This window comes from Pseudophryne corroboree, chromosome 5, assembly GCF_028390025.1.
Source record: "Pseudophryne corroboree isolate aPseCor3 chromosome 5, aPseCor3.hap2, whole genome shotgun sequence".
Lineage (NCBI taxonomy): Eukaryota > Metazoa > Chordata > Amphibia > Anura > Myobatrachidae > Pseudophryne > Pseudophryne corroboree.
Genome location: NC_086448.1, coordinates 535,649,225 through 535,793,403, shown reverse-complemented (window position 1 = coordinate 535,793,403; position 144,179 = coordinate 535,649,225). Strand labels below are relative to the sequence as shown.

Below are 144,179 nucleotides of genomic sequence, written 5' to 3'. Positions count from 1 at the left end.
GGGGGCATGTTGTGTGCATCTGGCACTGCTGGGGGGCATGTCATGTGCATCTGGCACTGCTGGGGACATGTCATGTCTATCTGGCACTGCTAGGGGCATATCATGTCTATCTGGCACTGCACTACTGTAAACATTATGTGTAGCTGGCACTATACTGGAGACATTGTATGTAAGGAACACTACTGTAGCTGTTATGTGTAAGGCTGCTAATTGTGTGCGTAGAGGGGGTGTGAAAATATATTTATAGTTTGATAATATGAAGTTGTGAGGCCCCGCCCACATTTCCAGGAGGCCACACCCACTTTTCCAGGAGGCCACACCCACTTTTCCAGGAGGCCACGGCGCGCGCATAGAGTATGGGAGGAGGCGCTTGAAATTTTCTCGCTCAGACTGCTAGTAGGCCTGGAGCCGGCCCTGCTTGGCCGTGAGCCATTTGAGGTCCACTGATTCAAGAGGTTCAAATGGAGACTCTTGTAGGGTTTTCAACACAATAGACAAGTCTCATAGAGCCACAGGAGGGACATAGGGAGGCTGAAAATGTAGAACACCCTGAATGAACGTATGTACATCAGGAATAGAGGTAATTTTGCACTGAAATCACACCGACAAGGGAGAAATATGAACTTTGAGGGAGGCCAGGTGAAGAGTTAAGTCCAGGCCTCTTTGCAGAAAAGCTAGAATTCTGAAAATTCTGAATCTGTGGGCATCTTAATTCTTATCACCACAACAGGTGAAGTAGACATGCCACTCTCTGTAATAAATCTGGGCAGAGGCCGATTTGCGGGCCTTCAGCATAGTCTGAATAACATCCTCAGAGACCCTTTTGACCTTAGGAGTGATTCATCAAGAGCCACACCGTCAAAGCTAGTATGGCCAGGTCTGGGTAGAGACAAGGGCCCTGCTGTAGAAGCTCTTAATGCTGAGGAAGCAGAAGGGGATGCTCTGACGAAAGACCCTGTAGGTTTGAGAACCAGTGATGTCTGGGCCAAGCTGAGGCGATCAGAATCAGCAGGCCTTCTTCTTGCTTGAACTTCTGAAGTACCCGGAGCAGGAGTGACACTGGAGGGAATATGTAAGGCAGCTGAAACTTCCACAGAACTGCCAATGTGTCCACGAATGCTGCCATCTCCTGCGCGCTGGCAGGCCGATACTCGCCGCGTCCTGGGTCGCAGTGGCTGCGTGTGACGTCACGTAGCCGCCGTGGCCCACCCACACAACGGTCCGGAAATGCCTCCGTTGTCCGGACCGCTCCCCGCCAATGGCTAATGCCGTTGACACGCCCCCTCCCGCTCCACGACTGCCTCTGCCTGTCAATCAGGCAGAGGCAATCTCTCCAGTGAGATGTTGTTAGCATCTTTCTGGGCTCCCAGGGTGTGCACGCGCAGTGCACCCACTGAACGAACACACTCCACAAAGTGATTTAGACTGCGATTGCTGCCGCAGCAGCGATGCAGTCTGAATTACCCCTTAGTGCAGGAGCTGCGAACTGAGTGGGAGGTATATGACAAGCTGTGCAAAGACCACCCTTTAATGCCTCTTCTGATAAATCCACAGAGCACACTCTGCAAATTGCAGGGGCTTTCACTTATTTGCTGCCGTTTTTGTTAGACATTGCACAATGGTGGTCATTCCGAGTTGATCGCTCGTTATTTTTTTTTTCGCAACGGAGCGATTAGTTGCTAATGCACATGCGCAATGTCCGCAGTGCGACTGCGCCAAGTAAATTTGCTATGTAGTTAGGAATTTTACTCACGGCATTACAAGGTTTTTTCTTCGTTTTGGTGATCGTAATGTGATTGACAGGAAGTGGGTGTTTCTGGGCGGAAATTGGCCGTTTTATGGGAGTGTGTGAAAACACGCTACCGTTTCTGGGAAAAACGCGGGAGTGTCTGAAGAAACGGGGGAGTGTCTGGGCGAACGCTGGGTGTGTTTGTGACGTCAAACCAGGAACGAAACTGACTGAACTGATCGCAGATGCCGAGTAAGTGTGGAGCTACTCAGAAACTGCTAAGAAGTGTCTATTCGCAATTCTGCTAATCTTTCGTTCGCAATTTTGATAAGCTAAAATTCACTCCCAGTAGGCGGCGGCTTAGCGTGTGCAAAGCTGCTAAAAGCAGCTTGCGAGCGAACAACTCGGAATGAGGGCCAATGGGGGTAATTCCAAGTTGATCGCAGCAGGAATTTTGTTAGCAGTTGGGCAAAACCATGTGCACTGCAGGGGTGGCAGATATAACATGTGCAGAGAGAGTTAGATTTGGGTGGGGTGTGTTCAAACTGAAATCTAAATTGCAGTGTAAAAATAAAGCAGCCAGTATTTACCCTGCACAGAAACAATATAACCCACCCAAATCTAACTCTCTCTGCAAATGTTATATCTGCCCCCCCTGCAGTGCACATGGTTTTGGCCAATTGCTAAAAAAACGTACTGCTGCGATCAACTCAGAATTACCCCCAATGTAAACAAATGGACTTACACAGTACGATAATATAGCCAGACAAATATAATAACCTGTGGAAAAATAGTGTGAAAAGAATATATTACCAAGGTAATAGGCCCGGCACTGTTAAATTGAGATACTTGTCTTTAAGCAGCTGTTTAAAGGGGTAGTTAGCCCCTAGAAGTAACACAAGGAAAAGATATATATATATATATATATATATATATATATATAGCAGCAGGTGCGGCACTCCAATGAATTGAACACACGTTATTCAAGAATTGCAACGTTTTAATGCCCTTTATTTTGTGGCATTTTCGTCAGGTAAAAAATCAAAACGAAAATGCCACAAAATAAAGGGCATTGAAACGTTGTAATTCTTGAATAACGTGTGTTCAATTCATTGGAGTGCCGCACCTGCCGTTCTTGCTGACTATCTCCTGACTAGTCACCCAGTGTGGTAACTATTTAAGTGGCTGTGCCGGACCCCTGCCGATTCTCTCTCTCTCTCTCTCTCTATATATATATATATATATATATATATATATATATATATATATATATACACAGAGCTTTAAAACTGAATATGTAAAACCAATTATACTTTATTACATAAAGGTTGTTGCAATAGATAATAAAAATATATTTTTTAAATTAATTAGTGTCAAATAGGGCAGGCACAGCAATTTGTTTGTTATATTACCATAGAAGAAGCCAGACAGGACTCTGCAGAGTTAGCTATATACAGTCCAAGGAATTATGCCACAGTCCTGGGTGCAGTTTTCAATGCTAGCAGATGAAAGTCCACATGGCTAGTAAAGACAGACCTCTTGCTTGCTTGATTCCGGACAAAAACTCAGTCCTATTAAAAGCTGGGTCTCTTGTACCTTTGTGGACGTCTGCCAATTCCCCGTTGATGCTTGTAAAGGACTTCTAGGCGTATTCCAGGTTTAGATGATAGAATCTGTAGTGTCTGGCTCCTCTTAACCAACGTGTTTCACTGTATCAACAGCTTTGTCAAGACATTGACAAAAGTCTGGCTTCTTCTATGGTAATATACCAAACAAATTGCTGTGCCTGCCCTATTTGACACTAATTTATTTTTAAAAATTATTTTTATTATCTGTTGCAACAACCTTTATGTAATAAAGTGTAATTGGTTTTACATATCCAGTTTTAAAGCGCTGTGTATATATCTTTTCCCTGTGGAAAAATAGACAGGGTATATGGTGACTGTAACACAGAAGTAATATACTTATATAGGTATATAGATAAACTATGTGTATAACTACACTGCTCAAAAAAATAAAGGGAACATTAAAATAACACATCCTAGATCTGAATTAATGAAATATTATTATTAAATACTTTGTTCTTTACATAGTTGAATGTGCTGACAACAAAATCACACAAAAATTATCAATGGAAATTAAATTAATTAACCCATGGAGGTCTGGATTTGGAGTCACACTCAAAATTAAAGTGAAAAAACACACTACAGGCTGATTCAACTTTGATGTAATGTCCTTAAAACAAGTCAAAATGAGGCTCAGTAGTGTGTGCGGCCTCCAGGTGCCTGTATGACCTCCCTACAACGTCTGCTCCTGATGAGGTGGCGGATGCTCTCCTGAGGGATCTCTTCCCAGACCTGGACTAAAGCATCCGCCAACTCCTGGACAGTCTGTGGTGCAACGTGGCGTTGGTGGATGGAGCGAGACATGATGTCCCAGATGTGCTCAATTGGATTCAGGTCTGGGGAACGGGCGGGCCAGTCCATAGCATCAATGCCTTTGTCTTGCAGGAACTGCTGACACACTCCAGCCACATGAGGTCTAGCATTGTCTTGCATTAAGAGGAATCCAGGGCCAACTGCACCAGCATATGGTCTCACAAGGGATCTGAGGATCTCATCTCAGTACCTAACGGCAGTCAGGCTACCTCTGGCGGGCAGCGGGAGTTCTGTGCGGCCCCCCAAAGAAATGCCACCCCACACCATTACTGACCCACTGCCAAACCGGTCATGATGGAGGATGCTGCAGGCAGCAGAATGTTCTCCTTGGTGTCTCCAGACTCTGTCACATGTACTCAGTGAGAACCTGCATTCATCTGTGAAGAGCACAGGGCGCCAGTGGCGAATTTGCCAATCTTGGTGTTCTCTGGCAAATGCCAAACGTCCTGCATGGTGTTGGGCTGTAAGCACAACCCCCACCTGTGGACGTCGGGCCCTCATACCACCCTCATGGAGTCTGTTTCTGATCATTTGAGTAGACACATGCACATTTGTGGCTTGCTGGAGGTCATTTTGCAGGGCTCTGGCAGTGCTCCTCCTGTTCCTCCTTGCACAAAGGCGGAGGTAGCGGTCCTGCTCCTGGGTTGTTGCCCTCCTACGGCCTCCTCCACATCTCCTGATGTACTGGCCTGTCTCCTGGTAGCGCCTCCATGCTCTGGACACTACGCTGACAGACACAGCAAACCTTCTTACCACAGCTCGCATTGATGTGCCATCCTGGATGAGCTGCACTACCTGAGCCACTTGTGTGGGTTGTAGACTCCGTCTCATACTACCACTAGAGTGAAAGCACCGCCACCTTTCAAAAGTGACAAAACATCAGCCAGAAAGCATAGGAGCTGAGAAGTGGTCTGTGATCACCACCTGCAGAACAACACCTTTATTGGGGGTGTCTTGCTAATTGCCTATAATTTCCACCTGTTGTCTATTCCATTTGCACAACAGCATGTGAAATTGATTGTCAATCAATGTTGCTTCCTAAGTGGACAGTTTGATTTCACAGAAGTGTGATTGACTTTGAGTTACATTGTGTTGTTTAAGTGTTCCCTTTATTTTTTTAAGCAGTGTATATTGCTTGACCCAAATGCACCTAGCCCAGGCTATAGAACATAGTGATAGTTATAGCTGGGAAACACAAAGTGAAACCACACATCAGAATGGGCACACAGTCACACGCAATGCAGAAATTATATTACAATAAGACCTTGCCCTGCAAACTTGCTGCTGCTATGCTGTAAAATGGTGACAACTCCATCCTTGATCCACTACAATCTGGCTTTTGCCCACTCCACCGAGACTGCCCTGGTGAAAGTCACCAATGACCTGCTTTCAGCCAAATCCAAGGGCCACTTTTCTCTGTTCATCCTTTTGGACTTCTCTGCTGCCTTTGACACCATGGATCACCCTCTCCTTCTCCGCACACTCCAAAACGTGGGCCTCTCTAGCACCGTCCTTGACTGGTTTACCTCTTACCTCACTAACCGCTTCTTCTCTGTGTCTGCCTCCAGAACCATCTCACACCCTTCCATCCTTTCTGTTGGTGTCCCTCAGGGTTCTGTCCTAGGCCCCCCTTCTGTTCTCCCTGTACACCTCTTCCCTGGGTGCGCTCATTAACTCCTTTGGCCTTCAATACCACCTCTATGCTGATGACACACAACTCTACCTCTAATCTCCTGATCTGTCCCCCTCTGTCCTCTCTCAGATCTCCAGCTGCCTCTCTGCCATCTCCTCCTGGATGTCTGAGCACTCTCTGAAGCTCAACATGGACAAAACTGAACTTATTATCTTTCCCCCAGCCAGAGCAACCCCCCCCCCCCCACAAATATCTCTATCACTGTTGACAACACAATTATCTCCACCGTTCCCCAACTCCGATGCCTGGGCGTCACTCTTGACTCCTCCCTCTCCTTTGCACCCCGCATCCAAGCTCTGACGCAATCCTGTCGGTTCCAGCTACGCAACATTGCTCGCTTCAGGCCATTTCTCTCCCAGAGTGCAACTAAACTTATCATCCACTCACTGGTCATCTCACCACTCGACTACTGCTATATTCTCCTCACTGGCCTCGCTTGCTCCCATCTCGCTCCCCTCCAATCTGTCCTCAACTCTGCAGCTAGGCTCATCTTCCTCTCCCGCTGCTCCACATCTGCCACTCCCCTTCGACAAAATCTACACTGGCTCCCATTCCCCTACAGCACAGGTTCTCAAACTCGGTCCTCAGGACCCCACACGGTGCATGTTTTGCAGGTCTGCTCACAGAATCGCAAGTGAAATAATTAGCTCCACCTGTGGACCTTTTAAAATGTGTCTGTGAGTAATTAATACACCTGTGCACCTGCTGGGTTACCTGCAAAACATGCACCGTGTGGGCTCCTGAGGACCGAGTTTGAGAACCACTGCCCTACAGAATCCTCTTCAAACTCCTCACCCTCACATACAAGGCCATCTCTAATTCCACTGCTCCTTACATCTCCAACCTCCTCTCCCTTCATACTAACTCCCGCCCACTACGGTCGGCCGTTGACCGTCGCCTCTACTCTGCCCTGGTCACTGCTTCCCATGCATGAGTTCAAGATTTTGCCCGTGCTGCACCCCTTCAGTGGAACGCACTCCCCCGCTCCATTAGACTCTCCCGGAACTTGCAAAGCTTCAAATGGGCACTGAAAACCCAACTATTTATCAAACGTACCCCTCCGATACATAACCTAGTCCTTAGGCTGCTCCTCCATCCCCCTGCCCCATGCCTTGAACATCTCTACTTTGCTTACATACTGCCATCAGGCTTCCTCCGCTTGCTTGGACCTCATGTCATCTGTCTGTCGCCCCACCCCACTAGATTGTTAGCTCTTCAGAGCAAGGCCCTCTTTCCTCTTGTTGTCAAAGCTCTCTTCTCGACACATTTCACTCGCAGCTCTCTCCTACTCAGCGACCACCTTTACCTGCTTCCTCTCCTACTGGTAAAGGCTCATCTCTATCTATGGCTGCCAGCCCCAAGTAGTACAATGATTACTCCCTCACTACTTACATCTAAGCTGTATTATGTTTTAAGAATTGTGGAGCACTTTGTTACCTGTACTCTATTTTTGTTATTTATTTACTGTAATGCTAAGTTTTGTCTTCCTGTACTGTCCTTTGTACGGCGCTGCAAAACACTTGTGGCGCCCTATAAATAAAATGTAATAATAATACACTAAATACACTATGGGGTATATTTACCAAAGGTTAATTTTGATAGATTTAAAATTAATCAAAATCACTCAAAATCGAAGTTGTGTTTCAGCGGTTAAAACACCATACCTCCCAACATGACCCTCTCCAGGAGGGACAAAATGCTCTGCTTCTGGACTTTTCTCTTAATTTATGATTGCCATCACCTGTGCTGAACAGGTTAATGGATAAGAAAGGTGTTTCGGCACAGGTGATGGCAATCATACATTAAGAGGGAAGTCCAGGAGCAGAGCATTCTGTCCCCCCTGGAGATGGTCAAGTTGGGATGTATAAAACACACATGTACTAACATTTAAAAAAAAAGAAAAAAGAAAAAAAAAAGAAAGAATATATATATTATGTAAAACAAAAAAGCATCTGTTAGTATGTGTGTTTTAGCTCCTAAAATACAACACTGTTTTTTTTATCAATTTTGAGCTATAAATAATATTGTGGTTAAAATAAAAATAGTGAGCTATCCCATCATGAGGATGATACATAGGGCTAGATACAACTGTTTTCGGCAGCCAGTAGATGGTGCCCAATAGAGGTAGAGTATTCAGTTGTTTACTCTGCACCGGCATTTCAGCTCTCTACACCCTGAAGTGGCAGGCTGAAATGAGCAAAAAGTGACCCATTTGGGTACCCAAACAAAGTTGGGTACCCAAAGTTGCACCCATTAGTTTAGTCAGATTTAGCTCCTTTATGAGGCTAAACCTGACACTTATGGTCGAGATTACAGCAAAAAAAAATAAAAAATTGAACATTGCCAATTGAATTGAACAATTGAATATTGCGTCACTTTAGATGGGAGATTGGGAGCAATAAATTACTGAATCTTTACCAATCTCTCCCATAGAATTAAATAACAGGAGCACATGAACAAAAGGGACAATTATATCCATCTTGTAGATGTTATATCCATTTTACTATAATTTTATCCAAAAAGCACCATTTAGTCATATCCAGAAAGCTGTAATTTTAAATTGAATGGCCTCTTATATGGAAGCAATCAAATATATGTTACAAGAGCAAATAACCAACCGTTGCCATGTATTTTTATAAAAGAGCTTGAGAATTAAAAAATTATCTACAGTACTAATAACTCACAGCTGCTATTATTGGCCATTTGTGGTACAGACATAACAAACGAGTCTTACCTCTTCACCAGGCTGTAAAACATATTCACTGAATCACACTCTATGATTGTTAACATTTACTGGTGATGTGCTGCTTGCAAGATATAAAGTGGATTTGAATCAGCAACGTTCACATAATGAGAAACTAATGTAGCGTACTCAAACACAGCGAAATGTTGCTTTGGAATTAATTATAAGATAAAGAATATCAGTATTCTGTATTGGTTCACACTGTCAGGCAGCTGATAAATTGGCAGTGTATATCATTGTGACCCCAGGAATTATTTATCAGTGGATAGCTCAATTTGAATGACACAATCTGACTAATTTGAATAATATCAGTAAAAGTAAACATGAATTTATAAATGCTGACAGTCGGTAACTGATATTACCAGACTACTGAACAACTGTGGAAGCAAGCATAGCAGTAATAAATTAGTATAAGGAAACAACAATAAGAAAATAAAAATCCAATACAGTATTAATATCATATCAGCTCCTGTACTTTCTCCTTAAAGATATATGTGACATAGGAAGGTAGATAAGCCAAACTGGATGAACAAGAAGTCATTGGCGTTAGGTATTTGCTTGTCATTACTAGAAAAAAAACGTTTTTCAGTGACGGTGGCGAATCCAGTGTTTTTATATACCTCCCAACATGACCCTCTCCAGAAGGGCCAGAATGATCTGCTCATGGACTTCCCACTTAATTTATGATTTAGGGTGACCATATTATCCCTTTTACCTGGGACGCTCATGGATTACACAAGTTCTGTGGCTGGCTGACTTCAAGCCTACATTTCAGCTGGTTTTATCAGCCACAAAACCTGTGTAATCCATGAGCGTCCCAGGTAAAAGGGATAATATGGTCACTCTATATGATTGCCCTCACCTGTGGTGAAACGCCTTTCTTATCCTTTAAAATGTTCAAGACAGGTGACGCTTTCTAATCCTTTAAAATGTTCAGCACAGGTGCCGGCAATCATAAATTAAGGGGAAAGTCCTGGAGCAGAGCATTCTGTCCCTCCTGGAGAGGGTCATGTTGGGAGGTATATACTTTTTTTATGATCTTTGCATACCCTCCAACATGACCCGCCCCACTAGGTACAAAATGCTCTGTTTCTGGACTTCCCTCTTAATTTATTATTGCCATCACCTGTGAAGAAACAGCTTTCTTATCATTTAACTAGTTCAACACAGGTGATGGAAATCATAAATTAAGAGGGAAGTCCAGAAACAGAGCATTTTGTACCTAGTGGGGCGGGTCATGTTGGAGGGTCTGCTTTTGTTAATTTAAACCAGTGTTTCCCAAACTCCTCCCTCAAGGACCCCAAACAGTTCACGTTTTCCAGGTCTCCTCACAGAATCACAAGTGTAATAATTAGTTCCACCTGTGGATTTTTGAAATGTGTCAGTGAGTAATGAATACACCTGTGCACTACTAGGTGACCTGGAAAACATGAACTGTTGAAAGGTCCTTGAGGACTGAGGGGTTAAGATCGCAGCGGCAGAGATCGCAGTCTGAATCTTTTTGTGGAGTGCACATGCGCTTTGGCCGGGGGCGGGCCGCGGTTGGTGCGGGACGTCACACGCAGCCGCTGCGACCCAGAATGCGGCAATTAGCTCCTTGCCAGCGCGCAGGAGCTGCACTGGTAGGGAGCTACTCATCAGGTACAAAATCATTGCCGCCATGCAATGCTTTAGTACCTGTGCGGCGGGGCAGAGCCATACATGCGGAGCGGACTAGCCCTGTGCTGGGCATGTCTGTGAAACTGATTGTAGATGTGCAAAATTTAGCACATCTACGATCAAGTCTGAATTACCCCCTGAGTTTGGGAAACACTGATTTAAACCAACATATAAATGTAATTCCAAAATAAAACCTTATGCAATACATTAGTGAATTTTCTTAATTAAAATAGGATGACCATAATATCCCTTCAATCAGGGACACAAATGATTTACACAGGTTCTGTGGCTGACTAAAACCAGATGAAATTTAGGCTAGAGTTTAGCCAGCCACAGAACCTGTGTAAATCATAGGTGTCCCAGATTAAAGTGATATTATGGTCACCCTAAAAATCTTAAATAAATCATGTGCGAATGGGAAAATAATTCAGGAACTTTATTGTATCTTTCTACTATTTCGATTTAAGGATCCTTTGATTTCTGATCACTGTGACTGATTCATTACGTTGATTAGTTAATATGTTTTCCTTTATAAATTCCTTAAACTTCAAGCAGAGTAAGCACAAAGTAACGTCTTCTTTTACCATGAAAAACTGAAGTCTATCAAAATAGAATTTAATAGACAGTTGTTAATTTCAATTTAACTGGGATGACAGCTTTTGTAGGGTTGTTCATGTGTCTCAGGAGGGTTTTCTTTTAACAAGATTGTTTGAATTACGGTATATGAATTATGTGCATCATGTATTGATTGAGCGTTATTGATGCTGCAGCATTTTATGTTAATAAATTATTTTATATTGTAAATATTTTATTAATTGTCTCCTTTAATTGGTGCGGACAGCGCTCCTTTTTATCTACAGGGGGTTATATCCCTGCAGTTAGTGTTTTTTTTCTTTTAACAAGAGACTGTGGTATAGTAAAACGAGTTTTATGGTAAGAACTTACCCTTGTTAAAACTCTTTCTGCGAGGTACACTGGGCTCCACAAGGAATGGACAATAGGGTGTAGAGTAGGATCTTGATCCGAGGCACCAACAGGCTCAAAACTTTGACTGTTCCCAGAATGCATAGCGCCGCCTCCTATATCACCCCGCCTCCCTGCACAGGATCTCAGTTTTTAGCTAACCAGTCCAATGCAGTAGCAGGAAAAGAGACGACAATGGTTAGTAGCCACAACACCGCATTCTCACGACAGGAGACGTGTCAGCGGCTAATGCCATACCAACCCAAAGAAGCTAAGTGCGTCAGGGTGGGCGCCTTGTGGAGCCCAGTGTACCTCGCAGAAAGAGTTTTAACAAGGGTAAGTTCTTAACATAAAACTTGTTTTCTGCTGCGGGGTACACTGGGCTCCACAAGGAATGGACAATGGGGATGTCCTAAAGCAGTTCCTTATGGGAGGGGACACACTGTAGCGGGCACAAGAACCCGGCGTCCAAAGGAGGCATCCTGGGAAGCGGCAGTATCGAAGGCATAGAACCTTATGAACGTGTTCACAGAGGACCACGTAGCCGCCTTGCACAATTGTTCAAGGGTCGCACCACGTTGGGCCGCCCAAGAAGGTCCAACAGACCGAGTAGAACGGGCCTTAATGGTGATCAGGAGCAGAGAGACCAGCCTTCACATAAGCATGTGCAATCACCATTCTAATCCATCTGGACAGAGTTTGTTTGTGAGCAGGCCAGCCACGTTTGTGAAACCCAAACACAACAAAAAGAGAATCAGATTTCCTAATAGGAGCACTTCTCTTCACATAGATACGGAGAGCCCGTACCACATCCAAAGAGCGCTCTTTGGGAGACAAATCAGGAGAAACAAGTGCCGGAACTACAATATCCTGATTAAGGTGGAACGAAGAAACCACCTTAGGTAGATAGCCGGGACGAGTCCTAAGAACCGCCCGGTCACGGTGAAATATCAGATATGGGGAACTACAGGACAAGGCACCCAAATCCGACACTCTTCTAGCTGAAGCAATAGCCAGCAGAAACACCACCTTAAGGGAAAGCCACTTAAGGTCAGCTGAACCAAGAGGTTCAAACGGAGACTCTTGTAACGCCTCCAAAACCACCGACAAGTCCCAAGGAGCCACAGGCGGGACATAGGGAGGTTGGATACGCAACACGCCCTGAGTAAAGGTATGCACATCAGGTAAGGTCGCAATTTTTCTCTGAAACCACACCGACAAGGCAGATATTTGAACCTTGAGGGAGGCCAGACGCAGGCCTAAGTCCAGGCCCTGCTGTAGAAAAGCCAACAACTTGGCTATACTAAACTGGAAGCGTCATAATCGTTAGATGCGCACCAAACAAAGTAAGAATGCCAGACCCTATAGTATATCCGAGCCGAAGCCAGTTTCCGGGCCCGCAACATAGTTTGAATGACTGCCTCAGAAAACTCTTTAGCCCTTAAGACGGAAGCTTCAAGAGCCACGCCGTCAAAAACAGCCGGGCTAGGTCCTGGTAGACACAGGGGCCCTGAACGAGGAGGTCTGGGCGTTGTGGAAGTAGAATTGGACGCTCTGACGATAGGCCTTGCAGGTCTGAGAACCAGTGCCGTCTGGGCCACGCTGGAGCTATGAGAAGCAGAATTCCTTTTTCTTGCTTGAATTTCCGAATTACCCTGAGCAGGAGTGACACCGGAGGGAACACGTACGGCAGCCGAAACCTCCACGGTACCGCCAGAGCATCCACGAATGCTGCTTGAGGATCCCTTGTCCTTGCTACGAAGACCGGAACCTTGTGATTGTGTCGAGAGGCCATCAGATCTACGTCTGGAAGGCCCCACCTTTCCACTAGGAGTTGAAACACTTCTGGATGGAGGCCCCACTCGCTGGCATGCACGTCCTGACGACTGAGAAAGTCCGCTTCCCAATTCAGGACTCCCGGAATGAATATTGCCGATATGGCTGGTAGATGGCATTCTGCCCACTGTAGAATCCGTGAGACTTCCTTCATTGCTAGGCGGCTTCGAGTGCCGCCTTGATGATTTATGTAAGCCACTGTGGTGGCGTTGTCCGACTGTACTTGAACAGGACGGTTCTGAATTAAATGCTGGGCTAGGTTCAAGGCATTGAAGACCGCCTGCAACTCCAGAATATTGATCGAGAGGAGGGACTCCTCCTTGGTCCACCGCCCCTGAAGGGAGTGTTGCTCCAGCACTGCGCCCCAACCTCTTAGACTGGCATCTGTCGTCAACAGGACCCAGTCGGATATCCAGAATGGACGGCCCCTGCACAGTTGTTGGTCCCGGAGCCACCAGAGCAGCAACAGACGGACCTCCGGAGTCAATGAGATCATTTGAGACCTGATCCGGTGAGGCAAGCCATCCCATTTGGCTAGAATCAGCCTCTGGAGAGGGCGAGAGTGAAATTGAGCGTACTCCACCATGTCGAATGCTGACACCATGAGGCCCAGCACCTGCATCGCCGAATGTATCGACACTTGCGGACGAGATAGGAAGCAACGAATCCTGTCCTGAAGTTTCAGGACTTTCTCCTGAGACAGGAACAACCGCTGGTTGCGAGTGTCCAATAGTGCTCCCAGATGCACCATGCTCTGAGCAGGGATCAGGGATGACTTCTTCCAGTTGATGAGCCACCCGTGGGCTTGCAGAAACCGGACCGTCACATCTAGATGACGCAGGAGAAGTTCTGGGGAATTTGCCAGGATTAACAAGTCGTCCAAATACGGCAGTATCCTGACCCCTTGATGACGGATTACCACCGTCATCACCGCCATGACTTTTGTAAAGACTCATGGAGCCTTTGTTAAACCAAAAGGTAACGCCCGAAACTGGTAATGGCAGTTGCCAATGGCAAATCTCAGATATTGCTGATGACAGTGCTATAGGAATATGCAGGTAAGCATCCTGTATATCCAGGGAGACCATGAAGTCCACAGGTTCCAAGGCCAGAACTATAGAGCGAAGGGTTTCCATCCGGAACTTGGAAACCTTCACAAACCTGTTCAATGCCTTGAGGTTGAGAATGGGCCGGGAGGACCCATTCGGTTTCGGGACTAGAAACAGCGGAGAATAGTACCCCCGGCCCCTCTGCACAAAAGGCACCTGTACTACGACTCCTGTATCCAGGAGGGTCTGTACCACCGAATGTAGAGTATTTGCCTTTGTCTTGTCCAACGGGACATCTGTCTGGCAAAATTGATGAGGGGGCCGGTTTTTGAAGGCTATGGCGTAACCTCGAGTGACGACTTCCCGTACCCAGGCATCTGAAGTGGTCTTCAACCATTCCGGGGTATACCCTAGAAGCTGGCCCCCCACCCTGGGATCCCCCAGAGGGAGGCCCGCCCTGTCATGTGGCAGGCTTATCTGTCTTGGAAGCTGGCTGACGGGCCGCCCAGGCTCTTTTGGGCTTAGGCTTACCAGGTTTGGAAGTACGGGCCTGTTTGTTGTACGCCTGACCTTTTGCTTTATCTGAACGACGAAAGGGGCGAAAGGAAGTACCTTTAGCCTTCGACACAGAAGGAGCAGTACTTGGCAGACAGGCAGTTTTGGCAGTAGCCAAGTCAGCCACTATCTTATTTAAGTCCTCCCCAAACAGAATATCTCCCTTGAAAGGGAGTACCTCCAGGGTTTTTCTAGAGTCCAGATACACAGACCAGGATCTCAGCCACAATATCCGACGAGCCAGGACTGACGCAGTAGAGGCCTTGGCTGCTAGGATACCGGCATCAGAAGCCGCCTCTTTAATATAGCGAGAAGCTGTGACAATATATGACAAGCATTGTCTAGCATGGTCATAAGAGATTTCAGCTTCTAACTCCAAGGGCCATGCTTCAATAGCCTCTGCAGCCCATGTTGCTGCAATAGTGGGACTTTTGTGCAGCACCCGTGAGGGTGTAAATCGTTTTCAGACAACCCTCCACATGTTTATCCGTAGGCTCCTTTAGAGACGCGACGGTAGTGACAGGTAAAGCTGAGGAAACCACCATCCTAGCCACATGTGAGTCTACTGGAGGAGGCGTTTCCCAGTTCTTAGACAGCTCTGGTGCGAGGGGATAGCGAGCCAGCATCTTCTTTTGAGGCCAAACTTCGTACCCGGGTTTTCCCAGGGTTCCTGACGTATATCCACTAGGTGGTCAGAGTGAGGTAAAACTTGTTTAACCACCTTCTGACGCTTGAACCTATCTGGTTTCTTAGGAGGGACGGATGGCTCGGGATCATCCGAAATCTGTAGAATTAACTTAATAGCCTCCAAAAGATCAGGAACATCCACATGTGAACTACCCTCCCCATCAGCCGTATCTGAGTCAGAACCTGTGGGGTCAGTGTAAGTGCCGTCTTCATCCGACGAGGTGTCAGTGACAGCAGTGGATTGTGAGGAGACAAGCGCTCGCATAGAGGACCCCTTGGACATAGGCGAGCGACGGTCAGACTTTTTAGTAGTCAGGGACTGGTTCAACATCTTTATTTGAGCAGATAAATAGTCTGCCCACGGCGGGTTAGCTGCAGGGACCACAAACGGTTGCACCGGCATTGGGGGTCCCATAGGGGGTGTTAGTTTATGAACTAGCGTGTGCAGAATCGTGGAAAAAGCGGCCCGCGGCGGGTCATTATTTGCCCCGTTGCCACCGTCCTACTGGGGGGCAAGGAACCCCCAGAACCAGAGCCCAAAGCTGCTATATTCTCCTCATAGGTATCAGCAACACCGGCAGTGTGTTCAGCCCCAGAACCGTTACCCTCAGAAGCAGACATGATATAACTTGCAGTATCAGGTAACACAGTACAATTTGTCAGCAGCACAATACCTCTAGCCCAAAACCCCTGCGCAGTGTAGTCAGCACCAGCAGAGATAAAGGAGAGATATGGTGACTAAATCACAGAGAAAAATACGTAATATACAGGTTGAGTCTCCCTTATCCAAAATGCTTGGGACCAGAGGTATTTTGGATATGGGATTTTTCCGTATTTTGGAATAATTGCATACCATAATGAGATATCATGGTGATGGGACCTAAGTCTAAGCACAGAATGCATTTATGTTACATATACACCTTATACACACAGCCTGAAGGTCATTTTAGCCAATATTTTTTATAACTTTGTGCATTAAACAAAGTGTGTCTACATTCACACAATTTATTTATGTTTCATATACACCTTATATACACAGCCTGAAGGTCATTTAATACAATATTTTTAATAACTTTGTGTATTAAACAAAGTTTGTGTACATTGAGCCATCAAAAAACAAAGGTTTCACTATCTCACTCTCACTCAAAAAAGTCTGTATTTCGGAATATTACGTATTTCGGAATATTTGGATATGGGATACTCAACCTGTAGTATATCTTTGTGAAAATCCTATATTAGATAAAACCTGACGCACCAAGCCCCCTCAGGTTATAGAATATAGGGATAGCAAGTTGAGTGAAAGACACGAAATGGACACCACTCAGCTATCAAATGCACACACAAGTAGTCACAGTTTGTACAATGCAGAGGTTATTACTAACAATAATACTGCACTGGACTAGCTTACACAGCTATATAACTGTTAGGCGCGGCGGTCTTCGGCCGTGCCCTGACTGAGCAGCGGTCACGGCCGCCGCGCCTCTCTCCTTCCCTGTCCCCCGCACGGCACCTAGCAACGCCAGGACGCCGTGCGCACGATAGCCGCCGGGTCCCTGGCAACGCAGGACGCCGTGCGTGCAGGGCCGCCGGGTGCATAGCAACGGGGACGCCACAGGTGGACCGCGTTCCCCGTTGCTAAGAATAGTTAATTAGGTTGCTCGTGCAGCAGGGCAGCTGCACGGCAACTAGTAATTAGGGTCTGGGGGCTCACATAAAAAGGCCCTGCTGGCCAATAACAGGAGGGCCAGCAGGGCCTTTTTATTAGAGATGAGCGGGTTCGGTTCCTCTGAATCCGAACCCGCCCGAACTTCATGTTTTTTTACACGGGTCCGAGCGACTCGGATCTTCCCGCCTTGCTCGGTTAACCCGAGCGCGCCCGAACGTCATCATCACGCTGTCGGATTCTCGCGAGGCTCGGATTCTATCGCGAGACTCGGATTCTATATAAGGAGCCGCGCGTCGCCGCCATTTTCACACGTGCATTGAGATTGATAGGGAGAGGACGTGGCTGGCGTCCTCTCCGTTTAGAAATAGATAGGAGAGTGAGAGTGAGACACTTCATTTACTGGAGCTTAGGAGGAGTACTCAGAGAGTGCAGAATTTTGCTGATAGTAGTTAGTTAGTTATACTAGTGACTGACCAGTGAGACCACCAGTGCAGTTTTATTATTATTTAATATAATCCGTTCTCTGCCTGAAAAAAACGATACACAGTGACTCAGTCACATACCATATCTGTGCTCAGCCCAGTGTGCTGCATCATCTATGTATAATATCTGACTGTGCTCACACAGCTTAATTGTGGGGGAGACTGGGGAGCAGTTATAGGTTATAGCAGGAGCCAGGAGTACATATTAAACAGTGCACACTTTTGCTGCCAGAGTGCCACTGCCAGTGTGACTGACCAGTGACCTGACCACACTGACCACCAGTATATTGTGATTGTCTGCCTGAAAAAGTTAAACACTCGTCGTGTGACTTGTGTGGTGTTTTTTTATTCTATAAAAAACTCATTCTGCTGACAGACAGTGTCCAGCAGGTCCGTCATTATATAATATATACCTGTCCGGCTGCAGTAGTGATATATATATTTTTTTTATATCATTATTTATCATCCAGTCTATACTAGCAGCAGACACAGTACGGTAGTTCACGGCTGTAGCTACCTCTGTGTCGGCACTCGGCAGTCCATCCATAATTGTATACCACTTACCCGTGTTTTTTTTTTCTTTCTTCTTTATACATACTACATCTCATTATCAACCAGTCTATATTAGCAGCAGACACAGTACAGTACGGTAGTCCACGGCTGTAGCTACCTCTGTGTCGGCACTCGGCAGTCCATCCATAATTGTATACCACCTACCCGTGGTTTTTTTTTTCTTTCTTCTTTATACATACTACATCTCATTATCAACCAGTCTATATTAGCAGCAGACACAGTACAGTACGGTAGTCCACGGCTGTAGCTACCTCTGTGTCGGCACTCGGCAGTCCATCCATAATTGTATACCACCTACCCGTGGTTTTTTTTTCTTTCTTCTTTATACATACTACATCTCATTATCATCCAGTCTATATTAGCAGCAGACACAGTACAGTACGGTAGTCCACGGCTGTAGCTACCTCTGTGTCGGCACTCGGCAGTCCATCCATAATTGTATACCACCTACCCGTGTTTTTTTTTTTTCTTTCTTCTTTATACATACTACATCTCATTATCAACCAGTCTATATTAGCAGCAGACACAGTACAGTACGGTAGTCCACGGCTGTAGCTACCTCTGTGTCGGCACTCGGCAGTCCATCCATAATTGTATACCACCTACCCGTGGTTTTTTTTTCTTTCTTCTTTATACATACTACATCTCATTATCATCCAGTCTATATTAGCAGCAGACACCGTACAGTACGGTAGTCCACGGCTGTAGCTACCTCTGTGTCGGCACTCGGCAGTCCATCCATAATTGTATACCACCTACCCGTGTTTTTTTTTTCTTTCTTCTTTATACATACTACATCTCATTATCAACCAGTCTATATTAGCAGCAGACACAGTACGGTAGTCCACGGCTGTAGCTACCTCTGTGTCGGCACTCGGCAGTCCATCCATAATTGTATACTAGTATCCATCCATCTCCATTGTTTACCTGAGGTGCCTTTTAGTTGTGCCTATTAAAATATGGAGAACAAAAATGTTGAGGTTCCAAAATTAGGGAAAGATCAAGATCCACTTCCACCTCGTGCTGAAGCTGCTGCCACTAGTCATGGCCGAGACGATGAAATGCCAGCAACGTCGTCTGCCAAGGCCGATGCCCAATGTCATAGTACAGAGCATGTCAAATCCAAAACACCAAATATCAGTAAAAAAAGGACTCCAAAACCTAAAATAAAATTGTCGGAGGAGAAGCGTAAACTTGCCAATATGCCATTTACCACACGGAGTGGCAAGGAACGGCTGAGGCCCTGGCCTATGTTCATGGCTAGTGGTTCAGCTTCACATGAGGATGGAAGCACTCAGCCTCTCACTAGAAAACTGAAAAGACTCAAGCTGGCAAAAGCACCGCAAAGAACTGTGCGTTCTTCGAAATCCCAAATCCACAAGGAGAGTCCAATTGTGTCGGTTGCGATGCCTGACCTTCCCAACACTGGACGTGAAGAGCATGCGCCTTCCACCATTTGCACGCCCCCTGCAAGTGCTGGAAGGAGCACCCGCAGTCCAGTTCCTGATAGTCAGATTGAAGATGTCAGTGTTGAAGTACACCAGGATGAGGAGGATATGGGTGTTGCTGGCGCTGGGGAGGAAATTGACCAGGAGGATTCTGATGGTGAGGTGGTTTGTTTAAGTCAGGCACCCAGGGAGACACCTGTTGTCCGTGGGAGGAATATGGCCACTGACATGCCTGGTGAAAATACCAAAAAAATCAGCTCTTCGGTGTGGAAGTATTTCAACAGAAATGCGGACAACAGGTGTCAAGCCGTGTGTTGCCTTTGTCAAGCTGTAATAAGTAGGGGTAAGGACGTTAACCACCTCGGAACATCCTCCCTTATACGTCACCTGCAGCGCATTCATAATAAGTCAGTGACAAGTTCAAAAACTTTGGGCGACAGCGGAAGCAGTCCACTGACCAGTAAATCCCTTCCTCTTGTAATCAAGCTCACGCAAACCACCCCACCAACTCCCTCAGTGTCAATTTCCTCCTTCCCCAGGAATGCCAATAGTCCTGCAGGCCATGTCACTGGCAATTCTGACGAGTCCTCTCCTGTCTGGGATTCCTCCGATGCATCCTTGCGTGTAACGCCTACTGCTGCTGGCGCTGCTGTTGTTGCTGCTGGGAGTCGATGGTCATCCCAGAGGGGAAGTCGTAAGCCCACTTGTACTACTTCCAGTAAGCAATTGACTGTTCAACAGTCCTTTGCGAGGAAGATGAAATATCACAGCAGTCATCCTACTGAAAAGCGGATAACTGAGGCCTTGGCATCCTGGGTGGTGAGAAACGTGGTTCCGGTATCCATCATTACTGCAGAGCCAACTAGAGACTTGTTGGAGGTACTGTGTCCCCGGTACCAAATACCATCTAGGTTCCATTTCTCTAGGCAGGCGATACCGAAAATGTACACAGACCTCAGAAAAAGAGTCACCAGTGTCCTAAAAAATGCAGCTGTACCCAATGTCCACTTAACCACGGACATGTGGACAAGTGGAGCAGGGCAGGGTCAGGACTATATGACTGTGACAGCCCACTGGGTAGATGTATGGACTCCCGCCGCAAGAACAGCAGCGGCGGCACCAGTAGCAGCATCTCACAAACGCCAACTCTTTCCTAGGCAGGCTACGCTTTGTATCACCGGTTTCCAGAATACGCACACAGCTGAAAACCTCTTACGGCAACTGAGGAAGATCATCGCGGAATGGCTTACCCCAATTGGACTCTCCTGTGGATTTGTGGCATTGGACAACGCCAGCAATATTGTGTGTGCATTAAATATGGGCAAATTCCAGCACGTCCCATGTTTTGCACATACCTTGAATTTGGTGGTGCAGAATTTTTTAAAAAACGACAGGGGCGTGCAAGAGATGCTGTCGGTGGCCAGAAGAATTGCGGGACACTTTTGGCGTACAGGCACCACGTACAGAAGACTGGAGCACCACCAAAAACTACTGAACCTGCCCTGCCATCATCTGAAGCAAGAAGTGGTAACGAGGTGGAATTCAACCCTCTATATGCTTCAGAGGTTGGAGGAGCAGCAAAAGGCCATTCAAGCCTATATAATTGAGCACGATATAGGAGGTGGAATGCACCTGTCTCAAGCGCAGTGGAGAATGATTTCAACGTTGTGCAAGGTTCTGATGCCCTTTGAACTTGCCACACGTGAAGTCAGTTCAGACACTGCCAGCCTGAGTCAGGTCATTCCCCTCATCAGGCTTTTGCAGAAGAAGCTGGAGACATTGAAGGAGGAGCTAACACGGAGCGATTCCGCTAGGCATGTGGGACTTGTGGATGGAGCCCTTAATTCGCTTAACAAGGATTCACGGGTGGTCAATCTGTTGAAATCAGAGCACTACATTTTGGCCACCGTGCTCGATCCTAGATTTAAAGCCTACCTTGGATCTCTCTTTCTGGCAGACACAAGTCTGCTGGGGTTGAAAGACCTGCTGGTGAGAAAATTGTCAAGTCAAGCGGAACGCGACCTGTCAACATCTCCTCCTTCACATTCTCCCGCAACTGGGGGTGCGAGGAAAAGGCTCAGAATTCCGAGCCCATCCGCTGGCGGTGATGCAGGGCAGTCTGGAGCGACTGCTGATGCTGACATCTGGTCCGGACTGAAGGACCTGACAACGATTACGGACATGTCGTCTACTGTCACTGCATATGATTCTCTCAACATTGAAAGAATGGTGGAGGATTATATGAGTGACCGCATCCAAGTAGGCACGTCAGACAGTCCGTACTTATACTGGCAGGAAAAAGAGGCAATTTGGAGGCCCTTGCACAAACTGGCTTTATTCTACCTAAGTTGCCCTCCCACAAGTGTGTACTCCGAAAGAGTGTTTAGTGCCGCCGCTCACCTTGTCAGCAATCGGCGTACGAGGTTACATCCAGAAAATGTGGAGAAGATGATGTTCATTAAAATTAATTATAATCAATTCCTCCGCGGAGACATTGACCAGCAGCAATTGCCTCCACAAAGTACACAGGGAGCTGAGATGGTGGATTCCAGTGGGGACGAATTGATAATCTGTGAGGAGGGGGATGTACACGGTGATATATCGGAGGATGATGATGAGGTGGACATCTTGCCTCTGTAGAGCCAGTTTGTGCAAGGAGAGATTAATTGCTTCTTTTTTGGTGGGGGTCCAAACCAACCCGTCATATCAGTCACAGTCATGTGGCAGACCCTGTCACTGAAATGATGGGTTGGTTAAAGTGTGCATGTCCTGTTTATACAACATAAGGGTGGGTGGGAGGGCCCAAGGACAATTCCATCTTGCACCTCTTTTTTCTTTAATTTTTCTTTGCGTCATGTGCTGTTTGGGGAGTGTTTTTTGGAAGGGCCATCCTGCGTGACACTGCAGTGCCACTCCTAGATGGGCCCGGTGTTTGTGTCGGCCACTAGGGTCGCTTATCTTACTCACACAGCTACCTCATTGCGCCTCTTTTTTTCTTTGCGTCATGTGCTGTTTGGGGAGTGTTTTTTGGAAGGGCCATCCTGCGTGACACTGCAGTGCCACTCCTAGATGGGCCCGGTGTTTGTGTCGGCCACTAGGGTCGCTTATCTTACTCACACAGCTACCTCATTGCGCCTCTTTTTTTCTTTGCGTCATGTGCTGTTTGGGGAGTGTTTTTTGGAAGGGCCATCCTGCGTGACACTGCAGTGCCACTCCTAGATGGGCCCGGTGTTTGTGTCGGCCACTAGGGTCGCTTATCTTACTCACACAGCTACCTCATTGCGCCTCTTTTTTTCTTTGCGTCATGTGCTGTTTGGGGAGGGTTTTTTGGAAGGGACATCCTGCGTGACACTGCAGTGCCACTCCTAGATGGGCCAGGTGTTTGTGTCGGCCACTAGGGTCGCTTATCTTACTCACACAGCTACCTCATTGCGCCTCTTTTTTTCTTTGCGTCATGTGCTGTTTGGGGAGGGTTTTTTGGAAGGGACATCCTGCGTGACACTGCAGTGCCACTCCTAGATGGGCCCGGTGTTTGTGTCGGCCACTAGGGTCGCTTATCTTACTCACACAGCTACCTCATTGCGCCTCTTTTTTTCTTTGCGTCATGTGCTGTTTGGGGAGGGTTTTTTGGAAGGGACATCCTGCGTGACACTGCAGTGCCACTCCTAGATGGGCCCGGTGTTTGTGTCGGCCACTAGGGTCGCTTATCTTACTCACACAGCTACCTCATTGCGCCTCTTTTTTTCTTTGCGTCATGTGCTGTTTGGGGAGGTTTTTTTGGAAGGGACATCCTGCGTGACACTGCAGTGCCACTCCTAGATGGGCCCGGTGTTTGTGTCGGCCACTAGGGTCGCTTATCTTACTCACACAGCTACCTCATTGCGCCTCTTTTTTTCTTTGCGTCATGTGCTGTTTGGGGAGGGTTTTTTGGAAGGGACATCCTGCGTGACACTGCAGTGCCACTCCTAGATGGGCCAGGTGTTTGTGTCGGCCACTAGGGTCGCTTATCTTACTCACACAGCTACCTCATTGCGCCTCTTTTTTTCTTTGCGTCATGTGCTGTTTGGGGAGGGTTTTTGGAAGGGACATCCTGCGTGACACTGCAGTGCCACTCCTAGATGGGCCCGGTGTTTGTGTCGGCCACCAGGGTCGCTTATCTTACTCACACAGCTACCTCATTGCACCTCTTTTTTTCTTTGCGTCATGTGCTGTTTGGGGAGGTTTTTTTGGAAGGGACATCCTGCGTGACACTGCAGTGCCACTCCTAGATGGGCCCGGTGTTTGTGTCGGCCACTAGGGTCGCTTATCTTACTCACACAGCTACCTCATTGCGCCTCTTTTTTTCTTTGCGTCATGTGCTGTTTGGGGAGGGTTTTTTGGAAGGGACATCCTGCGTGACACTGCAGTGCCACTCCTAGATGGGCCAGGTGTTTGTGTCGGCCACTAGGGTCGCTTAGCTTAGTCATCCAGCGACCTCGGTGCAAATTTTAGGACTAAAAATAATATTGTGAGGTGTGAGGTATTCAGAATAGACTGAAAATGAGTGGAAATGATGGTTTTTGAGGTTAATAATACTTTGGGATCAAAATGACCCCCAAATTCTATGATTTAAGCTGTTTTTTAGGTTTTTTGGAAAAAAACACCCGAATCCAAAACACACCCGAATCCGACAAAAAAAATTCGGTTAGGTTTTGCCAAAACGCGGTCGAACCCAAAACACGGCCGCGGAACCGAACCCAAAACCAAAACACAAAACCCGAAAAATTTCCGGCGCTCATCTCTACTTTTTATGTGAGCCAGCACACTGCAGCCCCGCCGTGATAGCTTCTTGTATGCTGTTCCTGCCTTGCAGAACTCTGTTCCTGTCAGCCGTGTTTGGTGGATCTTGCTCCCTGCCCTTTGGTACTTTGGAGGTCCGAAGCCGGTCCTGGGAATCCTTCTACTCCTTGCGAACCTGTTTGTCATCTGGGGTTCTCGCCCGGTTTCGTGAGTAGCGGCTTCTGCCGCGTGTTGCGGCCTATGCCGCTTAGTGTTTACTTTACTGTGAATTGGTGCATTTGCGGAGGTTTCCGCTTTCACTGTCCTCCCCGGAACTCGGCGGTGCCGTGTAGGGGAGTGGACAGTGGTTTCTTTGTAGTTCTTTTTCCTTTGGCGGCATGCTGCACATACGTTTAGTTTTTAGGTAGTTTATAGCCCCTAGCGTGGTTGTTTCAGTTAGAGGTCCCCTTGTTATTACCCTGTCTCAGTTCACGCCTTGTCTCTCTTTAAGACCTGAGGGGGCATCGGAGTTGGGCAGGCCTAATCCGCCCTTCAAACGCGGCTGCCATGGGCCCAAGAAACCATAGTCGTTCAGGCGTGAATTGATAACACGGGTAAGACAACGGAGGTAAGGTGCTAGGGGCTATTTCCTTCCCATTTCCCTATCCCAGCATTCCGTCTTGGTGCTCAGGACTCACTACATAAGATCTCCCCTGTCCTGAGCATCAGGATCGTAACATTATCACCGGCCCACATAAAGAAAAAAGGGGGTTTAATTTTTTCCGTTGTATTGGTTGGCCTAGAAATTCGGCCTCATGAATCCGGCAGGTTTAGGGCCAAACCCCAGTCAGCTTTTGGTTAACCAAATACAGGAATTAACTCAGATGGTTCAGGACCTTACTCTTCGGGTGAGATCGCAGGAAGATCTTTTGCGAGCCTCCCCGAGTATGGTTCCAGAACCAAAGATGCATTTACCTGACCGTTTTTCGGGTAACCGAAAGGATTTTTTTAATTTTAAGGAAGCTTGTAAGCTTTATTTTCGTTTAAGGCCCCGTTCCTTTGGTACTGAGTCTCAGCGGGTCGGGATTGTGATGTCTCTACTTCAGGGTGATCCACAGACCTGGGCGTTTGGGCTAAGAGCGGATGATGCTGCTTTGTTATCAGTAGATGCCTTTTTTAAATCCTTAGGCCTCTTATATGACGACCCAGATAGAGAAGCATCAGCTGAGAGTCACCTGCGTGCCCTTAAGCAAGGCAAAAATCCAGCAGAGGTGTATTGTACCGAATTTCGCCGTTGGTCGAACGACTGTGGCTGGAATGACCCGGCCCTGCGTAGTCAGTTTCGCCTCGGACTGTCGGAAGTGATTAAAGACAGTCTCCTTCAGTACCCCGCTCCTGAGACTCTAGACAAACTCATGGAGCTGCTTGCTATTAAAATTGATCGTCATCTCCGAGAGCGGAGGGCTGAAAGAGGAACAACTTTTAGGCCTAATCCATGTGTATATACTTTTCCTGAGGACGTCGAGGAGCCCATGCAAATGGGTCTCTCCCGGCTGTCCCCAGAGGAAAGAACCAGAAGGTTAAGTTCTGGTCTTTGTTTGTATTGTGGTGGTAAGGGACATATCGCACGTAACTGCCCGAACAAGCCGGGAAACGCTCTGACCAAGTGAACTGTGAGGGGGTTCACTTGGGTCTGCAGTTAATCTCCTCTAATAATTCTCTATTAGTTCCGGTAAAGATTTCCTTTGGCAGCCTCAGTTCGTTGGTGTCGGCCTTCGTCGACAGTGGAGCTGCAGGAAATTTTATGGATTTAGCTTGGGCTAAGGCTTTAGGCGTTCCACTGATACCCTTAGATAGACGTATCACCATGCACGGCTTGGATGGGGGTCCGCTTTCCAATGGGGTTATTACTCACCGCACACCTCCAGTATTTCTGACAGTGGGGGCCTTACATTCAGAAGAAATAGAATTTTACCTTACACATTGTCCGGCAGTTCCAGTAGTTTTGGGTCACCCCTGGCTTGCCTTTCATAATCCCACCATAGGTTGGCAGTCTGGGGAGATTTCCCAATGGGGTCCTTTTTGTGTTAAGGAGTGTATTTCCCATCCTGTCCGGGTTGCGGCAGTTACCCCAGAACTTATTCCTCTGGAATATCAGGATTTTGCTGATGTGTTCTCCAAAGGTAATGCGGACGTTCTGCCTCCCCATCGGTCCTATGACTGCGCTATAGATTTAGTTCCCGGGGCCACTTTACCTAAGGGGAGATTATATGCCCTCTCCGGGCCAGAAACCACGGCTATGGATAATTATATCCAGGAAAGCCTGAAAAAAGGCTTCATTAGGCCTTCGAAATCTCCTTTGAGTGCAGGATTCTTTTTTGTTGAGAAAAAAGATGGGTCGCTCAGACCATGTATTGATTTTCGGGCTCTGAATAAAATTTCTGTTAAAAACACCTACCCTTTGCCTTTGATTTCAGTACTTTTTGATCAGTTATGCTCTGCCGTTATCTTCTCAAAAATCGATCTTAGAGGAGCTTACAATCTCATCCGAATAAGATCTGGGGATGAGTGGAAGACGGCTTTCAGCACACAGTCGGGTCATTATGAATACCTGGTGATGCCCTTTGGGCTGTCAAATGCTCCTGCGGTATTTCAAGACCTCATCAATGATGTTCTTCGTGACTTTCTTGGAAAGTTCGTTGTCGTTTATTTAGACGACATTTTGATTTATTCTGAGTCTATGGAACAACATATTACCCATGTGCGTCTGGTTCTTCAAAAACTACGGGAGAATCATTTATACGCAAAACTAGAGAAATGTGCTTTTCACATCACGGAAGTGTCCTTCTTGGGGTATATTATTTCTCCCCAGGGATTTTTCATGGAACCGAAAAAACTCCAGGCCATCCTTAATTGGGCGCAACCCACAAATTTAAAAGCAATTCAGCGCTTTTTAGGGTTTGCAAACTATTATAGGGGGTTCATTCATACCTTTTCTGATTTGGTCGCTCCTATAGTAGCATTGACTAAAAAAGGAGCGGACCCTTCCAATTGGTCGCCTGCAGCCGAGTCTGCCTTTCGGGCCTTAAAGCAGGCCTTTGTCTCGGCTCCTGTTCTCAGGCACCCTAACCCGGAGCTCTCCTTTATAGTCGAGGTAGATGCCTCAGAGGTTGGAGTGGGGGCTATCCTATCTCAGGAAGATCCGGAGTCTCAGGAATTACAAACTTGTGCCTTCATGTCCAGGAAATTCTCTGCAGAATCCAACTATGATGTTGGTAATCGAGAATTGCTGGCAGTTAAATGGGCTTTCGAGGAGTGGAGGCATTGGCTGGAGGGAGCTAGGCATACTATTACAGTGTTTACTGACCATAAGAACCTGCAGTATATTGAGTCAGCTAAACGGCTTAATGCTCGGCAGGCACGTTGGGCATTGTTTTTTACTCGTTTCAGGTTTATTATCACCTTCAGGCCCGGTTCCAAAAATACTAAAGCTGATGCCCTGTCACGTTGTTTTCTTCCGGTTCACAATAACCATCCTGCTACTACCCCCATAGTTCCATCATCTGTCATCCGGGCAGGCCTCACACAGGATTTATTTACTCAGTTAGTCCAGCTTCAACAGCAGGCTCCTAAACCGACTCCTGCTGATCGTCTCTTTGTCCCTGAATTTCTGAGAGGCACTGTTTTAGCTGAGTTTCATGACAACAAAGTCTCTGGTCATTCAGGTATCACTAAGACCTTGGAGTTAGTCTCTCGCTCGGTGTGGTGGCCTAGTCTTTCTAAAGATGTAAGGGAATTTGTCCATTCCTGTCAGGTTTGTGCATGGCATAAGGTTCCTCGTTCATTGCCGATCGGGCAACTCGTACCTTTAGCCGTTCCTCTCAGGCCATGGTCACATATATCCATGGATTTCGTGGTGGACCTTCCTCTTTCAGACGGATTTCGAGTCATTTGGGTGGTAGTAGATCGTTTTAGTAAGATGGCTCATTTCATTGCTCTTCCCCGATTACCCTCTGCTCAAGGGTTGGCAGTCTTGTTTCTCCGTCATGTGTTCAGGCTCCATGGGTTGCCCAGGGATATTGTCTCTGATCGGGGTCCGCAATTCATTGCTCGTTTCTGGAAACGTTTTTGTGCCTCATTAAATATGAAACTCTCTTTAACATCTGGGTACCATCCACAATCTAACGGACAAACCGAACGAGTTAACCAGTCATTAAAACAGTATTTACGGTTGTATTCGGCCAAACTCCAGAATGATTGGTCTGAATTTCTTCCGTTAGCCGAATTTGCTTATAATAACTCTTGTCATTCTTCCACCAAGGAGTCCCCATTCTTTTCAGTCTTTGGCTTTCATCCTAGAGCCAACTCTTTTTTTCCTCATTCTCCAGTCTCCTCATTGACCTTAACCTCCCATCTCAGAACAATTTGGAGAAAGGTGCACCTTGCCTTGAGAAAAGCTGCCTTCCTAGAAAATAAATTTTCTGATAGGCTCCGACGTCCTTGCACTTTTAAGGTGGGAGATAAGGTATGGTTGTCAACTCGCAACATCAAGCTCCGACAACCTTCGGCTAGATTGGGACCTAAATTTATTGGACCATTCCTTATCATTAAGAAGGTCAACCCAGTTGCTTTTCGGCTACGCTTGCCGAGATCTCTCAAAATTGGCAATACTTTTCACTGTTCTCTTTTGAAACAGTATTTTTCTTCCAGGAGATTTCCTCGGAGGACTTCCCAGGGTAGATCTCCGGTGGATGTTCAGGGGCAACAAGAGTTCTTGGTGGAGAAGGTTTTAGATTCTAAGCTTTCTCGGGGTCGGCTCTATTTTTTGGTCCACTGGAAAGGTCATTGCCCTGAAGAAAGATCTTGGGTGTTGGATAAAGAATTACATGCTCCCAAGCTGAAGAGGATTTTCTTTCAGGAGGTTCCTCAGAAACCTGGCTCTAGGGGTTCTTTAACCCCTCCTCAAGGGGGGGTACTGTTAGGCGCGGCGGTCTTCGGCCGTGCCCTGACTGAGCAGCGGTCACGGCCGCCGCGCCTCTCTCCTTCCCTGTCCCCCGCACGGCGCCTAGCAACGCCAGGACGCCGTGCGCACGATAGCCGACGGGTCCCTGGCAACGCAGGACGCCATGCGTGCAGGGCCGCCGGGTGCATAGCAACGGGGACGCCACAGGTGGACCTCGTTCCTCGTTGCTAAGAATAGTTAATTAGGTTGCTCGTGCAGCAGGGCAGCTGCACGGCAACTAGTAATTAGGGTCTGGGGGCTGGTCCTGCTGGCCCTCCTGTTATTGGCCAGCAGGGCCTTTTTATGTGAGCCAGCACACTGCAGCCCCGCCGGTGATAGCTTCTTGTATGCTGTTCCTGCCTTGCAGAACTCTGTTCCTGTCAGCCGTGTTTGGTGGATCTTGCTCCCTGCCCTTTGGTACTTTGGAGGTCCGAAGCCGGTCCTGGGAATCCTTCTAGTCCTTGCGAACCTGTTTGTCATCTGGGGTTCTCGCCCGGTTTCATGAGTAGCGGCTTCTGCCGCGTGTTGCAGCCTATGCCGCTTAGTGTTTACTTTACTGTGAATTGGTGCATTTGCGGAGGTTTCCGCTTTCACTGTCCTCCCCGGAACTCAGCGGTGCCATGTAGGGGAGTGGACAGTGGTTTCTTTGTAGTTCTTTTTCCTTTGGCGGCGTGCCGCACATACGTTTAGTTTTTAGGTAGTTTATAGCCCCTAGCGTGGTTGTTTCAGTTAGAGGTCCCCTTGTTAATACCCTGTCTCAGTTCACGCCTTGTCTCTCTTTAAGACCTGAGGGGGCATCGGAGTTGGGCAGACCTAATCCGCCCTTCAAACGTGGCTGCCATGGGCCCAAGAAACCATAGTCGTTCAGGTGTGAATTGATAACACGGGTAAGACAACGGAGGTAGGGTGCTAGGGGCTATTTCCTTCCCATTTCCCTATCCCAGCATTCCGTCTTGGTGCTCAGGACTCACTACATAAGATCTCTCCTGTCCTGAGCATCAGGATCGTAACAATAACAATAGATATAACAGTACACAGTAAGAACTGGATGTATATCACAGGGTAATTGTACTAGGAAACCCTGACTAAGTGCACTCTTTCTTAACTAACACTGACTAAAAAAGGCAGGTAGAATACTTAAGTGTCTTGTAAAGTCACAGCACTGACAACCAGGCGGCTTTACATAGGAGGATTTGCCCAAGCATTCCCAGGAACAGTGAGCTGAGGGATAATGGCGCCGCAGACACTGCCAGGGAGTGAGGGAGAGACAGATATGCAGCTCCAGGGCGGGAACATTTGCAGAAAATGGTGCCCTGGGGCTGGGGGAGGGGCTTCAGGTCCAAGCTCAATCCCCCTGCTGGCAAAACCACCGGGTACTGCGGGCTCTAATAAAATGGTTTATAGAGAAAACCTGACCTGTCCCATGCCCTGGTGATCTTGTGGGATCGCCTGTACTGCCACAGTGTCCACCGCCAGCGCGCACGGCCCACCTCCCACTGACCGCGCCGGATCGCGATGAAGACCGGGTCCCGCAAGCGGGACCCACTTACTACCTCCCGAAGCACGGCCACGCATTCCCGGAGAGCCCCCGTCGTGTGTGCCTGACATGAAGAAAACCGGAGCCTCCTGCTGTAGTTACCCGGCAACCAGGGCTCGGGAGTGTACAGCGCCGCTGGGGAGAGCTGGAGCTGGAGCTGCAGCCGTGAATGTCCACTGACATGTAACACTGCTGCTGCCCTTGAAGTCTTCACTTTTTTCCTCAGAAAAAAAGCTCTTCTTAGGGCTGCCTGGAGCAGCCCCTCTGTTAAGTGCCTGCTACTGCAGCACCAACTACAAAACTGAGATCCTGTGCAGGGAGGCGGGGTGATATAGGAGGCGGTGCTATGCATTCTGGGAACAGTCAAAGCTTTGAGCCTGTTGGTGCCTCGGATCAAGATCCTACTCTACACCCTATTGTTCATTCCTTGTGGAGCCCAGTGTACCCCGCAGCAGAAAATCCAGTAAAATCCAGAACTCAGGAACAACTGGTACCTCATATCTAAATATTTCACATAAACTACATTAAATACTTCCCTCCAAAATGTAGACATTTTATGGCATTCCCACCAGATACAATACTGAAATGTGATATACATACCATTACCATCCTATCTTTTTAAACTTTGACACTAATGAATAACACAGGTTCTGTGGCTGGCTGATATCAAGCCTGCATTTTAGCTGGTTTTAATCAACCACAGAACCTGTGTAAATCATGTGTCCCGGTTTAAAGGGACAGAATGATAAGCCGAGATATACAATATCTTAAGCTGTACAAAGTAATGTGAAAGGTTCAATCTCTTCCCAGAATATTGTTTTTATTTATGTTCCCTAAGTAGTGTACAATATTTTGTCATTATGAAGAAAAGCTTCCTGGCTACTCAGGAATGCATGAATTTCATTATAGCCCAAGGGCTGATACACTAGAGCAGAGGTTCTCAAACTTGGTCCTCGTGGGCCCACACAGTGCATGTTTTGCAGGTAACCCAGCAGGTGCACAGGTGTATTAATTACTCACTGACACATTTTAAAAGGTCCACAGGTGGAGCTAATTATTTCACTTGTGATTCTGTGAGGAGACCTGCTCATCACTAGTGTGGGCCCACGAGGACCAAGTTTGAGAACCTCTGCACTAGAGTGCCTGTAGTGTGCACCAATCTTTCAAAGCTGGGGTTTCAATCTATCTGGAAAGTTTGGATATAGTACAAGTGACGTGAGGCAGGATATTCATGTTGAGATATATCTGAGCGTTCTAAGCTTTTTGCCAGTACTGTAATGTAGGTGTGATCGATAAATGTGTAGTGGCTTGCAAATAGTATGTTAAAAAGTGGTAGTAAAGAAAGTCACCCCTAATATATTATTTTGTTGTAATCCTCATACCATGATTGTATGTGGTAATGCATTATTAACCACTTGTCTGGCATGCAGGTAAGCGAATATATATTTTGACACCCCGTAGTGAAATATTTAGGGGTGTTTCTTCATGGGGAAGGGGCATGACCATGGAATAATGGAGAGAGCAAGGCCAACTGAATCAGCAGTTGTCATTGTGTTTAGGGAGGCCAATCCCGGGATCGGCGGGATCCCGGGATTTGGGCCCAAAAATGCCGGGATTTGAATCCTGGGTTTGGAGCCTCCAATCCCGGTATTCAAGGGATTACAGTGCGCATGTGCGGGAGGGTTGGAAGCGGCGCGGCAGTGCAGGAGGGTGTAAGTAATAACACTTACTATCAGGCGGCCGCGACAGCCATGGACACGCTGAACGCGGCAGCATTTCAAATGAAGCGCCGGCCACCAGCCAATCAGAGCTGGCGGACCGGCAGCCAATCAGGGAAGCTGCCGCAGCAGCGGCAGCCAATCAGGAGCGACTGCTGCTGCAGCTTCCCTGATTGGCTGCCGGTCCGCCAGGTCTGGTTAGCTGGCGGCCGGCGCTTCATTTGAAATGCCGCCGTGTTCAGTGTGTCCATGGCTGCCGCGGCCGCCCGCCTAATAGTAAGTGTTACTTACACCCACCCTCCCTCCCGCCCTCCCGCGCCGCTACCAACCCTCCCGCGCCGCTACCCACACCCTCCCTCCCGCACCACTACCTACACCACCCTCCCGCACCGCTACCTACCCCCATAGGTGTGCGCAGACACTGACAGGCGGGTGCCGCTCCGGACTCCCCCCCCCCCCCCTCCACGGCACGGCATTATAGTGTTCTCTCACCTCACCTGTCCTGGACATAGACTGCTTACCTGAGCCGCCCAGGTGAGCAGTCTATATCCAGGACAGGGGAGGTGAGAGAACACTATAATGCCGTGGAGGGGGGGAAGTCCAGAGCGGCACCCGCCTGTCAGTGTCTGCGCACACCTATGCCTACCCCCTCCCTACCTCCCGCACCACTACCTACACCCTCCCTCCAGCGCTGCTCCCTACATCTTTCTCTGGTCCCTACTGCAATCCTGGGATCCCGGGAATCCCGGGATTGACCGTTTTTCAATCCCGAATCCCGGGATTGAAAAAACGGCCCGGGATTGGCCTCCCTAATTGTGTTAGTATGGAATAAAGTAAAAAACAATTAGCATACAACATGACAGTGGAAGTGGGCTGGATTTAAAGCAGTCAGCATATAACAGGGAAAAAAAGTAAATCTAGAAGCCCCATTTTGGGTATGAGGAGGAGTACCAGCATGGGCCCGTCGGGGGTCTGGTGCAGACTATACTTACTGAGGCTGTTGGTCTGTAGCCGCTCCTACAGGACCCTGCCGGACTCCTTGTCGGCGATGGTCTCAGCCTTCTCCACTGGGGCTGCGGTGCTGCTGCGGTCGTCGTGTAGTCCGCGGTGATGCAGCGCTAAACTGCCAGCTAGAGGGCTCTGGCGATGGGGGTCACAGATTACGAGGTACGTTAGGGGTCGGGGTCACACTCTGGTATCGGGTCACAGATGACGTGGAGCTTGGTCCCTGGCAGTGGCGGGATGCAGCAGGGTGAGTGTCTTATTACATGGTCAGGTGTTGAGGAGGTGATAAAGGTCCTTGCAGGAAGACATAGACGGTGGATCCCACTGATGATGGAAGCAGCGCCCTCTTCAGTCTGGCACTCTATGCAGCTGCGTACTCTGCCTAATGGTAGAGCCGGCACTGCTGGCGTGGACGCATCAGATGTGACCAGGCTGGGCTTTCTCTGACATGCTCACATCTGATACGACCAGTCAGAGAGCCCACTGTAGCTGCCAATCTGAGAGCGACCTCCTAGTACCAGCTGTGCTGCAGATCACTGCTGATCGGGCACCCAGTGACACCCACCACCCGCTGCTGCAGTGAGGAGCAGCCACTGGGGAAATTTAGTAGAAGCCCTCTTGCCTTGCCTGTGGTATTTCTAAAATAATAGATTTTTATTTTTATTTTTTTACTAAAGTCGTGTAAGATATGTTTCAATATAGATGTTCTTAATCTAATTCAATCATTAAAAAAATACCCTGACAGTTTCTGGAAAAAATATTAGCCAGTTAAGTGGTTAAAGATTTGCTGTCAGTTGTGGAGGATTCAGTAGAGGGCGCTGCAGTGAGTAGCAGAGCAGCAATAGTGAAACGTTCTGGAGACAGTTCTAGCTCATAGTAAACCAGAAGTCTTGAAAGCTGCATCTATTTGTGTGTGCTCTCTACAACTTCCTTTAACAGGTAAGTAACATACACAATACTTTATAATTAGGCTTACCACACTATCCTTTTAAACCGGGACACTCATGAATTACGCAGGTTCTGTGGCTGGCTTAATTCAAGCCTGCATTTTACCTGGTTTTAATCAGCCATAGATCCTGTGTAATTCATGAGTGTCCCAGTTTAAAGGGATAGTATGGTAATCCTAATAATAGTGTAACCCCCTCTTACCTATAAAGGGTTAGCTAACTATAATATACAGCTATGTGCTTCAACCCAAGTACAGGTAATTGACTACACTATTCAAGGGCCTACTAGGTAAAAACCATAAATAGTAATATTTAAACACATAAATTCCCAGAGAGATGTGGTGCATGAGATAAAATACAATAAGATACCACTTATATCAGTACACACTCCACTGTTTCTTTGTTCACTTCTAGAATAATCTCAGTAATGACATACGCTATCCGAGTTGCTGTTAGCTTTAATGTACGTGGCCGAGGTTACTACATATGTAAATGACTTGTCACTGCAGGTCACACTCAGTCCTTTACGTTACAGTATATGTAACTTCAATACATCACAGTATAAACAGTAAAGTACATATAAGAAATGTAAGCATTACAAAGAAAATATCATTTGGGGTAACAATAAAATACCTAGATAGTGCTCGCGCGACTACCACTCCTTACATTACACTCTATGGGGGACATTTACTAAGCAGTGATAAGAGCTGAGAAGTTGTCCATGGCAACCAATCAGCAGTGAAGTAACATCTATAATTTGCATACTGTAAAATTATACTGAGCTGCTGATTGGTTGATGGGGCAACTTCTCCACTGTTATCACTTCTTAGTAAATGTCCCCCTATAGCCTCTATACTCATTTTCTTCTTGTTATATTAGGTAAACCTGTATGTCCTCAGTTGCAGCTGTCCCTGTAATGCCAGCACTGTCACTTTAATAATAAAAGTAAAACTCTCAACAGCAGCTACAGAGTTCCTGACATTTCTGGTTGCAAACTCGTAACAGTAACATTCTGAAATTATGGTATCCAATTCACTTGAAATTCCACAGAATGCAATAGATTTTTTAGGACTAGATTAAAAGAACTACATTAGCTAGAGTCTTTTATAGTCTGTGTTGTATGACGATGTCCGTTGTCATCTACATGGCAGGCAATCACGGTCGCAATGCTGTTACCAGAATCCCAGCAGACTGTGGAATACCGGCGCCACATGCTTTTCTCCCTCTATGGGTGTCCACCACACCCATAGAGGGAGACTACAGTATGACCTGTGATGAGTGCAACGAGCCACCGTGCCCTCAAGAGGCTTTCTAACTTTTGCCCTGCTGCTGGCATACTGGTGGCCGGGATTCCGGTGTCGTGATCCCGGCCGTCGGTAAAATGTATGTATTCCATCTACACAGGTATCCATCCTCTTGTATAGAATTATATCAGATATATCATCAGTGATATAATTCTATACAAGAGGATGGATACCTGTGTAGATGACAACGGACATCGCCATACAAGTCCAGCAAGTGGTTTATAAATCTGCAGTACATTATATGCATAGATATTTCCTTTAATCTGTGTGAAGCAGGCTTACAGTAAGTACTGTACATTTCTCATTAAATACCTCCACTAGTCTATACTAGGCTTAATAACATCAAGACAACACATACGCTTCCAATATTCTGCTGTATTAGACTCCTCAGAATGTATCTAGACTGATATGCAAGTTAACAGAATAAAAGGCATGCATACAGTCTGACTTGTTGCTGCTGAGTTCCTGGCATCAGGTGTATTGTATGGCTGACTTTCTATCAGATGTGCAGTGCTTTGCTTTCATATCAGCTGAATAGCCAATCCCTGCTGCGGCCTCTCCCACCAGAGTCTGCGCACTGTCATTCACGTTACAGCTGCCACTCCTCCAGCTCTATAACCTAATATCATACCTCCCAACATGACCCTCTCTAGGAGGGACAGAATGCTCTGCTTCTGGACTTCCCTCTTAAAGTATGATTGCCCTCACCTGTGGTGAATCACCTTTCTTATCCATTTACCTGTTCAAAACAGGTGCAGACAATCATAAATGAAGGAATAAGTCCAGAAGCAGAGCATCCTGGGGCAGATGTATTAACCTGGAGAAGGCATAAGGAAGTGATAAACCAGTGATATGTGCAAGGTGACCAAGGCACCAGCCAATCAGCTCCAATATGTAAATTAACAGTTAGGATCTGATTGGCTGGTGCCTTTATCACCTTGCACATATCACTGGTTTAGCACTTCCTTATGCCTTCTCCAGGTTAATACATCTGCCCCTCTGTCCCTCCTGGAGAGGGTCATGTTGGGAGGTATGTAATATAAGTCTGCTAAGTAGCTTAGTACTGTGAATGGTTAAATGGGGCCAGTGTTATCCCTACTTTCTGTGAACAGTGCAAGAGACTGGTACAGTTCCTACCAACCAGTGGAGCTTCCTAGTTTATGTGCTGCTGTGGCCACTCACTCACCCACCCAACTCCTCCCAGGGCCGGCTCCAGGCATGTTTGACGCGAGCGCCCGCGCAGGGCGCCACCCTTAATGGGCTCCGCTCGCTGGTGCCGCCGTGTTGGAGCCTGGAGCCGGCCCTGTCCTGTAGCCTGCAGCAGCTGTCCGTCCCGGCTCGCCTCCTGTCTGTTAGGGTGAGTGCTGTAGGCGGTCCTACGCTAAAGTGATCTGTGCACGCTGTGCGGTGTCGGCGTCTGACGTCAGATGCCGGCACCGCACAGCGCGCACAGATCACTTTAGCATAGGGCCGCCTACAGCAGCACTCCCCCTCCCTCATTGCCGGCACAGAATGTACTCTGGGGGCATATATGGCACTGTGGGAACATTTATGTATGTGGCACTGTGGGGCATTATATGTATGTGGCACTGTGGGGGCATATATGTATGTGGCACTGTGGGGGCATATACAGTATGTATCTGGCACTGTGGAGGCATTTATGTATCTGGCACTGTGGGGTCATTTATGTATCTGGCACTGTTGGCATATGTATTTGGCACTGTGGGAACATGTGTAGCTGGCACTGCTGGGGGGCATATCATGTGTAGCTGGCACTGCTGGGGGGCATATCATGTGTAGCTGGCACGGCTGGGGGCATATCATGTGTAGCTGGCACGTCTTCGGCGCCCACTGTCCATGCTTTAGCATGTAGGAAGGGGAGCCCCAAGCATTACAGTATGTTCATAATTTTGCCCTTCTAACTTAAAAATGTGCCTCCCAAATGAAAAATGTGCCCTCCCCTTGATTAGCACCCTGCCCTAAAAAAATCCTAGAGAGAGCACTATCATGTGTAGCTGGCACTGCTGGGGGGCATATCATGTGTAGCTGGCACTGCTGGGGGGCATATCATGTGCAGCTGGCACTGCTGGGGGGCATGTCATGTGTAGCTGGCACTGCTGGAGGGCATGACATGTCTATCTGGCACTGCACTACTGTAGACATTATGTGTATCTGGCACTATACTGGAGACATTATGTGTATCTGGTACTATACTGGAGACATTGGTAGTCATTCCGAGTTGATCGCAGCCAGCAACTTTTTGCTACTGCTGCGATCAACTAGTCCACGCCTATGGGGGAGTGTATTTTAGCTTAGCAGGGCAGCGATCGCTTGTGCAGCCCTGCTAAGCTAAATTTTTTTCACACAAAACAAGACTAGGCCTATACCTACTTACCCTGTGCGATGGATCCAGCGATGATGGGCTCGGCTTTGACGTCACTCCTCCGCCCTCCATTCTTCTGGGCACGCCTGCGTTTTACTCACCACTCCCCGAAAACGGCTCCAAACGGTCCGGATCCGCCCTGCACTGCCCTCTTCCTGTCAATCTTCTTTGCGGCCCGTCCTGCGACCGCTTTCTTCTTAAGCCGCGTCGTAACCCTGCGGGCGCTGTGCATGCGCATTTCGCACCCGTTCGCACTGCAGCAATAATCCGCTGCGTGCGAATGGATCGGAATGAGCCCCATTATGTGTAAGGAACACTACTGTGGCTGTTATGTGTAAGGCTGATAATTGTGTGCATAGAGGGGGTGTGAAAATATATTTATTTATAGTTAGATAATATGAAGTTGCAAGGCCATGCCCACTTTTCCAGGAGCGCAGGTGGGGGGGGGGTGGGGGGGTCACGTTGAAATTCTCTCGCTCAGGGTGCTAGTAGGCCTGGAGTCGGCCCTGACTCCTCCCATTGGCACTATGATGGGTGGACAGTGGGGAGACCAGCTATTAGGCTACCACAGCCCTGACTCAGATATACAGTCGGCACTGACAGTTTCCAGTACATGCTGCTTCTATCATTGCAGCCGCCTGTCTCTCAGCACTGGGACTTTCCCTCTCTGCTGCTAACTGTAAGTGATGGCTCCACCCACTTTTGTCAATGGATCTGCCCACTTTGCTGCTAGTTGGGTCACTGCGTGTTGGCACTGCCTGTAGATAACAAGCTATTTCAGGGACACTATAGACAGATACAGCCTGCAGTCCCTGCATCAAGACCTGGCTCCCTCACTGGCATCACCATCACACCCCCTCCCCCTCCATGCCCAGCAGCCTGGTTACAGCCCATGTTTACAGCTTGGCTGCCCGGGCATGGGAGGAAGGTTGTGAGCACAAGTGGGAGGAAACAGGAGACTGGCTGTCAGCAGTGCTGACCGCTCTTATATACCCTGCGGAAATAGGTCACATGACCCCTCTGTCACCTATCATGAACAGCATACCCTCCAACTGTACTTGTTTGGCAGGTACAGTACCTTTTTTTTATGGTCTGTACCGACATTTGGCTCTCCAAACTTCCATTGAAAGTATAGGAAAAGTGGCGTGACCACGCCCCTTTACCTGTGGCCATGCCCCCTTTTCGAATTTGTACCGATTTTTATGTTTAAAATGTTGGAGGGTATGGAACAGATGTTTTCACACTAAAAGCTCTGGCAGTTACCTCACAGGAAAAAACAGACACCCAACTGACATTTCAAACATTTGAATTCCACCCAGTGAGTGACAGGTGGAGGGTGCACATGAGTCCTTCTAGAGCTTTCTACCAGCGTAAGCACATTATCCACTATATAACCTATGAATAGAGTGACCATATTATCCCTTTTACCTGGGACGCTCATGGATAACATAGGTTCTGTGGCTGGCTGACTTCAAGCCTACATTTCAGCTGGTTTTTATCAGCCACAGAACCTGTGTAATCCATGAGCGTCTCAGGTAAAAGGGATAATATGGTCACTCGATCTATGAAGGCCTACAGTCAGTATCAAATGCATTTACAACTACATATACATCACTGTAAATAAAATGATACACTTGCATGTCATTTTCAGCATAGATATATGAACCGGGTGGTCTTCAGGTTGCCGGCTTTAGGGATCAAGGCGCACAGTATACCGGCGGCGGAATCCCGACAGCCGGCATACTGACACTTTTTCTCCCTCTTTGGGGTTCACGAACCCCCTGGAGGGAGAATAACCCGTGGCCGCAGCGTGGCGAGCGCAGCGGCCTGCAAGTGGCACATTTGCGCTTGCCGGGCGGTCTGGCTTTCAGCACCGGTATGCTGGTCGCCGGGAGCCCGGCCGCCGGCATACCATACTACACCCATATGAACCACATTAACCCTTTCCCTCACTCTATACCTATTTATGAGTACATATGTATTGACTATAATATTTACCTCATAAATGGTACTTTTACTGTAAAGACATATTAAATATATTTTTACTTCATATTATATGCAGTATATATGAATTATACATACATTTCCATATTTCACGTGTGGGTAAATATATGAATTTACCACAGATTTTTACGTCAATAATGTGAATACTAATATTTATCAACGTTATACCCAATACATGTATAGGTATTTGATCTATTAACCCTTTCACAGGGTTACAATAGCAGTGGTTCCCAAACTTGGCAGATTTATGAAGCCTGGTGAAGTGATAAGGTGGAAGGTGATAAAGCACCAGCCAGTCAGCTCCAAATGTCATTTTTCAAACCCAGCCTGTAACTTGACAGTTAGGAGCTGATTGGCATGTGCGTTATCACCTTCCACTTTATCACTTCACCAGGCTTAATAAATCTGCCCCATGGTCTAGAGATGAGCGCCTGAAATTTTTCGGGTTTTGTGTTTTGGTTTTGGGTTCGGTTCCGCGGCCGTGTTTTGGGTTCGACCGCGTTTTGGCAAAACCTCACCGAATTTTTTTTGTCGGATTCGGGTGTGTTTTGGATTCGGGTGTTTTTTTCAAAAAACACTAAAAAACAGCTTAAATCATAGAATTTGGGGGTCATTTTGATCCCAAAGTATTATTAACCTCAAAAACCATAATTTACACTCATTTTCAGTCTATTCTGAATACCTCACACCTCACAATATTATTTTTAGTCCTAAAATTTGCACCGAGGTCGCTGTGTGAGTAAGATAAGCGACCCTAGTGGCCGACACAAACACCGGGCCCATCTAGGAGTGGCACTGCAGTGTCACGCAGGATGTCCCTTCCAAAAAACCCTCCCCAAACAGCACATGACGCAAAGAAAAAAAGAGGCGCAATGAGGTAGCTGTGTGAGTAAGATTAGCGACCCTAGTGGCCGACACAAACACCGGGCCCATCTAGGAGTGGCACTGCAGTGTCACGCAGGATGTCCCTTCCAAAAAACCCTCCCCAAACAGCACATGACGCAAAGAAAAAAAGAGGCGCAATGAGGTAGCTGTGTGAGTAAGATTAGCGACCCTAGTGGCCGACACAAACACCGGGCCCATCTAGGAGTGGCATTTTTGTTCTCCATATTTTAATAGGCACAACTAAAAGGCACCTCAGGTAAACAATGGAGATGGATGGATTGGATACTAGTATACAATTATGGACGGGCTGCCGAGTGCCGACACAGAGGTAGCCACAGCCGTGAACTACCGCACTGTACTGTGTCTGCTGCTAATATATAGACTGGTTGATAAAGAGATAGTATACTCGTAACTAGTATGTATGTATAAAGAAAGAAAAAAAAACCACGGTTAGGTGGTATATACAATTATGGACGGGCTGCCGAGTGCCGACACAGAGGTAGCCACAGCCGTGAACTACCGCACTGTGCTGTGTCTGCTGCTAATATATAGACTGGTTGATAAAGAGATAGTATACTCGTAACTAGTATGTATGTATAAAGAAAGAAAAAAAAACCACGGTTAGGTGGTATATACAATTATGGACGGGCTGCCGAGTGCCGACACAGAGGTAGCCACAGCCGTGAACTACCGCACTGTACTGTGTCTGCTGCTAATATATAGACTGGTTGATAAAGAGATAGTATACTCGTAACTAGTATGTATGTATAAAGAAAGAAAAAAAAACCACGGTTAGGTGGTATATACAATTATGGACGGGCTGCCGAGTGCCGACACAGAGGTAGCCACAGCCGTGAACTACCGCACTGTACTGTGTCTGCTGCTAATATATAGACTGGTTGATAAAGAGATAGTATACTCGTAACTAGTATGTATGTATAAAGAAAGAAAAAAAAACCACGGTTAGGTGGTATATACAATTATGGACGGGCTGCCGAGTGCCGACATAGAGGTAGCCACAGCCGTGAACTACCGCACTGTACTGTGTCTGCTGCTAATATATAGACTGGTTGATAAAGAGATAGTATACTCGTAACTAGTATGTATGTATAAAGAAAGAAAAAAAAACCACGGTTAGGTGGTATATACAATTATGGACGGGCTGCCGAGTGCCGACACAGAGGTAGCCACAGCCGTGAACTACCGCACTGTACTGTGTCTGCTGCTAATATATAGACTGGTTGATAAAGAGATAGTATACTCGTAACTAGTATGTATGTATAAAGAAAGAAAAAAAAACCACGGTTAGGTGGTATATACAATTATGGACGGGCTGCCGAGTGCCGACACAGAGGTAGCCACAGCCGTGAACTACCGCACTGTACTGTGTCTGCTGCTAATATATAGACTGGTTGATAAAGAGATAGTATACTCGTAACTAGTATGTATGTATAAAGAAAGAAAAAAAAACCACGGTTAGGTGGTATATACAATTATGGACGGGCTGCCGAGTGCCGACACAGAGGTAGCCACAGCCGTGAACTACCGCACTGTACTGTGTCTGCTGCTAATATATAGACTGGTTGATAAAGAGATAGTATACTCGTAACTAGTATGTATGTATAAAGAAAGAAAAAAAAACCACGGTTAGGTGGTATATACAATTATGGACGGGCTGCCGAGTGCCGACACAGAGGTAGCCACAGCCGTGAACTACCGCACTGTACTGTGTCTGCTGCTAATATATAGACTGGTTGATAAAGAGATAGTATACTCGTAACTAGTATGTATGTATAAAGAAAGAAAAAAAAACCACGGTTAGGTGGTATATACAATTATGGACGGGCTGCCGAGTGCCGACACAGAGGTAGCCACAGCCGTGAACTACCGCACTGTACTGTGTCTGCTGCTAATATATAGACTGGTTGATAAAGAGATAGTATACTCGTAACTAGTATGTATGTATAAAGAAAGAAAAAAAAACCACGGTTAGGTCACTGGTATATACAATTATGGACGGGCTGCCGAGTGCCGACACAGAGGTAGCCACAGCCGTGAACTACCGCACTGTACTGTGTCTGCTGCTAATATATAGACTGGTTGATAAAGAGATAGTATACTCGTAACTAGTATGTATGTATAAAGAAAGAAAAAAAAAACCACGGTTAGGTCACTGGTATATACAATTATGGACGGGCTGCCGAGTGCCGACACAGAGGTAGCCACAGCCGTGAACTACCGCACTGTACTGTGTCTGCTGCTAATATAGACTGGTTGATAAAGAGATAGTATACTACTAATATTATATACTGGTGGTCAGGTCACTGGTCACTAGTCACACTGGCAGTGGCACTCCTGCAGCAAAAGTGTGCACTGTTTAATTTTAATATAATATTATGTACTCCTGGCTCCTGCTATAACCTATAACTGGCACTGCAGTAGTGCTCCCCAGTCTCCCCCACAATTATAAGCTGTGTGAGTTGAGCAGTCAGACAGATATATAATATATATAGATGATGCAGCACACTGGCCTGAGCCTGAGCAGTGCACACAGATATGGTATGTGACTGAGTCACTGTGTGCTGTATATCGCTTTTTTCGGGCAGAGAACGGATTATAAATAAAAGTGGTGGTCACTGGTCACTATCAGCAAAACTCTGCACTGTACACTACTGAGTACTCCTAATGCTCCCCAAAATTAGTAAATCAAGTGTCTCTCTAATCTATTCTAATTCTAAACGGAGAGGACGCCAGCCACGTCCTCTCCCTATCAATCTCAATGCACGTGTGAAAATGGCGGCGACGCGCGGCTCCTTATATAGAATCCGAGTCTCGCGATAGAATCCGAGCCTCGCGAGAATCCGACAGCGTCATGATGACGTTCGGGCGCGCTCGGGTTAACCGAGCAAGGCGGGAAGATCCGAGTCGCTCGGACCCGTGAAAAAAAACATGAAGTTCTGGCGGGTTCGGATTCAGAGAAACCGAACCCGCTCATCTCTACCATGGTCCTCAAGGACCCCCAACAGTTCCTGTTTTCCAGGTCACCTAGTATGCACAGGTGCATTCAATACTCACTGACACATTTTAAAAGATCAACAGGTGGAACAAATTATTACACTTGTGATTCTGTGAGACCTGGAAAACATGAATTGTTAGGGGTCCTTGAGGAACCACTGCATTATAGAACACTACAGGCTGCAGTATTAGCTGATAAACAATAAAGCAGGGCATACACCACATCTGACTGGTTGGAATGGAAATCTGGTAATGGATGAGAGCAAATGACAATTGAACATTTGCTCCCAAACATGAAAAATTAACAAAAACTGTCATTCAGACAATTAGTGAAATCACAGATTTACATACCTCCCAACATGACCCTCTCCAGGAGGGACAGAATGCTCTGTTTCTGGACTTCCCTCTTACTGTATGATTGCCCTCACCTGTGGTGAAACACCTTTCTTATCCATTAACCTGTTCAAAACAGGTGCATACAATCATAAATTAAGATGGAGGTATGGATTTAACCAATTTGTATGAACGATAGTTTTTGTCCATTTTCCACTGTTTGGTCGATTGTCATTTGCTCTTATCCATTTCTAGATTTTCATTCCAACCAGCCAGATCTGCCAGATAATTGTATGGTGTATGCCCTGCTTAACTGGGGTTTGATATAAGTTAGGTTTTTCCTGATAAAAGTGTGTTATATGTTAATTAGTATGATGAGATATCATAGTATGGCAGATGAGAAAATTCAAACTGTTTTTGTTTTGTTAAACAAATACTCGTATAAATTTCATAAAAATAGTTACTGGAGTTACTTTAGCTATTGAATGACAGTAATTAGATTGCATTTGTTCAAGAAAATGTGTATATCATCATTGTTAATTTGATTATATTATTGCTGATTTACCTGGATATACTGTCAAAGATTGTCATTTAACAACAGAAATGTTGATATTTTGTGCCAAAAATAAGATTATAAACAAAAAGTCTTAAAGGCTGATATCTATCTATTACCGTTTTCACATAAAAATCCTGCATCTGACCTGGGAGTTGGAATGCGATTCCAGTCCTAATCCCCGTTCACACCATGGTTCTGACCCCAGTTATTCACAGATGCAATGTTAACTGTTCTTGCTCTCCATATGCTGTAAACAGGGCCCAGGTTGGATGTCCCGGGTTACCCATTCACACTGCCCCTTAACCAGGGACCTTCCTGTGTCCAACCCTGCAAGCTACCCGGGTTGGATTCTTGGGTCTCTGGACACAGGTTTTTCTTCGGGGAGCTGCAAATGGGTTAACCAAGCAATACCCTGGGTCGAAGAGGTGAGGTGAAAGAGATATGTGTGCTCTCTAAAACTTTCAATAACAGGACTATAGGCAGATCCTAGGACCCACGGTGGCTCTCAAAGCAGATCAATCCTGCAACATACTCTACTGTGCAAGTGCAGCAATGCTACATTCACCAGACAGTACTAAAGCTGGTAAGCTTGGTGTTGCTACTGGGGGATGCTGTGGTGTGGACATTGCCGAGGCTAGGGAGAGTGCTGTGGGGTGATTATTGGAGGGGCCAGATGGAGTACTGTGGTTTGGACATTGAAGGTGTGAGGGAATACTGTGCGGTGGACAATGAATGGTGGGTTGTGGTGGTAATGCTGAGAGGTGGTTATTAAACGGGAAGAGTTCACTGAAGTGGTGCTCTGAGCTGGTTATTGAATTTGAGTGACTGCTCTTCTCCTGTAGTGTTTTATGTCTATCAAAGCACCCTAGGCTCTTCGGACCCTGCTACAGCCTCTAGGGCTGCCAATATTCTCTATTTTACAATTGCTTTAGTGTACTAGGATCCGGCTGCCTTCACAGTCAGTATGCAGCCTGATGCTCCCCACTGTAATACCACCACTGTTTTAACCTTTGAAGTACCACTGTATGCATTACTGAATAGACCCTGTACCTGCTGTAGTACCCTGGTTAAGGACATTCTGTGTGGCATAAGTCACTTTCTCATTCCCTGTGCACTTACTGTGATCACCATTCGGCTGGGTCCTCCCATCCCACACTTTCAGTGTAAGGGGTGTATTCAATAGCTGTCGGAAGCTAATGTCTTGTCGGAAAGACGGCAGCTTCCGACAGATTTCGGTCGGAAGGGGCTCCGACCTATTCAAAGAGCAGTTTTTTTCCGACAAGTCGGGAATTCCCGGCTTGTCAAAAAACACGTGGATCGGTGGATTAGGAGCTGATCTGCGTGCTTCTGTTGGAAATGGGGCCAAATCCGACAGGTCGTGTGTCGTTATATAAAGTATAAAAAATATGGTAGTCCACCTAAACTTTTAAGCCTGTAGATTGTGTCATGTTAAATCATGTTAAATTTCTTTCAATAATTTGGGTGATATTGAGACGGTGAGCATCTGTATATAGGGCCTGATTCAGGCCCTCATCCCGAGTTGATCGCACCAAGCAACTTTTTGATGCTGGTGCTATCAACTAATCTCCGCCTATGGGGGAGTGTATTTTAACATAGCAGGGCTGCGAACGCTTGTGCAGCCCTGCTATGCTAACAAAGTTTCACACAAAACAAGACTAGGCCTAGACCTACTTACCCTGTGCGACAGATCCAGCAATGCAGGTCCCGGCTTTGACGTCAGACATCCGCCATCCGTTTGCCTGGACACGCCTGCGTTTTCTTACCACTCCCTGAAAACGGCTGGAAATGGTGAGTATCTCCCCCGGAACGCCTCCCGCCTGTCCATCTTCTTGCGTTCGACGTTGCGATCACATTTGTCATTGGCGGCGGCGTTGTCCGGCGACGATCGTCGCCAGGCAATGACGCGCTTGCGCAAAGCGTCCGCCGCACATGCGCATTTCCGGCCCATTCGCACCTCAGCGAAGAACCTCTGCGTGCGAACAGGTCGGAATGATCCCCTCTGTGCATCTGATGGTTGCGTCTTCGTACACAAGCAGCAGATCTGAGACACCTCCAGTGGGTGTCTTATTACAAAACCTGGTGGCTGAGACATTTGCTTATTTTCGCACAACCGCTGCATATGGAATCCCAGCTGTGATGGCATTTGCGGCCATCTCTGAATCAGGCCCTTTGTACAGTTTAGACAAAACATTAATCTGAAATATTTTTACCAACTATCCATAAAACGTTTTTAGAATGCAAGTTTTTAAGGTCAGAATAAATCTCATAATTGCCTCAGGGGTTGCTTTGCTCAAACTTCCGGTATTTTTATGTATTTATTTTTTTATTCATTGGTATTGATTTTGAAAGAGCTGACATTTAAAAGCCAATGCTTGTTGTAGGCTGTGTTGCTTGTTCTGATTTTGAGTATATTATAAAGTTTGAAAGTTGACTAAACTTTTGAAATTCAGAGTAGAGGTTTGGATTGTGTGCAATGAGCACTAATTGTGATTTAACTCATTCTGCTTCGATATCTACAGTAACTTGGTCCTTATGGCACAAATATGCAAGGGTACTCTTCACAAATGGCATGCAATCAATTCAGCATCAGACCCTAATTGCCTATAAAATGTAAAAAAATCTGAAACTCTTATTGCTCACTAAACTCTAACCTACTGTACCAAGCCTTACCATGCACTTTTAGTTTGCTTGAGTAAATATTATATGCTCTTATTTTTCTCTGGTTAAATAGATCTTAATATCATATAAAGGTGTGAGAAAGATACAAGCTTGGACAAATGTTTTGTTGCTATCGACATTTTAAACAAATAACCTTTGACCAGCGGTTGCTGGCATTCTAAGGGCGGTATTCAATTCTTTCTGCCCCCTTCCACACTCGTTCTGGGAGTGGTATCATCATTTCAGCTTGCTACCCCTGGGGTAGCGAGATGCTATAACCCTTTAACAGCTAAACCTGATTACTATGGGCGCGATATGCACAATATGTGGGATCACTTTAGAAAGGAGATTGGCCATGATATATCATTTGACTACCACCCTGTTTCACATCTGTATGTAGCCCTCTCAGAATTAGTGCAATTTCCTCCTATAAAGTAGACAGAAGGTTATTTGCCTTTGAAATCTTCTCCATTTTACATTGAAAAGACCTAATTGCTATGTGTCTTCCAGCCCAGACCACCATGTCCTAAGCCTGGGGCGGATTGGGATGGAAAACTAGCCAGGGAAATGCATTGAAGCAGACCTAATGGGTGTGAGGTCTGATGAGGAGGTGGGGTCTGTTGAGGGAACGGGATCCCTCCTTAAAGCACCTGATTGCAAGCCTGATGCAAGCCTTCCTTGCACCTTTTGCTCCAGACCAGGGGTGGATTGGTAACTAAAAGTGGCCCTGCAAAATTTTGTAGAAGTGACCTGACATGCTCAGGATAATAGGTATAACATACCATGTAGCCATGGCAGCATCACAAGATGGCAGAGTTTCTGTACTGCAGAGTTGGAATAACAATGAATGGGAACAATGCAGTGTACTGAGTGCTGTGAGCTGCCTTTCACGTAGCGGGTGGGACTACATGACAACACACAAAGACAAAAAGACACGTCGACCAGGAATCTTCCTTGTGATCCCTATGGCCAATCCGCCCCTGTCTAAGCCCAACACTGGCCTATGTGCTCTGCCTCTGCCAGCCCACTCCACCATATCCTAAGTCCAACATCGGCCTATGCGCTCTACGGCAGTCAACCCACTCCACCATATCCTAAGCCCAACACCGAGCTCTGCATGTGTTGGCCCATACCACCATATCCTAAGCCCATCACCGACCTACAGTATGTGCTCTCTGTCTGCCAACTCACTCCACCATATCCTGTGCTCCATACTAGCCTGTGTTCTGTGTCTGGTAGCCTACCCCACCATATCCTGTGCTCCACAACCAGAAAAAAAAATGAAACAAACATTGATTCCCCCAGCCCTCTGACTTCAAGTGCTGTGCTGTCACAGATAGCTGCAAAGCTAATTGCAGGAGACCAGACTCCAGTTACTCCAGAGAGTCCAGACCAGTGAGTGACTTCCTCCAGAGAGTCCAGACCAGTGAGTGACTTCCTCCAGAGAGTCCAGACCAGGCCAGTGGTTTAGAACTTAGGGGGTGATTCAGACTTGGCTAGGCTGCTAAAATTGTAGTCCCGCGATCAGATAGTCTGCACCCAAGGGGAGTGTATATTCGCCATGCAAGTGTGCGATCCTATGTGTATGCAGGGCAGTTAAAAAATCCATCAGCCAGCGGACCGCTACAAATCTGTTTGCACCTCACTCACCAGTGACTGGTTTTACTTTTTACTAGTGTGTGCAGTCTCTACGCAGCCAAGGACTTACTCCTACAGTTCTATCAGAACGGGCTGATCGGGGCCGGAGCTGACGTCCCACACTCTCCCTGAAAACACTTGGGAACGCTTGCGTTTTCCCTGGCACTCACAGAAAACGGTCAGTTGCCACCCATGAATGGCTTTCTCTTGTCAATCCGCATGCGAATGGCTGTGAGATTAGAATTTTCGCACCAGCCTGTCGCTGACCGGCGATGCCTGTTGTTGTGTGCCGGCGCACTTGCACATTGTGGTGCATACACAGTTAATAGCTGGTTGCTCGCTGTGCGAAAATGCACAACAGCGATCAGGTCTGATTTAGGCCCTTAGTCCCACTCCCTCCCTCCCTGCCCTTTCTCCCTCACCGTCCTCAGCCCTCATCACCTCAGCATCACATCACCTTCCTCAGCCACAGACCCATCAACATCCTCAGCCACAGCCCCATCACCTTCCTCAGCCCTATTGTCTTCCTTAACCCCATAATCTTCTTCAGCCCCCAGCCCCATCACCAGCCTCAACCACAGCCTCTATCACCATCTTCCTCAGCCCACAGACCCTTCCTTAGCCCCATAACCATCCTCAGCCCCCAGAGCTTTCCTCAACCCCATCAACTTCCTCAGTCCCTTTAACTTTCTCAGCCCCATAATCATCCTCAGACACAGCCCCCATCACCTTCCTCCGCCCCATCGCCTTCCTCCGCCCCATCAACTTCCTCAGCTTCATCAACTTCCTCAGCCTATCAACTTCCTCAGCCCCATCAACTTCCTCAGCCCCATCACCTTTTTCAGTTGCATCATCTTCCTCAGCCCCATCCTAGGCCACACCTCCATCCCCTTCCTCAGCCCCCATCCCCTTCCTCAGCCCCCATCAACTTCCTCAGCCCCCAGTCCCATCACCTTCCACTGCAATTCTGGCCCAGCATGATGTGCGCACATCTATGACATGTCACTGTGCCGCTGACGGTAGGGTCAAGTCTGGCCTGGGCCATGTCTGCGAAGATCCCAGTGTTGCCGAGGCCAGGCTACAAGGGAGCTGCACCGTGGGCAAGGGTCCCGGCAGCGGCTACATGGCTCCCCGGAAGGCAATCATGGTGGGTGGGTGTGGAAGAGCAACTGGCCAGGAGAGCTGGGTGGAGGTTTCATCGCCCCTAAAATCCTGCGACTGTGGCATATGACCCCTTAACCTCCCCCCCAGTGGCAGCCTTGCCTATGTGCTGTGTATCTGCCAGCCCACTTCACCTTATCCTAAGCCCAACACCAACCTATGTGCTCGGCGTCAGCCAGCCCACTCCACCATATCCTGTGCTCCACACTGGCCTATGTGCTCTACGGCTGCCAGCCCACTCCACCTCATACTAAGCTCAACACCAGCCTATGTGCTCTGCATCTGCCAGCCCACACCACCATATCCTAAGCCCAACACTGGCCTAGTGCTCTGCGTCAGCACACTCCACCATATCTTAAGCCCAACACCGACCTATGTGCTGTGCATCTGCCAGCCCACTCCACCATATTCTAAACCAATACCGGCCTAGTGTATGTGCTCTGCATCTGACAGCCAACTCCACCATATCTTAAGCCCAACACTGGCCTATATGCTCTGCATCAGTTAGTCCACTCCACTATATCTTAAGCCCAACATTGGGCTCTGCATGTGTCAGCCCATACCACCATATCCTAAGCCAAACACCAATATATGTGCTCTGCGTCTGCCAGCCAACTCCACCATATACTGTGCTCCACACTGGCCTATGTGCTTTGCATCTACCAGCCCACTCCACAGTATCCAAAGCTCAACACAAGCCTATGTGTTAACCCCCACCACCGTATCCTAAGATCAACACCAGTCTATGTGCTCTGCATCTAGCAGCCCACTCCACCATATCCTAAGATCAACAATGACCAATGGGCTCGATTCAAGTTGGATCCCAATACGCAATTCAATTGGAAAAAATGCTAAAATGATGTGGGCGCATGTGCAGGGCCTGTCCTGTGCATGCGCCCACATTTTCTGCGGGGCCCTGCAGAAAATGTGATCACCTCTGCCTGTCAATCTGCCTGCGATCGCTAATATGGCAGCGGCCCTCCTGTGGGCGCGACCATGCTGTGGGAGGCTACCTCATTGCCGGTCGCACCGCAATTTCAGCGTGGTCAGGGTGGGGGGCGGCTGTTAGCATGCTGTGCAGCATTGCCCTGCGATGGGCGGCCCCCAGCATGCTATCCCAAGGATTGCAAATTCTCCTACTTAGCAGAATTTGCCATCCTTACTGACTCGGGTCCTATATGCTCTGCATCTGCCAGCCCAAATCACCATATCCTAAGCTCAACACCATGGAGATAGAGTAGACTTCAATTTTAATTTTAAATAAAAACTATTTGCATTTGGAAACTTTTGGTAACATTATTTTACAAATATGTACCTGGTGTTCCCCCCTACATTAATTTTTTTAAACAATATTATTTCCCTCATTGTAAAATGTCATATTATTTTGGTGATTTCACAGATACTTATATCCTTCATTGATAACTGTTTTGCTGACAGGGACTCATGAGGAATTTGCAACCTTAAAGACCATTTTTTGTTTTCTCTCCATCAGAAACTTCTGCCATAGTGTGTTTTTTATCTTTAGTACTCATATAAGGTTGTGGTACATGAGGTGGACAGATGCGGATGACATGATAGAAGAGACTCTTTGAAAAAGCACCTGTGTGCGTTTCGCGTTAGGAGATCTGCTGTTCACCCTGACAAGAGACACCCCACATTTGGATCTACCCCGCTGGGCTGAGAGCTAAGGACAACCGACGAGACCATATACACCTGCCGCCCCGGCTGAGCTATAATCGGAGGAGACGCGGTCAGCCAGGTGGAGGGTCTGCTCTGCATACGTCCGTATACAAGCGGCTCCAGCACGCCGAGGGGTGGAGATCATTTAAAACCGCTACCCACCGCTAAAGAGAGACGGGAGAGAGGAGAGCTATATACGCCGCTGTGCACAGCGAGGATCTCCCCAGCACGTCTGTGCCTACGGCTGCGGCGATACATTAAGGAAAATTCACTTCCTGGAAAGGATCCACCAATGATATCGCAGTAAGGGGTATATATATACCCAGAATACTACTAGCCCAAACACCTTGAAAAAGGCTCAGGAGAGCCGAAACGCGTTGGTGAACAGCATCTGCCTGGACAGCGACCCAGCTTTGATCCTGAAGGGATTCCCATACCAGGAATTCACCACAGACATTTTACAAACGAGACTTGGTGTGATATATACACCTTATTTTAAGGTACGCTGCCAGCCATATGTTTTATTGCATTTGTTCTTATTAAAATTGAGTTACACTATTGTGGTTTCTCCTATCTTTTCTTTTATACATTGGAGATGAAGAATTAACATCCCTCTGAACCAAAAATTGGAAGAAAGATTTGGAGACCCAATGACTCACCAGAAAGAATAAGGAAAGCAATAATTTTTGGGCATTTTTGGAACTTTAAACTGTACACTCATCTTAAACTTTCCTACAGAAGGTTCTTTCCCTATCTCAACTGGAGATAGCGCAGAAACCACACATTTTCCTATTTGACCCTTATTTCTTTGCAAGGGTATCCTTATGTCTATCCCATGCAAGTTTAAATTGCTCTACTGTATTTCTCTCTACCACCTCTGATGTTTATCAATTTCCCTGAACCTCCCTCCCTCCAGTTTCAATGCATGTCCTCGTGTTCTTCTAAAACACCTCTTCCTTTGAAGACTGTCTCCCTCCTGTACTTTGTTTAAACCCTTGAAATATCTAAAAGTTTCTATCATGACTCCCTTTCCCATGTCTGCACCAAACTAAACATACAGTATTAAGATCTATTAGTCTTTCCAGGTAAGTTTTGTGATGTAGGCCATGCACCATTTTAGTTGCCCTTCTTTGAACAGTCTCTAATGCATTAATATCCTTCTGAAAATATGGCCTCTAGAATTGAACACAGTATTCTAGATGAGGCCGTACCAATGACATATACAGTGGCATTATTACTTCTTTCTGCTGCTGATTCTTCTCCCTATGCAACCAAGCATTTGCCTTGCCTTCCTCATGGCTTTGTTACATTGCTTACCTGCCTTTAAGTCACCTGAAATAGTGACTCCTACAGTTGATCCCTTTCCTCCTCAGTAGTTTCCAATATAGTGCCATTAATAATAGGATTTTGGTTACCTACTGGTAAATCCTTTTCTCGTAGTCCGTAGAGGATGCTGGGGTTCACATTAGTACCATGGGGTATAGACGGGTCCACCAGGAGCCATTGGCACTTTAAGAGTTTAAGAGTGTGGGCTGGCTCCTCCCTCTATGCCCCTCCTACCAGACTCAGTCTAGAAAACTGTGCCCGAGGAGACGACATACTTCGAGAGAAGGACTTAACACAGATAGTGGTGAGATTCATACCAGCTCACACATACAAGGCACGTCAAGATAACTAGCTTGAACTTGTCAGCAACGGCTGAAACATTACTTACCAAGTAACAATGCAGTACTCCAATAAACGAAGTGGTACTGAACCAAGTAACAATGCAGGAATACGAAGCACTGGGCGGGCGCCCAGCATCCTCTATGGACTACGAGAAAAGGATTAACGGTAGGTAACCAAAATCCTATTTTCTCTTACGTCCTAGAGGATGCTGGGGTCCACATTAGTACCATGGGGATGTACCAAAGCTCCCAGAACGGGAGGGAGAGCGCGGAGGCTCCTGCAGAACTGATTGACTGAACTTCAGATCATCAGAGGCCAAAGTATCGAACTTATAGAACTTTGCAAACGTGTTCAACTCCGACCAAGTTGCCGCTCGGCAAAGTTGCACTGCCAAGACACCCCGGGCAGCCGCCCAGGAAGACCCCACCTTCTGAGTAGAGTGGGCCTTAACAGATCTTGGACATGGCAGTCCTGCCTTAGAATAGGCGTGCTGGATAGTGAACCTAATCCAGCGAGAAATAGACTGCTTAGTAGCAGGACACCCAATTTTCTTTGGATTGTATAGGACAAACAGAGAGTCCGACTTCCTGTGACGAGATGTTCGCTTCACATAAATCTTCAGAGCCCTCACGACATCTAAGGACTTTGAACTAATTGAGGAGTCAGTAGCCACTGGCACCACGATAGGTTGGTTGATATGAAATGCCGACACAACCTTTGGAAGGAACTGCTGACGAGTCCGGAGGTCAGCTCTATCGTCATGGAAGATCAAGTAAGGGCTTTTGCATGACAAAGCCCCCAGCTCGGAGACACGCCTAGCAGAAGCTAAGGCCAACAAAGTGACCGCCTTCCATGTAAGAAATTTGAGCTCCACCTCCTGTAGAGGCTTAAACCAATCCGACTGGAGAAACTGCAACACCACGTTAAGCTCCCATGGTGCCGTAGGAGGTACAAAGGGAGGTTGGATATGCAGAACTCCCTTCAAAAAGGTCTGAACCTCAGGGAGGTCAGCTAATTGCTTCTGAAAGAAAATGGACAGGGCTGAAATCTGGACCTTCACAGATCCCAACCTCAGCCCCATAGCAACTCCTGAGGAGGAAACATCCCAGTTGAAAGTCCACCACAGGAAACTTCTCTGACTCACACCAAGAAACATATTTCTTCCAAATACGATGGTAATGTTTTGACGTTACCCCTTTCCTAGCCTGTATGAGGGTAGTAATCACTTCTTTCGGAATACCCTTCCGAGCAAGAATCAGGCGCTCAACTTCCATGCCGTCAAACAGAGCCGCGGTAAGTCTTGATAGGCGAACGGCCCCTGCTGCAACAGGTCCTCCCGAAGAGGAAGAGACCTTGGCTCTTCTTGCAGTAGATTCAGAAGGTCCGCGTACCAAGCCCTTCTTGGCCAGTCTGGGGCAATGAGAGACGCTTGAACCCTTGTTCTCCTTATGAGCTTTAGGATTCTTGGGATTAGTGGGAGAGGTGGAAACATGTACACTGACTGGAACACCCACGGAGACACCAGGGCGTCCACTGCCACTGCCTGTGGGTCCCTCGACCTGGAACAATAATGCTGAAGCTTCTTGTTGAGAGGAGAGGCCATCATGTCTATTTGTGGTAGACCCCAAAGATCTGTTACCTCCTTGAACACCTCCGGATGGAGACCCCACTCTCCTGGATGGAGATCGTGTCTGCTGAGGAAGTCTGCTTCCCAGTTGTCTACTCCCGGAATGAAGATGGCTGACAGCGCCAACGCGTGCTTTTCCGTCCTGAGGAGTATTCTTGTAACCTCTGACATTGCCGCTCTGCTCTTCGTTCCACCCTGTCGGTTTATGTAAGCCACTGTTGTTACGTTGTCCGACTGTACTTGAATGGCCCTGTTTCTTAGAAGAGGGGCCGCCTGAAGAAGACCGTTGTAGACGGCTCTTAGTTCCAGAATGTTGATGGGCAGGCCGGCTTCCAGGCTTGACCACCTTCCTTGGAAGATCACCCCCTGAGTGACTGCTCCCCAGCCTCGGAGGCTCACATCCGTTGTTAGCAGGACCCAGTCCTTAATCCCGAACCTGCAGCCTTCCAGCAGGTGAGGCAATTGGAGCCACCAGAGGAGTGAAATCCTTGCCCTTGGCGACAGACAAATTCTCTGATGCATGTGGAGGTGAGATCCCGACCACTTGTCCAGGAGGTCCAGTTGGAAGGTCCGAGCATGAAACCTCCCGTACTGGAGAGCCTCGTAGGAGGCCACCATCTTTCCCAATAGGCAAATGCATTAATGAACCGACACCCGGGGTGGCTTCAAGACATCCCGGACCATGGATTGGATCACTAACGCCTTGTCCCGCGGAAGAAACACCCGCTGCACTTCCGTATCCAGGATCATTCTCAGAAATGACAATCTCTGGGTTGGTTCCAAATGTGACTTTGGAAAATTCAGAATCCACCCATGACTCTGAAGCAGCCGTGTTGTGAGAACAATGGACTGCAGCAGCTTCTCCCTGGACGATGCCTTTATCAGGAGATTGTCCAGATAAGGAATGATGTTCACACCTTGCTTGCGGAGTAGCATCATCATTTCCGCCATCACATTAGTAAACGCCCTCGGTGCTGTTGAGAGGCCGAATGGCAGTGCCTGGAACTGAAAATGACAGTCCAGCAATGCGAAGCGGAGATAAGCCTGATGCGGCAGCCAGATTGGAATGTGAAGGTACGCATCCTTGATATCCAGGGATTCCAGGAATTCCCCCTCTTACAGACCCGATATCACCGCCTTGAGAGACTCCATCTTGAACTTGAACTCCTTTAGAAAGGGGTTCAATGATTTTAGGTTCAGGATGGGCCTGACCGAACCATCCGGTTTCGGTACCACGAAAAGGTTCGAATAGTAACCCTTTGTCAGCATGTGCGGTGCTACCGGCACAATGACTTGTGCCTCCACCAGCTTTTGGACATTGTCTTGAAGCACTGTGCTGTCCTCCAACAGAGCTGGTAAGCCCGACTTGAAAAAATTATGAGGAGGGAGACTTTGAAATTCCAGCCTGTATCCCTGAGATACAATATCTACCACCCAGGGATCCAGGCCAGGCCAGACAAGACCCAGACATGACTGAACTGTCTGAGTCTCGCTGAGTCTCGCCCCACCTCTGGGCCTTCCCGTCCACCATCATGCGGAGGACTTTGGGGTACCTGAAGCAGGCCTTTGTTCTTGGGAACCTGCAGCGGCAGGTTTCTTGGACTTAACCTTACCTCCCCTGAAGAAGGTATTGGATGATCTGGCCTTTCTGGTCTTGTTAGGCCGAAAAGGACTGTTGCGCAGCTGAGGAGAAGGATTTCTTCGGAGCAGGTGCTGCTGAGGGAAGATACGGAGACTTACCCGCTTGATAATGTCAATTATTATCTTAAAACATAAAGCTATACACTATTACCTTGGAGCCGCTATGGCCGCTAGACTTATTACACACATTATGGACTAAGTATGCTATTTGCGCACTGAGTAACGTATGGGTACGCACTTAGCGTAGCAGACGCTAAGCCATGGGCGCGACGCACGAGCGGCACGTACGCTCACAGAATGATATACAGTAAACCTTGTTAACAAAACAATGTATGGATGTGCTTATACTCTAAACCTTAGTAGTCAAATATTGTAACGATGTGACGCCTAAAAACCTTAACAATGTGTATGCTGTTAGAGCGAGTAAGACGCTAAGAAAGCCCTTTGCAGAAAAGTGAAAACCCAACACCGGGTTTTGGTAAACGACAGGGCTCTAACACCGCAGTGGATTATTCAGAGAAAAAGGGGAAAACAGATACAAGTTATACACTACAAGCTAACAAGGAAATCTAACAGAATAACAGAGAATAATGATGGCTACAGAGAATATACATACGTGTGCGTTCACAAGCGCAACCTGGATCCAGTCCTCAGCTATTCAGGTAGAAAGCCTTCAGAGTCTTTGATAGTGACCTGGCCTGCTGCTCGCTCTTTATTCAGTAGCTCAAGACATAATACAATAGACACTGTGTGCTCTTCTTCCATTGGTTAGGGGGTGGGACATGTCCTGCACCGGGGACCATTGGTTAGTTCAAGAAGTGGGCGATGGCTAGGACTTGGGATGTGGAGTTCCCGCCCCCTAATCAGTTTAAACCCATCACATTAAACATAAATCCGGTATTATTAATATCTTAATGAGGTAAGTTTTAACAATGTTCTTATTCCCACCAGATTAATGTTCACGTGACTCTGAACAATATGAACCCACACATGATATTACTGTCTATCTCAATCTTCAAGATATTCATATATCCACATATTCATATATATATATATATATATATATATACACACATACTCCTGCTATTACAATTTGTTAGGAATTATATATGTATTCACTTATATATAAATGAATACCTCTATCTCCATGGATTTTGGACTAGGAATGTTAGTATTCTAAATTCCTTTCTGTCTGGTTTTGTTGTGGTTAGCTATTGTTTCTGATCTTCCAAACATACTCTGCTCCTGGGCATTGTTCACCCTTGTTTGTCCCTTTCTTTCAGTTGAGACAATGACACCTCAGCACTCATTATTCTGGAGAGAAACCTGGCCCCATTCATAAACAAAGGTGTATGCCCTCTTCATAGAATCTCAAAGCTTAGTGAATATTGTGTTCCATTCTCGTCCCCTCCCCATTCGTAATATTTTTAAATACATTTTATATCTATTTTCTACTTCTGCGCATAACTATACGCAGGAACATGCGATTCTTTCCTAACTAACACCGGGGTGTTACCCTTAAAATACCCTACATCTGGATACTAGACATCACCTACCAACCTTTATCTGACCCTTCCTATCATGTAAAGAGGAATCTCTCTGTCCAGGAACTGTTTAAACTAACATTACTCGCTGACATGGTCTAGGGGAACAATATCTACAAAATGCACTATTTGGGTTAAATATGCTACGTTCGAGTCTCATGCTACACGCTCACAAACTCCGCCGTAAATACACATATCATGCGCACGATCGCCAGAGCGATCTTACGCAACTTGCGGGTATCTGTACGCACGGGGGACCAGGTGCACGAGCAGCGTGCATGTGCATGAGGGGTTAGTACAAGGGATATGCATCATGATATTTTTCGACTTTGATAGTCCACCCTTCGGCAGTCAACAATAACTGCCACTATCTAAATAATTAAGCAGAAAAATATACAATACAATTAAATACCTATAAATGATTGGGTAGAGGGAGGAGAGGAGAAGGTGGGAAATGTATGGCCTAGTGGGATAGCAAAAGCATGTATGTATGAACTTAATGTCTGGGGGGGTCATGTATCATCGTGCCGTACATGTTCTAGATAACCTTCGAGGTATTGCGAAGTATACATTAAATCCTTCTTACCCCATATTAAGGGTCTGTAAGTGGGCCAACAAACACTACCGAGCTCTTTTCGGCTTCTTGTTCCAACAAATGGGGTGCACATTAGTTGATGATACATGGAGGGGGAAAAAACATGTGAGTGCTAATATATGTACCTATATCACCTGTCGACTATGTGTGTCACTACCTGAAGATTGTAGAGATGAAGATAAGAAACATATGTTACAAATACATTCATATGATAATGTGTGTGATTGTCCTTGGGTGTCTGTTGAAGTCTTGTCCGGATAGGTGTATCCTTGCTGTGGGTGATAAGCAAAGTCTTTTAAGTGTCCATTCGAAGTCTTTTAAAGTCTCTAAAGTGTCTCGCAAAGTCTGTGGAAATGTCCATCAAAGGTCTGTAGAAATGTTCATCAAAAGTCTGTAGAAATGTTCATCAAAATCTTCTTCCGAGTGGATGTCTTTTTACCTTGGAGAAAAACAAAGGAGAAACGGGTGAAAGAAACGGACCGTGGAATCACGTCTTATCACAACATTGTCTCAATTGATGGATCATAAATTAAACCAGTTGTTGTAACAATGCCCTCGCTCCTCAAACTCATTACTTTGGTACTGCGCTTGCACTGCATTAAAATCCGAACACATCTAAATATCAAACCAATCATTATGACAACTCCCAGGATACAAAGGAGAAAGTTTCCTACATTCACGATAACATTTTGAGCCAATTCTCCTAAACCTGAGAACCAATTGCGTGGGTTCAACCATGAAACCCAGCCAGTCAGTTCATTACTCACAGCAGTAAGGGTAAGGTTGTGTCTCCTTCGGAACTCCCACTTCAATTGCAAGATATCGTCCATCTTTTGGTCTATGACCTCGGTTGGGTCATCGGTGCTGTTTGTGATATATGTACAGCACTTCACACCATACTGAGTTGCTAGGGTGACACAATACCCGCCTGTCACCGCTGTGATGTAATTGAGAACCATCCTGTGCTGGATCAGTTCCGTTTTGTAAGCTTGCAATTCCCTCCCAGTATACCTGAAGGTGTCATCATACATCTCGGTGATATTGTCTATCAGGTTCGCTAGCGCAGTAATATACCTAAAATTTATAATTCCTCTGGTGGTATGGGTGATATCTAACGCGAGTAGGAATTGAATCCCGGTGGATTCGTGGATCAAATCAGAGGCTGCGTGCTCTATCCTATCTATAAGGTGTCTCTTAACAATGTGTTCGTAGTGAGTGTGAGTGTAAGGAGTTTGAGCATTGCGGTGAACGTCTTTCATCTTATCATGGGTAATGGTCATTACTTCTGGCAACACTCTTCCAATGTAACACAATCCCTCTGAGTTTGGGGCAATCTATCGGCTCTGTGTGAAAATGCCATGGTTTGGTTATTCCATGTCACTTCCCAATTTCCCGGCTTTCGGGGATTGGAAATGTTAAAACATACTAAGGACATATCCACATGATATTGGTGGAGCTTCAAACTAGGAGGCCTAGAAATATTAAATTTCTTGTCCACCGGTCTCCCACCCCTTAATTCAAGTACCTCATCTATTGTTAAAGGGTATGGTACAGGTCCTGACTTGCTCTGACCTTGAGGTACTTGTGAGCACACCCAGTATTCCGTTTGGTTTAAAACCTCACCCACTAATGAGTGATAGTCACTCAATGGATGACGGTCCATGTTGATATTAAGGCTGGACTGACATCTCTGGATGCACCCGTCCTCAACTATGTTTTCACAATTCCTACAGATACAATTCTCCTCAGCTAACAATCCTTCACAATGTCTCCTAGTGTCATGACTACCAGATCGTTTTCTGATACTCGCCTTTGCTCGGTGACTGTGTTGCTCTTGGAATTCTACTGATCCGTCCTTGTCATCAGAACCCATTCCAGATCCTTTCTCGACCTCTCTGGTACTCTCACCAAAATAGACTGTTCTGGTCAACAACAGGGTCAACAGGAAAACCCGGAACGCAGTCTCTTGGGGTAAGTTCATCTTGCAGGAGGAGAAAGAAAGAGTGGTAATGGGAGGTAAAGAAAATAATAGAAGGGAAAGAAAACTGGTACGATAACCGCCTCTAGTCTTGTTGTTCTCCTTGCTCAGATGTCGTCTCAACAGTGCTGCCTCTCAGTCTTCCCGAAACAGACACTCCAGTGATACGATATTCTTTCCGAATCGGCGACTTTTCTGTAGGGAACATAAATCTTGCATTACCATTTGTTTAACTGTTGTGTGACATACCATCCGTAGAACATGAAAAAACAAAAAGAGAGAGAGAGAATAATAGGAAAGAGAAAAATTGTCAGATTTCCGTTCACCATCAGGCTGTCACACCAACATGTCTATCGGTATCTCTGCACAGTCTCCACCACCAGTATTTCCACTCTCCACCTTCTGTGCATGGCCAGGCACAATGATGCTGGTAAGATATACTGGGGTTGGGCAGACCTCTGAAAAGACCAAATAGACATGTGACGTTTGAGCTGTAGTTCTGCTGGTGAACGTCAGAGATGAAGAGGAAACATTTAAAGAAAAATCACAGAGTTTACCTGGCCGCCCCTGTATCTACAAGATATGATCTACCACCTATACTTCACTGTCTGCAGACTACAGGTGCGGCCCAAAATTTTTCCTATATGATCCCTGATTCCAATTACATGTGTCATAACTTTGCTTGTGTTCTTGTCTAGGGGGTCTGACTTTATGTGTGCTGTTACAGTTGCTGGCATAATGCCCTTCCCTTTTACACAGATAACAAACTCTTGGCTTCCTTCATGTGCCAGGGGCCTGGGGTTTTTGTCGAGTTGATGCCTCTTCCAGTGCTTGGATGCTCATCACCATCAACCGCTCTCCCTGTGCTTCCCTGGTTCTTTGGATATTACGGTCATGCTCGATAGCGGACTCTCTTAATGCAGCCACCGAGATACCTCTCCAGTTAGGTTGAGTGGTTTGTCCCTGGTTCTCAACGTTTCTTTTAAACCTTCCATTAATACGGACACAGCTACCTCTCTATGATGCACATTATTCTTAATGTCTTCGACCCCAGTATATCTAGCCATTTCCTGCAATGCTCGATGGAAATAGTCAGAAGCAGTTTCACCTTCTTTTTGTCTAATCGAGAAAATTTTATTCCACTTGACAACAGTTGGGAAATATATTCCTAATTGCAGATTGATTTGTAGTACATTCTCCTGAGTGTATTCCTCAGTGAGAGGTACCTCTGCGTCTAATTTACAATCAGTTATGAATTTTGCAGGGTCAATATTGGAGGGTAGACATACTCGTAGCACTGTTCGACAATCTTTGTTTGTGGGTTCGGTGGCATTACCTAATTCTTTAATAAACTTCTGGCATGCAACTAGATCTTTCCTGGGATCGGGAAATTCTGACATAATTGTCCTCAATTCTGCCCGGGACCAGGGACAATGCATAGCAATGTCCTTGACGGGAGTGACTCCCTGAGCGTCAGTCCTCCCATTGGGGACTGCGATCACCCTGACAGGATTTAGTTCAATTACACCATTTTGTGTTGACTCTACAATGTGAGGTGCAATTGTCTGTGCATAATGTACAATACCGTACTTACCTGTGGACACGACCTCACCTGACCCTCCATTAGGGGGCTTTACTACTGCTCTTACCGATTGGGCCGTGCCCACCTGGGTGTCCTGTATGGTGGCTGCTAGAGAAAGTGCCGACATCGTGCTGGGCTCACTTTCTTGCTTGTAATCCCGGGGGAAGTTTAAAATGGGGTGCAACTTGCACGGGTTAGAATTTATACATTTATCAGTTTTACTCTTATCGTCATTAATACATTTATTACGTTTACTCTTATTGTCATTAATACATTTATTAAGTGCACTATTATCGTCATATACCAGTATGCCATTCTCTGTAGCCATCATCTCTCCTGTAGTGTACGGTGGTTGTGCAGTTGCTATCAGTTTCCTGCTAGGGTTAGAACCAGCTGTGTAAGCTAGTTCCCTCTGCATATCACTTTCTTGTTGCCATAAATGTAAACAGTTTGTGTGTCTGATCCTCTGTTTTTGGGATTTTATCAGACAGATCCTAAGCCTTAGATTATGCAATACCTCTGAGTCAAAACTACCTATCCCAGGAAATGGTGCTTAATCCCCCACAGTCATTCGTGTCCATTCATCACAAAAGGTCTCAGTGTGGGGACCATACTTCCCCCACATTACTAACCGAGCTGACCCCCGGGGTCTGAACTCTGCAGTCTGAACCCTGACTGCTGAACGTCCCTGTGTTGTGCACTTGGCTTCCATTGTGGACCTTTTTAACACAGAAAAACTTCCTAAAATGCACCAACCACAGTAGTCTACGGTGGAAATCCTTAAAGCTCTTCCACTGAACTTTTTCTGCTCCGAGTATCCCCGATCCGCCTTCTTTAGCAGACACGTGTAGCCGTTGCAGGCCCTACCTCTAGAGATTTTCCTGGGAGACCAGCGAAAATTCCCTAAACCTTTACTTTACACAAATCACGATTGCATGTGCTTCCTACAACGCGTATGATAACAAGATTTACGCACAAATATGCAAAACCTCGTATCACGTTGGGTCACGTGTTGCCCATACAACCGTGCGGTCCAATCGTACCGCTTATAGACACTTGCTATCTATAAGTGGTAGGATCACTGGAGTCTCCCTACTGTGCTCCAAAACAGCCGGAGCGTAATACCACGAAAACTCTATCACACTCCGTCGCACGTGTACACCTGGACCGTGCTCACCACGTTTTCACCTAGACCGTGCTTCACCAAGCTTCACCAAGATCACCAAGACCACCAAGCGGGGTTCAATATATTCACACCCTATTCAGCCCACACTAACATTCTATAGTTTTCTGATCAGAAAAAATCCTTTCCTGTTAACTGATAGCTTTCCCCAGAGGTAATACAGAAAAAAAGTTTTTGAAACTAAATTTTGGACACTGATCAATTTGTGCTATTATTGCATGGCTACCGTCTCGCCTAAACTGAAACAATGCTATTGTGTGATGTGTATTTATTGGGCGTATTTTTACGCACGTTGCGTAAAATACGCCACGTGTGTAGGCCTTTGCATTGTGTATGCAGTCTCGCACGCTGTCCTAGACACGTGTACAAAGGCCGGATACGTCCGCAGTAATACAAATACCACACTGCTATAAATGTAAACGATATTTAACTATAATCGCTTACCAACACCACACAGTATCTCCTGTATAAACCTTTATAACTAGGTCAGGCTGCGTGTGTGTTTTACATGTACTCCCTTAAATATTACTCTAAACTTTTAACTAAATAGCAACAAATTTCTCAGCACGGGTCAAAATGCATCTAATAATCAATGCTAATGGCAACAAGCGAATAGATATGTAGGATACGCAAATAAATACAGGTGTGTGCGTGTGTTACGTGTTTTGCGTGCGCAGTTGGCACCAAACAGAAATTTAACAGATTTAAAAAAAAAAAAAACCATAGCTTTACGTTCTTACCTTTCGGATCCCACCAGCATCCCTACAAACCATGCGGAGCAGACGCTTATCTAATCAGCATCAATGTATCCCCGACCACAAAAAGGGTAACAGGGGATACTACCTTCCCGCCCTTTGCTGATAGATAAAAGTCTGCCTTGTCCTGCTAGGCTGCGGATATGAGGAGAACAGGACGATGCCCCCAATTGATAATGTCAATTATTATCTTAAAACATAAAGCTATACACTATTACCGTGGAGCCGCTATGGCCGCTAGACTTATTACACACACTACGGACTAAGTACGCTATTTGCGCACTGAGTAACGTATGGGTACGCACTTAGCGTAGCAGACGCTAAGCCGTGGGCGCGACGCACGAGCGGCACGTACGCTCACAGAATGATATACAGTAAACCTTGTTAACAAAACAATGTATGGATGTGCTTATACTCTAAACCTTAGTAGTCAAATATTGTAACGATGTGACGCCTGGTAAACGACAGGGCTCTAACACCGCAGTGGATTATTCAGAGAAAAAGTGGAAAACAGATACAAGTTATACACTACAAGCAAACAAGGAAATCTAACGGAATAACAGAGAATAATGATGGCTACAGAGAATATACATACGTGTGCGTTCGCAAGCGCAACCTGGATCCAGTCCTCAGCTATTCAGGTAGAAAGCCTTCAGAGTCTTTGATAGTGACCTGGCCTGCTGCTCGCTCTTTATTCAGTAGCTCAAGACATAATACAATAGACACTGTGTGCTCTTCTTCCATTGGTTAGGGGAAGGGACATGTCCTGCATCGGGGACCATTGGTTAGTTCAAGAAGTGGGCGATGGCTAGGACTTGGGATGTGGAGTTCCCGCCCCCTAATCAGTTTAAACCCATCACATTAAACATAAATCCGGTATTATTAATATCTTAATGAGGTAAATTTTAACATTGTTCTTATTCCCACCAGATTAATGTTCACGTGACTCTGAACAATATGAACCCACACATGATATTACTATCTATCTCAATCTTCAAGATATTCATATATCCACATATTCATATATATATATATATACATACATACATACATACACACACACTCCTGCTATTACAATTTGTTAGGAATTATATATTTATTCATATATATATATATATATATATATATAAAAATGAATACCTCTATCTCCATGGATTTTGGACTAGGAATGTTAGTATTCTAAATTCCTATCTGTCTGGTTTTGTTGTGGTTAGCTATTGTTTCTGATCTTCCAAACATACTCTGCTCCTGGGCATTGTTCACCCTTGTTTGTCCCTTTCTTTCAATTGAGACAATGACACCTCAGCACTCATTATTCTGGAGAGAAACCTGGCCCCATTCATAAACAAAGGTGTATGCCCTCTTCATAGAATCTCAAAGCTTAGTGTAAATAAGGCCATTGTATCTCAGTCTGTGGGAAATTCATGTGTGACTGAGTTCCATTCTCGTCCCCTCCCCATTCGTAATATTTTTAAATACATTTTATATCTATTTTCTACTTCTGCGCATAACTATACGCAGGAATATGCGATTCTTTCCTAACTAACACCGGAATGTTACCCTTAAAATACCCTACAGGTGGATACTAGACATCACCTACCAACCTTTATCTGACCCTTCCTATCATGCAAAGAGGAATCTCTCTGTCCAGGAACTGTTTAAACTAACATTACTCGCTGACATGGTCTAGGGGAACAATATCTACAAAATGCACTATTTAGGTTAAATATGCTACGTTCGAGTCGCACGCTACACGCTCACAAACTCCGCCGTAAATACACATATCATGCGCACGATCGCCGGAGCGATCTTACGCAACTTGCAGGTATGTGTACGCACGGGGGACCAGGTGCACGAGCAGCGTGCATGTGCATGAGGGGTTAGTACAAGGGATATGCATCATGATATTTTTCGACTTTGACACGCTGTAGCGGTAGATATCCACGTGTCTAGAGCTTCCCCAAAGAGAGCCTGGCCTATATGGGGTAGCAACTCCACACTTCTTCTGGATTCCGCGTCGGCCCATCACTGGCAGAGCCACAGTCCCCGACGAGCTGAAACAGACATGGAAGAAATTCCCGCAGCCATGGAACCCAGGTCTTTCATGGATTCTACCATAAAACCTGCAGAATCATGAATGTTGCGCAGATACAATGCAACGTCATCCCTATCCATCGTATCCAAATCCTCCATTAAAGCAGCCGACCACTTCACTATAGCCTTTGCAATCCATGCACTAGCAATAGTGCGACGTTATATGGCCCCCGAAGCAGTGTACATTGATTTCAGAGTATAATCAATTTTCCTATCTGCCGGCTCCTTTTAAGGCGGTAGATCCCGGTACAGGTAAAACCACCTTTTTTGAGAGTCTGGATACAGATACGTCAACAATCGGCGGGTTTTCCCACTTTTTCCTATCTTCCTCAGGAAAAGGGAAAGCTACCAGAATCCTCTTAGGGATCTGAAACTTCTTTTCAGGGCTCACCCATGCTTTTTCAAATATATAGTAGTATTCAGCTTTTTTGACGCAGGGAAGGTTAGCGAGGCTTTCTTGTTTTCAGTAAAAAAGCCTCCTCAACCTGCTTAGGTGTGGTATCATTTACATTTAACACATCCCTGATAGCCTCTATCAACAATTGCACCCCCCTTGCAGACCCCCGCAATACATCCCCATCACCATCTGTAGTGTCAGAATCAGTATCCGTGTCGTCTTGTGTTACCTGCACAAGTGCTCGTTTGTGGGAGTATATAGTGGAGTGAACCAGGGTACCTGACAAGGGCCATACAGCCATAGAGGACTGCAATACCTAGGTTGCAGATACTGCATTACTGGCAACCCTATCAGAAATCTGAGAAATCCAAGTTTTGATAGAGGAAAACCACTCTGGTTCCCTTGCTGGAATCTGTGCTAAACCAGTGATATCCTGATTACATGGAGTGTACATGTGATAGGGAATATAGATTGTAAGCTCCACTGGGGCAGGGACTGATGTGAATGGCCAAATATTCTCTGTAAAGCGCTGCGGAATATGTGTGCGCTATATAAATAACTGGTAATAAATAAATAAATAAATGGGATCATCCTGGGAGGATAAATCCTCTGCAGCATATGACACTGTATCCCTGGACATTGCTGCAGGTGACCACCAAACACACCACACACATACAGGTTGGGGTAAGACAGAGTTTCCCCCCCCCCAAGAATGGCAAGAGAGAGACAGAGATTGGAGCCAACCCACACCAGCGCTTTTTTTACAGTGAGAAACCCCTTAACTGCGCTGAATTGTGCTCCTTAATAGGACACACAGTCAATATATATGCCTCCCCTCCCTTCTACAACCCCCTTGTACCGTTATACAGTAATCTGGAGCTGCTGTGGAGGGACCAGAATCTTCCTTCAGATACTGCATGCAGAAAAAAGGCGCTGGAACGCTGCAGGGTCCGCTCTGAGGAGAAGCTCTGCCCCCTTAATGGCGCTGTCTTCCCGCTCTTCTGAAGTTTAAACTAGCCTGAGGAGTTGTGCTGTCTGAGATCCCTGGACCCTGACAGGCTTGCTTACCAGTGTGAGGGGTAAGAGCTGGCCCAGGGCGACCCTCACAGCGCCGCACAATGTGCCTCTGGTACCATCCGGGAGCGCGGATCCCCTGTTGCCGCCATCTTCACACCGGCCCCCCGCTTGCTAGGGGGGTCGGTGACTAACTCACCACTTGCTTCAGCTCTGTAAGGGGTTGGCGGCATGCTGCTGGAGCGAGTGGTTCCCCTGTGGCGGAGACCGATCAGACCCCTCTGGAGCTCCCCTTCTTAATCCCACGCTGCAGGGAGGCTGTTGCCAGCAGCCTCCCTGTAAAATAAATAATAAACTTTAAACTAAACTTTTTTAGGAAAGCTCAGGGGAGCTCCCCTAGCTGTGACCGGCTCCTCCAGGCACATTTTCTAAACTGAGTCTGGTAGGAGGGGCATAGAGGGAGGAGCTAGCCCACACTCTTAAACTCTTAAAGTGCCAATGGCTCCTGGTGGACCCGTCTATACCCCATGGTACTAATGTGGACCCCAGCATCTCTAGGACGTAAGAGAAACTATATTTAACCTTTGGATTTCTGAGACCCAAGTGCATGATTTTGCACTTTAGGCATTAAGCTACTGTAGTTGCCATGCTCTTGGCCATTCCTCTAGTCTACCTAGAACATCAGTCATTTGTTTTATTCCTCCTGGGGTGTGTCTGCCCTGTTACATATTTTTGTGTCATCTTCAAAATTGCATACTTTCTTTTCATTACCATTTGCAGAGTCACCAATAAAGATATTAAAAAGCACTAGTCCAAGTACAAATCCCTTTGGTGCTCCACTGGTAACCTTTCCCTCCTGTTAATGCGCTCCATTTACAACTCTCTGTTTTCTACACTTAAACCAAGATCTTTGCCATTTAATTATTTTAGTATTTAATCTCATACTTTCAAGTTTGATTAACAGTCTGTGATGTGGGACAGTGTCAAAGCCTCATTTGAGTCTAGATAAGCTGTAGCTATGCACCCCATCCCCCCCCACCCCCATCTATTACTTACTTTAGTCACCCAGTAAAAAAAGTTTATAAGATTTGTCCTGTAAATTGCTGGATTTAAGATAATCCACAACTCTTTTTAAGAGTGTTTCCATCAGTTTTCCTACTACTAATGTCCTTGGTGACCCAGTGGGTAATTACCTGGTCCCGGCGGCTGCAGTGGCTCCATCTGGGTTTCCGCGGTTGTGTACAGTTCTGGCCCATGCATTGGAGGAATGGCATTCTGCTTAATATTGTGCCTAAATCCCTAACCTCCTAATCCGTACTCGTAGCTTTTGTATTTAACCCTAACCCCCCAATGCAATGTAACCCATCTGGCGGTGACTATTTGAGGAGTATCTGTAAATATTAAGGATCATAAGCAAACGCGGGGGGGTAGGGAGGTTCCAACTGCCCAGAAACCCCCTCCTCTTGACAAGTGGCCATATGCGTGCACAGTTAATTTTATTAGGTGGTGCATTGCAGAAGGGGCATGTCTAGCACCACCTTCACCTTTTGGGCGTATCTAGCACCACCTTTTGGTGGCATAACCCTCAGTCCTAACTGCCGCTGCTTACACTTCCCCAACCTATCCCTGACCCAGTGGCGGAACTAGAGAGTGGTGGGCCTAGTGCTTTACCATTCCCCTCTCCTCACCCCCTCCCACGGTAGCGTCTTAATTCCTTTCTTTGAGAGGACCTTTCCCATAATGCACTGAGTCAACGTTACCAAAAATTTGGAATAGTAACCTGTGGCAAGTGATACAGAGTGAGATACTGTGCCCGAAGTGTGGCAATCAAAGTGAGCCTGCAAGGGTACAATGCAGCATAAATAAAACAAAATGCCCTACCATAAACGGAGATTCGAGAAAATGTTCACATACTGTAAGGGAAGTAGAGAAATTCTGCTCTCACCTGATGTCACATCCGGCTCCTTTCCACAAAGGGAAAATAGACTCAACTTTCTCCCCAACACACACCCAATCCCAATCCCTTTGCACCAACCAGCACCTACATCCCGATTTTGAGTGGGCCACTCTGAAAAGAACGGGAGATTAAGGGGCCGAACATTTGAGCTTTAATATAACACAAGTAAAGTTTAAAATTTACACACGTGCCACATCTGCCTCTTTCTATGTCATCAGACCCCTCCTCCGCAGGACACCTGCATTTATCACACATCTCCCCATGCGAACCAGCTACTGAAAGTAGTGCCCCTTATTCACATTATGCCACACAGTATGAGCCAAAATTCACATTAGGCCACACGGTATGAGCCAAAATTCACATTAGGCCACACAGTATGAACCGAAATTTACATCATGCCACACAGTATGAGCCAAATTCACATTAACCCACTCATAATAACCTCAGCAGTGCCAGATACACATAATTCCCTCAGCAGTGCCAAATACACGTAATACCCAACAGCAGTGCCAAATACACGTAATACCCCCAGAAGTGCAGATACATATAATACCCCCAGCAGTGCCAGATACACGTAATACCTCCAGCAGTGCCAGATGCAGGTAATACCCCCAGCAGTGCCGGATACACGTAATACCCCAGCAGTGCCGGATACACGTAATACCCCCAGCAGTGCCGGATACATGTAATACCTTCAGCAGTGCCAGATATACGTAATACCTCCAGCATACAGTACGAGCCAAATTCACGTTAAACCACACAGTATACACCCAGCAGTGCTAGATAGATGTAATGCCCCCAGCAGTGCCAGATACACTTAATGCCCCCCAGCAGTGCCAGATACACGTAATGCCCCCAGCAGTGCCAGATACAGGTAATGCCCCAAGTAGTGCTCACTGCTGCTGGGCTTCTGGCTGCCACCACCACAGCTGCTGCTACTGGCTTGGCACTGCTGCTCCTGTTTGAGGGGAGGGGTGGAGAGTGCCTCACAATGGGCAGTGCTTAAAGTGGTACTGGAGAGGTGGTGTAACTAATTTCCCCTGCCTCCTACTCCCCTCCCATTAGGCGAAGCTAGGGCTGATGGTAGGGTGTTCGGCGCCCCCCCCCCCCCCTGCAAACTACAAATTTGTGCCCTAACCCCCATACTGTCTAAAGGAACAGTGCGCACAGAAAGCGCGTGGCACAAAAAAGGGGTGTGGTATCACAAGAAAGGTGTGGCTAAACATTAGTACCCCCAATTCAAATTACGCAACACAGTAGCACAATCTTGTCATTACACTGCACGTACTGCACCTATTTCACATTACACCACAGAGTATTGTCGCTTACTAACATTGCGACACACAGTAGTTCCCCATATTCACATTATGCTACACAGTAGTGCCTCTTATACACAATGCCCACGGTAGCAGTGTCTCTTATATACAATGCCCATGGTAGCAGTGCCGCTAATACACATAATGTCGTCAGTATTAGTGCTGCTTATACACATAATAAATGCCCCCCACACACAAACATGCAGAATTCCCCTCCACACAAACATGCAGAGTGCCCCCCATGAAGCATATTTGCCCTCATGTTCCCCCCAACTTCCCACGCAGCGTATCTGCCCTCATATTACCACCCATGCAGCATATCTTCCCTCATGTGTATCCCTTGGAAGAAGCAGAGACACATGGGAACCTGAAGTAAGCAGAATCTCTAGAAGGACAGCCTCAGCAGACCACAGCACCACTGCTGGAAAGGACCCACATGGTCATCCACAGATGGAGGACAGCAGTCCAGCACATCACCAGACTCTGGCAGAGAAGGGAGCAGCTGCACCAAACACCGGAGCTGAAGCACTGAATCAAAGATAGTGGCCGCCATTGAAGATCACACCTGGAGCAAAGAGGCAGCCCTGTGGAACCCAGGAGGAGATCCACCAGCCCAGGCATGTCGGTCAGCAGCAGCAGAGGACCACAGCGGCAACAGGAGAGACCGAGGAGCCACACCGCCGGAGGCATCGGGGACCAGAGCCAGGAGAAGCACTGCCTGTACAGAGGAGTCCCGCTGCCAGGCAAGTTGGGCCGTCAGCAGAATGTGGGAGGGATGAAATCAATCGACTCGCTCGAGGGAGGGCCGGATATTAGGGGGTGCCTGTGCACACCAGGCACCCCCTGTGCACACGCTCATGCAAGTGGCTCAAATTATAAAAACAATATCAATGATTTATACAATTACTAGAACTGCCACCACATCATGCAGTTTGAGGGGCAGAGCAGAGCTGCTGCACATACCCAGTGGTAGCAGTTTCTTTTACAAACTTTGCTGTGTGTGTGTGTGTGTGTGTGTGTGTGTGTGTGTGTGTGTGTGTGTGTGTGTGTGCGCGTGTGTGGATCTCAGTTCTCAATCAGTGCACTGGACCAGAGGGTAGCTACCAGGAAGAAGAGATAGGAGCCTTACCATAAGGCGGGAGAATGTTTGCTCAGAAAGTGCATTACTGGTTTTATAATGTTTGTGTATTTATAATGGTTTGTTTAATCTTTTCCTAACCACAAATTTATATTGTTTAAATGTCTGATACAGCCTATACTATAGATCATTAATAGTATTAAATATTAACACTGTATTCCATACAGTATCCAGTGTATAAAAAGACCAATGTCTACATTAATGTCCAGAATCATTTCTAGGTTCTTCTTCAGCTCCCCCAGACTCCTGCAGTTGCTCCAATGTTCCGCAGAGTGGGAGATTGTGGACTACAGTTGGAACCCCCCCTCCAGAAATCCTGCATTTGCCACTGAGGATGCCCCCAGATCCATGGAGGGTTCACAGCAGATATCTCTATTATCTGCTGAGGTCCTTCCATTTCCATCTGCAGATGCAGCTTCCATAGGTTTCCATGTCCAGATGGCATTAGCCTATAGTAGCTTATGGGCTACTATTTGCAAAATCTTCAAGAGAGAGATCGTCTGGATGCCCCTTCATCGGCACCTGGTGAGGAATGCACTAGCTTAAGGACATGCACATTAGTGACCACAACCAGGTAGCAGTGTTATAGTGATACGCTATCAGAATGCTTCCAGCTCTTCACCAGGGCAGGATCTTATCGGAGTCTGTCTCCTGGCAAGAGACAAATATAAATTTGAGTGAAAATGTTCATGAGTTTATGCAAAAAATATTTATCACATCTGCATTAAATATGTGGATGTTGATAAATATGCCACTTAGTATTAAGGGCGGACAAGTGAATGGCCCTTTTTGGTGAAAGATAGTGTAGAATAAGTAGTTGTCATTCTGTGCACTGCTGCAGCTCTGCTTCCTTTATCTTCCATGGTGCCTTCAAGAGTCACTCCATAGGGTTATGTAGTTTCACCCTCTGCCTGGGCTCCACCCAGTGGTGCAAGTGTAAAAAATTTCTAAGTGGTACTGTGTGCACGCGCAGGTGTGGCCACATCCTGCAAAGGGTGTGGCCAATGGAATGGGGGGGGGGTGTCAGATAAACATATGCCCCTACAGTGCCAGATATGCTCCTACAGTGCCAGATACACACATGTTCCCCCTGTGCCAGATATGCCCCCACAGTGCCAGCTACACAAATCCTCCCCTGCTCACTGCTACTACTGCTGTTGCTGCTGCTTTGTGTTTGAGGGGAGGAGAGTGCAGCGCGCACCTCTCCTGTCCCTCAGTGCTCACTCTGGTCTCCGGCATGTATCTCAAATGAGGCGCCGGTTCATGAGCCAATCAAAGCTTGTGGCCCGGCTGCCAATCAGGAGCCGCAGCTGTCGGTCTGCGAGCTCTGATTGGCTAACGAACTGGCGCCCTTATTTGAAATACACGCCGCCGGAGACCGGACTGAGCACTGAGGGGCAGGAGAGGCGCTCTCTTCGCTCTCCTTCCCTCACACATAGCAGCGGCTGCAAGCTTGGAGGTCAGGCTAGCAATCTCTTACCGGTACGCAGTACCACCCCGTACCATCATACTTGCAGCACTGTCTCCACCTCCCCGGCTAGTCTCCTGCTTGCAGGGTAAACAAGCTCCTCAGTAAAACATAATGGGATGAGTAAGCAGCCTTAGAGGTCCTTGGGTACATATGTTTCATACTGTATGTCCAGGATGGAAATGACTGTGATGTAGAATATTTCTGCTAAGGTTTGCAGTGTTAAGTAATATTAAATTAATTATTCTTTTGTTAAGTTATAAAAGCCCCAAAAAAAAATGATGGTACAGCATCTGTAGAAATACAAAAATGTTATCTTCAAAAGAGTGTTTCAGAAAGTCATGACCTTCATGTAATTGTTCACTGATACATTTCCAGAACAATATTAGAGTATGTTGTCTGCATGTATCTAGATCAGTTCACTACAGTGACTTGCTAAAGTATTCACCCCCTTAGCTTTTTACCTATTTTGTTACATTATAATCTGTAATTATTATTTTTTATAATCTGAATTTTATGTGATGGATATGCACAAAATAGTCTAAATTGGTGAAGTGAAATGAGAATAATGTATATAAAAAATATTTTTTATAGCTAAAAATGTGAAAATTGCCATGTGCATATGTACTCACCCCCTTTACTATGAAGCCCCTCAAAAGTTCTGGTGCAACCAATTGCCTTCAGAAGTCACATAATTAGTGAAATGAAGTCCACCTGTGTGTAATCTAAGTGTCACATGATCTGTCAGTGTAAACACACATTTTCTGAAAGGCCCCATTTGCTGCAACACCAATAAGCAAGAGGCATCACACCATGAAGACCAAGGAGCTCTCCAAACAAGTCAGGGACAAAGCTGTTGAGAAGTACAAGTCAGGGTTGGGTTATAATTTTTTTTCCAAATGTTAATATGCCTTGCTAAAGTATTCACCGCCCTTTGCATTTTTCATGTTTTGTGGCCTCACAACCTGGAATTAAAATGGATTGTTTGAAGGTTTGCATAATTTCATTCACAGAACATTTTACAACTTTGAAGATGTTTTTATGATCTCGACATCATCACACAGATGAAATGTTGATATAATTATAGGTTCCTGGTGGTCTAGTGGTGCCTTACTTGTTTTGGCGAGTCCGGCAGCTCCAGCACTGTCTAACCCAAACGTCCCTATATGAACATACAAATTTAAACTTACTTTCTAATAGCCATTGTATAGATTTTATATCGATGATGTCGACATGATTCTCGCAAAATTGAAATGGATATATGCAGTGCTATTGAAGAACACATTGCTGCTCCTGTTTTTGAGAAATATAGATTTTTTTTATCAAAGCTGAATAACTACAATATCTATCTATCTATCTATCTATCTATCTATCTATCTATCTATCTATCTATCTATCTATCTATCTATCTGTGAAAAGATGTATGTATGTAGGTATGCTCCCACATGGCTAGATGGATCTGGACCAAACTTGGTACAGATAACCTTCATTATCCAACTTAAAATCATAGCAGAATTATAAAAATAAAAATCCACCCATTTCGGGACCAGGGCTACACATATATCTTATATTTGAAATGCATTGGTCTGTTTGTTTGTTTGTTTGTTTGTTTGTCTGTCCTTTTATGCATTTGGACACCCCTGTAACGATTGGGATGAGGTGGTCCAGTTGGATCCTGGCCAGGTTGTAGAGGGTTAGGGTCCTGGTCAGACCACCTGTAGAATGTGCCGGGTGGAACTTTGGCCGAGGGAGCCTGTTCTGGGTCTTCCACTGGATGGATTTGGAAGACTGGTAACATTGGATCCCAGAAGACATAGTAGGGGGTTGGTGTCCCAGTTGAACCTCCTGTTGGTGTACACTTGCCAGAACTTTGACCCGGGGAGTTTGTTCTGGGTATGCCACTGGATGGATTTCGGGTAAAATGTCTCATAGTGGAAATATTGCATCCCAGAAGGCATACTAGGGGATTGGGATCGGTCGGACCTCACGGCAGAATGTGCCGGGCGGAACTTTGACCCAGAAAGCCTGTTCTGGGCCTTGCAATGAATTTATTTAGAAGAAAACTTCTCAAAATGGTAACATTCGATCCCAGAAGACATACTAGGGGGTAGGGGTCCTGGCCAGACTTCCCATTGGTGTACGCTGGTCAGAATTTTGACACAGAGAGCCTGTTTTTGGCCTTCCACTGGATGGATTTGGATGAAAACTTCAATGAACTGTAGTAACTGACAGAAATGACAGTAATTTAATGACCTGAAATAACTCCCTTAAATAACCATAAATCAATGAACTAAAATAACAGGCAGAAATAGGGATGGTCGGAAGTTTAAAAAGCCTTCGAATAGCAACATTGATAACAAGGAAAACTTTAAACCCATCTCACAATGGAAAAGTAATTATAAAACTGAACAAAAAGAAAAGCTGGGGATCAAGGCTACTGGCAACACACCAAAAATGACACTGGGCAGACACCTCATGGGTGTGTTGGAAGAGCTACTAGGCTACTAATTATTTTTAATATGTTGACCGTTACATCCAACTCATTGATAACTTAACAAATGGAAAATGTAAACCCGGGCAACGCCGGGTCCTTCAGCTAGTATTGTTATATGACAGAAATGAAATAACCATAATAACCATTTGTATCTAGCCTTGTCGATCTTGTTAGAGATGCCTGATAATATTAAAAACACAGTTGATATGAATAGTGATTTAATATCCTTTGTTGAGAGGCACATGGATAAAAATTATACGTAACATATAATGGTGACCAGCGATGCGATCACAATACAATTGTGATTGCATCACTGATTTAGCATAGCCCAATTCCTGTGCACCAAGGCTGCAAAGGCAGTTGGGTCATCGTCATTTGCCCCGTCGCAGTGGCCATGTGTGATGTCATGAAGCCGCCCCGAAAGCGGCCCGACCCCATGCCCCTGCAATGCCGCGTCACCGCTTGTCAATCAGGCAGAGGCGTTTGCATCATTGAGATGCAATCGCATGGTCTGGCCAGTGCATGCGCAGAATAGGGCCTGCATGTGCACTGTTAAGTTCGCCTAACTTACAGGAAAAAAAAGTATCTCATTACTCAGGAGTTCGGACCGCTGAATACAATCTGTAACCCCTGTACTGTGTACGCACTTTGCGTACACATGCCGAATGGGCCGCTGAATGCAAACTGTAACCCCTGTAATGTGTATGCACTTTGCGTACACACGCCGTCACGCTGTGCGCATGATACAGCGACACGTGTGGCTGAGTACCTCTTAAACCCTTAACAGGAATGGAATGCGACACCAGTTGTATATGTTATGTTGTGGTCCAATGCAGCAACAAATATTTACCAAAAGGGCTATACAAAGAAATACAACAATATCACAGAGAAGAAGCTACAACCAATAGCTGCGCCACCCGGATCCGGTCCTCAGTCAGTCTAGCAAGATGACCTTCAGAGAATAGACCGGGACTGGCCAGGAGGCCTTGCTTTTATACAATAGTCCAAAACATAATACAAAGGAAACTAAGCTCTTCATCCATAGGTCAAGGGGCAGGTAATTTACAGTACATGAGGGGTCATAGGTTAGTTTGAATAGGTAGGCTATGCTTAGTCCAGGTGTACTTGCAGATGTCTTCCACTGGGTTCCCGCTGAATATCACGAGTACAGTAAGATATGAATATTGTATTCCTGTGCATATCAATGCGCAGGAGCATGTTTTAATCTGCAAACTGCGATCCGAATGTAGCCCTTGAAATACTGTATCTGGATACCAAACACCACCTCATATCCTGTAAAGCTGGATATCTCTATTGTTCTATTTCCTAAGTAAATGTATCTTGCTGTTGTGTGTAGACTATGTGTAAATTATGCACTATGTGGATAAGATATCAGATATGTCTTTGTGGCTTTTCTATGCGTATGCTACCGTATTTACTCATACCACGCGATAATAGGCAGGGCTTCGCGAGCCAATGTACGCAGCGTGTGGGTATGCGCATGCACGGAAGAACAAGTACACGCACGGAGGCCACTCTGTGTGGTGTTTGTACATGTTGGATGTGAGTATAATATTTTCGACTTCAACAGCACACTGGCCAAGGGAACGGGAAAATGCGGGCGCATTGCTGATGCGATGCGCCATTAATAAGGCCCCCTTTTGGGCAACCAGGCATCAGATTGATATATTTGTGTATTTTCAGCCCACAGCAAATAACTGTCACTCAAAGAATTGTCACTATCAAGAAATGTTCTTCATGTTTATTTAATCATTTTACCTACAAGAATTGTTTAGAGAATCACCTACAATGTAGATTTCTTATATTCTCTGAACTGTATTTTTAATTACAATATAAATGTCTTTATTATGAAGATGCTGTAAGCATTCTCATGTGTAGTCCATTTTATTCCTAAAGAAAAGGTAATATTAGTACAGTATATTAAAATCTACTTCCACCAATTTAGCATGAAATAACTTTTGAAGCTCTGCAGCTGGTTCCCAGCATTAAGATCAGTGTATTAGACCATAAACTATTAAATACTGAATGGATTTGAAAGCCTTATCTATAGCATTCCAGAAATAAAATCTAGTTCAGTTTCCTGTTGTTGCAGGAAGAGAAAACGGTGTAACTTTTGTTTTTCTGTGACTGTTCCCCATTCCCCAATCCCCCCAGAACGGTAACAATGCTGTAAATATTTGATAAAATAATAATGGTTGTTGTGTAAATTTGCAGTAGCTAATAAATAAGCGTTTAATGACTGCCTATAAGGCATTTACTTTTGCTGTGAGTTAGGTTAACCTCTTCACTCTTGTGTTTTCATCTAGTGTGGCTTTCTTTTGTAATTTGTACTACTGCAAAAAATAAATAAAAAGATTACTTATAAAACATAGGTGATTTTAATATATGCAAAATGTTGTTAATAATATATTGTGACACTAATGATGCTCACAAAGTAATTTCTCTTATATTGAGTAGTGAGTGTATGTCATGGGCAGGAGAGTATTTAAACCCAGTTTTCAGATTTGGGGATTAAGGGGGTTATTCAGGTTGGATTACAGATTCTGCTAAAAAGCAGAATCTGTTATCCTGTTTTTCGCATGCTGGGGTCTGCCCAGCATGCTAACCCTGCCACCCAGCGATACAACTGTGGACGACCCCCTGTCTCTGCATGTTTATGGGATGGGATGCTGGTTTAGTGCAGTTTAGACAGGGCTCTATCTCTTTCTTCAGTCTCCCTCCCGCATTCCCCATTTTTACCTTTTATTTGTCAACCTTTTTGTGGGAAACAATGGCAGTCCAGTGGCTATTTCGCGGCAATCCATCTAGGTGCGCTCCCCTTCAATACATTAATTATGCTGATTCCACCCTACTCGAATCAGCGGCAACGGCTTTCTGGCCAGGTCATTTTGTTGTGGTATTGTAACCTAGCACTTGCTGTTGAAAAGGGCAATTCGCCCTACAAGTAGAGATGTGCAGTGGGTACTTTTCGTGTTTTGGTTCTGGTTCCATGCTTGTGTTTTGGATCTGGATTGGTTTTGCCAAAACCACCCTTTCGGGTTTTGGTTTTGGATCTGGATGATTTTTGTAAAAAGCATAAAAACAGCTAAAATCACATAATTTGGGGGTAATTTTGATCCTACGGTATTATTAACCTCAATAACATTAATTTCCACTCAATTCCAGTCTATTCTTAACACCTCACAATATTGTTTTTAGGCCAAAAGGTTGCACAGAGGTGGCTTTATGACTAAGCTAAGCGACACAAGTGTGCGGCACAAATACCTGGCCGGTCTAGGAGTGGCACTGCAGTGTCAGACAGGATGGAACTTAAAAAAAAAAATAGTCCCCAAACAGCACATCATGCAAGGAAGTAAAAGAGGTGCATTGAGGTAGCTGTATGACTAAGCTAAGCGACACAAGTGTGCGGCACAAACACCTGGCCCATCTAGGGTTGGCACTGCAGTCCCACTGCACTAATGGCAGATACCAGACACACTTCTAACACCAACATAGCTGTCAAGGCCTCAGTTATTCGCTTTGCAACAGGATGACTGCTGTCATATATCATCTTCGTTGGACAGTCATTTGCTTAGTTGAAGTAGTACAAGTGGTCTACAGACTTCCCCTGTGGGATGATGATCGACTCCCAGCAGCAACAACAGCAGCAGCAGCAGCAGCAGCAGGAGGAAGTGGTTCTTGATCTTTCCCTATTTTATCTTCCAAATTTTTGTTCTCCATTATTTTTCTGGCGTTATATAACAAAATGCAGTAAAGGAGAGCATACCTCTACACCACACAGGGCAAACTCTGTAAAAATTATTTGGATTAAATATAAATATAATATTTATTTAGAGTAAATCATATACAGCACAGGACAGCACCACTGAACTTATATGGCAGCACCACTGGACTGGACTTATACGGCAATACCACTAGACATATACGGCAGTACCACTGGACTGGATTTAGATGGCAGTACCACTGGATTTAGATGGCAGTACCACTAGATTTATACGTCAGTACCACTGGACATATACGGCAGTATCACTGGACATATGTGGCAGTATCACTGGAGATATACGGCAGTATCACTGGAATTATATGGTAGTACCACTGGACATATACGGCAGTATCACTGGATTATTACAGCAGTACCACTGGACATATACTGCAGTATCACGGGACTTATACAACAGTACCACTGGACATATACGGCAGTTTCACTGGACTGGATTTATACGCCAGTACCACTGGACATATACGGCAGTACCACTGGACATATACGGCAGTATCACTGGACTGTATACGGCAGTATCACTGGACTAGATTTATACGCCAGTACCACTGGATTTATACGCCAGTACCACTGGATTTATACGCCAGTACCACTGGATTTATACGGCAGTACCACTGGATTTATACGGCAGTACCACTGGACTTATACGGCAGTATCACTGGACTGGATTTATACGCCAGTACCACTGGATTTATAGTGCAGTACCACCGGAATTATACAGCAGTATCAATGGACATATACGGCAGTATCACTGGATTTATACGGCGGCACCACTGGACTTATACGGCAGTACCACTGGACTGGATTTATATGGCAGTACCACTGGACATATATACGGCAGTATCACTGGATTTATACGGCAGTACCACTGGACATATATGGCAGTATCACTGGACTGGACTGGATTTATATGCCAGTACCACATGATTTATACGGCAGTACCACTGGACATATACGGCAGTATCACTGGAATTATATGTCAGAACCACTGGACATATACGGCAGTATCACTGGACTGGAATTATACGGCAGTACCACTGGATTTATATGGCAGTACCACTGGACATATACGGCAGTACCACTGGACATATATGGCAGTACCGTTGGACATATATGGCAGTACCGCTGGACATATACAGCAGCACAGGGACACCACCACTGTACTTATGAAGGACACACAGCACCACTGAAATGGACTGGACTTATACAGCAGCACTGGACATATGGCAGCAGAGCAGAGTACACCACCAGTGTGACTGGACTGATGCAGCACAAGACACTACCACTGTACTGATGCAGGACAACACAGCACCACTGCAATGGACTGGACTGATACAGCAGCACTGGACATAAGGCAAGAGAGGACACCGCCAGTGTGACTGGACTGATGCAGCATAAGACACTACCACTTTATTGATGCAGGACAACGTACAGAGGGGAAAAGTAGCAGGTGCACTATCTCACACTAGCTCAACCTGTAATAACCAGAGGCGTTTAGTATATTCCTGGCCAGGGCTATGAGCTTACCCACCGCACCAAGGTAGCCTCTCATTGGGTAAGTCCCTAACACTAACTACAGGGGTTCAGGTCCGGGGGGCAGGATACCCCAAAGCCACCCAGCCAGACAACCCCAGGGCACCGCAAGAGTGATACAAAGAGTTAAGTGGGTAGGAGCAGCTACTGCTGCATGTGTAAGTAATGTGAAGAGTGAAAGAAATGGGTGTGAAAGTGTTACATATATATATAAAACAAACTATAAGTGCCAGAGTGTATTGAAATAAATGTTAGATTGCCGTGCCCCGGGGGTGCCCAGCCACGGCAGGTCCAGGGAACCCCCTGCCCCAGAGAATGCCCCCAATATTGACTGCCATAATAAACAAAATGTAGGAGTCTTACCTCAGTGTGCTCATTCCACATTTGAAGGCTAGAGTGCCGGGCTTTCTTTTTAAAATCAGTGAGGGGTTGGTGGGGAAGGTCGCTAAATTAGGCTGAAGGTGTCTCCTACCTTCAGAAATATGTATAAATACATAGAATCAGTTACAAAGGGAAGGGGGGCCTAATTTGCACACCATAATTAGGTAATGAGGTGCTACTCTGCTTGAGACTTAATACAGTGTACAGAGGGAAAAGGTAGCAGGTGCACTATCTCACACTATCTCAACCCGTAATAACCAGTGGCGATTAGTATATTCCTGGCCAGGGCTATGAGCTCCCCCACCGCACCAAGGTAGCCTCTTATTGGGTAAGTCCCTAACACTAACTATAGGGGTTCAGGTCCGGGGGGCAGGACACCCCAAAGCCACCCAGCCAGACAACCCCAGGGCACCGCAAGAGTGATACAAGATAGTGCACCTGATACTTTTCCCTCTGTACACTGTATTAAGGGTCCCCTCCCCTTTGTAACTTATTCTATGTATTTATACATATTTATGAAGGTAGGAGACACCGTACTGGAGTATTCAGTTTTCCCATTTTTTGTACAGTTTTGGAAACAAATGGATGTACTGCGACTTTTGAATCACACTGTATAGTGCATAGTAGAAGTGGTACCCCTATCCAGTCAAAATTAATGAATAAATAGAACATACTGTATAAAGTTTACAAGATAACATTAAGTGATGTGAATAAAGAGTGATGATTATTAATATAAGTGTGGAGGGACAGAAGATGGAAGGCAAAATAAAACGTAGAATTGAGGGACATATCTATAGTACCCAGAGTTTTAACTATCTTTAGGACAATATATTGAGAACCAATGGATTCTATAAAGAATCTCAATATTCACTATTCATAAGTAAACCATTGTATGATTTAAAATAATCACGTTTAGTTCTATGCTCTCATTTAGGACGGTTGATTGTAAAGAATTAAACTGCAGCATCCAGTATAACCCTCTCTTACAGAGAGTAGTAAATCTATCCCCTCCTCTAACTGTGGTGGGGATATGCTCTAATGCTGTAATAGTTAGACTCTTAAGGGGGGTACACAAGGAGAGATGTGTGCTGAGCGATCTAGCACAGAACACTCAGCACACAGCGCGATGTGTGCTGAGCAGAGGGGGACGACGACGCTCACTTCACCCAGGCCAATCTGTAGTCAGCGATAGCGGCGCGCTGGGCCACATATAAGTGCAAGGCGATAACGCACCAGCCAGTCAGCTCCTAAGTGTAAATTGAAATTGAAATATATATATTTATATATGGTAAAAATTTTATCATCATCACAGGAATGAATAAAGAATTCCATCATTAGATGTGTGTCTTCTGTTTCTGGTGTGTGACTCCTGTGTTTGCTAATATGGGTCAGTTCCCCACAAACTAAAGCCGGCATGAGTCATGCATCTGAATCGCTGTCCATACAGTAGCAGCCTGTTCAACACACAGAAACAGAAGTGTGCTAGGGGGAGAGTGGCCATTTCCAGAATAGTGAATCTAAAATGAACTGTCTTTCTGAAAAACTTCCTGTGCGTTATTTTACAGCAGGATTCTTTACATCGGATAACAACAGTTTATGGATGGTCCGGTAAAGGGTTGAATACAATGTCCAAATCGTAATGTTTGTAAACATTGGTCGCTGATACTGCAAAAATTCAGTGTCACAATGCCAGAATTATGATGTCACTTCCTGATCTTGCCTGATTGGTTATCCACCAGTTAAATATTAGCGGGTTTCACAGTGTCAGTATGTCTTGACAAAGGCTCCAATAAGAGCCGAAACGCGTTGACAGATTCTGGCATTGTGACACCGAATTTTTGCAGTATCAGCAACCAAAAGGTAGTACTCCACTTATCATCTGTTTGGGGGTCCGAACTTTCCTTCTCATGGTGATTTTTGGCAATTTTTTGTCCTTGGTACCTGATTTTTAATTATTTTTAATGGATGTATGTATTGTTTTTATACTTTGTTTTATTTGATCTACCCCAACTATGGGGTTCGTGTAATCACCAATTTTTTATTTTTGAATATAAAAATTTCCTAACTAGTTTGGACTATTTGCTTGGATTTTTTCTGAGTTTTTAGGGACTGTGGTACTTTATGATAACCGGAATGGTTATGAGTCTCTGAATGGGAGCAACTACTTAAAACACTGGATAAAGAAACTCAGATAAGATTGACATCACCATTTGAACCTGTGAGTGTGGTACGCATCTTAAAGTGAGATAATATTCTTACAAGATTAAAGAAACCTTTTGTGGTTTTCCACTTCCCTGCTCATACATGAGTAGGGTACGCATCCCTTTCATACACTTTGTGGTGAAGGTCACATGTGGTCCTGAATAAAAGATACCTTTATACACACAGCTGGTGGGGCTCCATTGTGAGTTGGGGTACGCTTTCCCGACTACCATTGTTTCTCCTTTGGGTCCATTGGGTTATACAGAATTGATTGGTTATAAGACAATTCTACACATTGTTTGTTGCATTTCTTTCCACATACCTACTGGAATTGATAGCTTCTGAATAGTGGACATAAGAAGATACCCCATATACCATACAATACAGAAGTAATGAATATTTTATATTATACAATTTGATATATGACATACTTCATAAGGCAGGTCAACTGGTGTCTAATGGTATATTGTTTCCCTGAGTGGGGGTGATAAAATTTGTCACCAGGGATTAGGTAACTGCAGGTGGTGCAAGAACATTTCACACAGCCTTTTCTAGTAATGGAACTATACATCCTGGTGTCTCTGCCCATAATATCCGTTTCACTAATATATTTTTGATGTTACGACTACAAGCCATAAGTTTAGTTCCATCCAGTTTAAGATCCTTATCTGATTGGATCATTGGCCACAGTTTTTTTGAAATTCTGTTAATAGTAGTACTCATACCTGTATATTCAGTTACCCATGGGATCATGGGCTTTTCTTTTTTTATTATCCTCTTGTTTAGAGGTTCAGTTCTATCCATTTTAAGAGCCTTATTTTTAATCATGATCCATGAAATGTTGATAACCTTAAACTGGTGTCAGAGTGATTGAGTAATTTATGGTCCAGGAATTCTGCTCAGAGGAAATTGTATATACATCAATAGATTATACCTGTAACACGTTCGTTTGTGTCTGTATACACTACTATTTTTATTTGTTGATTTGTCTACGGGACTTGGACGCTCACATATCCCTAATGTCAATAGACAATTGTGGCTTTATAACGTTTGTTTGCATCTGTATATACTGTACTATTTGTGTCTGTATATACTGTACTAAATACAGTACTATATACTGTATTTGACATACTGTAGCGTAATGAGATGCACCAGTAAAGTAGTTCTTACGCTGTAGTTCAGTATTGTATTTTAATAGAGACCACACGCATGCACAATGGTGATTTTAAAAAGCAACATCTGGTGGATGATCGTAGGTATTAAACTCAAACTCTCTGTGCTCCTCCCTACAGCTAGGCAAGCCTCCTTGCGCCTGATCGCGCATAACGCTTCAGCCAGCAAAGATAACGGAGGCTCCATCTGTATGTGTGTATATGTATGTATGTATGTATGTGTGTGTGTGTATATATATATATATATATACACACATACATACATACACACATACATACATACATACACAAAGCTGGGTCCGACACTCCATACGGCTGTGCTGTATGTCTCTCTGCTGCCCTCCTAACAGATTGTGCAGTCTGTCTATGTAGTTTATGGTCACAAAGGAGGCACTCACGAGACTTCAAATCAAGTGAAAGACGGTGCAAATTTAATACATACAGTCTGCATTTTTCACTTGATTTGAAGTCTTGTGAGTGCCGCCTTTGTGACCATAGACTATATATATATATGTGTATATCTATATATCTATATCTATATCTACAAAAATCCACGGAACAACTACTTCCATTCAGCGGCACTCAGAGACTGAGACAGTATGTAAATTTAAAGTCATCAAGTGGTTTAATGTGTCTCAAAAAACCTGCATTCCAACGTTTCGGGGCGTAACCGTCCCTTTGTCAAGGTGAGCAAAACTTTCTGTTGGAATGCAGGTTTTTTGAGACACATTAAACCACTTGATGACTTTAAATTTACATGCTGTCTCAGTCTCTGAGTGCCGCTGAATGGAAGTAGTTGTTCCGTGGATTTTTGTTTTCCAGAAGGCACCAGAGCACTTTAACTGGGGTAAGGCGAGTGCCGATCCGTTCTGTCGTATCTATCTATCTATCTATCTATCTATCTATCTATCTATCTATCTATCTATATACATACAATATATATATAAAATAATTTCTATTTACACAGTGACCTCGTCCCTGTCTGGGCCCTGAACCTGAGATGTCGGCTACATGGGGCACTGGCCACCCTAACGAGCCGAAGAAGCCTCGACACCTATTGAGAACATGAGGTGAAGCATAGGGTGGTGTCCAAAATACAACATCATACATACTGTAGTACTGAAGTCATGAATAGCAGCTTAGAGTGTAATGCTGTTGGGTAGGAGGGGTTGAGCGGCCATTTCCAAAAGAGTGAATCTGAAACGAATTGTCTTTCTGAAAAACTTCCTGTATGTTTTTTTTATAGCAGGATTCTTTACATAGGATAACAACAGTTTAACGACTGTCTGGTAAAGGGTTGTATACAACGTCCAGAGCAGTTTAGCGTATTGTTAGTAAACAAAGTATTCACGCACCAAACAACTGAATTCTTTATTACACAGTCAACTGCAGCTCTGCATTCATGACAAAACGCTGTTCAGTATTAGTGTATAGTGTAATGAATGACAGGTTCCATCAGCCAATCAGCAAGCAGCACTACAGAAGCTTCATTGGTTATTTTACACATGCGCTGTGCAGTTTAGGAAAAGTGACATCTGGTGGACAGAAAGTTGTATTACAGTCTCTGTCTTTTCCAACGCCTCAGTACGTTATGTTACACTGTTCTATTACAGGCAGTGGCACGGCAAGGCGCGGCTAGCAAGGCCCGATACATGACGTATGAGGAAAAGACGTAGCAGGATACATCTGTACAAGTACTCGCATGCAACCTTGATATCTGCCATCTGCTTCTATCTATCCAAGATGGTTAACCTCCAGATCTCCAATGGTTGAAACCTCCTGGGATATTTGTTTTCTTGTAATTTTTATTAAAAAAAAGATTTGCCTGGAGAGATATGTAAATGTATATGCCTTATTAATATTTTGGGAGCTTTCTTGGAACTTTTTGTTTCCTTGTAATCCTCAAAGATTTGCCTGCAGAGATTTATCAATGTACAGCAGGCATGTCAAACTCCAAATCCCAATTGGGCCAAATAATCAATGTTTAAGATTGTGAGGTGCCACAAGAAAAATAAAAACTCTTATAAGCCATTTTAAAAGGTCTATTCTTTACAAAAAAACAACAATAAAGTTTAATGTTTTCTTTCTGATACTTGGCATTTCTTTTCTGTCACCAATTTTCCTATTTTTCTAGTTCATAACAGCACTGATTATAGGTCTGAAATAATATGCACCCCTTGTTTGTCACTTTTGTAACAGTGGTAATACCAGTAATTCTTTTTTGGAAAGTCCCGTTCTGTTTTCATTTTGATCCTAAATAAATATGGTAAAGGTGCCTACCGGTAAGTTTATGGATCCGGTCACGCACTTCTTATTGTAGCTGTAGCACCATGCTCCCTAACCATCTCCACATGGTATCAGGTATCTGCCTTCTGCCACCATGTCCTGCAGGCAGCGCTTGCTTCAGTTGCTGGAAGGGGTATAATATAATACCTCCCAACATGACTCTCTCCAGGATCTGTGCTGAAACACCTTTCTTATCCATTAACCTGCTCAACACAGGTGCCGGCAATCATAAATTAAAAGTCCAGAAGCAAAGCATTGTGTCCCTCCTGGAAAGTGTCACGTTGGGAGGCATGTAATATCCACCTGCTTTTGCCGGTGGACTGAGGCTCTGGTCCTCTTCCCAGGTGTCTTGTTAACAGCTCACTGCAAGAGCCATGTGGGCCTGTTTCCGGGTACTGTGCTGACTGCGTGCGACAACATGCTCCTTGTGTGGAAGAAGAAGAGTGGAATCAGCGCACGCATGTGTCAACGTGACTGATGTGGAAAGTTGACTCAACTCACACACAGACTGTACTGTCAGGCCACACTCCACTTGTTTTCCCATAGTAATGTGGGGCCGCAATAATATGTGTTTGGGCCACTTGAAGCTTACAGGGCTGTGTGTTTGACACATCTGATGTACAGTATATCAAGTATTACAGTGACAAATGTTACTTATCAAGCAGCTGACAGGATACACTTTTACGTGTTTTGCTATTTGTTTTATTAATTGTATAAATACAATCCCCTCTCAGGGTTTATGCAATTTATCAGTTAAATGCTTTTTATACCAGATTTAAATCACTGTGAAATCAATTATAACAACTGCAATGATACAATAAGTCCAGGCACACATGCAATTAATGTTGAAAATATCTTTATTTTAATTAACATCTGTATTGACAATATCCGTTGCTATATCTTACCGTTGCATATTGGAGAGCATACTGTAAATTCAGAGTGTAGTGTTTGAAACTTGATCCACAGAACTGTTCATTTGAAACTAGTGTATGCATATAGTGCCTAATTCAGAGCTGATCGTTTATGTACCTAGACTGGTGTTGATTGTTCTGCTATCAAAGGGGGTATATATAGACACTCCTGTACACACCAATTTCATGCTCCTGAGGAAGATGGATCTTATAGCAGCCAGTGAAATGCATTGAGCCTACTATTTCACCTACCCGGATCCCACCCTGTCACTCTATATCTATTTGGACTCTGATAATCATTTTGGCTAAATATCTGGACATCCACCCATCATTTAATTCTCAGCATCATTCCGGTATATCCCTTCAGCTATAAATAGACTTTCCCTAAGGCTGCTGCAACATCAAGGGACCATCATTCTGTTTATCCGGTAAATATGATTGCTCCACAGTGACAGTGTGTATTGGAAATTGTCTTAGAAAGAGAACTGTGATACTTTTGATATATATACGAGTGGACTTACAACAAAGATCCTATACAGGGAGGTGTCTATATATGAGTTATATTGCTAACAGCAATACTATATACCATTTCTGGTTTTCTTGTTTTATACATCATTTTAATAAATAAATTGTTATTACTTTTATGAAGCAAACCGTCCTTTGTATATGATTTTTTACAGCCAGCGCTGGTACACTCTACTTCTCACGAGGGTCATTCTGACCTGTTCGCACGCTGCTGGTTGTCGCAGAGGTGCGAATGGGTCGGGACTGTGGCTGCGCGGTGCCCGCAATGCGCACGCGCATCATTGCCCAGTGACAGCCGTCGCCGGGCAACGACCAGAAGAAAGTGATCGCTAGCGCGATCGCAATAAAATTAACAGCGAGGAGGCATTCCGAAGCGGATACTCACTGTTCTTTGGGAGTGGTGAGTCTAACGCAGGTGTGTCCAGGCGTTTGGAGGGAGGATGTCTGACGTCAATCCCGGGACCTGCATCGCTGGATCGATTGCACAGGGTAAGTAACTGTTACCCTGGTCTTATTTTACAGGAATCTTTTTTTGCATATCACTGCTGCACAAGTGATCGCAGCCCTGCTATGCAGAAATACACTCCCCCATAGGCGGTGTCTACTTGATCACATGGGCGGCAAAAAGTTGCTACGTGCGATCAACTCGGAATGACCCCCCTTATCTCTTCCAACAGCTGCCCAACCCTTGCAGTACGCAGATTGCTCCTTTGCTTCCTTACATCTCAGCTTGTGTACTGATAATTGTGGTGCTAATTATTACCTGGGATCTGTTTTATTTGTTTTTTTTTATTAAAAAAAACTCTTCTATATTGAAGATATTGTTTTAATACTCCTTGCTAGGTATACATGTATAAGTACACGATTTTAATTTAATCAACTAAAGATTAATTTTTTTATTTCATATATTTCCCTAAAAATAATTTTCCTTCTTTGTTTTCTGTGCCTTTATACCTTCCTTATTGAGTCAGATCAACTTTTTGACTTTAATATAACTTAGGTGGCAGGTTTTGGAAGTATTCAACTTCACAGAAACTTTTGCACAGCTCCAAAAATGCTTTATCATTATTTTACCCACTGTAGTGACTGTATTGTCACCTTTGTACCCATTTAGTAAAAGGTCTGGACAGGTTGCCCTCTGTCTTTCATTTTTGCATTATGTATAGATATAGATTCTTTTGCACTCATGATCAAAATGTTGAGAAGCAGCAGCTGCTCATTACCTGCCTGGCTGGGGGGGTCTCCAACCCTCTCCTCCCGGCTTTCCCGGTGATTGACGGCTGACATCACTGGGACTTGGGGCTTAGGTCTGTAATAATCAGAGACCTGAACCATCTGTATATGCAGTCAGATTTGGCAGTGTCAGATGCAGGATTTTTAGAGGGTGGTTTCCAAAAGCAATCCACAATCTCCCACCCTGCAGGACATTGGAGCAAGTGAGGGAGTCTTGGGAGTGTTAGAAGAACCAGTAATGACCCTAGACATTAATGTAAACATTGGCCTTTTTATAGACCGGATACTGTATGGAATACAGTATTGATATTTAACACTGTAGGTTGTCTTTACTGTATATCAAACATATTTAAATAATATAAATAAGATAAGTGGTTAGGATAAGGTTAAACATACCATAATAAATAAATAAATAAATACACAAGATAATAGAACCAGTTCTATACTTTCTAAGCTCACATTCTCACACCTCATGGTAAGGCTCCTGTTTTTTCTTTCTTGTAGCTACTCTCTGGTCCAGTGCACTGATTGAAGACTCAGATCCACACATACAGCAAACTGGGTAGAAGAAGCTTCTACCACTGTGCATGTGCAGCTGCTCTGCTCTGTCCCTTAAATTGCATGATGTGACGGCAGTTCTAGTAATCGTATTATATAACACTGCTAATATTGTCAGAATTTGAGCCACTTGCCAAGAGGAGGGGGTTTCTGGGCAACCGGAACCCCCCCTGCGTTTGCCTATGACATTTGAGTAGAAGTATAATGAAGGGAGCTCATTAAATAATCTGAATTTTCTTGATGCAAAACACTAAATCGATAACATTTACTTGGCTTAAACATATAAAAATATTCTAAACTGTACACAACTCATATACAAATGCGTGTGGTGGTTTGTGTAAAGAATGAGTAAGGCGGCTGCCTCAGGGAGCACACCGTATCTTTGGTAATGCTGAGCAAAAGAGACAGCATTTCTAGCCTCTAAATATAAAGAGATTAAAACAGATTTAAAACTCAGTGTTGGTAGGGCCAAGAGGCAGTGTCCTCTGCCTCATACCACTGAGGACCTGTTAGAATCATTTATTTGCATCATCTAATGTGAAAAGATAAAGAAAACAAATATCTATTGAGGGCTCCTGAGGACGAAAGTGGTAAATCATTCCACAAACATGATTCAGTTTTTATTTATAGTATACTGTAGTACTAAATGTCATAGCACCCAATTTGTATACATTGGATAGGTGAATTCCTGCCCAGATAAGAGAACACTTCTATCTCTCCATTCCTTTAATTAAAATAATAGTCCCAATTTCCATTTATAGAAAACTTAATCAGATAAGCAGAAAATCATTGGTTAAAAACACATCTGGCGCAACAACCCCCTTCAAAGTCTTTATGGCTTTTTCCACATTATTGTCTGCAAATACTTTAGTGGTAAACTGCATCTGGTACATCAGACACTCTGCAAAACCTAGCTGCATCTGGAGCAAATAAAGGTCTTGAACTAAAAGTTATCATTCCAGCAGAGGTTTTTGATGTGAGACTTGATGTGTGGACTCAAGGACGCTTACCAGTAAAAAATAAATAAATTATAAAATAGATCTGGCTTTTTCAAGTTCTGTGTAAGATACTTTATGGAACACACGCCCGATTTTTGTGACACTTAGGGTTTGGCACAAACAATATTGTTACTAGATAATATACGTACAGTGGTGGTTACGTTATTATAATTCACAAGTTTTCTGTATGAACATTGAAGTGGCAAAATGAAAACAACATGGCAGCTTCCTCGGATCCATAACGAAGCCGCTGATACATATATAGGTAGAGAAGTGCGTTAGCAAGCACTACTGAGAGCACCTTATTGGAAGGATATGGTGTCATTAATTTTATAAAGGCTTGTTATTAATCTGGGAGAAGCTGGCTGTATACCACCGGATCTCTAGATGGCCGTATGGGATTTAAAATAATACCTCTTCAGCTGTGACCTATTAATTAGTCTACATCAAAATTGAGTCTAAAGAGGACTGCATAACTATGAATCCTGGCCTCTGAGTATAAACAAAACAAGGAGGACTTGTACCCAGTTGGCCCTAATACAAAAAAGTGCACCTGACATTCAGCCAAATATTTACAGGGAATTGCCAAATACCACACTGAATATTGAAGTAATGACCACCTACAGTATATATAAGGAAATATCCTTTGCTATAGTGTTCCCTATATGCTTACCCTTTCCTCTGAAGTTATACAAACACTAATTATCACTATTATTGTAAAGTAAAGCTATATATCTCTTGTGGTTTTAAACGTCCTTATATTTTTCATTGTGAAATATTACACAGTTTTTAAGATTGATGCATAATGGATTTTAATTGTTTTATGCAATAAAAAAGCATTTGAGTACTTGCTCCAATTGTGTTTATCGCTTCCTATATGTAGTGGGGGGAATTCTCTCCACACATATTTTTGGTCTACAAATGCTACAAATTATGTGAACTGACATGTGAAGTGACATTTTACATAACCGTTACAAACCTCTCCAACTGCCCCTGTTACACCAGATCTGACGCTACTAATCAGACTACTTTGCTTTTTCAAATGGTCTTGAAGGAGAGGTGATACTGCAAAAACCCTATTTTGGGGGGTGATACTGCATTTTCATATGTACTAACCCCTGGCCGCCGCGTTTTTTGCCGCAAAGGGGTATCGCCATCTTTCGATATAGAAGCCTATGGGCTTCTTACCGCCAGCCACCGCATCTTACTGACCCGAGCCGCTGATACCGATACCCCTCCCCATTGGCATACCTCAGTCTAGGCAGCCTGGACCCAGAAGTCAAACTCCTCCTACCCCAGCGACACAGCCGGAGGTCCTTCTGGCTGCAGGGAGGAGGTGGAGGCGCCCAGGACAGCCTGCTGCAGCTTCCCAGCCTGGGAGGAGTGTGGAGAGCCCGGGGCTGTGACTGAGCCCCCCCCTCCCCCCCGCACACCACCTCACAGGTATCGCGGAGGGCCACCGTCACCACATTGCGATGTTAATCGCATATGTTAGTACATATGCGATTAACAAGGCTGCGAGGGGTGGTGATGTATGTTAATACATCCCTCCCTTGAAGAGTAAAAAGAGATACCAGCCAATCAGCTCCTAACTGCCATGTTACAGGCTGTGTATGAAGACGGTAAGGAGCTGATAGGTTGGTACTTTCCAAGGCTTAGTACACCTGCCCCTAGGGGGAGATGCATCAAGTCTTGAAGCAAGATAAAGCGGAGAAGTGATCAGCTTCTAACAGTTGTTTATCTAGAACAGTAGCTGATTGGTTGCTTTGGACAACTACTCTGCTTTATCTCTCTCCAAGGCTTGATACACCTCCCCTGTTACCTTCACTTTCCCAGCGTTGTGACTTGCTAGTCACAAATATCTTACATTTAGTGAATTTGAACTTTGGGGCAACTTTCTACACCAGCACCAATAAGGCTTTTTCTTGGCAGAATATGTTTCCAATTTTGGCTTACTAAAACTACAGGACTTTTGCTTTACTACAATTATATGTTGAATGAAAAAAATTATAAGTATAGCACTGTCACCCAGACTTTTCCTTTAACAAATTATTACCATGTGTAATAAAGGCAGGATTTATATTTAACTATGGGAAACCCATCAAAATCTATTTTTTTTGTGAAAAGAATTTATTCATATCAAGCAACAAATGTAAACTTAGGAAGTAAGGGGGTCATCATTCCTACGATCATTCACACTGACTTGCGGGGGAACGCCAAGCACAGGGCTAGTCCGCCCCATATGTCAGTGCGCCCCCCCCCCCCCGAAGTACAAAGGCATCGCACAGCGGCGATGTCTTTGCACTTCTAGAGTAGCTCCCGGCCAGCACAGCTTTAGCGTGCTGGCCGGGAGCTACTCGTCGCTCCCCGGCCCGTAGCGGCAGCGTGTGATGTCACGCAGCCACCGCGCCCCACCCCCCCAATGGTCTGGCCACGCCTGCGTTGGCCGGACCGCACCGCCGTCCTGCCCCCTCCCGCCCAGCGACCGCCTCTGCCTCAGAGGCGATCGCTGGGCAACAACGGATGGCTGGTGCACTGCGGCGTCGGCGCATGCACAGTTCTGCGGCGCGGTCCGGCCACGCCTGCATTGGCCCCTCCCACCCAGTGACCGCCTCTGCCGCACTGCGGCGCCGGTGCATGCGCAGTTCCGACCCGATCGGTTGCGAGAAACTACAGCGATCAATATGGATTGCATAAGCGATGCCCTGTGCACTTTCTGCGCATGTGCAGAATGGTTCCTGCAATGTGATTGCAGGTATGTCAATGCCTCTGCCTAACTGAAAGGCAGAGGTATTTGGAGAGAGGGACGGGGGTGGGATTTTCCTGGAGCAGCATGGACTGCAGTTTTCTTGACCTCGCATGGCCACCTGCAACAGCAAGCCTGAGTAAGCTCAGGCTTACTCAGCCTACCATCACAGATGATGATCATCTCAGATGCAATCGTCCTGCATTTGCATTGCTAATGATTGCAATCACAAAGCTGCTGCAAACAGCTTTGCATTTGCAATCCTTCGTGAATCACCCCCTTAGACTTTACACGGGAACTTTGCCGCTCACCAACGCCTGGACCGTTGCCCCAATCTAATTTTTCTCTTCTACTGGCACATCTACATGGTAAGACCTTTATTTTGATACCTCAACCATATTTTTATGTTCAGCTCTCAATATAAATCTTGCAGTAAAAAAACCTTATAGAATTAATACATACTGTACGTAGACCAGTGTTGTGCATCTTGATGTCAGAGCATTATTATGCAATCCAAGTGATTAATGTGTCTCATACAGTTTGTCCAAATATTTAACTGATAACTGCTGCAGAACTGATATTACGAGGTACACTTATCAGTGGCTTTATTTTTAAAAGCTTTGCACATTTATCTTTTATCAAAAATACCACAGCCATTGTTTTATCTGTGAATACAAGCATTTGTTTTAATGCAAGTTATTCAACTTCCGGCCTTTCACAGTCCAGATTGAAGTAGAAGTTCAAGGTTGTTGATCGCTGAATGTTGTGTGTAATCAGCATAAATGTATCTTGTTTGCAGTCTATAGTCCATTGCTTAAATGCTTATCGAGCGTATCTGTGACCTTATGTTACGTGATATGGGCACAATAACTGTGTGTTGGGAGCTAATGAATTGGGTTTTCATTGCAGGATTAATGCCACACATATCTCAGATCACCATGAGCAATGCCAAACATCAGCTGGAGTGGTGTAAAGCACACCCCCATTGTACTCTGGAGCAGTGGAAATGCATTCTCTGAAATTTTGAATCACATGTCATCGTCTGGCAATATGATTAATAAATCTGACATTGGTGAATGCCAGAACACTTCCCTGAATATGTATTGGCACACTGTGCAGCTGCCCTGGGACCCACAATTCTAGAGGCATCCAAGCAGATGCAGGTGGTAGTCATACAATCAGAGCAGTGAGGCAGCATTCTCTACCTGTGACCCAGCCTCCAGCCAGACAGTGAGTGGCTGTCAGTAGAGCATGCTGATTGGTGGAAGAATGGGCTGTGATGACAGTCATTCACTGTATGGAGGCATGTGGGGAGATGGTGCATGTTTTTTTTTTTTTAATTGGTTTCTGTGTAGGGGCCCCAGTGCTTTTCCCTGTGCCTACAACATTGTTAAGACAGCTCTGGTTTTGTGAAGTAGGATTCATGTCTGGTGGTGAAAATGCAGGCATGTCACGGCCATTTTGGGGGTCTGTTTCTACCTACAGCTGTGATTGCATGTGCAGAAAACATAGCGCCAGCATTGCTGCTCCTATGGCCACTCTGAGTGACCATAGACTCACTCGGGTAGTCGATGTTCCTCATTTCTATGTTGATGCGTATGTGTGCACAGTAGCTGAGGACCTTGCAATGGCTCCGGTGGGCATCTCTATTCTTTTCTGGGCTGCTGCTGCACCTGCTTGTTTGGCATGTCCGTAGACTGAAAATTTGCAATTGTGTAGCCTTCTGCATACAAATTGGAATGAGGGCCATAGTCACAACCTCTACCTCATTGAACAGCTCCGGGATGAGTTGCACTGTGAGCAAGGTCTTATAAACCTTCTCTGTTGGGATTAGTACCATGCAGCAATGAGGATGATTTATAGTATTAGCATATTTACCTATGGATTTGCACACTTTATCAATTATGTAACACAGTTGACAGTTGTATGGCAAAAATAACACATATCAGCAAGGGTTTATGGTTATCAACTCCAATCCTCATCAAGTCATGTTTTCTGAATTTCTGTATGTGGGATAATTTTAGACCAAGCAGAATAGTTGAACTCAATTGTGCATGATTAAAGTAATCATGAAAACATGAGCTGTTGAAGACAGGAGTTAAGAACCAGTGTTCTAGACTAAAATGAGCTCCAGTCTTTAAATACACAATACAATAATGTCACAATTTGTATCATGATTAGCACAATCTTAGATTTGTCAAGGATAATGAATGACAGATGTAGAAAAGGAGAGTTATGGTAGACTTACCATGGTTAACTCTCTTTCTGCGAGGTACATTGGGTTCCACAGTGAAACATCGGGGTGTAGAGTGGATCTTGATCCAGAGGCACTAACAGGCTAAAGCTTTAAGCTGTCCCAGGATGAACTGGGGCCTCTATAAACCCCGCCTCCAGACACCGGAGCTCAGTTTCGTTAACCAGTCAAATGTAGGAGCAGGCAAGAGAGAAGGATGATGTTAGTCACATAGAACCACATTCTCATGACAGGAGAAGGGACCAGCGGCTAATGCCATACAAACCCATAGAAGCTAGGTGCATCAGGGTGGGAGCCCTGTGGATCCCACTATACCTCGCAGAAAGAGAGTTAACCATGGTAGCAGGAGCAGGGTACATTGTGAAACATCGGGGAGAGCCCTTACCACATCCAAAGACCGCTCTTTGGAGAACAAATCAGAAGAGATAAAGACCGGAACCACAATCTATTGGTTAAGGTGAAAAGATGACACCACCTTAGGTAAATAACCTGGGCGAGTTCTTAGAACTGCCCGGTCACAATGAAATATCAGAAAGGGTGGGTGACAGGACAAAGCGCTTAAGTCCGACACCCTTCTAGCAGAGGCAATAGCCAGTAAAAACAAGACCTTGGCTGTAAGCCATTTAAGGTCCACCGACTTATGAGGTTCAAATACAGACTCTTGCCGGACATTCAGGACAACAGACAGATCCCATGGAGCCACAGAAGGGACATAGGGAGGCTGAATCCGTAAGACACCCTAAGTGAATGATTGAACGTCAGGTATAGACACAATTTTTCTCTGAAACCAAACTGACAAGGCAGATATATGAACCTTGAGGGAGGCCAGACGAAGACCTAAATCCAGACCATGTTGCAGAAAAGCCAGAATTCTGGAAGTTCTGAATCTGTATGCATCATAATTCTTATCAGCACACCAGGTGAAGTAAGAATTCCAGACCCTGTAATAAATCCGGGCAGATGCCGGTTTGTGGGCTTTCAACATAGTTTGGATGACCGCCTCAGAGAATCCTTTGGCCTTCAGGAGTGATGCTTCAAGAGCCATGCCGTCAAAGCCAGTCTGGCCAGGTCTGGATAAAGACAAGGGCCCTGTACGAGGAGGTCTGAGCGCTGAGGAAGTAGAAGGGGACTCTCTGTCGATAGACCCTGCAGGTCTGAGAACCAATGCTGTCTGGGCCACGCCGGAGCGACTAGAAGTAGTATTTTTCCTTCTTGTTTAAACTTCCGCAGGACCCTGGGCAGGGGTGACACTAGAGGGAACACGTAGGGCAGCCAAGAGTTCCATGGAATTGCTAGTGTATCCACAAATGCTGCTTGGGGATCCCTGGTCCTTGATCTGAAGACCAGAACCTTTTGACTTCCGGATGAAGACTCTGCTCTCCGGCGTGCATGTCCTGGCGACTGAGGAAGTCCGCTTCCCAGTTGAGGATGCCCGTAATGAACACTGCCGATATTGCTGGCAGATGGCATTCCACCCAACGAAGGATTTTTGATACTTCCATCACAGCCATGCGACTTCGAGTGCTGCCTTGATGGTTTATGTATGTCATCATGGTGGCATTGTCTGACCGTACTTGAACCGGCCTGTTCTGTACCAGAGGCATGGCGAGAGTCAATGCAATGAACACCGCATGCAACTCCAGAATATTTATTGGGAGGAGTGATTCCTCCTTGGGGCATCGACCCTGAAAAGAGTGTTGCTCCAACACCACACCCCATCCTCTCAGACTGGTATCCGTTGTCAGCAGGACCCAGTTGGGGATCCAGAAGGGACGGCCCCTAATCACTTGCTGGTACTGTAGCCACCAGGTCAGTGACAGACGAACCTCCGGAGTCAAAGTGATCATCTGAGATCTGATCCGAGGAGATAGGCCATCCCACTTGGAAAGAATTAACCTCTGCAGAGGGCAGGAATGAAATTGAGCGTACTCTACCATGTCAAATACCGACACCATCAGGCCAAGTACTTGCATCGCCAAATGTATTGACACTCTGGTGCAACAAAGGAAGCATCTCATCTTGTCCTGAAGCTTCAGGACTTTTTCTGGAGATAGAAACAGACGCTGACTTTTTTCTGTCCAGGAATGCCCCCGGGTGCACCATGCTCTGAGCTGGTACCAGCGAGGATTTCTTGATGAGCCACCCATGGGCTTATACAGTAGGAAGCTTACCATCAGTTGCAGATGACCGAGGAGGACATCATGGGAGTTTTCCAGAATCAGCATGTCATCCAGATATGGCAGGATCTTGACTTCCTGGCGACGGAGATGGGCCGTCATTATGGCCATGACCTCGGTGAAGATCTGAGGAGCCGCAGACAGTCAAAATGGCAGAGCCTGGAACTGATAGTGGATGTCGCCAATTACAAACCGCAGCTATTGCTGCTGCGACATGGCAATAGGTATATGCAGGTAGGTACTCATCCTGTATATCCAGGGATACCATATAGTCTCCGGGTTCCATGGCCAGTACAATTGAGTGCAGTGTTTCTATATGGAACGTGGACACTCACAAACTTGTTTAGTGATTTAAGGTTGAGTATAGGCCGGAAAGACCCATTGGGTTTGGTACTAGAAACAGGGTCGCTTAGTATCCTCTGCCTCTCTGGGACAGAGGTACTGGCACTGCCACTCCTGTATTCAGGAGGGAACTTACAAAACTATTGCAGAGCTTGTGTTTTAACGGATCCGAAGGGATAGCCGTGGTGTAAAACTGGTGAGGGGGACATCTCTTGAATGAGACTGCGTATCCGTGACAGACGACTTCCCGCACCTATGCATCTGAAGTGGTCTTTAACCAGACCTGGGTGAACTGCAGAAGTCGGCCTCCCACCCTGGGGTCCCCCAGGGGGAGGCCCACCCCTTCATGCAGCAGGCTTGTCTTGTTTAAAAACAGACTGACGGGCCAACCAGGATTATGTAGCCTGGGGCTTTGTGGTTTTGGGAGCACGAGACTGTCTCGGGTATGCCTGACCTTTTGCTTTCCCTTGGGGCCGAAAGGAACGAAAAGTGGTACCTTATGCCTTCTGTGCAGAAGGATTAGTATTTGGGAAAAAACAGTCTTAGCAGCTGCTAAATCAGACACAATTTTATTAAGGTCTTCCCAAAATAAAATGTCCCCCTTAAAGGGGAGTACCTCCAAGGTCTTTTTGGAGTCTCTGTCCACCTTCCATGACCTCAACCACAGAATACTGCGAGCCAGGACAGATGTGGTCGACGCCTTGGCTGACACCTGCCTCAGAGGACACCTCCTGAATGTAATAGGTGGCAGTGGTAATGTGAGACAGATATTGTCTGGCATTGTCAGATATATCCTCGGGCAGCTCTTCCTCTAATGCCTGAACCCATGCTTCATTACCTTTTGCAGCCCAAGAGGCTGCAATAGTAGGTCTATGTACAGCACCTGTAAGGGAGTAAATAGATTTCAGGCATCGCTCCACATGCTTATCTGTTGGTTCCTTCTGTGAAGTGACAGGTAGAGTAGACGACATCACTAGGCAGGTGACATGAGAATACCACTTGGTATATAACTCTGCAGGGAGAGGATAGCAATCCAAGGCCCGTTTAGACAGAGGGAATTTCTTCCCTGGATTAGACCAGGGTTCCTGCCTGATGTCCACCAAATGGTCAGAATGGGGTAGATTTTTAACCACCTTCTGCCGTTTAAACATATCAGTTTTCTTAGCCACTGTAGTAGAGAATCCTCATCAGAAACACCTGATTCAGTGTCTGACAGGACAGTATGCTCCCCCTCTTCTTCATATGAAACATCTGAGAGATACGTGGATTGTGAGGAGGAAGCAGCCTGCTTAGATGACCCAGAGACATGGGAGTGATCAGGAGTAGGTTTTTGTCTGACCAAGGATTGATTTAATTGCTGCAACTGGTTAGACAAATTTTCCGCCCAAGGCGGATTAACTATAGGGACAATTTGTGGCTGCAGTGGCACAGGTGGTCCCATAGGGGGCATAAGGCATTCCACCAGAGTACCTAGTAGGTTTGTGAATGCAGCCCAGGGTGCCTCCTGATTGGTTACAGGAGCTGCGGACTGACTGGGAGACACACAGTACAAAGACCATCATACAAAACATCCCCCTCTAGTAAATCCTTGGCGCATGCTCTGTATTAAGCAGGAGCATCCACAGACTTACTGCTCTTTCTGTTATACATTGTACACAAATGCAACAACAGAGCGGTTTAGTACGATAAAGCCAGACAGAGTACAATAGCTGTGAATAAATCTGTTACTATGTGACTGAATACACCGTACACAACACCTGCGCATAATTCCAGTATTATGTAGAATACACGTAATGGGTAAATACTGTGACGCACTATATATATGACCCAGATGCACCTAGTTCCTTAGGGTACAGAATATAGTGATGGATACAGTATATCTGGGAAACACTGAAAGTGAAACCACACAGCAGATACAGGCAAACACAGTCACAGGCAATGCAGATATTTATTATGACAATAAAACTGCAGTGGACAAGTATATGTACAGATGACATGTCAACTTTTGAAGTGTTTGTAAAGTCACAGCGCTGTATACAGGCGGCTTTACAAAGGAGACCTTGCCCTGCAGTCCCAGAGACCAGCTGCATCTATGCTTAGAAGATGGCGCCCAGCGTTTCAGTCAGGGAGTGAGGGAGAGTGTGAGTCAGCTCCAGTGCCGGAAAATCTGCAGTAGATGATGCCCTGGGCCGGGGGATGGGCTACAGGTCAAGCACTGGCTCCCCTATGCTGGTCCTCACCACCTGGTATTACGGAGTCTTATTAAAATGGGCATTAGTACACCCGACCTGTACTCCTATGCCCTAGCGGTCTAGTGAGGTCCCTGCTTGGTGACAGTGTCCACGCCAGCGTCATGGCCCGTCTCCCTAGACCACGATAGGAATGCGATTTAATGGTGTGTCCTGCCTGTGGGACCCTCTTACCTCCTCTCCGTAGCAGTCACGTGAACCAGGAGAGCGTCTGGGACCGTGTGCCTAATGCCGGAGCATCTCCTCCACAAGCACCCAGGAACAGGCTGCGGGAGTATGCAACGCCGCTTGGGAGGTGATGGAGCCGCAGCACAGAATGTCACACTGACATGTCAGTGCTGTGGCCCTTGAAGTCTTCATTGAAAGCTTTTCAGGGCTGCCCAGTGCAGCCCCAGTGTTAAGTGACCTGCTGCTGCAGGCACCAACTTAAAACTAAGCTCCAGTGCCTGGAGGCGGGGTTTATAGAGGAGGCCCCAATGCATCCTAGGACAGCCTAAAGCTTTAGCCTGGTGGTGCCTCTTGATCAAAATCCACTCTACAACCTGATGTTTCCCTGTGGAACACAATGTACCCTGCTGCAGAAAGTAATGATAATTAGGGTTGTAATAACTGTATTAGGTCTATGTGAGGATGGTTTCTGTAATTGCAGGCGCCAAACCTGTTTCCATGACATGATGATATCACCATACAGGTCAATAAGTTGGTGATGAATTTCAGCTGCTGATGTGCCATTTAGATGCAGAAATCTGATCACACTACACACCTAAATGTTTCCCCCAACCACATCCATCTTACAGCTGAACTTTAGGCAGTATGACTGATATGAAGCATGGTCTTATGGCCGTGAGGGCAGCAATGGTCTACTAGCTCTGGCCTGATGGGAAATTAGAATGAAATAGAGAACATTGCACATGTTAGAGGTTTTTATTACCTTAGTCCAACCCTGGCAAAGTGTTAAATGTGTGGGGCAACAGGAGATTGAGCCCAAAGTAAAATTATACTGTTCCCCCACAAGTATAGTTAACTGAAATCTAGCAGTATAAGGGGACAGAGTAGTCCTTAAAACAACAGCTAACAGCAAAATGAGGCTGCAAATGTGAATAAATTAAGTAAATTATACCAGTGGTTCAGTAGAAAAATGTTTTAAATAAACATAACATAAAAAACAAATATTAAGACAATATACCCACTTAGTCTTATTGTAACAGCATAAGCTGATTCCCAGAGACAGACTGTTCAGTGATGATATTAAGTAACAGTATGAATCACTTCAATTCGCAACAATTTAGACCATTGTTACTAAATGGCTGTTTGTAGTAACAACGGTCTAAATTGTTGCAAATTGAAAGTGATTTAGACTGTTACTTAATATCATCACTGAACAGTTTGTCTTCGGGAATCAGCATGTGCTGTTACTATAAGACTAAAGGGGCCTACACACAGTGCAATGTTTCTTCCAACATGGACTATATAGTCCATATTGGAAGAAAACATAGTGCACATTGCACCGTGTGGAAACTCCTTGTGATGCCGATGCATGATCCCGCAGGGTCGGCATTGCAAGGAAAAATAGACTGTTCAGGCAGCCCAACATTGACTATATCGGTGGTGCTCGGCTCCAGCCACATCGAATATTCAATGTCGGGCATTTCCTGCATCGCGCCGTGTGTACCTGGCTTAAGTTGGTATATTGTCTTAATGTTTGTATTTTATGTTATTATTATAAAAAAAAAAACTTTTTTTACTGAACAACCGGTATAATTTACTTAATTGATTCACATGCGCGGCCTCATTTTGCTGTTATTTGTTTCTATGTTTGGGAGCCTATACAGAAGGTTTCTGGAGATCACTGCAGTGGAAAAGATTGTTTAATTTTAATAATCATAGGGGTTGATATTCAGCATTATAAACTTGTTTTTATTATCTAGGCTACTTATTAGCGCCTTAGGGGTTAATATTTTTTCTTAAAACTACAGCCACTGCTAGATACTGTATATGGCTGGGAGAGAAAGGAATAGTGTAGGGAAATGCAGGGCAGTACAGTATCTCTGTCTCAAGCAGACTGTCACTTGGGTAAGTAGCTTTGGGTGTAGAGCAATGCAGGGTAAGGTAGGTTACTTACTGTAGATACAGTATGCAGCAGACACTACCAAACTCTGAAATTTGAAAGATTTACTGAACTTGTATCAAAAAGGTTATGTCCTCAAGTGACCCTCCTCACCATATGGTAATGTAAAAGAAATAACAGCAAAATCAGCAGGGAAGTGCGGTGAGGTAAATGGCTGAGGAGACACTGGCTAGTACCAGAGCCAAATTTACACACAATATAAGAACCCAAGGGTTCATGTGAGCAGGGACCCGTGTCCCAATGCTTCTAGAGAGACATCTCCGCAGCAGCAGTTCATTTTATGCCATAGTTGCTTTTCTGAAGATCAGTGCCTTAGCTAATATTATGCCCCTTAATAGTGCCCTAATTTATTTTATGAACCATAGTAGTGCCCTAGTTCACATTATGTCACATTGTAGGGCTGCCGTGCACATTATGCAACACAGTATTCCCAATTCACATTATGACATACAGTGTCCTCAGTTTATATCATGCCACAGTACTGTATACCCACTTTATATCATGCCACACTATGGGGGTAATTCCAAGTTGATCGCAGCAGGATTTTTGTTTGCAATTGGGCAAAACCATCTGCACTGCAGGGGAGGCAGATATAACATGTGCAGAGAGAGTTAGATTTGGGTGGGGTGTGTTCAATCTGCAATCTAATTTGCAGTGTAAAAATAAAGCAGCCAGTATTTACTCTGCACAGAAACAAAATAACCCACCAAAATCTTACTCTCTCTACACATTTTATATCTGCCTCCCCTGCAGTGCACATGGTTTTGCCCAATTGCTATCAAAAATCATGCTGCGATCAACTTGGAATTACCCCCTATAGTGTTACTTCCTATTGTGTCACATTGCAATACCTCAGTTCATATTATGTAACATTATAATGCCATCTAGCTCATTATATATCACATTACAATGAGCAGGTCCAGGGGTGTGACTAGATTTATTGTAGACCTCTAGGCAAGAGTTTGTAAGGGCCCCTATTTACCACCCAATGGTGAAAAATGTATATAACACGTGTAAGTGTAACAGGGAAGGTGGGCCTCTCTCAGCTCTAGGCCCCATAGTATCTGCACTCACTGCACCTATGGTAGCTATGCCCTTGTATGTGGGTTTTATACAGAGGTGGAGCAGTATAAGTCTAACACCCCGGGATATGCGGGTATGTCTAAGGTATCACAGGTGTTGGGTGGCTATGTGATGGACCTTTACCCTGAAATGTTTGTCCCCATACCTTGTTCTGTAGTACCGTGTTTAGAGAGGTAGGATAGATTAATAGGAGTGAGTCAGCAATTCCAACAGGATGTCTTTTTTTAATGAGCCCAATGAACTCTGGAATGAAGATGATGGTTGGTTAACTGGCATTAAATCTAAATAATCACAATAAGAATTCTGCCTCAAAGAAGAATAAAGAGAAGACAATTGGCTACAGTTCACACACCACAAAGGATCATTCAAAATGCAAAAGACAATCAATTGAATCACAGATATAGGCAGATTATAATTAGAATCACAGTCTATAATGTGGGCATGAGGAGAGTGATGAAAAACATATTCAACAATGATGATTACTAACTTTCTAGCTTTCCCTAGCCAAGGTATAATGCCGACAATTTACATTGGAGCTATGGTAGAGTTCTGTAATGCCACAGCGTCTCAATGGGGGAATTGGCACACAGATGTAATAAGAATCCTGGGTTGTAATAATGACAGCGTATCTCAGTTCTATCCAAAGATGGTGTAGCTAGCGAAGGGATGGTAGTGTCTCTTGAAAAAATATAACGCATTTGACAATGAGAGTCTCTTGGTTAAATAAACACAGTCTTTCTTAGTTACAGGAATTTACTTGTATTTGCATAAGTAACTCAGTCCTTTTCAAATTAAATGTCTGATTTATACTTGCATAATAACTCAGTCTTTAATACCCCAACAGTGTCAACGCAGGGGGAATGACTGTCTTTACTGGTCCCTTGACCGGGTTTAGCTTGTGGATATGGCGCTATGCTGTCCGTGCCCTTTTAACACTGCACAGCGGGTGACAATGGATACTTAAGCTGGGTGTCAGTTCTGCCTGTGACTTGCAGTAGGTCAATCAGTTTTAATGTACTCACTCAGACCTTTAGTACAGAGGTATTAACTTGCTGGACCAGTTTTCAACAGTTCCTCACTGCACAAGATGGCTGCAGCATCTGCGCCTTTCACTATGCTTGTCGTTGTCCAATCTCTTGCTGCGACGTCTCACGCTCGCTCACCCGGCTCTTGACTCTCCGGAAGCACCCCACTGCTTCTATTCTGCAGCGCTGCTCTCACCGCCCATCATGACCCTGCGGTTGGCATCCGTTCTCAACTCCCACTCTGCTCCTCCCTCAGCATGCGTCCAGCACCTGCAGTCTCTCCTGATTACTCTTTCTTCTTCCCACAAAGTTCTTCTGTTCCTAGGCTGCCCTGCCTAATTAGCTGTCCACATCCACACCATGTGATCGGACCAGGGTCCTTGCTGTACTTTCTCTTTCTGCTGCTGTGGACCTGTAAGTAACTTCTCTGGGGTGCCACATAAACTGCTGTAAATGTGTTTAATTTTGATCAGAGATGTGGGGAAAAGGTAGGAGGGGAGACACTGCCTCACCTGTCATAGACTTTTTACTCCAGAGTATTCACTACAGTATGAAAATTATTAGAATAATACAAAGATGATACTTATAATATATTCTTTGTATTTTTCATATACTTTATAAATTCAAAACTCTGGCATATACTGGAGTATGACAGGAAAGGCTCTGCCTCACCTGCATTACCTCACTGCACGTCACTGAATATCAGCAGCAGGATCTTTGAATAATGGCAATTAAACAGGACATGTGGAATAATCCTGGATGATTTCTAGGTCACAGCGTGTATGGGATCACACTTTCCCTCACCGCTAGTGTTTTGGTTTTTTTATCTTGCTATGCCTTTCCTCCTGGACAGCATCGGAATTTCCCCTACTTCACTGGTAACGTGTATCATGGCAGGCTAGTCTTGGGCTATGCCAGACTCCTATATGGTTTTGGGACTCACTTCTGATTGTCTTGCAGCTAGCTCTAATAATCTGATAGTCCTGCCTGAGAGAATGTCAGCCTTCTTCACAAAGCTGTTAGCGTTGTCCGTTAATGTAGAATATCTGTATGTTAATGTGGCAGCTTGCTTTGTGAGACTGTTGACAATCAGTGCTTAAAGTGGTCCTGGGGAGGTGGTGGAACTAATTTCTCCCACCCCCCAATTAGACAGAGTCAGGACCAGTGCTAGGGATTAGGCACCCCCCTGGTTGCAAAAAAAGGATGGGTGTGGTCACACAGTAGTACCCCCAATTCAAATCAGTAAAACAGTCTTATTCACAACACACTGTACGTAGTGCCCCTGATTAATATTGCACCATTTAGTAGTGCCCCTATTCACATTACAACACACAGTAGTGCCCCTTTTTGACATTACATCAAACATTAGTGTCCCTTATACATGTTACGTCACTCAGTAGTGTCCCTTACACATAATTCCCACAGTAGTAGTGCCCCTTACACATAATGACCATAGTAGCGGCGCTTATACACGTAATGCTCACAGCAGGGCCCCTTATACAAATCTCTGCCTCTGTCATTCTAGCAGCTCACTGCCCATGTCCCTCCAGCAGCTCGACTCCCTGTGTCCCTCCAGCAGATTCCTTGCTTCTCTGTGTCCCTCCAGCCCCCTCTCACCTTGTCTTTAGCCTGCATAGAGCCTGCTCCTCTTCGTGGCTCTCCTTCACTTCAGCAGTGGTAATAGCATGACATCACATATGTTGTGCCAGAAAAGGAAGCCACCGGGACCCGAGGAGGGGATGAACACTGTCCTACAGACCGGCGGATTGGGATGCCAGGACAGATCACCCCCCCATTAACTTTAGTGGCTGTGCTCCCTCCACACTTTGGCTGATTCCTATACCCGCGGCTGAGGCGAACTGAGCTTCTGTGCATGCGCAGAAGCTCAATCAAGCCGGAGCCACAGCAATGAAGCGAGTGTGTGTTGGCCTCAAGGCAAATAAGGAACTGGAATCACGACCTTGTACTCACACGGAAGCATGTGCAGGTTAGTGTCAGTGACTTTTTGATCATCTGTGAGCGTGTCTGACTTTGTAATGTGTCCTTCCCCTTATCTGAATCTTTCAGCAGCACGATGGGGCTGTACTGTAATAGGAGGTCGGGGGTTGGATGCCTAGGAAAGCAGCAGTATCAGGAAAGTTATTCCTGAATCCTCCGTGCAGCCAGTTCCAAGCCTAAGGCAGGTCACACAGCTCCTCTACAAGCAAGGCACAGCACAGCCAGAGTGTGGAGGGTGTTAAAAGTTCAGCTGCAGTTAGCAGAGATGGGCATATAGTAGCAGCCAGCAGCAGCATTTGGTATTCTCTCTCTCTCTCTCTCTCTCTCTCTCTCTCTCTCTCTCTCTCTCTCCTCATAGCCACATTACAACCTCTCTCCTCTATCTCTTGCAGAGACTCTTCAGCATTCCCTCATCTCTGGCAGTGACTCTGAGGTCTCTCCCATCTCTTTTTTGCCATGAGCAGGGTCAGATATGTCCACTGTGTTCCCCTTTCACCCGGCAGCAGGTGCTTACACTGTGCCCTGCCCCACTCCTACCTGGCGGCTGTGGCTTGCACTATGCCTCCTCCCTCTACTGCGTCTGTGTGTGTTAGCATCTGTCAGTGTCAGTAACTTAGTATGGGTGTGTTGCTGATAGTGGTTATATAAAGAAATGCTGAATCACTCACATTGGAGGCCATACTCAGATGATATGCACCGGCATAGAACTGGTGAAAGTGTCAATGGTGCGACCGATAGTAGCGTCTAAAGACGCACAAAGCATGATTGCAGCAGCTGTAGAAACAGCGGATGTCTCAGTCCTTGCATATTTAGACTAGTGATGAGTGGGTTCGGTTTCTCGGAAACTGAACCCCCCCGAACTTCACCCTTTTTACACGGGTCCGAGCCATACTCGGATTCTCCCGTATGGCTCGGTTAACCCGAGCGCGCCCGAACTTCATCATCCCGCTGTCGGATTCTCGCGAGATTCGGATTCTATATAAGCAGCCGCGCGTCGCCGCCATTTTCACTCGTGCATTGGAAATGTTAGGGAGAGGACGTGGCTGGCGTCCTCTCCGTTTATTCATTGTTGAGTTGATGCAAATATTTGTGCTTGCTTATATCATTCTGGGGACTGGGGAGCAGCTTTATATTAATATAGGAGGAGTACAGTGCAGAGTTTTGCTGATCAGTGACCACCAGTTTTATCCATTCTCTGCCTGAAAAAAACGCTCCTTATCTGTGCTCAGTGTGCTGTATATATCTGTGCTCACACTGCTTAATTATGGGGACTGGGGAGCAGCTGTATTATATAGCAGGAGTACAGTGCAGAGTTTTGCTGACAGTGACCACCAGTATACGTTGTCTGCCTGAAAAACACTCCATATCTGTGCTCAGTGTGCTGCTTTATTGTGGGGACTGGGGACCACCAGTATAATATTATATAGGAGGAGTACAGTGCAGAGTTTTGCTGACCAGTGACCACCAGTATATAATATATAGCATTACGGTACAGTAGGCCACTGCTGTACCTACCTCTGTGTCGTCAAGTATACTATCCATCTAGATTCTATACCTGTGGTGCATTTCAGTTGTGCAGTTTGCTGACACAGTGACCACCAGTATATATAGCAGTATGGTACGGAAGGTCAATGCTGTACCTACCTCTGTGTCATCAAGTATACTATCCATCTACATTCTATACCTGTGGTGCATTTTAGTTTTGCAGTTTGCTGACACAGTAACCACCAGTATATATAGCAGTACGGTACGGAAGGCCACTGCTGTACCTACCTCTGTGTCGTCAAGTATACTATCCATCTAGATTCTATACCTGTGGTGCATTTCAGTTGTGCAGTTTGCTGACACAGTGACCACCAGTATATATAGCAGTACAATACGGATGGCCACTGCTGTACCTACCTCTGTGTCGTCAAGTATACTATCCATCTACATTCTATACCTGTGGTACATTTTAGTTTTGCAGTTTGCTGACACAGTGACCACCAGTATATATAGCAGTACGGTACGGAAGGCCACTGCTGTACCTACCTCTGTGTCGTCAAGTATACTATCCATCTACATTCTATACCTGTGGTGCATTTTAGTTTTGCAGTTTTCTGACACAGTGACCACCAGTATACTATATATAGCAGTACGGTACAGAAGGCCACTGCTGTACCTACCTCTGTGTCGTCAAGTATACTATCCATCTACATTCTATACCTGTGGTGCATTTTAGTTTTGCAGTTTGCTGACACAGTGACCACCAGTATATATAGCAGTACGGTACGGAAGGCCACTGCTGTACCTACCTCTGTGTCGTCAAGTATACTTTCCATCTACATTCTATACCTGTGGTGCATTTTAGTTTTGCAGTTTGCTGACACAGTGACCACCAGTATATATAGCAGTACGGTACGGAAGGCCACTGCTGTACCTACCTCTGTGTCATCAAGTATACTATCCATCTACATTCTATACCTGTGGTGCGACCTTGGTGCGCCTCTTTTTTTCTTTGCATCATGTGCTGTTTGGGGACAATTTTTTTGAAGTGCCATCCTGCCTGACACTGCAGTGCCACTCCTAGATGGGCCAGGTGTTTGTGTCGGCCACTTGGGTCGCTTAGCTTAGTCACACAGCTACCTCTTTGCGCCTCTTTTTTTTCTTTGCATCATGTGCTGTTTGGGGACTATTTTTTTGAAGTGCCGTCCTGCCTGACACTGCAGTGCCACTCCTAGATGGGCCAGGTGTTTGTGTCGGCCACTTGTGTCGCTTAGCTTAGCCATCCAGTGACCTTGGTGCACCTCTTTTTTTCTTTGCATCATGTGCTGTTTGGGGACTATTTTTTTGAAGTGCCATCCTGCCTGACACTGCAGTGCCACTCCTAGATGGGCCAGGTGTTTGTTTCGGCCACTTGGGTCGCTTAGCTTGGTCATTCAGCGACCTCAGTGCACATTTTAGGACTAAAAATAATATTGTGAGGTGTGAGGTGTTCAGAATAGACTGAAAATTAGTGGAAATTATGGTTATTGAGGTTAATAATACTATGGGATCAAAATGACCCCCAAATTCTATGATTTAAGCTGTTTTTGATGGGTTTTTGTAAAAAAACACCCGAATCCAAAACACACCCGAATCCGACAAAAAATTTTCAGGGAGGTTTTGCCAAAACGCGTCTGAATCCAAAACACGGCCGCGGAACTGAATCCAAAACCAAAACCCGAAAAAAGTCCGGTGCACATCACTAATTTAGACACATGTACATCAGGCAAGTGCATTGTAGCGGCATTAGTATAAAGTCACAGACGCAACTGCAACAAAAGACGCAAGGAAGGCTGCAACTGCATCCAACTCAGAATCAGGCCCCACAGGGGGTATCATGCCCCCTTTGATAGACCCTGCCCCCTTGACAGCCCCCACCCCTCAACAGACCCCACTCCCATTATGGCTGCTTACATTACTTTCCCGGGCTAGTTTTTCATCCCAATCCACCCCTGCCTACAGACACAGTTTATATGAATACCGAGAAGGGCAGGCCGCAGGCAGAGGACCAGGGAGCTGCCAGGACCTGAGGAAGGGGGAGGTAGTTGTAGCTCATCAGTGACACTAGCATGCCCGCATCAAATATTGACAAGGGTGGTGGGGTAGACTTTCCTGTTGGAGTTACTGTGCAGGGCCATGGAGCAGGTGGAACTAGTTCCACCTACCATTGCAGGTGGTGGAAATTCTGTTCCCCCCGTTCCCCCCACTTTAAGTGGGGGGAACGGGGTGGAACCGAGTTCCACCACCTGCTTTAACCCCTGTTGACAAAAGATATAATGTTTTGGACTGACTTTAAAGGGGGGTACACACGTACCGATGTGTACTGAGTGATATAGCACGGAGCGCTCAGCACACATCACTGTCCTGCTCAGCACACAGCGCGATGTATGCAGAGTGAGAAGGGGTGCTCACTTTACCCAGCGGTGACGTGAGCAATCTAACTAGGCCAATCTAGAGTCAGCGATATCGACGTGCGGGGCCGCATGTCGCTATCGCTATGGGGCATACACACAAGAGATGTGTTCTTTTCTAAGCAATCTAGTCAGATTGCTTAAAATGTAAGCACACATCTCTACGTGTGTATCCCCTTAAGGGTGTACTGTATTTACTAAAGGATAATTTTGATCTTTTTGAAAGCGATCTCAAAACGATGAGGTCTATCTAAAATGATGTGTTTCCACGCTCCAGGGCTAAAACACACATTTACTAACATTTAAAAATGAATATAAAAAAATACCACCAGTTAGTAAATGTGTGTTTTAACCCTGGGAGCACAACATCAATGTGTAAGTACTCATGGTGGGTACAGTGAAACTGCGAATGGCTCCATTCCAGGAGAAGTGTATCAAACTTTCTAAAGCAGTGTTTCCTAACCTTTGTCCTTAAAGCACATTAGCAGTCCAGGTTTTAGAGATATCCAAGCTTGAGCTCAGATGGTTGAATCAAAATAGATGAGGTACAAATTAAGCCACTTTTACTCAATTATGGATATGCTTAAAAATTTGACTGTTATTATGCCTTGAGGACCGTGATTGGGAACACCTGTTCTAAAGTGTGGAGAAGAGGACAAGTGGAGAAGTTACCCATAGCAGCCAAAAAACTCCTAGTTATAATTTATTAAGTACAGTCTAAAAAATGTCAGGTAGAAGCTAATTAGTTGGTATTGCCAACTTCTCCACTTGTCCACTTCTCCACTCCACTTTGATACATCAACCCATAAATCAGTTCTGGTCCCACCAATTGCCAACATTGTAACTAAACACTTGGGTTCTGCCCTCTTAAATCCCTAAGTCAATGCTTATACTGTACTGTACTGTATATCATTCATGATTACTGCAGATTTCATATTATACACTTTTGTTATTTCATGTCATTATTGGGTTGACAAAACACAAACTTTGATATTTTTTAATTTCACACATTGGCTTCAGTTGCTCTTTTATGGGGGATTTATGGGGAATTTAATGTCACCTTGTAAACATTTCCATGTAGAGAAGGAAACGTTGGTGAGGTTAGCACTGCAGACCACTAGCCCTCGTACTCACAGCATCACAGTGAACACATTACAGCATACCTCACAACTTTCTAGTAGTGAAGATAGGGATCTTTGCATCCAGAAAAGGGCATGGCCTTGGTTACTGAGTTACATGTTGTGCCCATGAGACACCTCCCCCCCGCCCCCCGTTTTTGTTATACTGGAGGCATGCCCCCAGTCCCTCTCTCCAGTGGATAGTCACCACGAGCATGTAAATGAGTCTTTTCTTGCATATATGATTTTTTTACAGTGAAATCATGTCGGTATTCACTAGTCATGTAGGAGATCACATGGACCAGAAGCTGCCTGGCATAAAACCAATGTCATCATAATGCAACAGAGGTTCAACCAGATAATACTGTACATAGTAAGTGAAGTGTTGGGGCAGGGCAAAATGTGAATTTAACAAACAAAGAGGAAGGGGGGTGCAAATCCCCACCCCCAAAATTCCCTTCCGCACACTGAAAATTACCTGTAACCATCCCTGAATCTATCTGGTAATAAAATTCAGAGAATTCGTCACAAATGTTTGCAAACACATGTTTAGCTGCTGGCCACTTCACGGCTTCTCTGATACAGCAGTCCTAACTACTTGATAGCAGTGCCCACATTGGGCCATGTAATTTGTCACAGTATGCCTTATAATAAAGGCCATTACTAAAACAGTTCCAGACTGAGAGCTAACTTACCAGGGAGCCACCCCCAGGATCTCCCATTGGCACTACAAGGAACAGCATGCCTTCCAAATGCTGCTCCCATTCAAAATGTGAATTTCCCTGAACAATTTTAGATTAATAAAATATATTTGCTAATTTTGTACCATTTATTTATAGTCATATGGTTTATTTAGAATTGGTGTCTATAGGATGGACTGGGGCTGGAATTCGGCCCTGGCATACTCGTGCATGGGAAGGGGGGGGGGGGTGCATGCACATTGTAGGGGGCACACAGGCTCCAGGGCACGGGGGCATGCCACAAGTCAGGGGTGACATGAACTCGCGGCACGTCCCCATTTTTGTTGAACTGCTCAGTACGGCAGGGGTGCGTGGAGATGGCGCACGTGGGCGTGCTATGTCCGTGCATTGCAAACAGGTGCTTTGGGCAGTGGGGGGCACAAATAGAGAGCCGGCTTCTCTCTGACCAGATAGGCCCACCTGCCCATCGGCCCTTCTGGCATTTGCCAGATGGGCAGTCTGGTTCTGCTTACTGAAGATTATGTACCCCATCCATTTCTTCTAATCCTACTAGTGGTTCTAACTGTGCTTCTCCAGCACCATCCCCCTGTGTCTTTCTAGCACCATCACCCTGTGTCTCTCCAGCACTGTCCCTTTTTATTTCTCCAGCAACATCCCCATGTCTCTAGCACCATGCCCTTGTCTCTCCAGTAAAATCTCCAGGGATGGGCCCAACAACTTGGGGAAGGGGAGGTCATGGCCAAATCATATAGATGTAGCTATGCCCCTTACAAAAAAAATTCCCCAAAATATATATAAGCCACATTCTGGGCAGGAGTGGTTCCAGGAGAGGGGACAATCAGCGTGAGCCCCCCTCCCCTCACATCATGCACGTAAAGAGTGGAGATTGTAGCAGCCTCCTTGGACTATCCACAGCCTAGCATACAGCAGCATCTCTATATCCTCTTCCCCAGAACCATCTCTTGCGTCTCCCGCTCCATCACCTCTGTGTCTATCCGGCCACATTTCCTTGTTTCTCTAGCGTCAAGCAATATTTACCTTACCTGTCTTCTGCCTGTGCTTTACTTTGTCGTTCTTCTCCTTGACCGCTTGATGCAGTGCAAAGTTATGGCATCATGTATGTGCGCCGAAAAAAGAATCTTTATTGAGCCACTTGGGAAGAAGAACTCAACCTTTATGCTTGTACCCTGCCAAATTGTGGAGAAGCACTACTACTGTTCAGTAGAGTACAGCATGCCACGAGGCGTGATGTATATTGTCTATAGGTGTCAGCGGTTGTCCCAATGCACTTAAAATGGATCTGGCCAGGAAGCATCTGACACACTACCCTCAGCCCATCTCCAGCATATAGTGAATTTTGTTTAAAGTGCATTTAATCCTCTGGAAAAAAAATTGGCTGGCATGCCAAATTGTTTTATGTGACTGAGCAATGAACTAACATGATAAGAATTAAAATAAAGACATTCCATCAAAATTACATTATTAATGTAAACCTTATGAAACTCATAAACAGATATATAGTAGAGCCAACCCACCACATTAATTGATGTGATTCATTTTGGATGATTCTTCAAATATGTTTTTTTCTTTACTTAATTAAGGATTCATTTAAAAAGTGTTTTGATGCGGCTTACAGTTAAGCATGGAAGTAATGCCTGTCTAAATGCCTGTGTCTTTAGAAGTATCAACAGTGAATTGATACAAATATATGAAGGATCTGCTTCATACTAAAATATGTATTAACTGCTTATACACATTGCACATTTGTAAACTCCGTAAAAGAAAATTAAATATGAATCTCAGACCTGTTTGTTATATGAAGAAGACTGAAATAATAATCCGTAGAGCAACTTGCAACATTCTATTAAACATACAGTTTGTCTGGCTAATTTATGTTTGTGCGACATTTACCTACTATCCTGCAAGTCCAGTAGCCATTCATTAATAGAGATACTCAATATTAAACAGCTGCAAAATTCAATTGGATTTCATTGGTTTGCTGGCCACAAAGAAGTTTGTTACAATCTCAATAGTCCCCAATTCAAATTTGAAGTATACAATTAACATTTGCTGATAGCAATCGAGGTTCACTGTTCACTTTCAAGGTTCACAATGTGTGTTTAAGATTTCCATGTTAAAGTAGGTGTTCTAGGGATGCACCGGCCGGACAGAGTGAGACAGCACTGTACAGGCACACTTGCAAGTCTACAACTGAATAGCTGAAGAAGACGGAAAAAAAAAAAAGAATCGCGCTCTGTGTCTGCCAGCCCACTCCACCATATCCTGTGCTCCACGCAGGATACAGGTACAGTAATAGCAATTTTAAAGCTATATTAAATTTTAAGAGATTCTGACAGAGGTAGGTTAATTTATGAAGAGGAAGTATTTTGTTAATACAGGTTGAGTCTCCCATATCTGAAATGCTTGGGACCAGAAGCATTTCATATACTGGAGTTTTCCGTGTTTTTTGAATATTTGGATATTCCCAGCATTTTAAAGGGATTCCTTTAAGATGGTAGGGAGCTAGGGATCCCTTTTAAAATGCAGTGAATATGCAAATATTCTTGATTAGTGGTGCCGCGACATGAGGCTGCCACCCAGCCTTCTCTCTGCCATCCTGATAGTCCAGAGGGATCCTCCGAGTTCCAGCTCACTTGGCTGCTTACCTGCAGCCTCATGATCTTGCTGAACCTCTGGCTGCTGGATCAGGGCAGGAACCACCATTTTGGATCCAGGAGCAGAGCGAGGAGGTGGAGGAGATTCCCAAAGAGGTCAGCAAGCCGTGGACCCAGTGGTGAGGCACATGAGACAGCATGGAGGGGACCCAGCAAACAGGGACTGGCGGTTAGGTGCATCGGAAAGCCTGGAGGGAGTCCGGCGGGGTCAATAAGCAAGGTAAGTACACTGTCACATGATGTCAGTGTCATGTGATCAGTCAACCCAATTTTCCCATTTTTGGATTATTTATTTTTCAGAATAAGATATATGGGTGAATCAACCTGACCTTTCTTTCTCACGGGCTAATCTGAGTTATGCATTTTCACTGTATATGTTTAAGGATCTGGAATTGACAATAGGAGCAGAAGGCAGTGGTTAGTCACAAAGAATCCAATTGAGACCATTTTTTTTATACTTGTAAACATCTAGTTATTTAGCTTACCAAATGATGTTATGTAAACTAAAATTAACTACCTGCCTCATATGTAAAGTTTCTGTAAATGTCTAGTCTTTATGTTCATGCACACAATGAATCTTAGCTTATCAAAATTGCGAACGAAAGATTCGCAATATTGCGAAAAGACTTCTCTGTGCAGTTTCTGAGTAGCTCGAGACTTACTCTTCCAGTGCGATCAGTTCAGTGCTTGTCGTTCCTGGTTTGACGTCACAAACACACCCAGCGTTCGCCCAGACACTCCTCCGTTTCTCCAGCCACTCCCGCGTTTTTCCCAGAAACGGTAGCGTTTTTTCGCACACACCCATAAAACGGCCAGTTTCCGCCCAGAAACACCCACTTCCTGTCAATCACATTACGATCACCAGAACGAAGAAAAAACCTCATAATGCCGTGAGTAAAATACCTAACTGCATAGCAAATGTACTTGGCGCAGTCGCACTGCGGACATTGCGCATGCGCATTAGCGACTAATCGATCCGTTGCGATAAAAAAATAACGAGCGAACAACTCGGAATGACCCCCAATGTTTGCATAAGCACTCTTGACAAATTTAACAGTCCATCTCACAGACTGTGTTTTGTTTATTATACCCAAACAACAGGTGGGACCAACAAGAACTGCCAAGGCCTGCCAGATAAAGATTGCCAGGTAGCTGTAACCTGTAATTAATTGACATAGGAATAAAACAAATCAGAACATGCAGCCGTCAAAAATAATAACTATTACCAGACCTCATACTTTACTTAAAATGCCTTTCTTTCTTAACCTGTACAAATGAGGCCGCTGAACTGGGAGCAGTAAACATGTGTGAGACATGTTTATTCTCATTGAGCGCTGCTAATAGTATTCACCCATATGCAAGGACATTAGATTCTATTCATTAGATCAGGTCATGAATTCCTTTATCATGACACCCCACGCAACTGCTTGTTTGCCTCTATGAAAAATCCAAAACAAGACATTTATGAGCACCATTAATTTAAAAAGAGAAAAATAAATATATAAAATATATTAACTGTAATCTGTAGCACTTTTTAATTCCCTGCTTTACAATTTAAACGTCTGATTGTTTTATGTATACAAGACTTTAAACAACTATTTGTAGAACATGTGAAATAGCAGATATACAATATACACCAGGCAGCTGTTTTTAATTAATACCGTGAAACTGACTTCAAATTACTCTGGGATTCATTAAAAGACTTGTCCCACAGTGTGTTGAATTGTGTGCAAATGTGCTGTACCCATTTGTACATATAGCATACACTCACACCCTATCATTTCTGGGATTATCCCAAGAAAAACTTCACTGCAAATAAATTTAAGTATTGCTAGTAAATTGACAAAAGGAGGACATCTCATTAAAGGTCCATCTGTTTAAAATTAAGCAACTATTCTCTATTTATCATTATTTGGCTACAGTTAGAGAATCATTTGTACAGGACAGTTGGTTTATATGTTATCTCATCCAAACTGTTACTATACATGGCTACATGATATCATGATTAATTAATATATTCATAAATAAGCAAGCAATAAAAATGTAGAAGAAATTAAACATTGTGCACTGTTTTTATTCTCAACAATTATGGAGGAAATATACTGTAGCAAACCTTCTAAAGAGCATAGAAGTGGACAAATGGAAAAGTTGCCCTTAGTAACACATTAGCTTTCAGCTAGTATTATATCAAGTACATTCTATAAAATGATAACTAGAAGTTGATTAGTTGTCAGTGCTGGATTAAGGCTTGTGTGGCCCAGGGGCAATAAAGTAGTAGGGGCCCCCACTAAACTCACAACCTCCCCACAACAGGGGCACACAACTCTGAAGAAGTGAAGATGGGTTCCGCCACCGCACAGGGAGGAGGGAGACAGGTTTGCTGCTGCAGAGATGGAGGGCGGCAGCTCATATACGTGATCCATGGGCCAGAGTAGAAGGGAGTGATGGAGCAGCGAGGTCTCTCCAGCGGGTGGCCAGAGGACATGCATTGAGGTGAGGCAGGTGAGATAGAGCCTTTGCTGTCATACTAACATTTGTGCCAGAGTTTTGACTGTATAACGTATATGAAAAATACAAAGAATATGATAGAAATATCTTTATATTATTATAATAATTTGTATAGTCAAGACTCTGGAGTAAAATCTTTTCCACACTTCTCTGATCAAAACTCACCAAATTTCCAGGAGTTTATACCTCTGCACCTCTGTATAATGCCCACATGAACCCTTTGGCTCATATATGCCCTCTGAGCCATTTACCTCACCACACGTCCCTGGCTCCGGACAGTGCTGAACTGCTGATCCGCAAGTTAAGCAGTGACCACACAGACACACAGCAGCAGCCGGAGGTAAGACCATGGTGTCAGAGCACCCCACACTGCCAGCTCGTGTCCACTGTCTCACATTATTTCACTCGCTGGATACAGACAACCTCCTCGGTGGCCGCACAGTTCAGTCACCGGATTAGTACTACTCCACTTAACCACAGCTGTATATAGGGGCCCCTAATGTATGCAGCCTGATGACCGTTTCAACCACTACATGTGGTTTTCTTCAGGGGCTCACTAACGCTGGGCACACCATGTCTTATAAAGAGCAAAAACGCGGAGAAACGCATCAGGTGACTGGAATTTTGACTGTGGAACGCAGGTGGAATGCAACCGGAAGCCAGAAGCCCCAAAACCGGAAGTCACGGTACCCGACGGCAAACAGCATCCCCTGCTTGACTGGATCCAGACATACAGGTTTAAGCCGCAGGCAGCGGTCTCCCACAGTGTTCCATCTACTTTGGACCTATCGACACAGCACAAAAGGTACTGTCTCTGTGTTACAACTTCCACAGTGCAGGGATTCCAATTACACAGATAGCACTGTGGGGATAGTGCTGTATACTACAAGTGCACGGCTGGCAATCTGCCAGATGGGACAATATCTTCAATAAGAGCTTCACCAGCATATCTGAAGTGGACATTCCATCTATATCTGGGAATCTGGTGAAGTATAGCGATTCAGTAAATCTCAAGCACCTTACTAAACAGCTTTATTACAAACTGAGCTTCTGCATATTTACATCATTTGCTGCAACTAACAGCTGATTTATGCATCTTTACTAATATTCTGTCTACAAACTAACTAGTTTGACTATATCCAGGACAAGACAGTATTGTCTAGTATTTTAATGTTTCCATGTCATAAATTTCATTGTTTTTAAAGTGATATCACACTTCTGTTTAAATGAACTTTTCATGAGTAATAAAATGGTTAATTGTTAAACCAGCAGCTGAATCAACATTCTCATTTTTGTGCACCCATACTACTCCTTTTATTTTATTCTATATTTAATTGTCGGTGGATGTCCAGATCCACTGTGTGTGGGCTGAAGTTAGAATAATTAATTATTAAACCTAAATAGCGCCCACTTACTTATATAATGTCTTATAAAGCCCTTTCGGCGCCGAAGAAAACCAAACATGAAACATGCTGACACGGACCTGGCCGAGCCTCTCACATACTCATTGGTTGCTAGCCGTGTGTGTGGGCGGGGTCTGCAAATGTAAAATCCAACCCCGGGAATTACAACAGTGATGAGAGCGCGGTGGCTGAAGTCTGTCAAATTATGAGAGCCGCTGCTAGGAGACCACCGGCTTGCACTGTATCACCAATGTGTATAATCTTAAATGTGAAACAGCAAAAAAAGCAAAGTGACTCATAATGACCACAACACAATCATTTCTCTGGTGGAATTCACCTTTTTTCCCCTTAAGGTTGTCTGCTTTTGTTATTGTCAAGGATGACCACCAGGTATGGAAGAAGCCTCATATCATGATCTATAATCTGGCCACTGAAGGCTGAATGTCTATAGCATTTACCGTTGTGTCTATGGCATTCATGTATTTATTATCCAGGATTAGGATCATGTCTCCTGTGTCTTTTTGCTGTGTCTCCTGTTTTAAGATTATGCACATTGGTGATGCCGTGCAAGCGGGTGGTCTCCTAGCAGCAGTTTACGTAATCTGACAGAGAGCCGCCACCGCGCTCTCATCACTGTTGTAATTCCCAGGGCTGGATGTTTACATTTGCAGACCCCGCCCACACAAACGACCAGCAACCAATGAGCCTGTGAGAGGCTCTGCCGGGTAAATGTCAGCATGTTTCATGTTTGGTTTTCTTCAGCGCCCAAAGGTATTTATAAGACATGACTGTGCTCAGCGTTAGTATGCCTAGTAGGAAAACCACAAGTAGTGGTTGAAATAGACGTCGGGCTGCTGCCTCTGTCCTTGAAGACTTTGTCATATACAACATCTGAATAAAATGGATTTACCTACTTAAATGTGAGTGCTGGTTTTTCTTGTTTTCATTTTTGTGAAAAGAGTTTTTTTCAACTCACATTCACATGTTGGTCATCGTTTATGTTGCTCCGCTAAGGAAACCTGCAAAGGATCAACATATACAGTGTGCACAGTTTAATGACTGTATCCACAGTCAAATGAGGTCACTCACCACCACATCCCTTGCAGAGTTTAAATTTATTAACAAGTCATCAATGTTGACATTTTGGCCGTATAGGGGCCATACAGACGTGGGAAGCAGCAGTGCAGCACGGACGTATGGGATGTGCCCTGGTCAGGTAACATACTACTGGCTGTGGTCGTATCCCATACCTTTATGACAGGCAAGTGGTTAAGCTGTACAGATCTATAGTGTTTCCTTTTGGTTTAAGCTGTACATGTGATATCCAGGAAGTGGGACATTCTATGACTGGTATAAACACCAACTGTTATACATTTCCTGTAATTAGTATGATTAGTTTATTAATATGGTGCTACACAAGGCGGCCCTGGAGGCATGGTCAGTATACTGCCTGCTTCCTGTGTGTGCTGACATACTTCCAGTAAACCCTTCTTGACAAAGACCCTCCAAGGCTGAAACATCCACTTTGATGATGACTTGGTAATAAATTTAAATTCTGCATTGGATGTGGTGGTGCATGCCCTCGTTTGACTGTGGATACAGCTGGATACAGCCATAAAACATTAATGTAATTTATAGCAAAGAGATAAAACCAGTCAAATTAAATAAATAAAAAAAAACACAGAACTGGTAAAAGCATTCATGAAAAGTTCTAAAAGTGGAAAAGAACCAAGCCACTTAGGCTCATACAGTATTTCAATAATTCCTCCTTGCCTTGGATACCATTTGCCCTTTGAATGTAGAGTAATCATAATGAAGCATCATGTCTATACTGTAGTTAAGTGAATTAATTAATTAATACATTTTGACAGTTCTTCCCAATCTTTGAGGGGTGTACAAGTCCCTCTCGAATCTCAGGGGTCAAGTTCATGTAAGGGAGCCCGGGAACTGTTGCAATAAAGACTTCTTGTGCTGGTGCAATGCAAGTAAGGTCATGACATTGTGCTGTTGGATCAGAGAAGAGCCAAGCTGCTTGTATGGCACAGGCAGCTGGAAGTAATGGTGGTCAGGCTAGGGGTAGCTGGAGATGAAGTGACACGGGGGATTGAGAAAGAGACATGGGGCTGGGGAGACACAGCATGATGGTGCTGAGAGTCATGAGGGGAGGGTTGATGCTGAAAGACACAGGAGGAATAAGGTTGAGAGACATGGGGAGTGAGTCTAAGAAACACAAGTGTTTGGCTAAGAAACATGGGGAGGTGGGGACAAGACTGAGAGACACAGATGGAGAGTCTGGGAGATGTGGGTGGGGATGAGGTTAAGAGACACAAGGGAGATGATCCGATAGCTGGAGATAGAGAGACATTTGGGGGATAAGTCTAAAGAGACATGGGGATGAGGCTGGAGACAGGGATAGTGCTGGAGAGACAGCAGGGATGGTGCTGGAGAGCAACAGGTGAGGATGAGGCTGAAGAGATGGGGGTTGAGGCTGGAGCAACACAAGTGAGGAGGCTGGGGATACACTGGGGGATGAAACGGAGAGGCACTGACAGAATGAATCTTTAGAGACGGGATGAAGCTGGAGAGACAGAAGGCCAGCTGGCCTGTACCTACCGAGGAAGGATGGGTTCACCCAAAAAACATGAGTGTGCCAGGCCTGCCTACAGGGTCAAAATAACTTTTACTACACAAGCTGCGCTGTTCTTCTGATCCACCTTCCCTCAAAGAGGAGACCTTTTTGTCAAGCTAGATACTCCCCAATCCAGAGAAGTGTCTGCATACAGTACCCTGGTGAGTGTGCTCACAGTTGAATAATAGTACAAAATTCTAAAGCAGTTTTTTTCTCCAGGCTACAAATTTATCATCCTAACTAGTGATGAGCGGATTCGGTTTTACTCGGTTCTCAAAACCGAATCTTATTGGTATCCAAAACACGTGACATCAGTAAGCCAATAAGATTCGGTTTTGAGAACCGAGTAAAACCGAGTAAAACCGAATCCGCTCATCACTAATCCTAACCTGAGCAAACTAAATTTAAAAAAAAATGATGGACAGGGGAGTGACTATAATTTTTAGTATCCATCTATTGCTTTTGTAAATGTTTGTACGTGTTGAAATTAGAGATGAGCGGTTCAGATTGCTTGGAATCTAAACCTCTCTGAGCACTGGTAATCTGAGTCCACCCAAGCCATTGCACAGGTGTTCCTGCCAGTCTCGGATTCCACGTCAAAGCCGAATGTCATCTTCCCGCCAACAGATTCTTGTGGGACTTGGAATCCATATAAGGCGCTGCTGCCGGGACTCGTGCTGTTTTGCTCAATGCATGCTGACGAATGTTGTGCTACTCAGCTGTTTAGGATGTGCTGTGTCCATCCAGAGGCTCCAGACTAATTGTGGCTGTGCAGTAGAGTGACGGTGTATAAAGGGTCATCTTACTGTGTGTGTACTTTGCTGTATTGGCTGTGCTTTAATCAAGTGCACTCGGTTCACATGCATGTATAAGCCTTGTGATCCATGCAGTTCGGGCCAAGCTGCAAGTTGAAATGTAGTACTGGTTGGTTGGTGTGCTTTACTCAAGTGCACATTGTTCACGTGCATCTATAAGCTCTGCTATCAGTGCAGTTTGAGATGAGCTGCAACTTTAAAAATAGAAAAAGAAAAAATATATATCTATTGGGGTTTGTACTGGTTGGTGTGCTTTACTCAAGTGCGCTTTTTTCATGTGGATCTATAAGCCTTGTGATCCAAGCAGTTCGAGCCTACTGAGATAATGACACATATATATGTATATTATATTATATATCTATGTAATATATCTATATATACACATAATATATAATATATATGTAATTATCTCAGTAGGGGACCCAAAAATGCGGGATTTTGAAATTTGGATTAGGGATACTCAACCTGTATATTTATTGTTTTTGTACTGGTTGCTTTGTGCGCGGGATGTAGTTATGTGACTGGTGGTCAGGAGACTGGCAGTCACATTACCGACGGCTACATCCCGCCTCCCTCTAAATCCCAACAGTCGTTATGCCGACTAGCAGGCACTATTCCCTCTTGTGGGTATCCACGACACACATAGAGAAGGAATAGAACCTGTGGTGAGCGCAGCTCGCCACCGAGCCCGCAAGGGGCTTTTTGTGCTCGCCCCCATGATGGCATTCTGCTGCTGGGATCCCGTGGTAAGTATGCTGACCGCCGGGATCCCCAGGGTCGGTAACGCATACCCAACCCTTGTGCGCTTTACTTAAGTATGCTTTGATTATGTGCATCTATAAGCCCTGTGATGCACACAGTGATTTACGACTTGACAAATGGATAACTATCGGTTTAGAGAAGAGCAACCAAATGCTAGTGCAGCAGCTGCTGCCTCCAGTCATGATGACGATGCTAGTCCAGCAACATCATCTACTAAAGCCGATGATCATGGGCATAGCATGTCTAAGTTAGAGCATCTAAAATAAAAAAAACAATATACAGTGTTAAACAAAAAGACACCACTCATAAAGGGAAGGTTTAGTGTAGAAAAACATAAAATTGCCAGCATGCCATTCCTCACATACAGTGGCAAGGAAAGGCTCAGACCGTGGCCTTTATTTATGAGTGATGGTTCTACAACTCAGTGAGGCATCTTCTTCTGTCTCTCATGATGATGTAAGATCTTTTCACTCAGAGTCTAGAAGAGGTGTAAGAAAACTTAAAACTACTAAGGCAGTAGAACAAACTTTGCATTCAGAAACAGAAATGCCACAAATTCCCCACAGTTTAAGTGTGTCTAAGAGTGCTATGTCTGAGCCTGATTTTTTTGATACTGTACTCACAGAGAAACCGCCTTCCACTATTTCTGCTCCCTCTGCAAATGTGGGGATGAGCAGTAGACGTATAGCTGATGACATAGCAATTGAGGATGCCACTGTGGAATTGCAAGAGGATGAAGGGGATATTTGTGTAGCTGATGCTGGTGCTAATAAGGATGTTGAGGATGTTTTTTGTGTAAGTCAGACACCAGTGGAAGCAGCTCTTGGCCATGATAAGAAGATGGCTTTTGTCATGCCTGGGCATAGGGCCAACAAATCCATCTCAGATGTATGGAGTTATTTTTACCCAAAGCCTGACATTTTTCAAGCCATCTGTAGCCTTTATGGAACCACAGTAAGTAGAGGTAGGGACATTAAGCATTTAGTAACCTCCATCCGGTTACATAATTTGCTGTGAGCTCATGACAACGGATTCATAACATCAAAAGCTGGTGCTAAAAAAAAATAACAAGCAGCCCAGCATCAGCTAGCTCCCTTCTTTCAACTAGATTCCAGCACCTGCAATCTCCACTGCCAACACCTTCATTCTCAATATTCCCAGTAATCATCAGAGGTAGTCATACATCCTCTGTGTTAAGGCTAGATGACTCCTCCCCAATCCTCAGAAGAATCCTTAAGCGCTAGGCCTGCTGCTGGGGGTGGTTCTTCATCCCAGAAAGGGACCAAGAAGACTACTAGTAGTATTGTAAAAAATCAATTGAACTGTGAAACAATCCTTTGCAAGGGGAAGCACATATGATCAGAGCCGGATTAAGGGGGGAGCTCCGGGGGTAAATACCCCTGGGCCCCACGCTGTGAGAGGGCCCCCCGCCAGCCCTGCAGATCGGATCTCTATTACCGATCCGATCTGCGACGCTAACCCCACTGACAGCCGTCAAGCAGCCGCCAGCACTGCAGACGGCTCAGCTGTTCAATGATAAGTGATTCTGCAGCCTGCGGCTCCGTGACTGGATGGAGCGCAGGCTGCAGGGGAAGGAGGAGGGGTCCTGGACGTGCCTCGGTGCGGGTAGAGGACGGAGGTTGAAGTACCTGGTGGAGGAGAGAGAGGAACGGGCTCTCCTCCTGTTCACGTCGTCAGCACAGCAGTGCAAAAGTAAGGAAGGCTGCCTGAACTTTCTTTTATGTTACTTACAGTTTAAGTTAATGAGCTGGGTCTATTATATATATATATATATATATATATATATATAGCTGCTGCGGGCGGATCGGCACTCACCTAGCTGGTGACTAAATGCCCCGGTGCCCTCTGGAGATCCATTTCCATAGGCGACTCTGTTCCATTCAGCGGCACTCAGAGACTTGTAGATAACGTAAAACGTACTTTAATGTGTCATGGTGACAATCTGCATACCAACGTTTCGGGGCGTAACCACCCCTTTATCAAGATGAGCAAACAAGAAGTGAATATATAAAAACAAAACATACCTTTATATGTGAGGAGGACCCATCGGCGGGAAGAACAGCTGAGTGCAGGGAAGCTCAGTAGCTTCCGTCCCAGCTGGTGTGACGTGTGTGAGAGCTGGGATCATGTGACCGCACTGCCCGGCGGAAGTCTCCGGCGTTGCCCTGGTTACATCCAGTAAACGGAGATGCCAGAGCGCTCGCGTCGTGGTCATGGCAACCGGGGGAGTCCGGGTATTTCAGTCCTCAGTGAGGCCACTGATCGGAGCTGTGTAATATGAATAAAAGAATGGAACAAGGTGTGCCTGGTAATAATAAAACCCATTGGAGAATGGTTTTAAAAAGTAATTGAAAAATAGTTTACAAAAGCATATATGTGTGGGCCCAATCGTGTAGTGTACTATAGTCAGTTGCTCATTATGGTACATGATTGCAGTTATATTTCAATTACTGTAAGGGAGCATTGCTGTCACAGGTCGCACCTAATGATGAAACTGCAAAAAGGGCTACAACTGCTATGTTAGATGTATACAAGACACCCTGCATCATATGAGATCACATATCCGCAGAGTGTGTGTGGCTATGTGTTCCTTCGTGGGCTTACCAATCCCACAATAGATCAAAGAATCACTCTACACTCAGGAATATATGTTGGCGGACATACAAGCATAGCGGTCCGTACATAATGATGTAATGCTCTAAATAGAGAAGGAATTGGACATCAAAAGCTAACATGACATAGGCTGGCAGAAAGTCGTTCAGAAAACACTCCATTGTATCCTGTCATTGAGGCCCATCGGTTTAGTGGTGTTGAGTTTAAATTGCCATTGCGCTTCTAACCTTAGTAGAGCACCAGCTCTATCTCCGCCTCTCATGTTCTTGGGAATATGGTCAATGATTTGAAAACTCAAGTCCCTCAAGGAGTGTCCATTGTCAGCATAGTGTCTGGCCACGGGTTGTTCGGACTTATTGTGACTGAGCGCGGCCTTCACTGCAGACCTATGCATAGCAAAGCGTTCTCTAGCTGTGCGTACCGTCTTGCCCACATATTGCAAATTACATGGGCAAGTTATTAGATAGACTACATGGGTTGTAGTGCATGTGAGAATATGACGTATGGAATATGTTTGGCCAGTGGAACTGGATATAAATGTTCCTCCCGTGATCATGTTTTTACATGTTTCGCACCCCAGGCATTTGTAGCATCCAGGGGTTCTGGTCAAAAATGTATTAGAAGGAGTATTTTTGAAGTTCGTGATATCCGCATGAACTACGTAGTCTTTGATGGTTTTGCCCTTCATGTGACATACCATGGGTCGTTTCTTATGCAAAGTGGAGAGCTTCTGGTCAGTAGCTACTATAGGCCATAAGGCTCTGAGGGCCCTGGGTACCACTGGGCTCGTGGTGTTAAACTTGGAAACAAAAGGTATAATTTGTGATTCATTCTTCTGTTTGGACTTTAGTAAATCATCCCTTTTGATCATAGCTACTTCTTTCTCAAAACCCTGAATTGGGTGAATTGCCTTCAGCAGCAGCAGAAGCAATATCTAACAAACAACGCCAACTCATTTAGAGGTAGGCTACTTTGTGTATCACTGGGTTCAATATGAGGCATACCCCTGACAATCTCTTAGAAAAACTAAGGGATGTCTTAGAAACATGGCTTATCCCACTTGGACTCTTCTCAGGATTTGTAATATATGATAACGCCACAAATACTGTGAGAACGTTAGAGCTGGGTAAATTCCAACACATCCCCTGTTTTGCTCAAATGATCAACTTAGTGGTACAGGGCTTTTTAAAAAGAATTACAGGGACGTGCAAGAGATGCAGTCTGTGGCTCAAAATTTTTTGGGATATTTTACGCATTCAGCAACAGCACGCAGGAGATTGCAGCACAGTTTAGTTTGCCCTGCCATCAACTGAAGCAAGCGGTGGTAACAAGGTAGAACTCAACCCTTTATAGGCTTCAGTGGATGAAGGAACAGCAAAAAGCCATCCATAGCTATACAACAAGCCATGACATTGGAAAAGGAGGGAGAATGTATCTTAGCCCAGCACAGTGGAGAGTACTTTCTGTCCTGTCCAAGGTGCTGAAACCCTTTGAAGTGGCCACCTGTGAAGTGATTGCTGACACTGCTAGGTTGAGTATGGTAATTCCCCTAATTAGGCTTTTGGAAAATCAGCTGGAGAAATTGAAGGAGAAAATTAAACAAAGCGAATCCGAAAAGTATGCTGGACTTGTGGATCAAGTTCTTTATTCACATCGCCAGGATTCACGGGTTGCCAATATCTTGAAATCTGATCACTACATTTCTCTTACTTCCTAGAGGATGCTGGGGACTCCAAAAGGACCATGGGGTATAGACAGGACCCGCAGGAGCTTGGGCACACTAAAAAGACTGGCTCCTCCCTCTATGCCCCTCCCCCAGACCTCAGTTAGACTTTTTGCCCAGGAGTGACTGGACACACACTAGGGGAGCTCTACTGAGTTTCTCTAGAAAGACTTTTGTTAGGTTTTTTATTTTCAGGGAGACTTGCTGGCTACAGGCTCACTGCATCGTGGGAGTGAGGGGAGAGAAGCAGCCCTACTTCTTCTTAGTTCAAGGGCTCTGCTTCTTAGGCTACTGGACACCATTAGCTCCAGAGGTTTCGATCACTTGGTTCGTCTAGCTGCTTGTTCCCGGAGCCGCGCTGTCACCCCCCTCACAGAAGCCAGAAGAAAGAAGCCGGGTGAGTATTAGAAGAACCGAAGACTTCAGTGACGAGGTACAGCGCAGCGGTAGCGATGTGCTCCATGCTCCCACACACATCACCAACGGCACTCGCAGGGTGCAGGGCACTGGGTGGGAGTGCCCTGGGCAGCAGTTACTGAGGTCATCCAGATTGGCTAAAGGCATATTCAGTGCCCGGGCACCGTATATAATACCCCCTGCCAGTATAAATTTTCAAATTTGAGCGGGTCTGAAGCGGGCCGGGAAGGGGCGGGGCTTAGCCACACAGCTCACCAGCGCCATTTTCTTCTCCACATCCGCTGCATATACGCTGGCCCGGGACCTCCATGCTCCTCACAAGTAAAAGGGAGCAAAATGAAGGGGGGGGGGGCACAGATAAATTTGGTGTTTTTTCTTATTATTTCAGTGCTACTGATATATATTATACTTGTGTAGTATATAGGCGCTCGGGTGTGGGCTGGCATACTCCCTCTGTGTTTCTCTCTCCAGGCTTCCCTGTAGGCTGTCCCCTTTATTGGCCAGTGTCAGTGTGGGGGTGTCGGTACTACGTGTCGGCATGTCTGAGGCTGAGTGTTTCTCCCCGGAGGAGGTTACTGGGGGCGCAGAAAAGGGGCTGGAGATGGCTCTGTCGGAACCTACTGTTCAGGATACAAGGGTTTGCCTCTTTAAAGGGAAAAAAACCTGAGGTGAAGTCCCCCCCCTCATGAAATGAATGCTCTTTGTGAAAAAGCTTGGGAGTCGCCGGACAAGAGGTGGCAGATTCCCAAGAGAATTTTTATGGCGTATCCTTTCCCCTCTGATGACAGGGAAAAATGGGAGTCGTATCCAAATGTCAACAAGGCTCTATCCCGTTTGTCCAAGAAGGTGGCGCTTCCGTCCCCTGACACGGCTGCTCTCAAGGATCCGGCGGATCGCAAGCTGGAGACGTCTTTGAAGGCCATTTTCGTTAATACTGGTGCATTGCTCAGACCTGCTGTGGCGTCGGTATGGGTGAGTAGTGCTATTGCTGAATGGGCTGATAATTTAGCTTCTGATATGGATACCCTTGATAAGGATAATATTCTTTTGACTCTTGGTTATATCAAGGACGCTGCAGATTACCTAAAGGATGCGGCGAAAGATGATGGTCTCTTGGGATCAAGAGCCAATGCCATGGCGGTCTCAGCCATGAGGGCGCTGTGGATCCATTAATGGAATGCTGATGCCGACTCCAAGAAAAATATGGAAGCTCTCCCCTTCAAAGGTAGTATCTTGTTTGATGACGGCCTGGCTGACCTGGTGTCAACCGCTACTGCGGGTAAGTCATATTTTCTTCCTTATGTTCCCGCACAACAGAAAAAGGGTCCCCATCAACAGATGCAGTCCTTTCGGCCTAATAAATACAAACGAGGTAGGGGCTCTTCCTTCCTCGCTTCGAAGGGTAGAGGAAGGGGAAAGAAGTCGCCTGCAGGTTCAGGCACCCAGGAACAAAAGTCTTCCCCCGCCTCTACCAAGTCCACCGCATGATGCTGGGGCTCCCCTGCGGGAGTCCATGCTGGTGGGAGGCCATCTCCGAATCTTCAGTCAGGTCTGGTTTCAATTAGTCCTGGATCCTTGGGTCTTAGACATAGTGTCCCAAGGGTACAAGCTGGAGTTTCAGGAGATGTTGTGTCAACAGAGGGTCATTGTTCCCGTTCCCCCGTCCCAACGGGGGGAAGGGTTCTGTTCGAGCCGATTCGGTCAGACCGATTCTGAACCTAAAATCCCTCAATCCATACTTGAAAACTTTCTAGTTCAAGATGGAATCTCTTTGAGCTGTGATCTCCAGCCTAGAAGGGGGGGATTTTATGGCGTCAGTCGACATAAAGGATGCCTACGTACACGTCCCGATTTATCCTCCGCATCAGGCCTTCCTGAGATTTGCGGTGCAGGATTGTCATTACCAATTTCAGACGTTGCCGTTTGGGCTTTCCACGGCCCCGAGGGTTTTCACCAAGGTTATGGCAGAAATGATGGCGCTCCTTCGCAAGCGAGGGGACACAATTATCCCGTACTTGGACGATCTCCTAATAAAGGAGAGGTCATAGGAACAATTGTTAAAGAATGTGGAACTCTCCCTGACGGTTCTGCAACATCACGGTTGGATTTTAAATTTGCCAAAGTCTCAGTTAATTCTGACGACTCGGCTGCCCTTCCTGGGCATGATCCTAGACACGAAGCTTCAGATAGTGTTTCTTACGGAGGACAAAGCTCTAGAAATACAGACCATGGTCAAGGAGCTTTTGAGACCGACAAGAGTGTCAATTCATCAATGCACGCGAGTGCTAGGGAAGATGGTGGCGGCTTACGAGGCCATTCCATTTGGCAGGTTTCATGCCAGGGTGTTTCAGTGGGACCTGCTGGACAAGTGGTCCTGCTCTCACCTACACATGCACCAGAAAATAAGTCTATTTTCCAGGGCCAGGATCTCTCTCCTGTGGTGGCTGCAAGGCTCTCACCTTCTAGAGGGACGCTGTTTCGGAATCCAGGACTGGGTCCTGCTGACCATGGATGCAAGTCTCCGAAGCTGGGGCGTAGTCGCGCAGGGAAGAAGTTTCCAGGAAAAATGGTCAAGCCAGGAATCTTCTCTCCACATAAATGTTCTCGAGTTAAGAGCCATTTACAACGGCCTCCTGCAAGCAAAGAGTTTTCTTCAGGGTCTTCCTGTCCTGATCCAGTCGGACAACATCACAGCGGTGGCATACGTAAACCACCAAGGCGGAACAAGGAGCAGGGCGGCAATGGTGGAAGCCACAAGAATTCTCCGCTGGGCGGAACAGCACGTAAGTGCTCTGTCAGCAGTCTTCCTCCCGGGCGTGGACAACTGGGAAGCAGACTTCCTCAGCAGACACGATCTCCATCCAGGAGAGTGGGCTCTTCATCAAGAAGTATTTGCAGAAGTGACAAGGCGTTGGGGAACTCCTCTGATAGACATGATGGTGTCTCGCCTCAACAAGAAACTTCCGAAGTATTGTTCCAGGTCAAGGGACACCCAATCCTGTGCGGTGGACGCCCTGGTAACTCCGTGGGTGTTTCAGTCGGTGTATGTTTTCCCTCAGCTTCCTCTCATTCCAAAGGTGCTGAGGATCGTAAGATGAACAAGGGTTCAGGCAATACTCGTCGCTCCAGATTGGCCACGGAAGGGCCTAATATCCGGAACTTCAGGAATTACTAGTGGAAGATCCCTGGCCGCTTCCTCTAAGAGAGAACCTGTTACTGCAGAGGCCCTGCCTGTTTCCGGACTTACCGCGGCTGTGTTTGACGGCATGGAAGTTGAACGCCAGATTTTAGCTCGGAAGGGTATTCCCACTCTCCTTAAGGCTAGGAAGGAGGTCACGGCGAAACATTATCACCATATTTGGAGAAAATATGTGCCGTGGTGTGAATCCAAAGCAGCTCCTGTGGAGGAGTTTCACTTGGGTCGTTTCCTCCAATTTTTGCAGGCAGGCGTGGATGCGGGCCTGAAATTGGGTTCCATCAAAGTGCAGATTTCAGCCTTATCTATTTTCTTTCAAAAGGAATTGGCCGTCCTTCCTGAGGTTCAGACTTTCGTGAAGGGAGTGCTGCATATCCATCCTCCTTTTGTGCCACCCGTAGCGCCGTGGGATCTTGAAGTGGTGTTGCAGTTTCTTATGTCTCACTGGTTTGAGCCTTTGCGTAAGGTTGAGTTAAAGTTTCTCACTTGGAAAGTGGTCATGCTTTTGGCTTTGGCGTCTGCCAGGCGAGTAGCTGAGTTGGCGGCCTTGTCTCACAAGAGCCCATATTTGATCTTCCATTCGGATAGAGCGGAATTGAGGACTCGGCAACAATTTCTGCCGAAGGTGGTCTCTTCGTTTCACATTAACCAACTTATTGTGGTGCCTGTGGCTACGGATGCTGATGATGTAAGAGCTTTGAAAATTTACGTCGCCAGGACGGCCCTTACTAGGAAGACAGAGGCTCTGTTTGTCCTGTATGCTTCCAACAAGATTGGAAATCCTGCTTCTAAGCAAACTATTGCTCGCTGGATTTGTAATACGATTCAGCAAGCTCATTCTTCGACTGGGCTACCGTTGATAAGGCCCATTCTACCAGGAAAGTGGGCTCATCTTGGTCGGCTGCCTGAGGGGTCTTCAACTTTGCCAAGCAGCTACGTGGTCGGGTTCAAACACTTTTGCTAAGTTCTACAAGTTTGATACCCTGGCTGATGAGGACCTCATGTTTGCTCAATCGGTGCTGCAGAGTCGTCCGCACTCTCCCGCCCGGTCTGGAGCTTTGGTATAGACCCCATGGTCCTTTTGGAGTCCCCAGCATCCTCTAGGACGTAAGAGAAAATAGGATTTTAATACCTACCGGTAAATCCTTTTCTCCTAGTCCGTAGAGGATGCTGGGCGCCCATCCCAGTGCGGATTGTTCCTTGCAGTTAGGTTAATACTAGAGATGTGCACTTGAAATTTTTCGGGTTTTGTGTTTTGGTTTTGGGTTCGGTTCCGCGGCCGTGTTTTGGGTTCGACCGCGTTTTGGCAAAACCTCACCGAATTTTTTTTGTCGGATTCGGGTGTGTTTTGGATTCGGGTGTTTTTTTCAAAAAACACTAAAAAACAGCTTAAATCATAGAATTTGGGGGTCATTTTGATCCCAAAGTATTATTAACCTCAAAAACCATAATTTCCACTCATTTTCAGTCTATTCTGAATACCTCACACCTCACAATATTATTTTTAGTCCTAAAATTTGCACCGAGGTCGCTGGATGACTAAGCTAAGCGACCCTAGTGGCCGACACAAACACCGGGCCCATCTAGGAGTGGCACTGCAGTGTCACGCAGGATGGCCCTTCCAAAAAACACTCCCCAAACAGCACATGACGCAAAGAAAAAAAGAGGCGCAATGAGGTAGCTGTGTGTGTAAGATAAGCGACCCTAGTGGCCGACACAAACACCGGGCCCATCTAGGAGTGGCACTGCAGTGTCACGCAGGATGGCCCTTCCAAAAAACACTCCCCAAACAGCACATGACGCAAAGAAAAAAAGAGGCGCAATGAGGTAGCTGTGTGAGTAAGCTAAGCGACCCTAGTGGCCGACACAAACACCTGGCCCATCTAGGAGTGGCACTGCAGTGTCACGCAGGATGGCCCTTCCAAAAAACACTCCCCAAACAGCACATGACGCAAAGAAAAAATGAGGCGCAATGAGGTAGCTGTGTGAGTAAGATAAGCGACCCTAGTGGCCGACACAAACACCGGGCCCATCTAGGAGTGGCACTGCAGTGTCACGCAGGATGGCCCTTCCAAAAAAAACTCCCCAAACAGCACATGACGCAAAGAAAAAAAGAGGTGCAATGAGGTAGCTGTGTGAGTAAGATAAGCGACCCTAGTGGCCGACACAAACACCGGGCCCATCTAGGAGTGGCACTGCAGTGTCACGCAGGATGGCCCTTCCAAAAAACACTCCCCAAACAGCACATGACGCAAAGAAAAAAAGAGGCGCAATGAGGTAGCTGTGTGAGTAAGATAAGCGACCCTAGTGGCCGACACAAACACCGGGCCCATCTAGGAGTGGCACTGCAGTGTCATGCAGGATGGCCCTTCCAAAAAACACTCCCCAAACAGCACATGACGCAAAGAAAAAAAGAGGCGCAATGAGGTAGCTGTGTGAGTAAGATAAGCGACCCTAGTGGCCGACACAAACACCGGGCCCATCTAGGAGTGGCACTGCAGTGTCACGCAGGATGGCCCTTCCAAAAAACACTCCCCAAACAGCACATGACGCAAAGAAAAAAAGAGGCGCAATGAGGTAGCTGTGTGAGTAAGATAAGCGACCCTAGTGGCCGACACAAACACCGGGCCCATCTAGGAGTGGCACTGCAGTGTCACGCAGGATGGCCCTTCCAAAAAACACTCCCCAAACAGCACATGACGCAAAGAAAAAAAGAGGCGCAATGAGGTAGCTGTGTGAGTAAGATAAGCGACCCAAGTGGCCGGCACAAACACCGGGCCCATCTAGGAGTGGCACTGCAGTGTCACGCAGGATGGCCCTTCCAAAAAACACTCCCCAAACAGCACATGACGCAAAGAAAAAAAGAGGCGCAATGAGGTAGCTGTGTGAGTAAGATAAGCGACCCTAGTGGCCGACACAAACACCTGGCCCATCTAGGAGTGGCACTGCAGTGTCACGCAGGATGGCCCTTCCAAAAAACTCTCCCCAAACAGCACATGACGCAAAGAAAAAAAGAGGCACAATGAGGTAGCTGTGTGAGTAAGATAAGCGACCCTAGTGGCCGACACAAACACCGGGCCCATCTAGGAGTGGCACTGCAGTGTCACGCAGGATGGCCCTTCCAAAAAACACTCCCCAAACAGCACATGACGCAAAGAAAAAAAGAGGCGCAATGAGGTAGCTGTGTGAGTAAGATAAGCGACCCTAGTGGCCGACACAAACACCTGGCCCATCTAGGAGTGGCACTGCAGTGTCACGCAGGATGGCCCTTCCAAAAAACACTCCCCAAACAGCACATGACGCAAAGAAAAATGAAAGAAAAAAGAGGTGCAAGATGGAATTGTCCTTGGGCCCTCCCACCCACCCTTATGTTGTATAAACAGGACATGCACACTTTAACCAACCCATCATTTCAGTGACAGGGTCTGCCACACGACTGTGACTGAAATGACGGGTTGGTTTGGACCCCCATCAAAAAAAAAGCAATTAATCTCTCCTTGCACAAACTGGCTCTACAGAGGCAAGATGTCCACCTCATCATCATCCTCCGATATATCACTGTGTACATCCCCCTCCTCACAGATTATCAATTCGTCCCCACTGGAATCCACCATCTCAGCTCCCTGTGTACTTTGTGGAGGCAATTGCTGCTGGTCAATGTCTCCACGGAGGAATTGATTATAATTCATTTTAATGAACATCATCTTCTCCACATTTTCTGGAAGTAACCTCATACGCCGATTGCTGACAAGGTGAGCGGCGGCACTAAACACTCTTTCGGAGTACACACTTGTGGGAGGGCAACTTAGGTAGAATAAAGCCAGTTTGTCAAGGGCCTCCAAATTGCCTCTTTTTCCTGCCAGTATAAGTACGGACTGTGTGACGTGCCTACTTGGATGCGGTCACTCATATAATCCTCCACCATTCTTTCAATGGGGAGAGAATCATATGCAGTGACAGTAGACGACATGTCCGTAATCGTTGACAGGTCCTTCAGTCTGGACCAGATGTCAGCATCAGCAGTCGCTCCAGACTGCCCTGCATCACCGCCAGCGGGTGGGCTCGGAATTCTGAGCCTTTTCCTCGCACCCCCAGTTGCGGGAGAATGTGAAGGAAGAGATGTTGACAGGTCGCGTTCCGCTTGACTTGACAATTTTCTCACCAGCAGGTCTTTGAACCCCAGCAGACTTGTGTCTGCCGGAAAGAGAGATCCAAGGTAGGTTTTAAATCTAGGATCGAGCACGGTGGCCAAAATGTAGTGCTCTGATTTCAACAGATTGACCACCCGTGAATCCTTGTTAAGCGAATTAAGGGCTCCATCCACAAGTCCCACATGCCTAGCGGAATCGCTCCGTGTTAGCTCCTCCTTCAATGTCTCCAGCTTCTTCTGCAAAAGCCTGATGAGGGGAATGACCTGACTCAGGCTGGCAGTGTCTGAACTGACTTCACGTGTGGCAAGTTCAAAGGGCAGCAGAACCTTGCACAATGTTGAAATCATTCTCCACTGCGCTTGAGACAGGTGCATTCCACCTCCTATATCGTGCTGAATTGTATAGGCTTGAATGGCCTTTTGCTGCTCCTCCAACCTCTGAAGCATATATAGGGTTGAATTCCACCTCGTTACCACTTCTTGCTTCAGATGATGGCAGGGCAGGTTCAGGCGTTTTTGGTGTTGCTCCAGTCTTCTGTACGTGGTGCCTGTACGCCAAAAGTGTCCCGCAATTCTTCTGGCCACCGACAGCATCTCTTGCACGCCCCTGTCGTTTTTTAAAAAATTCTGCACCACCAAATTCAGGGTATGTGCAAAACATGGGACGTGCTGGAATTTGCCCAGATTTAATGCGCACACAATATTGCTGGCGTTGTCCGATGCCACAAATCCACAGGAGAGTCCAATTGGGGTAAGCCATTCCGCGATGATCTTCCTCAGTTGCCGTAAGAGGTTTTCAGCTGTGTGCGTATTCTGGAAACCGGTGATACAAAGCGTAGCCTGCCTAGGAAAGAGTTGGCGTTTGCGAGATGCTGCTACTGGTGCCGCCGCTGCTGTTCTTGCGGCGGGAGTCCATACATCTACCCAGTGGGCTGTCACAGTCATATAGTCCTGACCCTGCCCTGCTCCACTTGTCCACATGTCCGTGGTTAAGTGGACATTGGGTACAGCTGCATTTTTTAGGACACTGGTGACTCTTTTTCTGAGGTCTGTGTACATTTTCGGTATCGCCTGCCTAGAGAAATGGAACCTAGATGGTATTTGGTACCGGGGACACAGTACCTCCAACAAGTCTCTAGTTGGCTCTGCAGTAATGATGGATACCGGAACCACGTTTCTCACCACCCAGGATGCCAAGGCCTCAGTTATCCGCTTTGCAGCAGGATGACTGCTGTGATATTTCATCTTCCTCGCAAAGGACTGTTGGACAGTCAATTGCTTGGTGGAAGTAGTAAAAGTGGACTTACGAGTACGACTTCCCCTCTGGGATGACCATCGACTCCCAGCAGCAACAACAGCAGCGCCAGCAGCAGTAGGCGTTACACGCAAGGATGCATCGGAGGAATCCCAGGCAGGAGAGGACTCGTCAGAATTGCCAGTGACATGGCCTGCAGGACTATTGGCATTCCTAGGGAAGGAGGAAATTGACACTGAGGGAGTTGGTGGGGTGGTTTGCGTGAGCTTGGTTACAAGAGGAAGGGATTTACTGGTCAGTGGACTGCTTCCGCTGTCGCCCAAAGTTTTTGAACTTGTCACTGACTTATTATGAATGCGCTGCAGGTGACGTATAAGGGAGGATGTTCCGAGGTGGTTAACGTCCTTACCCCTACTTATTACAGCTTGACAAAGGCAACACACGGCTTGACAAATGTTGTCCGCATTTCTGTTGAAATACTTCCACACCGAAGAGCTGATTTTTTTGGTATTTTCACCAGGCATGTCAACGGCCATATTCCTCCCACGGACAACAGGTGTCTCCCTGGGTGCCTGACTTAAACAAACCACCTCACCATCAGAATCCTCCTTGTCAATTTCCTCCCCAGCGCCAGCAACACCCATATCCTCCTCATCCTGGTGTACTTCAACACTGACATCTTCAATCTGACTATCAGGAACTGGACTGCGGGTGCTCCTTCCAGCACTTGCAGGGGGCGTGCAAATGGTGGAAGGCGCATGCTCTTCACGTCCAGTGTTGGGAAGGTCAGGCATCGCAACCGACACAATTGGACTCTCCTTGTGGATTTGGGATTTCGAAGAACGCACAGTTCTTTGCGGTGCTTTTGCCAGCTTGAGTCTTTTCATTTTTCTAGCGAGAGGCTGAGTGCTTCCATCCTCATGTGAAGCTGAACCACTAGCCATGAACATAGGCCAGGGCCTCAGCCGTTCCTTGCCACTCCGTGTGGTAAATGGCATATTGGCAAGTTTACGCTTCTCCTCCGACAATTTTATTTTAGGTTTTGGAGTCCTTTTTTTACTGATATTTGGTGTTTTGGATTTTACATGCTCTGTACTATGACATTGGGCATCGGCCTTGGCAGACGACGTTGCTGGCATTTCATAGTCTCGGCCATGACTAGTGGCAGCAGCTTCAGCACGAGGTGGAAGTGGATCTTGATCTTTCCCTAATTTTGGAACCTCAACATTTTTGTTCTCCATATTTTAATAGGCACAACTAAAAGGCACCTCAGGTAAACAATGGAGATGGATGTATACTAGTATACTTATGGATGGACGAGCGACTGCCGACACAGAGGTAGCTACAGCCGTGGACTACCGTACTGTGTCTGCTGCTATTATAGACTGGATGATAATGAGATGAAATCAATATATATATATATAATATCACTAGTACTGCAGCCGGACAGGTATATATATTTATTATGTAATGACTGATGACGGACCTGCTGGACACTGTCAGCTCAGCAGCACCGCAGACTGCTACAGTAAGCTACTATAGTAGTATGTATAAAGAAGAAAGAAAAAAAAAACACCACGGGTAGGTGGTATACAATTATGGATGGACGAGCGACTGCCGACACAGAGGTAGCTACAGCCGTGGACTACCGTACTGTGTCTGCTGCTAATATAGACTGGATGATAATGAGATGAAATCAATATATATATATATATATAATATCACACTAGTACTGCAGCCGGACAGGTAGATATATTTATTATGTAATGACTGATGACGGACCTGCTGGACACTGTCAGCTCAGCAGCACCGCAGACTGCTACAGTTAGCTACTATAGTAGTATGTATAAAGAAGAAAGAAAAAAAAAAAACCACGGGTAGGTGGTATACAATTATGGATGGACGAGCGACTGCCGACACAGAGGTAGCTACAGCCGTGGACTACCGTACTGTGTCTGCTGCTAATATAGACTGGATGATAATGAGATGAAATCAATATATATATATATAATATCACACTAGTACTGCAGCCGGACAGGTATATATATTTATTATGTAATGACTGATGACTGACCTGCTGGACACTGTCAGCTCAGCAGCACCGCAGACTGCTACAGTAAGCTACTATAGTAGTATGTATAAAGAAGAAGAAAAAAAAACAAAAAAAAAACGGGTAGGTGGTATACAATATTATATATATATTATATACAATTATATATATATATATTATATATATTAAACTGGTGGTGATTATTAAACTGGTGGTCAGGTCACTGGTCACACTATCAGCAACTTGCAAGTAGTACTCCTAAGCAGACAATCACAATATATATTATACTGGTGGTCAGTGTGGTCACAATGGCAGTGTGGCACTCTGGCAGCAAAAGTGTGCACTGTACGTTATATGTACTCCTGAGTCCTGCTCTCAGACTCTAACTGCTCCCCACTGTCAGTGTCTCCCCCACAAGTCAGATATACATTATACAGTCACACTATCTATCTATCTATCACTTCAGCAAGTAGTAGTACTCCTCCTAATGCTCCCCAAAATTACTACTGTGTCTCTCTCTACTCTAGTCTCACTCTCTTCTCTATAAACGGAGAGGACGCCAGCCACGTCCTCTCCCTATGAATCTCAATGCACGTGTGAAAATGGCGGCGATGCGCGGCTCCTTATATAGAATCCGAGTCTCGCGATAGAATCCGAGCCTCGCGAGAATCCGACAGCGGGATGATGACGTTCGGGCGCGCTCGGGTTAACCGAGCAAGGCGGGAAGATCCGAGTCGCTCGGCCCCGTGTAAAAAAAAATGAAGTTCGGGCGGGTTCGGATTCCGAGGAACCGAACCCGCTCATCTCTAGTTAATACGGGTTATTTTCGGTTACACGTGCATTGTGTATCAGTTATGTTCAGCTTGTTGCTGTTGTTAGTTCATACTGTTATCTGGTTTCATGCTTCTCCAGTTGTACGGTATGTTTGTGGTGTGGGCTGGTATGTTTCTTGCCCTTAGTTTAACAAAAATCCTTTCCTCGAAATGTCCATCTCTCCTGGGCACAGTTCCTATAACTGAGGTCTGGGGGAGGGGCATAGAGGGAGGAGCCAGTTCACACCCAGTCAAAGTCTTTTTAGTGTGCCCAAGCTCCTGCGGATCCCGTCTATACCCCATGGTCCTTTTGGAGTCCCCAGCATCCGCTACGGACGGACTAGGAGTAAAGGATTTACCGGTAGGTATTAAAATCCTCTTTTTAGCAACCATGCTTGATCCTAGGTTTACATTGTACGCAGTGTCTTTCTGGCTTTGCATTACTTAAGCTGCCCACCCTCCAGTGTGTACTCGGAGCGAGTTTTCAGCACAGACGGGAGCCTAGTAAGCAAATGGCAGAGGAGGCTACTTCCTCCAAATGTGGAAATGATGATGTTCATCAAAATAAACTGGAAATTGCATGAGAAAGGCCTTTCCCTGCAATTACGTCACAGTACAGAGACGTCTGTAAGAGTGGATTCCAGTGGGGATGAATGAATATTGTGTGAGGATGATGTACACACTAATGAGGGTGAGGATGGCAATGACGATGACATCTAGCCACCGTAAGCCTGTGATAGCTTGTTTTGTGGGGTCCAAAGAAACCAAGCAGTTCAGCCACAAAAGTAGCAATCCCTGCCACTTAAGGACTTGGGGGGGTAATTCCAAGTTGATCGCAGCAGGATTTTTGTTAGCAATTGGGCAAAACCATGTGCACTGCAGGGGAGGCAGATATAACATGTGCAGAGAGAGTTAGATTTGGGTGGGGTGTGTTCAATCTGCAATCTAATTTGCAGTGTAAAAATAAAGCAGCAGCAGTATTTACCCTGCACAGAAACAAAATAACCTACCCAAATCTAACTCTCTCTGCACATGTTATATCTGCCTCCCCTGCAGTGCACATGGTTTTGCCCAATTGCTATCAAAAATCCTGCTTCGATCAACTTGGAATTACCCCCTTGGTTTGTTAAAGTGTGCATGTCCTTTTTAATATCCAAAAAGAAGGTGGGAGGGCCCAAGGACAATTCCATCTTACATTTCACTTCACCTTTCATTTCTGCCATTGGTGGTCATTCCGAGTTGTTCGCTCGTTATTTTTTTCTCGCAACGGAGCGATTAGTCGCTAATGCGCATGCGCAATGTCCGCAGTGCGACTGCGCCAAGTAAATTTGCTATGCAGTTAGGTATTTTACTCACGGCATTACAAGGTTTTTTCTTCGTTCTGGTGATCGTAATGTGATTGACAGGAAGTGGGTGTTTCTGGGCGGAAACTGGCCGTTTTATGGGTGTGTGTGAAAAAACGCTACCGTTTCTGGGAAAAACGCGGGAGTGGCTGGAGAAACGGGGGAGTGTCTGGGCGAACGCTGGGTGTGTTTGTGACGTCAAACCAGGAACGACAAGCACTGAACTGATCGCACTGGAAGAGTAAGTCTCCAGCTACTCAGAAACTGCACAGAGAAGTCTTTTCGCAATATTGCGAATCTTTCATTCGCAATTTTGATAAGCTAAGATTCACTCCCAGTAGGCGGCGGCTTAGCGTGTGCAATGCTGCTAAAAGCAGCTTGCGAGCGAACAACACGGAATGAGGGCCATTGCTGTGTTGCAAAGTTTCATAGATGTGCTATAAATTGCTGTGTGTGCCGCTGCTCTGTCGCTTAGTATCCAGCCAGCTCTCATTTGGCCAGTAATTGTGAAAACAATATTGTGAGCTGTGAGCTGTTCAAAATTTACTGAAATGACTGGAAATTAATGTTATTGAATTTAATAATAATCTAGGAACAAAAAAGGTCCAAATTATGTGATTTTAGCTTTTTTGGTCAATTTTTGAAACAAAAATACCCAAACCAGTCATTGCGGTTTGGCAAATCCAAATCCAAAACCGGACTAAGAATTAGAGCCAAATCCAAATCCAGTAAAAAAAAAAAGGTTCAGCACACATCTCTAGTTGTAATACTGGTGGCACTCTGGAATTTTTTTTGCGCTTGTCTTGTTGAACGTCTGGTACCCCAAGAGAAAAAAGTTGCTTACTTCATTACTAATACAGTACATCAAATAGGGGTGGAGAAGTTTGATATATGAACTTAATTGCCTATAGAAAGTGTTTTGCTTTTTTATTATACATTTTATAATCTTGAGTACAACACTCTGCCACAAAACACAAATGTTTTCTTTACTTTTCTTTGTCACATTTCAGGTATATTGTATGCTCTCAGTCTAGGGTCAGCACTGGCAGAATAGAGGTGCAGATTCTAACAGACACCCCCTGTTATTCACCAAGCACCATGTCAGGTGGGATAGACTTAATTGCAAGGAGCGCACCCCCCCATCCCCCTCCAGTGTGGTGAGTGTAAGCTTGGCAGAAAATTCAGCAGGTACAGTATGAGGATGGTCAAGCAGGCAAAGGTCAAGGTCGTAGGATCACATCGATAAGACTAGCTGAGGTCAGAGTCACAGACATAAGGTTCAAAATGGTATTACAGGGTGAGTTTGGTAGATGTTAATCAGATACAGTAGATGCAAATAGCAACAGGAATGCTGGAGATGAGACAAGCCTGATACTCGTTCTTGGAATTCCCTGTCTGAGTGAGTAGTAATGGTGGACTCCGTCTTTTAACAATGGGCTAGATAAATTCCTAATGGATAAGGATATACAGGATTATGGTGGGTAAATCATGCATTATAGTAATAAAGTAACAATAAAAAAGATTGGGTCAGTACTGCGCATGCGTCGGTGCCACAGTGTGCCGGCGCATGCTAGATGGCCAAGGGCCGTCATTGCCTAGCGATCGCCTCTGTCTGATTGACAGGTAGAGGCGGTCACTGGGCGGGTCATTAAGCCGCAGTTTAGGGGGCGCGATCCGGCCAACTCAGGCGTGGCCGGACCTTTGGGGGGGCGGGCCACGGTGGCTCCGTGACGTCACATGCAGCCGCTGCAACCCGGGCAGTGAAGAGGTTCTCCCGGCCAGCTGCAGGAGCTGCGCTGGCCGGGTGGTACTCCTGAAATGCGAAAGCATCGCCGCTGTGTGATGCTTTTGCACTTCTGCAGGAGGGGGGGAACGG

At 45.6% G+C, this 144,179-nt stretch overlaps 1 long non-coding RNA gene across 1 annotated transcript; it reads left to right on the top strand.

The window, feature by feature from the left end:
• Window positions 1-34,375: 34,375 nt before the first annotated feature.
• LOC134929195 (uncharacterized) lies at window positions 34,376-88,228 on the top strand. The gene is made up of 3 exons (XR_010178367.1): window positions 34,376-34,480; window positions 86,632-86,734; window positions 87,278-88,228. It is a non-coding gene; the product is annotated as an uncharacterized LOC134929195 (long non-coding RNA).
• Window positions 88,229-144,179: the final 55,951 nt, after the last annotated feature.